This window comes from Podarcis melisellensis, assembly GCF_964234715.1.
Source record: "Podarcis melisellensis genome assembly, chromosome: 7".
Taxonomy (NCBI): Eukaryota; Metazoa; Chordata; class Lepidosauria; order Squamata; family Lacertidae; genus Podarcis; species Podarcis melisellensis.
The window spans coordinates 14890351-15034529 of NC_138539.1; positions in this window are offsets into that span (position 1 = coordinate 14890351).

The following is a 144179-nucleotide window of genomic DNA, read 5'->3' on the forward strand; positions in this document are numbered from 1 at the left end:
CTCTAAGTGTTTCTAATACTTTCCAGTCTACTTAAGCTTTTTTGCTTGACTGGTGTAATAAACAAAAATCTGCCCTTATTCCTTTAGGGGAACACAAGAGCCCTTATAGAGTCCTTTGTAGGTTCTCCATTGGTCGGAGAAAACAATAGAGGCCAACCAGAGAATATTGAGAAGCAAAGCAGCTAGTAAGCCTGATCTTTATTGAACTGTTGCAACAGGATGCTCCCCTCACACGCAGGAAAGGAGGAGGACCCAGAACAAAGATGTGCCCACCCTTATATAGACATTTTAAATTGCCCGCCCTGCAGTCCAAGACCACCCCCAGAAACATCTTACATACATCACAGAAAGGGTGTAGCTCAAGACCACCCCCCAGATACATCATACCTACATCACAGAAAGGGTGGTCTACAACAGAAATCTGAGTGCGTTGTTTATCTCCTGTCTGGCAGGTTACCTGTTAATGGTCACTTGATTGGATACCCTGGGGAGCCTGGCCAGTCTTTTGTAAGGACAAATACTTAGTTCCTGAGCCAGCTCACAAGCTCACCCTATTCATACCCAGACATACCCTTAATACAGGATTTGTGTAGGAGGAGACAATGGGGAGGCTTTGCAGAGAAATGTTTGAGGTCAATTTGGGAGGTACCAAATGGTTTCAGGACTTTCTGTGGGGTTTCAGACATGTGGTTTATATATCAATGTATGTGCTTGGTTGGTGCATTTATGAACATTTATTATATATAAAGGTAAAGGTAAAGGTACCCCTGCCCGTACGGGCCAGTCTCGACAGACTCTGGGGTTGTGCGCCCATCTCACTTAAGAGGCCAGGGGCCAGCGCTGTCCGGAGACACTTCCGGGTCACATGGCCAGCGTGACATCGCTGCTCTGGCGAGCCAGAGCTGCACATGGAAACGCCGTTTACCTTCCCGCTGGTAAGCGGTCCCTATTTATCTACTTGCACCTGGAGGTGCTTTTGAACTGCTAGGTTGGCAGGCGCTGGGACCGAGCAGCGGGCGCGCACCCCACAGCAGGGATTCGAACCGCCGACCTTTCGATCGGCAAGTCCTAGGCGCTGAGGCTTTAACCCACAGCGCCACCTGTGTCCCTTATTATATATATAAGACCTTAAAATTTTGATTTCACTGGAATGTATCATAGAATCATGGAACTGTATCCTGTAGCGCTTCTAGTAGGTTGTAACCTACTGTATATTGTTTTATTCAGAGGTATTGTTGTTGTTATTGTTGTTTGTATCTGTCTGTCTCAAGAGACAATGGCTTGCCCCTCTGGAGGGGAAGTCAAACCACTGTAATAGTGGTTCCTGCCCTGGGGAGGAAGCCAGGGCAGTGTGTATGGAGGCCAGGGCCAGATGTAGGTTTTATGAGGCCCTAAGCTACTGAAGATAATGGGGCCCTTTCTATGTCCAACTGTCCTTTGTCAACAACAAATTGACGCTCTTTTGTGTGTCGAATATATGCTGTATGGTAATTTATGGACCTAATAGGTATCTAAAGCCATTTGCACATGCAGAATGTAGGCATCTATGAGCAAACCATTGATATTTTAGGGAGCAGGCGGAGCCCGTTATTTACATCATAGGAGCCTACACAACACAAAACACTGTTGCTGCATTTATTTTATTTGTTTTTAATCTTATATTTTGGAAATGTAAATCCAGTTTTTTCCCCTTTAATTTTTTTGGGGGGCGCCCAAGAGAGTGGGGCCCTAAGCTATAGCTTGTTTAGTTTATACATAACTCCGGCACTGATGGAGGCCTTCTCTCGGCCTCTCTGATGTGGTCCAAAGGAAAGCAGAGCAATACATTTGGCACCAGCTGGGCTTCAGGAGCTGCTGGAAGGAGGTGTGCAAGTCACCATCCAACCACATTCAACTCTGGATTTGTGTATGATTTACTCCTTAGCTTTTTTTTCTCCTGAAGATATCCCTCAAGGCAGAGGAATCATAGATTTCCTTCTCCTAGATGGGCTACCTTCCTAGGTTGACGAGTCCCATCTGTCCCTCATTTCCCTCTGTGGCACCAGTAGAAACTGCCTTCTTGACCATTGAACCCACTATTGGTCTCATCCACTCTATCTGCTGGAGTCTGTCTTCACATGCAGGATTTGCAAGGGTTTGAGACCCATCGGATATACACACCTGGTCTACTTAGAGTAGACCCATTTGAATGAAATTTAAATTAGACATGGTCATTAATTCAGTGGAGAATGCAGCCCCGAGACTGAAAAAGATTCTCCACTCCCAATTCATTTCATTCCTATAGCTCTCTCTGTCTATCTCCCTATCTTCATGCCCTCTAAGCAGATTGCAGAACAACAAATGCAACATTTACAAAATACCAGAAGCAAATATTACAAATGCAAATCAAATACAAAAATGTAATAAAAGCCCACATTTAAAGCAGCATAAATAGCAGTGAAACACAATATCCACTTCAACATTAAAAAAATAATACAAGGAACACTCAAACACAACATACAATAAAAATAGACCTGTGTCTAGACATGTATAAGTTTGTACTGTAAGCAGTACAAAACACAGGAGAATAAGACAACCCTACATCAAATAACTAGGAAACAGAGAGCCATTAACAGGGTCTGCTCTACTCCAGTGGCGTAGCTAGCTGCTCGGGCACCCAGAGTGGCACACATGCTGTGTACCTGGGGGCAGGCTGCCCACGGGGCAGGGTGGGCCACCCAGGGGGGAGATTGGCACAGTGATCCCTGCCCAGGGGGGACATTGGCACAATGATCTCTGCCCACAGGGGCGATCGGCAAGGCGATCGGCGGCGATTCCTGCCCAGGGGGGCAATCGGTGTGGCTATCCCTGCCCAGGAGGGATTTTGTCACTCGCTTCAGAGATGGCACCTGGGGCAGCCCGCACCCACTGCACCTCACTTCCTACGTCTCTGGCTCTACCACTGGGCAGCAGGAGTGACTGGGCTGCCTCAGGTGGCAGATATTGGAGGGCAGGGAGCAGCAGTAAAGTGTTGGAGGCCAGAGTTGCGTGTCAAGCATGGTTGACCCCACACTCCTGAAGCTAGCCTTGCTGCCCCCAGGAGCAGTGGAGGGCACTGCCCTCTTACCAGTGAAGTAATATTCAGTGCCAGTCCAGGAGGCCTCTGCTCATGGGATGGAGGGGAAGGTGAATCTCATCCTTCACCTCAGGCAGCAACACGTCTCCAGCCAGTTCTGCAAATAAAGCATCAGCAGAAGCAAGCCTTTAATCAGACATGATTAGAGCTGCACCACATTTAAGGGGTGGATGTTAGGTTCTCTGTTGACATTTGCAGTAATGATCATGCATCAGTAGAAGCTGGTCAATTAGGGCAAATGGGGCATTGCCCCACCAACCACAGTCTGCCCTCAGTCAGACCTGTCTGCCTTCTTGCTTAAATCCAGTCTTGCTTAAACCCAGTCAGCTTCCACCTCCTTAGTCTCAGTGTTGCCCTTGCAGAACTCAGCAGGGCGAAGGAGGATGGGGACAAATCGCTGGCGCCACCTACTGTTGGTCTCCCTGCCTTCTGCCCTACCAATGGGCAGCAGCCAACACTGCCATCCATCATGACCAATGGAACTAAGTGAGGCTCCCAGGTTGCAGAGAGGGAAGCAGCTGAGCAAGCCACAAGGTAGCTTCCCACTCGAAGTCCCTCTGTCAGGCTTGAGGAACTCTCTCCCTCTCCCGTTGGCAGCAAGAAGGAAGAAACAAGAAAGTCCTTGCTTAAGAGTTTATTCAGTCATCATGGTGAGAGACAAAGAAATCCAGTCATTCCTCAATGATGGCAGTTGCTCACTCTGAGCTCCTCCCCGCTCCCTTTTTAGCAACAGAATCTGCCTCTATGATGTCCACTCTGTTGACATTTTCATTCCACCTTAAGGAACATACATGGGATTGTTACATGTCACATGTCTGTTTACATTCCAGCACAGTATGCTGGGAACTTCCATTGTGTGTATTGCTTTCGCTTTTAGCTGTTCTCTCTGAGACGACGTGAGAGAGACGACATGTTTCTTTGTCCTGATTTATGATTAATAAATCCATAGTTGGAGTATGCTTCCACAAGCCTCACGCCTATTCTGTGGGCGCAGTTCTCTCTGCTGATAGCGTGCCCTGGCTTTGAAGCCCGGGTCACTGATTTACGTCAGAGCACGGGCCGATGAAAGGAGTCAGCCGATCTGGGGCTTGCTAGCTGGCTTCCCGGCCCTCTGCATGTCGACATACCCATGGTCATAGGCGCCGACTCCATGGGGCCTGAGGGGGCCCGAGCCCCCTCAAAAATTTGTTTGGGGGGGCTCCGCCCCCCAATAATTTAAGAAAATTATTAGTTATATTATGCTTTGTAAAATCACAAAATTATGTTGGTATTTTTTATTTTCCTTGTTTGACGATAGTTACCTTTTAAAATACATTCAGTAATGAGTTAAAACAAAGCCAGTCCCGATCTAGAGAGGGGGTGGGGTTGCGGGCTCTCGACCCATCAACAATCTCGTGGGGCTGGCGTCAGCCCCGCGAGAAGCGGGGATTCCCCCTAGCTCATTAATATTCACCGCCCACGGCGGCAGCCAATCGGCTGCCGCAAAGGGCGGGCCCTCACAGGTTCACTTAAGGTTGGGGCAGCCCGGGGCTCGCCCCTTTCGTTCCCTCAGCAGCAGCGGTTTGGAGGTCTTGGGCCCCCCCAATATTTTTTATGTCGGTATGGGCCCCCGCCCCCCCCATATTTTTTATAAGTCGGCACCCCTGCCCATGGTCAACTGTTGCTGCATCCTTTGTTTTTGCACTCTTAACGAACACCGAGTTCTAGGGGACGGGGGAATCAGCTATGCTGTCCATTGACAACATGTCAGCTGGCTCTGCCTCCCCTCCCATTTCTCTTATCACGTCTCACATCTTTTGTTCACCTGTCTCTGTGCTTTGATCTCCCTCAAAGCTCTGCTGTAATTCAACACTGCCTTCTTCTTCTCTGGAAGCTACAGGAGAAGGCGGTGTGTGTATGTGATCTCCACCAGTCCTCCTCTTTTTCAGTCCAGTTCCTGACACCCACAGAGCAGGCAAGCCCTCTTCCCTGCTGCATATTTGAACAATGCCTACAGTCCTTCCTGTCTGGTCTTCAGGGCTGCCACCACCTCCAACTGCTTTGCACCCTTCTTGAGTTTTTTCTTTCTAGATTGAATCAATCAATCAATCAGAAACATGATCATAGTTCAGTAAAACACTGACACCCCTAATCAATTTTTGGTGCTTTATGCATTCAATTCTCCCACCCAGACCAAGATTTCTCAATAGGGAGGCATCCTTCTCCCTCGAAAGGAGAAGAACATGCTCACTCCCCAATGTGATTTCTGCAGAAGTGGATTTAGGGCAGTGCGACCAGTTCTGCAGCACTGGGCCCTGAGCCTAGGGGGCACCACAGGGCACCACAACTATGATGTCATGAATTGAGCAGAATGGGAGGTGGGAGGATGCTGAATTTTGGCCCCACACAGGGTGCTGCTGAAATTTGAAAGACCCAAGTCCACCTCTGTTAATGGAACACACAGATGATCCCTGCCCAAGGCTCGAATGATGAGCTACAACACAAAGGGCTGCCCAGTTTTAATTTTAAAAAAAACACCACTTGAAACACCTGCTTGCAGTTGTTTCTTCCTCTGCTGTTTGGGGACCTGCTGATTCTCTTACAGACGTAGCCTTGCAGCTGCTGGAACTACTCTTTAATCCCAGGACAACTCAGAGGTCTTAAAAAAAAAAAAGAACAAACAAAACCAGGACTTGCTCCATCATACATTTATCTTTTGTGAATGTGTCATAAAAACACTACAATTGCCTACTTTTGTGAATGTGTCATAAAAACACTACAATTGCCTACTTTGCTTAATTTAAACCTTTGAACGTTCTCGGCGGGCTGAGTTTTCTTGTGCTACTACTGTTTATGTTCTAAAAACCCATTTATACATCTCCATTTGCTTCTGGTTTCCTCGCTTGCAAGGATCTCTCTTTCTAGCCCTTAACATTTATCTCTCCAGCGCTTAATATTCCACCTCAGTCCTGCCTGATTCACTCACGTTTTTGTCTAAACGGAATGCTGGTCGGTCTTCATGATTGCAGGGTCTGATGAGGTTTCACAATGGGACGTTTTAATAGATGCTCGGGGTTATTATCCGCATGAAGAACACTTGCTGAAATTGCTCTCAAGATAGTTTAAGGTTACAATGATTAATCAAGCATCCGGGAGAGACGTCGTTAATCATCTGCCTCAGCAAAACAGCTGGGATGTTCTGAAAATATCTGGCGCCCGCTTCCTTTGCTCTGTCAGCGTCAAGAAAAATGGCCAAGTTGAAAACTATAATGACATCATTACGCCTGCGGGGGGCATCATTCCAACGGGACCCCCGCCACGCCAAGAAGAAGCCGTGCTTCAAATAGGAATCAATCAAGTTGTCATTGGATTCCTAGTCAAAAGGGTTGTCAGTTTCATAACTGCACTGGCAAATTCTGCTCCAAAGTACATATGCTTAGCTGTTCCAACCTGCCCATCACATCAGCCCCAGTCAGCATGGCCAGTGGTCTGGAATGATGGGAGTTGGAGTCCAGCAACATCTGAAGCATGCAATGTTGGCTATCTCTGCTATAGCTTCAAGTCCCACCAGCATCAATGTTACCTAAAAACGTAAAGGTAAAGGACCCTTGGTGGGACGTGGGTGGCGCTGTGGATTAAACCACAGAGCCTAGGACTTGCCGATCAGAAGGTCGGCGGTTTGAATCCCCGTGACGGGGTGAGCTCCCATGAGCTCCCGTTGCTCGGTCCCTGCTCCTGCCAACCTAGCAGTTCGAAAGCATGCTAAAGTGCAAGTAGATATATAGGTGGAAAGGTAAACGGCGCTTCTGTGTGCTGCTCTGGTTCGCCAGAAGTGGCTTAGTCATGCTGGCCACATGACCCGGAAGCTGTACACTGGCTCCCTCGGCCAATAAAGCGAGATGAGCGCCAAAACCCCAGAGTCAGTCACGACTGGACCGAATGGTCAGGGGTCCCTTTACCTTTACCTAAAGGACCCTTGACAGTTTAGTCCATTCGTGAACGACTCTGGGGTTGTGGCGCTCATCTCACTTTACTGGCTGAGGGAGCCAACATTTGTCCACAGACAATTTTTCCGGGTCATGTGGCCAGCATTAGCAGTCAGGCTCTGTGATGCAATGGAGCATGTGTTGGCCTGGGCTCAGTATACCTGAAGGAGTGTCTCCAACCCCATTGTTCAACCTGGACTCTGAGGTCCAGCTCCAAGGGCATTCCGGCAGTTCCCTCACTGAGAGAAGTGAGGTTACAGAGAACCAGGCAGAGGGCCTTCTCAGTAGTGGCGCCTGCCCTCTGGAACTCCCTCCCATCAGATGTCAAGGAAATAAACAACTATCTGACTTTTAGAAGACAACTGGAAGCAGCCCTGGCAAAGCCTTTAGGGAAATTTTTAATGCTTGATGTTTTATCATGTTTTTAATATTCTATTGGGAGCTGCCCAGAGTGGCTGAGGAGGCCTGGCTAGGTGGGTGGGGTATAATTAATAAATTTTGTATTATAAGCAGACTGAGCACAGATCTTGCACTGGGTATTCAAAAACTGTGGGTCTGGGTTCCACCAAATCTACTTTTACCTTGCAGAGAGCATTGAAACAATGCCATTGAAATGGAAGTGTTGAAAGTAAATTGATACGAATAGTAGTAAAAATTCAGAGAGGCCAGGGCTAGCAGAAAAATGCACAATAGTCCTCTAGAATAGGCAACATCAAAAGGTGCTCAGCGCAACTCTCTGCCCCTTCTCACTCCTTATAGGCCATCTTGGTTCATTCTCAATACTTCTTCCTCCCTTTGCTGGATAGTCATGAATGGGCAATGACTGGTGAGAAGCAACGAGCTCTAGAAACCCCATTGTTTAATGCTGTGAATCTTCACCTGTGCTCAGCCATTATATGAGTGTAAGTAAATCGAAGATCATAAAACACCAGACAGTCTCTAGTAATCTCATTCTGAAGAAACCAAACCTGGTAGGTAAGCACTGGAAACTCCTGAAATCTCAGATCTCAGGGTCGTGAATTTCTGGGTGGAGCAGGTCAAGTTTTCTTGCTGCTCACCTGAGCCAAAAAGCCTGACCTGAAACCCCTTTTAGAAGTCTGTTGTTTTCACCTGCCTGGCTCTGGTCTATCTGCGTAGTGCCTCGGGGGATTCGGGTGGCACTGTGGTCTAAACCACTGAGCCTCTTGGGCTTGCTGATCAGAAGATCGGAGGTTCAAATCCCCGCAACGGGGTGAGCTCCCATTGCTCTGTCCCAGCTCCTGCCTACCTAGCAGTTCGAAAGCATGCCAGCGCAAGTAGATAAATAGGTACCACTGCGGTGGGAAGGTAAACAGCATTTCCATGGGCTCTGGCTTCTCTCATGGTGTCCCATTGCACCAGAAGTGGTTTAGTCATGCTGGCCACATGACCCAGAAAGCTGTCTGTGGACAAACACCGGCTCCCTCAGCCTGAAAGCGAGATGAGCATTGCAACCCCATAGTTGCCTTTGACTGGACTGAACTGTCCAGGGGTCCTTTACCTTTAACTTTTACCTCAGGGATCTAATGGGGAGGCAACCGTGATGCAGCCAGGCGATGGGATGAAAAATATATAAGAAAAAAGATCAAAGTAGGTAGGTGTGGGATGTTGGAAGTTTGTGTGTGTGTGTGTGTGTTGTTTTATTTTCTTAGAAAGTTATGAGATATCATTATGTTCTCATCATGGGGAAAACATGTGTAGCAGAGAGATAACATTTTTATTTCCTTCCGTGTTTCTGCCTCATTAGAATTTGTTGAAGTATGACTTACTCTTAGGCAAACTGTTTCTGTTGCTTATAAGGCAGATTTTTAACTGGGGAACGAATCTCATTGGAAGTGACTTATTAGATTTGGGCAATCGCTTTCCGTTTTCTTGTTTCACAGAGTTCCCTTTCTCTGGCAGGGACAAAATTGTCAATTCCCAGTGACGAGAATCAGCCAGACAATGGGTTTCCTTGAACTGCGAAAACATCTGGTTCCATTAATTAGCCAACAATATGTTTACACTTAACCAAAAAGCTTTAGGAAAATGTTTCCCAGGACTAAGCTGATGTCCCTTATCCAGCCCTTAAATGCTCTTTCAGGAGAGCTGGCCAACTCCATTTTATTCTGACAAACCTCCACGTTAATGGGGTGGGGGGCCCAGTGGGTTAAACAGATTGCGCCCTTGATTTTTATTTCGTTTGTTGGGGTAACCACCCAGTTTTCCAAAGCAGCAAGGCTGAATGTTGGCAGACCGCAAGCAAAGGACAGGCCAAACAATGAGGTCAGCGAATCTGCTGCGTCAATGAAACCTCAATCACCTGATGCTCATAAGGCTAAGCTAAAACACATCTTCGCTGGCTTCCAGTGTGTTTCCAGGAATCACAGAATCATCAAGTTGGAAGGGACCTTCTAGCTAAGGATGATGGGATTTGTAGTCCAACAAACAGTTGAGGACCCAAGTTTGAGAAACACCGCACTAAAGTAATGCTGCTACCACACTAACAGAAAGACTCGTTGTGAATGCAAAACATGTAAGTTCTGTAGATCAAAGAAACCGAATAGGCTCATATGGGGATAAGGTGATCCCTCCAGTGTTTCTGAAACTGTTGTTGGACTACAACACCCATCATCCCTGACCACTGCTCCTGCTAGCTAGGGATGATGGGAGTTGTAGTTCAACAACAGCCGGGGACCCAGATTTGAGAAACACTGATAACTGGTCTTAAGCTATTAAGGGCTTTATGTACCAAAAGTAACACTTCGAGCTTGGCCTAGCAACAAATCATCGCCAGCGCAGATATCTGAGCACAGGTTTAATATGCAAACAGACTCTTGCTCCTGTCAGCAATTGTGCTGCAGCATTCTGCACTAACTGCAGGTTCCAGATCAACTGCAAGGGAAGCCCTTTGAAGTAATCTGAAGTTACCAATAAGTCTGAACTACTGTGGCCAAGCTATCTTGCTCCAGGAAGAGCCGCAGCTTCTATATCAGTTGAAGCTGTTCTGTGATTGCAGCTACTCCTAGATACATACCAGTTCTGTTGCTATGACATGAAGCAGCTAGTTCTACCTATCTTAATGTGCTTTACTCCAGCCAGCAGGTCAGTCTGCCTTCATCCCTCCCCCATAAGTCCTCGTGAATGTGAATTTCATTAGGGTGTCATGAGCAAGAATTCACAAATATTCAGAGACATCACTGTCCATTTTTCTTGCCAAAGCTGAAATTTCTGCAATGGCGGCTTGTAGCAATTTTAGAGGCTAATAATAATTAAGAAGAATAATGTGCTGGAAATTATGAAAATTGGCAACCCTGAATATTGCTCTTTATGGTCTTGCCAAATACTTACGGGATATATTCCAGAGAAATGGTGATGTTCTTTCCCAGATAATATGCATCTTGACAATTAGAACTCTGAGCCAATATAAGACCAAGAAGCTGTGCTTTTTGGACTTCTTGGCTGTAAAATATCAAATAGAAAATATGGGGGAGAAAGACCACAGCTCATGCCCAGATCCTATGAGAAAGTTCGTGTCTTCAAGAGATCTTCTCATTTCCTCTTAGTTTCAGCTGCAATCTAATATGCACACTTAATGGAGAGGAAGTCCCAATGAAAGTTATACAGTTGCCTTACTTCTAAGCAGATGTGTGTAAGATTTCACTGTCAGTGAATTTTGATGTATGCTTGCTCCCCTACTCAGCTTCTAATAATTACCTGGATATGGTAGGTAGCAGGTTCTGGGGCTGTTTTGGGGCTCTCACCAAGCCACACCCCCCTCTTACTGCCTACCCTCTTACTGGGTGTTTGGGCCTGGCTGGAATGTGTCCTTGAATTCTGGCAGTACCTTTAGGTTCCCAGGATGGAGTACATTGTGTGTGTGTGTAAACAAAAACTACATTTGTTGCTGTGATCACTTTTGCCTCTGCTTCCACTGGCACTGCCCTGTGGCCCCCAGAAAGTTATCTACAAGGGAACGTGGCCCTTGGACTGAAAATTATTTTGCACTCCCATTGTTGACTTCCATCTGTCTTCAGAGCCAATGGAGTGTGCCTCCAGGGGTGAAGTCAAACCGCTGTGTTAGTACCACCCAAGTGACCCAAGCTTTAACTATATGGACCTTTGTTGGCAAGGTGATGTCTCTGCTTTTTAAGATGCTGTCTAGGTTTGTCATTGCTTTACTGCCCAGAAGCAGGCGTCTTTTAATTTTGTGACTGCTGTCACCATCTGCAGTGATCATGGAGCCCAAGAAAGTAAAATCTCTCACTGCCTCCATTTCTTCCCCTTCTATTTGCCACTAGTGACTCCATTTCCATCCTTGGGGTCAGCACCTAAAGCAGCCAGGCAGGCCTAACTGCCAAACTAGACAACTCTCAGCAGTTTTCCTTTGGCATTTTGCAAGTGCAAGATATTCAGACAATGGACAAAGGATTCCAGGAGAACCCACATAGTCTGCGAGAGCACGAAGAACCCAAATGGCACTCCAACCATGGAGCTCATTTCAGATGGATTCTGCATCTTCAACGCCACCCCAATCTCTGCTGAGGAGTAGTGAAATTCCAGCGGTGCCAGACGTCTTTCCGTGTTGAGAATTCAGGGCACAGCAGAAATTAAGATATATGATTTGTTTCTTTATGTATGCTAATTTTATATAGTTTTCAAAAGTTTGCATACTTAAGCATCAAGAATACCTTGATGGACTTCTCATTCCACACACCCCCAATGGTGTTCTGTGTTTATCAGTTAATGTGCATATTTTAACTTATAACGCTCCATATGTACACATCCTACATTATTAGCCTTAATTTCTTTTTACCGTTGCTCATATTTCAAATCCTGCTCATGTTTTCATGCACTACTAATAGTTCAGGGGTCAGGAAACTTTTTCAGCAGACGGCTGGTCAACTGTCCCTCGGTGGGGAGCCTGACTATATTTTTGGGGGGGAAAATAATGAACTAATTCCTATGCCCCACAAATAACCCAGAGATGCATTTTAAATAAAAGGACACATTCTACTCATGTAAAAACACCAGGCAGGCCCCACAAATAACCCAGAGATGCATTTTAAATAAAAGGACACATTGGCCTCATGTAAAAACACGGTGATTCCAGGACCATCCACAGGCCGGATTTAGAAGGCAATTGGGACGGATCTGGCCCCCGGACCTTAGTTTGCCTACCCATGTAATAGTTCTTTAGTTCTTTAGATATTCTACAAAAGGTTTCCAACCCTAAGAGAATGTGTCGTCGTTTTGATCTCTAACGTTTGCTGTTAGCTTGGTGGGTTCAGCATACGCCATCATTTTAATAAGCCATTCTTCCTTCATGGGAACCTCATCCTCTTTCCATTTTTGAGCAATATACAGTTTATTTTACACTTCTATACACCTGGAACTGCATGGAGAGGAAGACAGTCCATAGCATTTCATCTCCAGAGAGTCCCTTCTTGCTTCTCCAACAGCTTCCGCTATCTTGAGTCCCGAGCAGCCAGCCATAGCTCCCAAGTCTCTGGGTTGCAGCCTCTCCAAGATGTCTTTGCCTACCTCCTCCTCCTTCCCAGGATTCTTTGCCAAAAACCCAAACTCCAGCAAAAAAGCAACACTCCTTTTTCACATCCCTCCCCATCTCCTTGGCAACCTCTGCTTTGCACAGACCTGAGCTCCTTCTTTTGATGTGCTTATGACCAGCAATCAGACCTTTGCCTGTTAATGACTTTGCTCTCAACTTCATTGTCTGAAGCATTTCTGCAGCTTGCATTTTCCCTTCCTTTCCCTTGCATTAACCCAAATATTAGCTAGAATCTGATATTCATTATCAGTGCTTCCCACCCCCCTCTAGTAAAATAGGTGCATGAAGTTGTTACAGTAAGTGTCACACTGTTTAACAACAAAAAAACACAAAAACAAAAAGAGCCGGTACTGTGTACCATTGAGTACCCCCTGGGGGGAACACACTGTTCCTTATTTGGACGTTCGGTTTCTGAAAGAACGTTGGAAAACCGGAACACTCACTTCTGGTTTTTGATCGTTCGGGAGCCAGAACGTTTGACTCCCAAGGCATTTGGGAGCCGAGGTACGACTGTATGGAGTGGGATATCCCTATTTTTATCAGAGAAATGTTGGGCATGCAAGAGCTCTAGCACTGAGCTATAACTCTTACCTACTGTCTCCACATTGCTCTAGATTTCTTGAGAACCTTCTTTCCTGATGGCAGAACTCTGCGTCTGGCTGGGTACGTCTGGGATTGGAGAGGCTAGGTTCAACACCTGGTGCCTATGCTTATCAGATGTTTGCATGGACCCTTCCTTCCTTCCTTCCTTCCTTCCTTCCTTCCTTCCTTCCTTCCTTCCTTCCTTCCTTCCTTCCTTCTTTCCTTCCTTCCTTCCTGGTGAGCCAACTTTTAGGGGTTGAAGTCCCTTTGGCCCCCACAATAAAATATTTGAGCCCCCCTCAAGTTGATGGGCATTGCTATTCAAATGGTGTGCATGCACTGTCTCCTGTGATTATGTGGGTGGGGCTTACCTGCCCCCCCCCAATATCTTATTCAAGTTGGCACCCTTCCTTCCTAGCGAATCCAGTGACGGAGCTTCTTTGTCATAAGCCCCGACATAGTGTAAACACTCCTTCCTTTAAGGGATGGCTGCAAATATGCCTTCAGTAATGTCTGGAGCCCTAAATATCCAAACCCCTGCTGAAAACAGGGGGTTTGAATTTGAAAGACCTCAATTACAGCAGCTTAAGAGCCAAACAGTTTATAGAATGGTGCCGGGCAGCAAACACAGAGCTGCCCTGCTGTCTTGCAAATGGAGGGTGAGCTCATGCTCTGACTTTCATCCCAGGGATATTTTGCACTGTAATCAGGTATTTTGCATCGCTCTTCCTGCTGGTGGTAAAGAATGTGCCTGGACAGAAGCAGTTCAATACCGGAGCAAAAAGTGTGAAAAACCCCAGCTCAGAATTGGAAGACATTGAATGTACTTTGGCAAAAACAATGACGCCTGCGTGTGCTATTATGCTTGGGTGCAGAGAGCAGGAAAAGCAAAATGCCCCCTCCTCTCTCCCTCTTTTGCCCTGTGAAATGGGCAATTTGAAACGGCTGATGTGTTTAGATTTCAGGTGCTAATGAGATGGGTTTGACATGAGGAATTGTGGAGGCTGACATAACTTGGTACACCAACTGCAGAAACCGGCCAAGAGCGTCGTCATGTTTCCTTTGTTTGCTATGGAAAGAAAAGGCGTGGGGGGCGGGGAAGCAATGACAGGGCCAAGCTGGAGTCCTGGGCACCAGTAACCAGCTCCAGTTCCGAAGTGTGCGTCCTCCAATACCACAGTCCCTGAAGTCAGTTGCTGGAGCTTGGAGAATGCATCGGATTGAAGAGACTGCTGTGTTGACTGGAGAAGAGCAGAAACTCAGCCTGTCTGTATTTATAGCAGGCCTGCACTTGTACTGCCTTCACTGTCTAATATTTATATTACCTCAACCAACCTGTTGCTTGAAGCTTCAAGAGATGAGAGTGCTGTTGTGCTCGGGTCCTGCTTGGAAGTTCCTCACAGGCATCTGGTTGGCCATTGTGAGAATAGGATGCTGGATTAGATGAGCCATTGGCCTGATCCTGCAGGCTCTTCTTAAATTTTTAAGCCTGTCTAATCCAGGCTTCATAAAGCCTCTTTGGGTTTCTCAGTTGCAAGAAGCCATGTAAGTACATTCATGCCCCCTCCAGAACTTTGAGCTAAACCTGTGAAGAAAGGGTACATAGGAGCATAGAAACTTGCCTTACGCTGAGCCAGACCATGGGTCCACCTAGTGCACCCAAGGGAACGTTTCTGCATCAATCAGTGACTCAGAGCTTCAGAAGCTGAGCACGCAAGCCAGCAGAGATAACAAACTCTTCGTGACAGAAGGGTGGACAGAGGCATATGTAAAGCATATTTACAAGCAGTTTATTCAGCATAGATCAGGACAAAGAAAACATGTCTCCTCTCCATGTCCAAGCAAGAAGCAGCATGCACAAATGGAAGTTCCCAGCAAGCTGTGCTGGAATGTAAACAGACATGTGACACACAACAGCTCCACACATCTGTTTAGGTGGAACAGAACATCAATATCCTAACAGTGACTAGCTGTGGTTTCAGATGGAGATCTCTTCCAGTCCCACCTGGAGATACTGCGGATTGAACCTGGGACCTTCTGCACACAAAGCTTGTGCTCTACCACCACCAAGCCATGGCCCAGTGGAAGGGGCATGGCCATCACTACTGGGGATGGGGCAGAGGGGCCCATCACCTTTTCTTTATGCCCTTTTCTCCTTGTGTGTGTGTGTCCAGGCTGACTGCCTGATGAGGGCTACAGTGCTTTCCAGATAGGGTTCCCGAGTCTCGTGCTTTGGTCTGTTTCCTGCTTGGCAGGGGGTTGGACTCGATGGCCCTTGTGGTCTCTTCCAACTCTAGGATTCTATGATTCTATGATTCTATGATTCTATGATTCTATGATTCTATGATTCTATGATTCTATGATTCTATGACTCAGTTATCACCAAGATGAAGGTACAAGTGGCAAAACCTGGAGCAGGGTTAGGAATCACGGAGATGTCCAATCCAATTAAGGAAATCTGGAAGCAGAAACATATTTTTAGGGGAACTGTGATCTCTCGTTTCCAGTGGCAATGTGGAAAATCAAAAAAGGATGGTGATCATGCGTGTTCCTGCTTCACAGAGGGCTGGGAGGGCTGTCAGAGGAGAGTCCTCTATTTGAAGGGCTGTCATATTCAAAACAAGAAGACGGAAGACAGCTGTGATCAAGTCACTTTTCCAACTCCCCACTCCCTCTCTCTTGTTCTAGTCCATGGGAAAACCTGCTGCAGGTCTGAGTGAAAAGCCTTCCTGGGGAGCAGTATATAATCTTGTAAATCAGAACTGCCAATATGGTAGTTTTGGACGACAGCTCCCATCATCCCTGATCGTTGGCCATGCTGGCTGGGGCTGATGGGAGTTGTAGTCCAAAACATGTGGTGTGGTATTCAACTAAGTTCTACCCAGAGAAATTAATGGTCCTAACTTGGTCATCTTCATTAATTTCAGCAGATCTACCCTGAGTAAAACATAACTGAATACCACTCTTGGTCACCCCACTTTTAAGTATGTCAGTCTTTGGTTAACTTATCAACACTTGTGTACGGTCTGATTTTAATTGCCAAATTTTGCAGAAAATATTGGAGCTATGAGAACTGAACAGGAATGGTAATTAATCTCGTATGAGAAAGCCATCTCCTTCTCAGTCCATCTTTTCTTCTAAGTCCCAAATGGGTCATCATCAATATCTTATTGATGCATAAGGGCACATTTTCATTCTCCATTGAAGTAACTCTGTCCGGGCCACACAAACAAGTAAGATAATGATCAGCGTTGATGTGGCGCTCCAAAAGTAGCCTATCAAGTGAATCATACATGGTGGGCTCCTTCCAGTTGGCAAGGACAGAGGTGTCGATGGCCCTCCTTGTTCATGGTATTCATGGGAAAAAACATTGCTCCACTTGTCTGCTGGAGCAGGACTGCACAGAGTAGCTCTTAGCATGCCACTGGAGAAGATAAATCAGTCACAATATTTGGAAATAACAAGAAGGGAGCTTTATAATATTGCGCACAATGAACGTTTCCCAGACTGGTCCAGCACACAGATGTACAATGGACTATTTGTTATGTTTCTAAAATATGATTTGGAATCTCTGAATAAATTACTTTCTGCTAGGCAATAAACAAAAAGAAAGATGCACATGGAATTGATTATATCCCCCGCCTCCCCCAAAGGCTTGCAGATTCTTGACTTGGCCGCTGCCTGGCAACTTTTGTAGCAACAGTGCCAGCAAGGACCCAGCTGGCTTGGCAATAGCCACCATGTTGGGCCTGGGCTGGCATATGAACAAGGAGCCTCCCTTGCAGAACTTGGGCTGGTTCTCCTTGTTAGTGGGAAGCCAGAGATGGGAAGCAATGACATTCCCTTAAAAAAGGGCGAGGGAAGTGTGTGTGTGTGTGTGTGTGTGTGTGTGTGTGTGTGTGTGTGAGAGAGAGAGAGAGAGAGAGAGAGAGAGAGAGAGAGAGAAGCCAACAGGTCTAAGAAATTTGTGGAGAGTTTATGGCATTACTCCAAACACAGAAGCTTATACGTTGGCAAGGAGTGTTCAGGGTTCAGGCCATGAACACATAAACAGACTCCCAGCACTTGTCCTTCCGCTCCCAGATGTCCATATTGCAGTGCATATCCAAGTGGCACCCATCTCTCCTCTCAAAAGAACCACTTGAACCACTGCGTGCAGCGCATAGTTCAACTATGGAAGTCACTTTGACAGTAGGCTGTGATGGCCACCAACTTGGGTGGCTTTGAAGGAGGATAAGACAAATTCATGGAGGAGTTGGCTATCAATGGACCATCTTGGCTGTGAGACCTGTAAGACCTGCTTCCTGCCTTGCAGGCATTTTCCCACCTGGCCTGGGAGGTTGGGGCTCTGATGGACTCCAGCTACAAAAAAAACCCTGAGGCTGCTGAAGAGGCCTGAAACCATCTTGGCTCTCATTGAGCCGCAGCCTGCCATGAACCCCATTTGCAGGATTGGCAGCAACAGCAGCAGATATTTTCTATGCTTATGATAATATTTTATTCTCTTCCTAATTATGCTGTTTCAAATGTGCGTTTTATATTTGACTTCCTTTAGCAATGTTTTCTTTTGAAACGCTTAAGAAAGTTTTTTTTCTGTTAACTTTGCTGTGTTAAATGTGCATTCTGTAGCTGACCTCCTTTGTAATGTTTCATTTTGACATCTTTAAGATAATATTTCAGCTTTCTGTTAATTAGGTTGCTTTCAATGTATACTACTTGACTTTCTTCTGTAATGTGTTTATCCTGGATGGTTTTGTTTGATGTTTTAATTTAGGTTGTAAACTGAGTTTTTTTCTTTAAAATATAATAATAATAATAATAATAATAATAATAATAATAATAATAATAATAAGTCATGATGACGATGTTCTGCCTCCACAGTTGGAGATAACAATGCTTCTGAATACCAGTTGATCTGGTGCTCAAATCCTGCTTAATAATAATAATAATAATAATAATAATAATAATAATACAATTTTATTTATATCCCGCCCTCCCCAGCTGAAGCTGGGCTCAGAGCTGCTAACAACAATAAAAGTAACACATAAAATCACAATAAGTTAATTAAAATACATTCTAAAATCAATTCAGAATCAAATTAATGGCAACCATTGGGCTAGAGTTCTATGAGGATTACCCAAGGAGGGGGTCAGACTGTGCCTTGGCTAAAGGCCTGGTGGAACAGCTCTGTCTTGCAGGCCCTGCAGAATGATGTCAAGTCGTTCAGGGCCCTAGTCTCTTGTGACAATGCTTGCTGGTTTTCCATAGGCATCTGGTTGGCCACTGTGAGACGAGGATACAGAGCTAGATGGGCCATTGACCCCATGCAGCAGGTTCATCTTATGCCCTTATTTTATTAGAATGCTCATTCCCATTTCTCTCTTTGGCAGTTTTCCAGATTGCAGTATACATGGCTCACAGCCAGCTCCAGGTCTGAGGGGGAAGGGGGCTTGGTAGAATGTCTTCTGGTATATTGCAAAATTCTCACCAGGATAGAATTCCTTGTCACCAACGGCCACCTGGTGAGCTTTCCATAGGGCAATCTTCCATTTGAATAGCTGCCAGAAATTGCTCCTTTTTTTAAACGCATCTTCTAGTTGAAAGGATGCTTGATCCACATCTAGTTTAAAGATGAAGAACCATAAGACGATAGAACAGGGAGGGGAATTGAGCTTGCCCATGAATGGTTGCTGCCTGAGCATCCATTTTCCCCTATTGTTGCGAGATATATTTCTAACTGAATTATAGTAATTAGCTCTGAATGTGCATCTGCACATATAAACTAGCACATGCAAATCTTTGTCCTCGTTTCTATTTCAGTGATGCATTTAGTCTCGTATGCAAAGTGAGTGCTTCGGCACAGAGCTGCTTGGCAGCCATGTATCTCATCAAGAACACTTTTCAGAGTGGGACAAGATGGGGTTTCTGCCTTCAGGAGCCTCACAAATACGAGCGTTTTCCCCGCCAAGGGATGGGAGCCAAACAGTGTGCTTAGGAAACAATATTAGAGCCCGGTTGGAAAAGTGCAATCATGGTTTTGGAGGGAGCAAAAGTTGTCTTAGGCAGGCCCCAGACCACTGTGTTCTTTCTCTTCCCCCCTGGCTGGAAGAAATATAACACAAACTTTATTTGCTAATGAATGAAAAGAGCGTAATGGCAAATTTCTCTCCCTCACAAATAACCTTGTGGAAGCATCTTCTCCTTGGACCTCTGCCTACGCATCTGGTTAGTGGGAGCAATTCAAACCGATTGAATGGAGTGCCGAGAGATGTCCTACAAATTACAGCAAATCTGAGCAACATCGTGGTGGAGCCTTAACAAAAGAAACAAGTTGTGTGAATCTTATTATTGCCCCCTCTTTACAAACCTTTCTTCTTCAATGGAGAAATGGCTGGATGCTGGCACACAGGTCAAACCCAGCTATGTCACAGTCCTCGCTGCCCTGCCCTGCCCCTCGTTTCTTGCTAGGCTTGAGAGGATGAGTTGATGCAAAGACACCCTTGGAAGGCCTTGGAAGACACCCTCTTTTGGAGGCCATCTCATTCAGCCAATTCATGGAGGATAAGGCTACTCATGGCTAATAGCCACAATTGCTATCTTCTGCCTCTACAGTTGGAGACAGTGTGCATCTGAATACCAGTGGCTGGGCACTGCAAGTGGGGCTGCTGCACTCAGATTCTGCCTGGGGGCTTCCCACAGGCATCTGATTGGCTGCTGTGAGAACAGAAAGCTTGACTAGATAGGCTTGATGTAGCAGGGCTCATCACACCTTGATGATGGTTGTCATGATCATTCCATCACTCTCCTACTGCCCTCTTGTCATCTCACCATTTCCTATTCTGTTCTGGACTATTTATGATGTGGATGTTGTATTCACCCTAGCACATGGGATTGAATTTTCATGCATGCAGTGGATTGAGCCAATGAGGCCAAGAGTGGGTCCAGTGGTCAAGAAGGTGGTTTCTGAACATGCCCTAGAGCAGGGGTCCCCAAACTAAGGCCCGTGGGCCAGATGAGGCCTGAGGGACTCGTTTATCCGGCCCATGGTGACCCCCGCCACCTGCTGCTGCCACCCGCTCTTACCGGTGCTGCGCTGCGCGGCTGCCCAATTCTGAGTCGGAGGAGCACCAGAAATAGCTTGTGCACATGCATAAGTGTTATTTGCGCATCCACAAGCATTCTTTCCGGTGCACATCCGGGTCGGAGGAGGCCCATGCACATGCACCCAAGCTATTTCAGGTGCTCCTCCAACACGGAAGTGCGCCAGAAATAGTGTGTGCGCACACATATGGGCATGCGCTCCCCCACCCTCTGGCCTGCCATGCGATTGGCGCTGGAGACAGCAGCCTGAGGCGCGGTAAGTTTGCTGACCCCTGCCCTAGAGCAAAGTGAGGGGCAGATGGGGCTCATCCACCTGGGAAGGTAGCCCATCTAGGAGAAGGAAAACTCTGATCTTGCTGCCTTGTGGATATCTCTAGCAGAACGAAAGGCTAAGCAGGAAACCCTACACAAATCCAGATTGGAGTCCCTCAGATGGTTGCATGGCACCTTGTACATCTCCTTCCGGCAGCTCCTGCAGCCAAGCTGGTGACAGACATACCACTCTGCTTTCCTTTGGACCACATCAGTGAGACCGGGAGGGGGGCCTTAGTATCTGGGCAGCCCAGCACCCCATAACCGCTGCCCAGCCTTGCGTACCAGGGAGGACAACTACAAGTGTAGTTTTTGTTTACACACACACACACACACACACACACTGTACTCCATCCAGGGAACCTAAAGGTACTGTCAGAATTCTAGGACACATTCCAGCCAGGCCCAAACACCCAGTAAGAAGGTAGGCAGTAAGAGGGGTATGTGGCTTGGTGAGAGCCCCAAACAACCCCAGAACCTGCTACCTGCCATATCCAGGTAATTATTAGAAGCTGAGTAGGCATACATCAAAATTCACTGATGGTGAAATCTTCTACACATCTGCTTAGAAGTAAGGCAACTGTATAAATTTCATTGGGACTTCCTCTCCATTAAGTGTCCATATTAGACTGCAGCTGAAACCAAGAGGAAATGAGAAGATCTCTTGAAGACGTGAACTTCCTCATAGGATCTGGGCATGTGCTGTTGTCTTTCTCCCCCATATTTTCTATTTGATATTTTACAGCCAAGAAGTCCAAAAAGCACAGCTTCTTGGTCTTATATTGGTCCAGAGTTCTAATTGTCAAGATGCATATTATTATATGGGAAAGAACATCACCATTTCTCTGGAATATATCCCGTAAGTATTTGGCAAGACCATAAAGAGCAATATTCAGGGTTGCCAAATTTCATAATTTCCAGCACATTATTCTTCTTAATTATAATTAGCCTCTAAAATTGCTACAAGCCGACACTGCAGAAATTTCAGCTTTGGCAAGAAAAAAGGACAGTGATGTCTCTGAATATTTGCGAATTCTTGCTCATGACACCCTAATGAAATTCAGCACCCCAGGAAGGTCACTTTGGTGTTGCTAACATAGCAGTTAGACTTCACCCCCAGAGGCACACTCCATTGCCTCTCAAGCCAGATGGATGCCAACAACATGGCAAGCAAGTGCATTTTATGTCCTCTGCTCCTCTCAGATCAAAATGCATGTTTCACTCTCAGTGTAGCCAAGTAATATGGTGCAGCAAGCAGAACCCACCAGGAACTGACCCCCAGGCATTTTCCTCCTTGGATTTCGTGACATGATTACAGCTTTTAAAATGCTGACCCCATTTTATTTCACTCTGTGCTATTTATATTTACTTTACTTTTTATTTTCTTCCTCTTTTTTTTTTTACTGCTGTTGTATGCATAATGTGATTTACGAGCCTCTTATTTTGCCGGCCATTGACCATAACAATAAAGATTTGATCTGACTAGTGCAGACATTGTGGCTTCATTACCAAGCCAGCTTTGTTTTTTAAATTACCCCACCTCCTCCTGCTTCTGCTCAGTATCCAGCCTGATGAAGAGTTCTGTTGGACCCAAAGTCTTGCTCATTGTTCCTGTGACATTTCGGTTGGGTCATAGATAAAAGGACTTTCCCCCCCATAATAAAAAAGTGCCTGCTAAACCCTTATAGGCATGCTAATATAAACAACCTTTCTTTTCCTTGCTCAGCTTCTTTCGTGGGTCTCTCTCTCTCCAAGAAAAGCTTATTTGTTTGGCATGCAGAGGATTGGCAAATTGTACGCCGGCAGATGACATCATTGTCTCTGCTGTGAAATAAGTGGTGGCACTTCACCAGACACAGGGACAGAGGGAGATGCTATGCTCCAATTCAAATAATTAGCCCATCTAGCACAGTATTGTCTACACTGGCTGGCAGCAGCAGCATCACCCCCAGATTTCAGGCAGGGTTTGCAGTATTGTCTCCAATTATTATGGGTTGCAGCTGTTGTAAATCAAAATTGCCCTTTTCCCTTATGTGGTATCCAAGAGCCCATATAGGTTCCCTACAAGGAACCAACAAGATAGGTTCCCTACATAGGTTCCATATAGGTTCCCTACAAGGGACCAACAAGAGCCCATAAAAGTTCCCTACATATGTTCCCTATTGATAGAAGAAAATAAAAGAGGCCAACCAGAGAATACTGAGAAGCAAAGCAGCTAGTAAGACTGAACTTTATTGATCTGTTGCAACAGGGTCCTCACTCACCACACGCAGGAGGGAGGAGGAACCCAGAACAATGGCACACAAGGTCTTATATGGACTTTTGCATCAATGGAGAAATACAGCTTTTCTTAAAATGATAGAACTGTAGTAGAGTTGGAAGGGACCACGGGGATCATCTAGTCAAACCCCCCTTCAATGCAGGAAACTTTTGCCCAACGTGGGGCTTGAACCCACGACCCTGAGATTAAGAGTCTCATGCTCTACCAACTGAGCTATGTCAGCTTAGCCTGAAACTCGTCTTCAAATCGGTGAAGAACTGAAGCCCTGACGTTCACATTCTGTGCCGCAACCAACTCTTTTTCAATGCTTTTGCACAATACTTTGGTTTCCATGCGAAGAACAGCCAAGCAGATTTCACACCACTCGATGGATGCATGAATTTATTAAAAGCTTTCCTATTTATGTGCCGTAGCTTTCTCGAATTAGTCTTGGCATTCTCTGCATATTTATGGAGACGTTTGGCTTGCACGCTGACAGGAGGATCTCTCCGAATAGATTCGCAGGAGCCGCAAGCTTTTAATAGTCTCAGGAGGGAGGCTGGCTCTGATGAAAGAGCTGCCACCATCCTGCAAATCTGAACTGCCAAATGCATACCCTCAAATATTTCACCGATGAAAATAGGGGCACCTTCGTAACATACCAGCTCTCATTCCCAATCCCTTCCTCTGTGGAGAAGGCATTCCCTCCTAAAAGCCAAGATTGTACTAGGCTTTGGAAAATCTCAAAATATATATTATTTGCCCCTTTTGAGCTATTCTTAAGGAAATTTGGCAAAATCTAGACTTCGCTTTTCCCCGTAGTGATGTATGGAAGTGAGAGCTGGACCATAAAGAAGGCTGATCGCCGAAGAATTGATGCTTTTGAATTATGGTGCTGGAGGAGACTCTTGAGAGTCCCATGGACTGCAAGAAGATCAAACCTACCCATTCTGAAGGAAATCAGCCCTGAGTGCTCACTGGAAGGACAGAGCCTGAAGCTGAGGCTCCAATACTTTGGCCACCTCATGAGAAGAGAAGACTCCCTGGAAAAGACCCTGATGTTGGGAAAGATGGAGGGCACAAGGAGAAGGGGACGACAGAGGACGAGATGGTTGGACAATGTTCTTGAAGCTACCAACATGAGTTTGACTAAACTGCGGAAGGCAGTGGAAGACAGGAGTGCCTGGCGTGCTCTGGTCCATGGGGTCACAAAGAGTCGGACACGACTAAACGACTAAACAACAACAACAGACCTCTGACATGGGTTGCCATGGGTCCCAGACATTTCCACCCGGACACTGCTTCCGACTGCCACATTCTGGCGATGTCCGTGAAATTCCAGATATATGGCAACCCTAATTGTACCGAATACTCAAAGTGGACCCAATGAAGTTTGCTTGTTCAGAGAATTTTTGCCCCACTCTCCAGTCAAAAAGGCTCCCTGAGTGGCTTCCAAGCAGCTCCTCCGTATGATTGGACATTTGAATTGTGAGTGACAACTTTCTCCTCCTCTCACCCAGGCTGCCCATTGGGTCCTCCTGGACAAGAAGGGATATGGGAGGACCTTGCCTGAGCAACAAGGCTCTGGTGTGTCCTTGCATTTTGGCTTGTCCTTTGGTTCTGCCTCCTGGTTCTGCCTCCTGAGGTTCTGCCTTGGGTCACATCCACACCACACATTTAAAGCACATAGCTTCCCCCAATGAATCTTGGGAACTGTAGTTTTCCCCCCCATGGTGCAACAAATTCCATCTCCATTGGCAAACTACAGTTCCCAGGATGCTTTGGGTGTGTGTGTGCTTTGCACATGCTGTAAATGTATGGTGTGGTGTAGTGGTTAAGAGCGGTAGACTCGTAATCTGGTGAACCGGGTTCGCGTCTCCGCTCCTCCACATGTAGCTGCTGGGTGACCTTGGGCCAGTCACACTTCTCTGAAGTCTCTCAATCTCACCTCACCGAGTGTTTGTTGTGGGGGAAGAAGGGAAAGGAGAATGTTAGCCGCTTTGAGACTCCTTCAGGTAGTGATAAAGCGGGATATCAAATCCAAACTCCTCCTCCTCCTCCTCCTCCTCTTCCTCCTCTTCCTCTTCCTCTTTCTCTTCCTCTTCTTCTTCTTCTTCTTGGTTCTTCACTCTTGCTTACTGCAGGCTATTGCTCAATGGCTCAGCCTCAACAGCTAAGTCCCTGCCAATGACCTCTCAGGCAGCTTTTAAATGAAAAGGAGTTGGGAGGGGAGAAGCTTTCGGCTCCATACACACCCACCCACCTTGAAACAGTGTGCAAATGTTAATGCACTGGCCCCGGAAAACAATTTAAATGCCTGGCATCACCTGCAAATCAGGGGGGTGAGCAGAGACTCTGTTCAGCCCCCAAATTTTGCATTAACAACATTTTTAGTTGAGAGAATTTTCACCCTCCAAAATGCCAAGAGAGGGGCAGTGATTTGCAAAGGACACGTAACAAAAAGAAAAGGAAGATAAATGAGGGACATGGAGGGGGGGCATGAAAACACAGCCGGAGGCGCACGCTGTTCACTTCAGTACAGCCGATTTCTTGCAGACTAAACCAAAGTGCTAATTAGAACGAGCCAGTGAGGTTAACACGAATTCACAAGCGAAAATTATGCTGGAGACCATATTTAGACATGCTGTCAGCTTTAGAAGAGAGGATTGAAACTGGCCAAAAATAATCTGGGATGTCTTGATATATCTCTTGTGTTTCAATAAATAACCCAAACCCTGGAAACAATTCATTTCCCACTTTGCTGGCAATGGCTCATAGGATGTACTGCTTTATGTATTGATCGGTTTGATTGTATCATGGCTGCTAGTCACGATGGGTATATTCTGCTCCATGGTCAGAGGTAGTGTCAGCGACTGGGCAGAGGAGGAACGCTGGAGACCGCCTCCCCAGCCTGCACCTTCCAGAGAAGAGGGAGACAGTTCAGAATTACAACAAGCGTTTGTGGGAGATCACAGCTCAGAGGCAGATGAGGGGGAAAGCTGTGGAATAATGGGAGAGGAGGAGGAGGAAGACACACCAGAGGAGAGAAAGCTGACTGTGCTGGGCCTGGGGCAAAATTCCTCAAGCTCAATATCATATGAGGTGGCCAAATTTTGCACTTTAGTAATCAGGAAGCGTAAATTTCTTCTGTTGAATGGCACACTGCGAAGTTCCCCTGTGTAATCTTTTTTTTTTCCTGATGTTGTTGTTGATTTCTTTTTGTTTGATCTTGTGGTGTTTAGTGTCACTGGCTTTTGCCGCAATAAAACTTGGTCTGGTTCTCAGGAAGAGAGCCCAGAAGTCACATATTCAGTCACCAGATATTGCGCTGCCATGATAGATATTTGACGAAGAATGATCTATGCTACAATTCAATCCTAAACTGAAGGCCCATATTATTAGATCCACACTTCTGAAGCCCACCCCATATAGCTGTGTTAACTGATCTTTTAATCTTTCTTATAAATTTTTATTCACCCATTATCTATCCTTAATTAAGTATTCTATGTATATGTTTAAATCTACGTTTGGTTCTAGCTCCTATTTATTTAATAATTATTCGCCTGGATTCATACTGTTATGCTATTTATGTATATGTTTTGTTTATGCTGGTCTACGACCGTAATAAAGTACTTGACTTGCTGGGCCCGGGGGTTAACCCAAGTAACGCAGTCCAGTTCTGGCCCCCAATCCAAGGATTCCACAAGGAGCCAGTCCAACAGGGACAAGGCAGGACACAAAGGCAGGAAACCAGGCAAGGTCAGGCACAGGATCACAGGCAGGTTCTGGCAAACAGCAATGTTGCCCCCACAACCTGGGGCAGGGTCCGACAGCCTTTTATCTTTGTCGGAGTAACGACCAGTGCTGATCCCCCGGTGACTCACCTCCTTGTCTCGCCGGAAGGTGAGCACTCATCCTGCGAGTACTCAGGTCTCTCCTTCTCTCAGACCTCAGTCTCTGCAGCTCGGGAGATGTCAGTAGGTTACTAGACCCAGAGGCCACCTCACCCTCTCCTAACCCAACTGGTAGTGGAGCAGCTGTAAGTGATGGCCCAGCTGGAGTCAACAAGGTAATCCCCGCATCTGAAGCCAGGGCAGGCTCAGGCCCCTGACTCGGCCCAGCTGGTGCTTGTTGCAGGGAAACCTGTGCAGACTGGGACTCTTCAGGATCCGGCCCCAGACTTGGTTCAGATGCCGCCTGTGGCAAAGGATCTGGTGCAGACTGAGACTCCTTTGGTTCCAAGTCTGAGCCCAAGTCCCAGGCCATCACACTGACAGACTCCATGTAAGCAATCATCCTGTATCGACCTTCAATGACAGCCAAGTGGAGGGCATGACATTGTGCCAGGGTAAAGGCCCTGCAGTGCTTAGGGACTTTGAGATTAGTTAGATATGTGATGGGCGAGGCAGAGTACCTGATGGATTCGTTGGCAATAAAAGCTGGGGTCCTGGCTAGATCCAAATGGTGCTCTGTGTCCGCTACACGTTGTTTAATGAGTGCCCATGCTGAGTAGAAGACCGGGTTAAGATTTCAGTTGCCACTGCCTGTTTCCATGTGGACTGAAAATCACCAACCATAGTTAGTGGGGCAAGGCCAAGGGGAAATAAAGATAGTCTGAGCCAATAGTTGAGTATGGTCACCCATACTCTAGCCTCCACCTCTGCTTAAAAACCTCCAAGGAAGGAGAGTCCACCACCTCCTGAGGGAATCAGTTCCACTGTTGAACAGCTCTTGCTGTCAGATAGTTCCTCCTGATGTTTAGATGGAATCTCCTTTCTTGGATTTAATTCCAAGTACATATGCAATAAAGGACGTGGGTGGCGCTGTGGTCTAAGCTACTGAGCCTCTTGGGCTTGCCGATCAGAAGGTTGGCGGTTCGAATCCCCGCCAACCTAGCAGTTTGAAAGCATGCCAAAAAGTGCAAGTAGATAAATAGGTACCACTCTGGAGGGAAGGTAAACGGCGTTTCCGTGCGCTGCTCTGGTTTCGCCAGAAGTGGCTTAGTCATGCTGGCCACATGACCCGAAAAAACTGTCTGCGGACAGACGCCGGCTCCCTCGGCCTGTAAAGCGAGATGAGCGCCGCAACCCCAGAGTCATCTGCGACTGGTCTGACCTGTCAGGGGTCCTGTACCTTTACCTTTTACATATGCAATAAAATGGCAGTCAATTATGGTCCACCCTTCTATGCTCAGAATATATCCAAACAGTAAATGTAATGGAGAAAATGATAATTTCACAGCACTCTACCATTTTGATGATTCCATTTTCTTTTGAGATTATGGCCTGGCTAAACTGAAAAGGCCTGTGCCTGCCTACCTTTCTCAATACAGAACTAGTACTGGACGTAGCGAATGTCCGTTCCAGAGCACTGAAAAGAATAAACTGTTAGAATCCATGCTGGCCATTGTATGCATGAAAAGAGAATCGGCTAGGCATGTCAACTGTTATTAATCTTGAATTGTTTTGTAGACAGATTGGGAGACATTTAATGAATAGGAAAATTAGTCAAAGTCTTGATAAAGAAATAGACTGAAAAAAATGGTTCTATGTAATCACATGATATTTTGATGAGGGCTGATCTGAAGAGCCAAGTGCTTTTGATTGGTTCAGGAAGATGACATTGGGTTGCATCTATTAAGATTGCTGTGATCTTTTGATTGGTGACTAGAAAGCGCATTATTGGATATTAATGACAATATGAATTAAAATGTAAAATATAATCAGGGTAACTGTAAATGACTATAGACAAACAACAAGACTTGTATATACAGAAAGACTTATTTGTATATAGACACTGTACGGATAAAGATGAAAGAAGAACAACAATATACAAAACAGATAAAGAAAAAAAAAAGCCAGAAGACATAAAAAAGCCAGAAGAAGGAAGGAGGGAAGTCAACTCTTAGGAGTAAATAATGTAAATGTAATGTAATGTGTATGTGTATAAAGGTAAAGGTAAAGGGACCCCTGACCATTAGGTCCAGTCGTGACCGACTCTGGGGTTGCGGCGCTCATCTCGCTTTACTGGCCGAGGGAGCCGGCGTACAGCTTCCGGGTCATGTGGCCAGCATGACTAAGCTGCTTTTGGCGAACCAGAACAGCGCACGGAAACGCTGTTTACCTTCCCGCAGGAGTGGTACCTATTTATCTACTTGTACTTTGACATGCTTTCGAACTGCTAGGTTGGCAGGAGCAGGGACTGAGCAACGGGAGCTCACCCCATCGCGGGGATTTGAACCGCCGACCTTCTGATCGGCAAGTCCTAGGCTCTGTGGTTTAACCCACAGCGTATAGTATGTAATTATAAAACCAATAAAGATTATCGTCAAAAAAAGAAAAGAAAGAAATCACGTGCGTAATCTGGAAGTGTATTAAAAACATTGCTTTGGATGTGGTTCTTTGCAGTCTCCTCCTTATCTTTGAGGCTGTCCTTATGCACATTTGTATTGTATGTTTTCTGGATCATGTGGCCAGCATGACTAAACCCCTTACTGTCCAGAGGTCATTTACCTTTACCTTTTTACCTTGTATTGTATCTTTTCACTTGGAGTCCGCATCCTTTTGGGGGAGTTTCTGGGAAGGGATACCTCCAGTCTAGAAACCCCCTTTAAAAATTCTCCAACACTTGGTGTTTCAGAGAAATAGATGCCCAGCTATAACAAAATCACCCTGGTCTGGAGACCAACAGATGCGGAACGAAACCCAAAGCACAGAAATTTGGCTAGCAGAAACGTGGAAAGTTTAAGCAATGGAAAAACAAAGCGATCCCAGAACAATGTGTTTGGAAGCTTTTGTGGGATGTGATGATTATCCTTCCACACACTTGAGAAAAGGAAAGGCCAAGGCCTAATTATGGTCATCTAAATACTGCCTGCTTGTTCTTATATGTGAGAAAAGTGAAGAAAGCACGCTTTTGTAAGCAGGACCGTGATACAACTTTAATAATCTTTATGGGTTATTCATGTTTTGGGAAGTCTGGCCATCGCAAGTGGAAAGCTGATTCTTGAAGAATCCTTGTGGACCACGAGTATGCTAATTAGACCAGGACTGCGCAGCAAAACTCATGCACCAAGTCTTCCCAAAAGGGATGCAAATCCATCCCTCGCATTATCCTCCAGATAGATTCTGCTCTCTTCCTTCTTAATTCAACCACATGGATCTAACTTGTCTGTAAACACAGGTGTCTGCTTTGGAATGCAGGGTTCATAATAAAAGGCAAATATTACAAACACCCAAGTTCTTCTCTGGCTGCGATTTACTTGACTGCCTGCACAGTTTCTTTGCTGCTACTGCTCTGGAAAAGGAGGTGCCTCTCTCACTCACACAATCTCTCTGCTATCTGGCAGTGTTGCTGCTACAGCAGAGGTGAGTCCGGTTTGAGGGTTTCCCATGGGCTTCCAGTCGGCCACTGTGAGAACAGGGCCACTGGTAAGCAAGGCTATCCTTACTGTATGTTCTTCTCCCTATATTCCAGATTAGGGTGGACCATGGTTTACAACAGCCCAGCCAAGTCAAGGCTGGTTTGGATTTGCAGACCCCCAAGAGAGCGGAGGAGGAGATGCAAAACACCCTCCAGATGGCAGCGAGGACTAAAATCCAGAGTTCAGTTTTGCATGCAAGCCAGCTTGCTCCATCGGCTTCTGTGCAAAGACACGTTTTAACTGCTGAAACACCGAAAAGAGAGTGGGGTAAAAGGCTATGGAGTAAGTGTGGTGAGGGCGACACAGATGCGGTGCAATCAGTGCTGCGCAAGCCCCGCCTCTGTTTGCCCGCACCGCGTTCCAAGTGCCAGCGGCCACGTCTTTTCTCAGGTTGGGCAAGGAATGCCTTCCCAAGCCAACCCAGAAGCTCGCACCTGCGTACGCCTCTACTTCATTCCAAGTCTACGAGTGTCTCCGTAATCCACAGAGGAAAATTGGGGTGTGTTTCTTTCAGGGCCACACTCTAGAAGGAACCAAGGGACTTCCACAATAGCTCTTGCAGGAGTGAAAACAGGATATCCCCAGGATCCAATCAGAAGCTGTTGTGGCTTCAACAACAACAACAGCAGCAGCAGTAACAACAACAACAACAATTTATTATTTATAATCCACCCATCTGGCTGGGTTTCTCCAGCCACTTTGGGAGGCTTCCAACAGAATATTAAAAAACAATACAGCATCAAACATTAAAAACTTCCCTAAACAGGGCCACCTTCAGTTGTCTTTTAAAAGTAAAATAGTTGTTTATTGCCCTGGCATCTGCTGGGAGGGCGTTCCACAGGGCAGGCACCACCACTGAGAAGGCCCTCTGCCTGGTTCCCTGTAACATCACTTCTCGCAGCGAGGGAACCACCAGAAGGCCCTCGGTGCTGGACCTCAGTGTCTGGGCAGAACGATGGAAGTGGAGACGCTCCTTCAGGTATACTGGACCGAGGCCATTTAGGGCTTTAAAGGTCAGCACCAACACTTTGAATTGTGCTCAGAAACTTACTGGGAGCCAAAGCAGAACTTTCAGGACTGGTGTTATATGGTCTCGGTGGCCGCTCCCAGTCACCAGTCTAGCTGCTGCATTCTGGATTAATTGCAGTTTCTGAGTTACCTTCAAAGATAGCCCCATGTAGAGTGCATTGCAGTAATCCAAATCTGAGATACAGTAACTAGCGCATGCACCACTCTGGCGAGACAGTCTGCGGGCAGGTAGGGTCTCAGCCTGCATACCAGATGGAGCTGGTAGACAATTCTGAGATGTCCCACTTAAAGTGGGAGAATTGAGGGGTATGGTCATTGGCCTGATCCAGTGGGCTCTTCTTATGTTCTTCATCATTGTATGTTCTTCTCGTAATTTTAAGAAGACATCTGAAGGCAGCCCCGTATCGGGAAGTTTTTAATGTGTCATGTTTTGCTATGTTTTATATATGTTGTAAGCTGCCCAGAGTGGCTATGGAAAACCAGCCACATGGGCAGGGTATGATTATGATTATGATTAAACCCTCTTGTTCAAAGCACCTAAAACCTAAAGCTGGAGAGTAGGCTGAGTCATCTTTAATGAAATGCTGACAACCATTTCCAAAAAGACATCTGTCCCACATGGCCCAACCACACAATAGCACAGTTACTGCAAAGGTGGACAATGTGCCCCCTCCCCAACTTTGAGAAGTTGGAAAGATATTTTTGCTGTAGGCTGCACAATCCGTCCAGATGGTTGGAATCGAAAGCGGACTTCCTCTGACTGCAAGTGGCAGCTATTAGCACAGCTGTATACAAACTGTTGTTTTGACTCAGAAATTGTCTGTGGGATATTGGAAACTGCTGAGCAAGTGAGGCTTATTAAGATCTGCTTAAAGAAATGCGCTTCCATGCTGCACCTGGAGACAAATGTTATGCACGGTCTCAGAATCTCGAGCCTCTCCGACTTCTCTTCCCATTGCAATGCCATCCAGTTCATTACACAAGTGGTTTGCAAACTGCATTCTCGGGAAGCTGGGAAGCTTGCCAGGGGGCCCTTAACAAGAAGAAAAGCGATGGCAGAGAAATGTCCATTTCTCAGATTGCTTGCTGGCCTCTTCCAGTGAAGTTTTAACACGGGAGAAGGATGGGTGTCTATCAGGCTACCTTACATGATCTGAGCATGTGCCCTACAATATGCCCCAGAATCCTTTGCAACACACTGGCATTCCACAGCAGACCATTCAGGGGATCTCCTGTCACTAAGTTGAATTTGGAAAGTGTGGTTTGAAAGGAGAATAAAAACTATTAACCTAAAATGTAGCTCACAATAGCTTGGTGAAGGATACTTCTAACTTTTGCAAGTTAAGCTGTAGTTCAGTGAAGCCTTCCGCACCCTGGTTCCTCCAAGATAACAACAACAACAACAACTTATTATTTATACCCCGCCCATCTGGCTGAGTTTCCCCAGACACTCTGGGCAGCTTCCAATCGAGTGTTAAAAACAATACAGCATCAAATATTAAAAATTTCCCTAAACAGGGCTGCCTTCAGATGTCTTTTAAAGAGAAGATAGCTGCTTATTTCCTTCACATCTGAAGGGAGGACGTTCCACAGGGTGGGCGCCACTACCGAGAAGGCCCTCTGTCTGGTTCCCTGTAACCTCACTTCTCGCAGTGATGGAACCACCAGAAGGCCATTGGCGCTGGATCTCAGTGTCTGGGCTGGATGATGGGGGTGGAGACGCTCCTTCAGGTATACAGGACCAAGGCCGTTTAGGGCTTTAAAGGTCAGCACCAACACTTTGAATTGTGCTCAGAAACATGCTGGGAGCCAATGCAGATCTCTCAGGACCAGGGTTATGTGGTCCCAGCAGCCACTCCCAGTCACCAGTCATGGTGCATTCTGGATTTTTTTGGTGTTTTGGTCTACAACTCCCATCATCCCCAGCCAGAGCGGCCAATGGTCAGGAATGGTGGGAGTTAGAGCCAGCCCAAGACATTTTGCTGCTTGAGGCAAAACAGAAAATGGTGTTACCCCTATGGCCCATGCCGCCTCCTCTTCCTCCTTTGCCACCTGCAGCAATCCCAAGTTGGGAAAGACCCTTGGCTGTAACGCTGGACGGGTGTTGTCAATCAATGTGTAAATAATTCTTAGCAAACTAGACGGATCACTGGCAGGCCAGCCCAAGACAATTTGGTACCTGAGGCAAAGCAACAAAATGGCACCCCCTCCCCACCAGGGAAGGAGTGAGTGAAGAACTTCATCAGGAACAAAGGGGGGAATAAAGATCTACATTGGGATCTGCTGTCCCTATGGATCCTGGCGCCTGAGGCGGTCTCCTCAAGTTGTCTCATGGGTAGGCCGGCCCTGACCAGTGGTCCAACGTAGTGTATGGCAGCTTCTTATTGTGCAAATCATCACAGTGCAGATTAGGGTCCAGTATATCTGAAGGAGCATCTCCACGACCATCATTCAGCCCAGACACTGAGGTCCAGCTCCAAGGGCCTTCTGGAGGTTCCCTCACTGCAAGAAGTGAGGTTACAGGGAACTAGGCAGAGGGCCTTCTCGGTAGTGGCACCCGCCCTGTGGAACGCCCTCCCACCAGATGTCAAAGAGAACAACAACTACCAGACTTTTAGAAGACATCTGAAGGCAGCCCTGTTTAGAGAAGCTTTTAATGTTTGATGCATTACTGTATTTTAATATTTTGTTGGAAGCTGCCCAGAGTGACTGGGGAGGCCCGGCCAGATGGGTGGGGTATAAATAATAAATAATAATAATAATTATTATTATTATTATTATTATTATTATTGGTGCAATTATGGGAGATCAGGATGGGCTGTCAGAATTATGCTGTCTGAACACCTCCCACATGGTCAATTCTTGTAATAATAATATAAAAAAGTAGAGGAGAAGAAGACTAATTAATTGCACATTTTATCAACAGATTGATTCTGTTTACTTTGAGGTCACAGCACAATCTCATTAAAATGTCCTCCGCAACTCCACAAACTTGCCAATGGCAGCCACATGTGCTCTTCCCACCTTGGAGTCTTGTAAATACTGCAGCCAGCGCTGGTGATTAAGGGTGGAGCTAAAATCTATGACACATAAATCAGACACTCTGGACTTGGAAAGTGTGTCCACCCCTTACTTAACAAAACAGTGTCTTTTTTTTTTTGCTTATTCAGGGCCAAATCTACTCTCACAGGAGGCCACAGGAGGCCTGCCATGGGTCTTAACTGTACTGGGATTTCACACAAAGTGGTAAACAAATTTGACCTTTTCAGCCAAACCCTGGTCCAACCAAGATCAGTGGCAAATACCCAAAGCTCTCAGCCAGGATTTTGTCCTTCTAAATTGCAAACATTTCTGGAACGCTAGCATCTTCACTTATTCCACCATCCTAAATAGTGCTGCAGGGCAAAAACCTGCAGGTGCATTAAAACAACAACAACAACATCAACTCAACTCCATTTTTATTTATTTTTACAACCACACATTGTGCATTTCCATGGAAAATTCACCTGCCTCTCTGCCTGGATTTTGGTGGTGCTTCCGTTTCTTTGGCCGTCCCAGGTCCTCAAAGAGCCAGATATTTTCATGAATGCAATTTCACTCACAGCCACAATACATCATGGATTATGAAGTCTTTAAGACTGCTGAAGCAGTTACCGTATTTTCTGCTCTATAAGACTCACTTTTTCCCTCCTAAAAAGTAAGGGGAAATGTGTGTGCGTCTTATGGAGCGAATGCAGGCTGCGCCGCTATCCCAGAAGCCAGAACAGCATAGGGATTGCTGCTTTCACTGCGCAGCGATCCCTCTTAATGTTCTGGCTTCTGAGATTCATAATATTTTTTTTCTTGTTTTCCTCCTCCAAAAACTAGGTGCGTCTTGTGGTCTGGTGCGTCTTATAGAGCGAAAAATATGGTAGTCCTCCTTGTGTATGCATGCAGCTTAGCTTGATAGCCTGCCATATCCCCAAGGCTTGGAAGGGTTAAGAACAGCAATGAAAGCAAACAGAATAATCTTTCTAGAGTGTGGAGAAACTGAGATTGCCCCAGATGAGATTATTCAAGTGCTTCTCCAGGCTGAAGGCAATGCAGGAAACAGGAACGAAAGGATACTGTTGCAGGCCAGCCCAATCTCTGAGCTGCACAAGATTTCCTGGTTAGGAAACATTTGCGTTGATTAAATTCTGGTACCCACAAACCCGTGACAATATGCTGTCCCATGTCACGTTACGTCGTACTGAACTCCTGTTCTGCAGATTCTTTCCCAGTGTAACAATACCATGCAAGAGTCCTTATAGGTCTTGACATTTCGAGAACGTCCAAAGCCAAAAGGAATTCTCCAGGGTTGAATCATCATATCCGGACAGGCAGCCTTGTCCAATTTCACAAGGATGCTTTCTCATAAACGGGAATTGTAAACTGTGCAAGGGGACCCGCGATAGGCTGACAGTGGTTGGATGAGGATAATGTAAATCACAATAGAAGAGAGCATCCCATCTGCGGGGGAGAGTGAGGCTTATTTATATTCAGCAGTTTGTGGCTAGCTTTGTCTTCCATTAAAGGAGTGGAGGGGGGGACTGTTGCAAACTGATTTCCAGCCCAAGGAATAATAATAATACAGTGGTACCTCAGGTTACATGTGCTTCAGGTTACATACACTTCAGGTTACAGACTCCGCTAACCCAGAAATATTACCTTGGGTTAAGAACTTTGCTTCAGGATGAGAACAGAAATCGTGCTCCGGCGGCGCAGCAGCAGCAGGAGGCCCCATTAGCTAAAGTGCTGCTTCAGGTTAAGAACAGTTTCAGGTTAAGAACAGACCTCCAGAACATATTAAGTGCTTAACCCGAGGTACCACTGTAATAATTCTGCAGAATTTAATAATGTAGTGCAATAAATATATGGAGTTGTCTTCTGCTAGGGTTGACCTAGGGCCAGATTTAGGTTTGATGAGGCCCTAAGCTACTGAAGGTAATGGGGCCCTTTATATGTCTAGCTGTCCTTTGTCATCAACAAATTGTCACTGTTTTTTGTGTTGAACATATGCTATATGGTAATTTATGGACCTAATAGGCATCTAAAGCCATTTGCACATAACAAAATATGTATTTTATCAAAGTAAAAGCAGTATATTAATTTGTTGTTGTTTAGTCGTGTCCGACTCTTTGTGACCCCATGGACCAGAGCACGCCAGGCACTCCTGTCTTCCACTGCCTCCTGCAGTTTGGTCAAACTCATGCTGGTAGCTTTGAGAACACTCTCCCACCATCTCGTCCTCTGTCATCCCCTTCTCCTTGTGCCCTCCATCTTTCCCAGCATCAGGGTCTTTTCCAGGGAGTCTTCTCTTCTCATGAGGTGGCCAAAGTATTGAAGCCTCAGCTTCAGGATCTGTCCTTCCAGTGAGCACTCAGGGCTGATTTCCTTAAGAATGGAGAGGTTTGATCTTCTTGCAGTCCATGGGACTCTCAAGAGTCTCCTCCAGTATATTAATAGTGAAATACAATTAAGAAGAAGTATATTAATTGTGAAATAATTACTAAGCTCTAACTTAAAATGATATTTTATTCATAACAAACTTAATAATGCAAATACATTGGTATTTGGCAATAACAAAAGTTATTTTAGAAACACAATTTACAAAGACTCACAATTTGGGGGGGGGGCACGAGAGAGTGGGGCCCTAAACTATAGCTTGTTTAGCTTATACGTAAATCCGGCACTGGGTTGACCACATTCCCATCTAATCTGCTGCGTTGGTTCTGCACTATCAGGTTGCAGGTAGATTAAATGGGGGGGGTTTCTTTTTTAGCACTGCATGTTCTGACCTTGGCCAAAGATCCATCATAGGGGTACAGGCAGGGCTTTGTTTTTAGCCAGAGCTCACTGGAGCTCAACTCTGGCCCCTCTCAGGTGAGCGCCATTGCCATTCCAAGAGAAAAAGGGAAATATCCATTGTGAGCTCCGGCACCTATTTTCCTAGAAAAATAGCACTGGGTGCAGGTAATAAATGGACACTATCCAATAACCTTGTAGCCCTCTCAGCGGGAAACATTTCTCTTTATTTTGAGAGCCCCGCATAGGAAGACATTTATATGATATACAGTGGTACCTCAGGTTAAGTACTTAATTCGTTCCGGAGGTCCGTACTTAACCTGAAACTGTTCTTAACCTGAGGTACCACTTTAGCTAATGGGGCCTCCCGCTGCCACCGCACAATTTCTGTTCTCATCCTGAAGCAAAGTTCTTAACCTGAAGCGTATGTAACCTGAAGCGTATGTAACCTGAGGTACCACTGTACTTAGCTTTGCTTCCACCGAACTTGAGGCACGTTACGTGGGGTTTCCCAAGGCAGTCTTCCAGGGATGCCTTTCCTCAAAGCCATAAATAATGAAATTAGTCTCCGCATTGTTGCTAAGAATGTTCTTATTTCCTCAGAATTTCTTTGGATTTCCTCTGAAACTGATTTACACGTCTTCTCCTGCTGACTTTGGCAGTCCGTGCTGAATCTGAATGTTCCTATTGTGTGAAATTGTTGCCCTTCTCTTTATGAATAGGTCATTAGTGTTTACTAAGGGGGGGTTGAAATGCTTCATTTTCAGGGGCAGCTTCTGCCCACTTGAACAGTGCTGAGGTGAATGGTGATAAGCAGACTCTTGTGGAAAAATAGTTTATGCGGCCTTCTTGGGAATGGGAAACTCGTTTTAATGGTCCTGTTTGCTGGTAGACAGAAAAGAACAAAACATGTTTTTTACTGTTTTGTTTATTCATTTTATTTAAAAAGGAAAGAAGGCTATGTGAAAAGTATTTCCATATGACCAGTGGAAGAGGCTGCTGGATCTGCAAGCTGTGTGTATTTCACCAGTTTAAGTTGCCATTCTTCTTTGGTTGGGACTTTGCTCGTTTTCCGTTTTGGGGCTAGCAAAACATGGGCTGCAGTAGTAGCATACATAAATAGTCTTTTTTTGACACCTGGGGATTTCCTTCTGAATTATCCCCAACTAAAAGGATTGCAGATTTAACATATATAATAAGAGAACAAGGAGAAGATACGTTTAAAGAAGACTGGAAAATGTTTGTTGATTATATGGGTGAATATTGTGTACATGTAAAAACACTGGTAGCATTAAGATAAATTCAACAGTGCAAATAAGCTTTGGTGGAGTAACAATGGATTACTGAATGGTCGAGTCCATGTAAAATATGCAGGGAGGTGTGGCATGCAAAATGAAGCATGGAAAGAGAAGAAGGGAAGTCATTGATTTAAGGTTGTCCAAATGAATGTTTTGAAATGTAAATCAGAAAAATTTAATAAAAACTGTATCTATATCTATACCTATATCTATATCTATAACAGTTTGCTGGATCAGGCCAATGACCCACCTAGTCCAGCATCCTGTTCTCACAGTCGCTAACCAGATGCCCAGTGCTTTTTTCCTAAAATAATGTTTAGGGGTACTCTCGTTTTAACTCAAGAAAATCACCATATTATAGTTCAAATCGGGAAAAATGAATACAGTACAGTGGTACCTCGCGTTACATATGCTTCAGGTTACAGATACTTCAGGTTACAGACTCCGCTAAATCTGCAATTGGCTAACCCTCTGGAACATCCAGGAGTTGTTTTTATTTTTTTCCGAGCTCAACTGAGGTGGAGGGGGGAGAAGTCCCTGCAGGTGCCAGGCAATACATACACCTGTGGGTGCTAATTTGGTGACCCATGACTTAATCCACAAACTACTGTAACTCCTTTGAGCACATACAGTGGTACCTCGGGTTACAGACGCTTCAGGTTACAGGCGCTTCAGGTTACAGACTCCGCTAACCCAGAAATAGTACCTCAGGTTAATAACTTTGCTTCAGGATTAGAACAGAAATTGTGTGGCGGCAGCGGGAGGCCCCATTAGCTAAAGTGGTACCTCAGGTTAAGAACAGTTTCAGGTTAGGAATGGACCTCCAGAATGAATTAAGTTCTTAACCCGGGGTACCACTGTAAATGGACAAAGGTACAAAGATTCACAAAATGTTTAGGGGGTACGTGTCCCCCCCCCCGAAAAAAGCACTGAAGATACCTATGGACTCTCCCCTCCTGTGGTTTCCAGAACTGGTATTCAGAAACATCACTGCCTCCAACTACGCAGGCAGAGCATGGCCGTCATGCCTCGTAGCCACTGTTAGCTTTATCCTCCGTGAATCTGCCCAGTCCTCTTTTAAAGCCATCCAAGTTGGTGGCCACCATTGTCTCTTGTGGGAGTGAGTTCCATAGTTTAATTCAGTCAACCTGCTGGCCTTCGTACTTCTACCCAGCCCAGGGGGTGATTCCGTCCATCAGCATCTTCCTCCTTTGTCTCAGCCAGGGGTCAGCAATTTTTTCAGCAGGGGGCTGGTCCACTGTCCCTCAGACCTTGTGGGGGGCCAGACTATATTTAGGGGGGGGGATGAACGAATTCCTATGTTCCACAAATAACCCAGAGATGCATTTTAATTAAAAGCACACATTCTACTCATGTAAAAACACACTGATTCCCAGACCGTCTGTGGGCCAGATTTAGAAGCCGGATCAGGCCCCTGGGCCTTACGTTGCCTACCCATCTCAGCACTGCCTTTGTAGAACTCAACAGCGGGGAGGATGGAGTTAAAACTAGTTTCTTGACCGTGCCTCTCGTTGGCTCTGGCGCCACCTACTGTCTGTCTCCCTGCCGTTTGCTGTACCAGTTCCATTGGGTGCTATTCTCTCCTGGTGTCCTGTGCTCCCATTGGCTCCTGATTTAGTCAGCTCTTCCTGTCATTGGCTGCGGCGCCACCTACTGCCAGACTCTCTGCCTTCTGCCCAATGAGCACCGGTCGCTACTGCGTGGGACCAAAGCTGCAAAGAAATTGGGAACCTCGTCAGGATTTTCGAATGTACTGGAGCCAAGAGAAAAGCTCCTTGCTTTCCCCGCCTCCCACCTCACACAGAAGGCCCGTTGAAAAGGGAAATACTTGTGGGACATGAGGAATGAAAAATGTCAGCACACACACTGCCCAAACTTGCAGAGCTTTGCAGCTCCCACCTCATGGCAGCCCCTGACGCTGATGTAAAAAAGGGGCTCTTTGTCTCGGGAGAAAGTGTAGCTTTCAAGGACAAGAAAAATCCACATCGAGCCTCTCACTTTGACATAAAGGTCGTGACATTAAAAGAATAATGCAAGGAATCATAAGGCCACCAGCTTAGTTTAGAGAAGCCAGTTGCTTCCTGAAGGAAGGAAGAGGCTTTTGTATGTATTTGCTGTGGTTTGCTCCTTAATTGAAAATGTACAATCCGTTTCCCAAAAGGTTGGCACTGTTAGATATGGATTGTGTTTATAAAATATCACCAGTAGTTAGTGCCTCTTTAATATTGACTTTATGAACATGCCCTGCTATCCTTTCTAATTAGGCCATCTATGCAGACCCTCAAAGTGTCCCTATTTTCCAGGGACTGTCCCTGATTTACTGAAGCCATCCTGGTTTCTGATTTGATCCCAGAATGTCCCACACTGGGAGAGCCAGTGTGGTGTAGTGGTTGAGCAGTGGACTCGTAATCTGGTGATCCGGGTTCGCTTCCCTGCTCCTCCACATGCAGCTGCTGGGTGACCTTGGGCTAGTCACACTTCTCTGAAGTCTTTCAGCCCCACTCACCTCACAGAGTGTTTGTTGTGGGGGAGGAAGGGAAAGGAGATTGTTAGCCGCTTTGAGACTCCTTAGGTAAAGGTAAAGGGACCCCTGACTATTAGGTCTAGTCGTGACTGACTCTGGGGTTGCGGTGCTCATCTTGCTTTCTTGGCCGAGGGAGCCGGCGTACAGCTTCCAGGTCATGTGGCCAGCATGACTAAGCCGCTTCTGGCAAACCAGAGCAGTGCACGGAAACGCCGTTTACCTTCCCGCCAGAGTGGTACCTATTTATCTACTTGCACTTTGACGTGCTTTCAAACTGCTAGGTTGGCAGGAGCTTGAGACTCATTAGGGTAGTGATAAAGCAGGATATCAAATCCAAACTACTACTACTACTACTACTACTACTACTACTTCTTCTTCTTCTTCTTCTTCTTCTTCTTCTTCTTCTTCTTCTTCTTCTTCTTCTTCTTCTTCTCTGTCTTCCTCTTCCTTAGGGCATCTGTATTTTCATCAGAGAAATGTTAGAGAGTATGGACTTATACAACTCCCAGCCAAGGAGATAAGCAATTACACCATCTTTAGAAGAGACTGTACAGGGAATTTAAAAAAAAATAATGTTTAATGTTTGTTCATGTTTTTATATGTGTTGGAAGCTGCCTTTGGCAACCCAGTCAGATGGGCGGGGTATGAATAATAAAATTATTATTATTATGGAATAGCACATGGGTAAGCAAACTAAGGCCCAGGGGCCGGAAACAGCCCATTCGCCTTCTAAATCCGGCCCACAGACAGTCTGGGAATCAGCATGTTTTTACATGAGTAGAATGTGTGCTTTTATTTAAAATGCATCTCTGGGTTATTTGTGGGGCATAGGAATTCGTTCTCACCCCCCAAAAAAACATAGTCCAGCCCTCCACAAGGTCTGAGGGACAGTGGACTGGCCCCCTGCTGAAAAAGTTTGCTGATCCCTAGAATAGCACATCCCTATTTTCATTGGATGAATGTTGTAGGGTATGTATCTGCACCAAATATCTTAAGCACAATACAGCTTAACAATATTATTATCCTTAAAATCTATATCTTATCCGAATTAACTCCCCTCCACTCCTTTTCTGGCTTCTCTACATTGCTCTTACTTAAGCGTGTTTACCATATATACATTCTATAGATGTCTATAATTCCTTAATAATTTTTTTGTATTATACTTTAAATATACAGTCCTTATTATATTACTGCATTACATCTTATGGTCTAACCAAATGTTTACAATAAACGTTATGAGTTTTATTTCAGTCCTGTGAGTGTCTTTATTTATGTACAGTTTTCTCTAAGTATACCATAAATTCTTTTTGGAATTTCTCATCATCCTGCTGTCGGATTCTTCCAGCTAGCCTTGCTATTTCTGCATACTCCAATACTTTCTGTTGCCATTCTTCAGTTGTTGAAAAAATCCTGCAACTTATATTTAAAGCACTATTGTACCACTTATGAAGAACTGTAGTTTGGTAAGGAAGCTAGGACCTATTCCCCACACAGCAATCCTTCAAAATTCACGCTTCTGAACAGATCCCTTCTTTCCCTAACACAGCTACGATTCCCAGAGTTCCCTGGGAAGAGGGATTGATTGCTAAACCACTCTGGAAATTGTAACTCTGTCAGGGGAATAGGCCTCTCCTAATAACTCCCAGAATCCTTAAAAAACCTACAGTTTCCAGGATTCTTTGGGGGAAACCATGACGGTGGTATCATGGTGTGGTCTTAATCTCTGAATGAATGCAATGCATTTGTCCATTTCAGCCAACAAGTGTTGACATTCGGATTCATACAGTTATTTGCTTAATATTGGAATTAGTTATTACACTTTTCTTAATTAATACAAGAAAGTGCACTTCATGCAGGTAACTCCATGTAACTCCAAAATGAAATTAGTGTTATGAGTTTGTAGGGGTTAGGCTTCATGCCAAGACCCTTCTAATCCCTGGATCCAGCAAATGTTAAAATCTAACCAAGGATCCAAATTATTGGAATAGCCAAGGTAACAAAGATTTCAAATGGGTGGGGGCCCCTCCCTTAACTCACTGGTAGTCATAATGACGAAGGCCATAGCTGACTGATGTGAACTACAAGGGAGAACATGGAAGCATCAGGCTGGGAAGCCAGAGAGACAGAGTGATGCCTAATTTCTGTCGTCCGTCTCCCCCCCCCCCCCCATTTTTGCAGCTATGCGAAAAGCAGTACCCTTTTTAAAAAAATGCTTTTAATTGAGTTTTCTTTAACACAAACAAAACAAAATAAATACACCAGAGTTCTACAATCTTATGTACACTTATTCTCTCAAGGCTCTATCGAGCACAGACTTCCCTCCCTCCCTTCAGAGGTTTTCATATTAACCTTTCCTTTTTTCACAGGTTCTTAACATCATCCTATTCAAGTCATAAGATTTATTTCTTAACATCATCCTATTCAAGTCATAAGATTTATTTTAATCCTACTGCAGTCTTTAAACTTCTACAATTATTACATATATACTCCTCAAATTTACTCCACTCACTTCTGAACTTACAGATTCTGTGGGTCAGTTTTGCTAATTCCACATATTCAACCATTTTTGTCTGCCACTCCATTAATGTTGGTATTTCCCGAGTTTTCCATTTTGGGGCTGCTAAGATTCTGGCAGCAGTCGTAGCATACATGAATAATATCTGATCTGCTTTTCTTATTTCGTCTCCTATTAACCCCAGCAAGAATGCTTCCGATTTTGGGGGGAAAGTATATTTAAACAATTTTTTCAATACCCTTTTTCAGTTCCCTTTTTGTGTAGACACAGGTTGTATATATGTGTAAATACGTATCATTAAGACACCACAGTCCTCACCGTGCCTCATTCCAAAGGAAACACGAACCCTGAGTAAGCTCTTGGAACACCTGGATTCTCGTGCCCCTTGGGGATTGGGGTGGCATGCAAGATTTCTCAGACACCAGAATGAGCACATTTCCTGATGTCTGTTATAGTAGGTTTGACACTGGGCAGCAAGTCTTGCTAAGAGGAAAGGGGCAGTGAGGTGAGGTGAGATGAGCCAGTGGAACTGGCAGGTTGGCACACACTCCTATTTGAGCCATACTGGGAAGGGCTGGCAGGTTCACACAGTTGGCCTCTTTGCCAGAATCAACCTTTCCTAGTAACTTTTTCAGCTCGAATCCCTGGCTGGGGAAAAAGTTGACTCTGGCAGAACTCTGACAAGCTCTATTCTCTTACTAAGCTTTGGGCAGAGGAAGAAAAAAGCCTGCTTTTATCTCAATGGGTTGCCACATGTAGTTAAAACTGGGGTTCGGGCTGGGTATTTATTTATGAAATTTATAGCGTGCTCCCCCGCACCACCCACTGCAAAAGAGGCCGAAAGCGGCTTCCATAAAATACACATCCGTGCAACCAAATCGGTAAAGGCCCCCTTTTCAATTGCAATAGACGTTTGCGTGTCGAGCACCCCCAACACCCCCCCGAATAAAAACACGGTTCACACATCATTTTTGTTTTGGTTTTTGGCATAATTTTGGCCACAACTTTATTGAATTACAGTATGTGAGTGGTTGCTTAGACATTGGTTAGCGACTATCTGTTCCCACTTGGAGGTAGGAACAGAACTGACAACCACACCCCTGTGGAAGTCAGTAAAGGTAAAGGTAAAGGGACCCCTGATCATTAGGTCCAGTCGTGGCCGACTCTGGGGTGGCGGCACTCATCTCGCTTTATTGGCCGAGGGAGCCAGCGTACAGTTTCCGGGTCATGTGGCCAGCATGACTAAGTCGCTTCTGGCGAACCAGAGCAGTACACGGAAACGCTGTTTACCTTCCCGCCGGAGTGGTACCTATTTATCTACTTGCACTTTGACGTGCTTTCGAACTGCTAGGTTGGCAGGAGCAGGGACCGAGCAACGGGAGCTCACCCCGTCGTGGGGTTTCGAACTGCTGACCTTCTGATCGGCAAGTCCTAGGCTCAGTGGTTTAACCTACAGCGCCACCCGCCTCCCTGTGAAAGTCAGTAAGGGTAAACAATTTTGGGGAGAGAATAAAGCCAGCATCTTCCCACCAGGTTGGGAACATAGGCTGGTGATGGAGCTTCTGCCTTGCAGACACAAGGTTCGGTTGCCTGCATCTCCAGGTGATGTCTGGAAGATATCCTACTTGAGTTGCTGGGTTGATGCTGCTAATCTGAGTACACAATCCTGCCCATATGCTGCTACGGGGCCTAATTTAAAGTCTTAGAAATGGTAGAAAGACGAGGTTCGAGGAAAATACCAGGGAAAGCAAGAGTTGTTGTTGTTTAGTCATTTAGTCATGTCCGACTCTTCATGACCCCATGGACCAGAGCACACCAGGCACTCCTGTCTTCCACTGCCTCCCGCAGTTTGGTTCAAGAACACTGTCCAACCATCTCGTCCTCTGTCGTCCCCTTCTCCTTGTGTCCTTGATCTTTCCCAACATCAGGGTCTTTTCCAGGGATGATGGTCATCTGAACTGAATTTGCCCATTCCCATCCATTTTAGTTCACTGATGCCCAGGATGTCAATATTTAATCTTGCCATCTCATTTTTGACCACATCCAATTTACCAAGGTTCATGGTTCTTACATTCCAGGTTCCTATGCAATATTTTTCTTTACAACATTTGACTTTCCTTTTACTTTCAGGCATATGCACAACTGCGTGACCTTTCGGCTTTGGCCCAGCCGCTTCACCAGCTCTGAATCTACTTGTACTTGTCCTCCGCTCTTCAAGAGTAGTCCAAAACAAAAATGGTGCTTCATGTGAAATGATTTCAGAGGCTTTGACTGACAAAAATGACACCTCATGTGAAATTATTTGGGAGCCTCTGAATGTGATAGAGAAGAAACTGGAAGGGAGGGGGGAAAGCATAAGAGGTTATTTATATGTGGTGGCAATGTAAAATTATTAAGAAGGCCTGGGAAAAGACATATAAAGATTTGAAGAGAATGTGAGAAATGATTATTATTTAAAAAAAAAACCTGAAGGAGGGTCTTCATCCCCATTGTTCTGTCCGGACACTGAGGTCCAGCTCCGAGGGCCTTCTTGCGGTTCCCTCACTGTGAGAAGCCAAGTTACAGGGAACCAGGCAGAGGGCCTTCTCGGTGATGGCGCCCTCCCTGTGGAACACCCTCCCACCAGATGTCAAGAAAATAAACAACTATCTGACCTTTAGAAGACATCTGAAGGCAGCCCTGTTTAGGGAAGTTTTTAATGTCTGATGTTTTATTGTGCTTTTAATACTGTTGGGAGCCACCCAGAGTGACTAGGGAAACCCAGCCAGATGGGCAGGGTAATAATAATAATAATAATAATAATAATAATATTAACCAGCCTCAGTGATATTTGCCTAAAAACAGAGGAATGGTTGCACCTCTGCCAGAAAGGAAATGAGATCCCAATCCCATCTTACCTCAATTACTCCTTCCAGCAAACAATTCAGGCAGTATCCATTGATTCCAGCAAGCCAAGCCCTAAGCCTGGTTCCATGCACTGATTTTCCTCTGGTGAGCTGCAAAGCCATTACCGCCCTGGGAGGAGAGGGGGTTGCGGGCAAAACCCTCCTCCCACACACGCGGGGGCGGGACCTTGCCCCCACGTGAACAGGGAATCCCCGGGCGTGCCTCCCACCCCGTTCACCAATTGGCGGGCTGGGGAGGCGGGGCCTAGCCCATTTAAGGCCAGGCACGCCCGGAGACCGCCCTCTTTCCCCTTCCCAGCTGAGCGGCAATTGCAACCCAAGTAGACTCAGCTGCAACCCAACATCTGTCACACCTGTATTTTCTTTCTTTTGTTGTTGTTTGGCTTTCTTTTTGAAGAGAAAGAGAAAGGGAGAGATTAAGTGCAAAGGGAGGTCTTGAATCTTTAATGGTGGTGTAGTTCTTACTTGCCACAAGCCTGACCTACTGCCTAGTGGTCATCGAAGACCCACTCAAATGAGAGTGGACCAAGTCTTCTATGTTAAAATACTGCACTGCATAGAACGTGCATGGACATTTTACTACAGTGGTACCTCAGGTTAATAACTTAATTCGTTCTAGAGGTCAGTTCTTAACCCGAAACTGTTCTTAACCTGAGGTACCACTTTAGCTAATGGGGCCTCCCGCTGCCGCCACATGATTTCTGTTCTCATCCTGAAGCAAAGTTCTTAACCCGAGGTACTTTTTCTGGGTTAGTGGAGTCTGTAACCTGAAGCATCTGTAACCCAAGGTACCACTGTATATGGAACGCAGGCAAAATAGCAAACACATTTTTCTTCCTCCTGCAGAGAGAAATAAAGAGATCCAAAATATTAACCTTCAACAATAGCAATTGACGTCTTTACCTTATGGGATAAATTCTGCTAGTGCAGATGTTGGCGCAGACATGCTTGTACATGTAAGCTAACTGGAAATGTTACATTTCTCAAACTATTTATTAGGCTTATATAGTTTTCTCAGCTGCAAGAAATTTAATCATTTATTCTGTCACATTGTTTATTAAAAAATGGTCAGTGGTTATCTTTGGCTCAAATACACAGAGTCTGCGCTCGCCTCTTTTAAAACCTAAAATTTTACATAAGATGTTTTAAAAAACATATTATATTTGCCATCACGAATGACATTATTTAAATAAGATTAGATTTATGTTATTTATTTTCACCATCCTTTAGCATGATCTGCAGCACTATCTTGCACATGTAAAGGTAAAGGGACCCCTGATTGTTAGGTCCAGTCGCAGACGACTCTGGGGTTGCAGCGCTCATCTCGCTTTATTGGCCAAGGGAGCCGGCGTACAGCTTCCTGGTCATGTGGCCAGCATGACTAAGCCACTTCTGGCGAACCAGAGCAGCACACGGAAACGCCGTTTACCTTTCCACAGGAGTAGTACCTATTTCTCTACTTGCACTTAGACGTGCTTTTGAACTGCTAGGTTGGCAGGAGCTGGGACCGAGTAACGGAGGCTCACCCCGTCACGGGGATTTGAACCACTGACCTTCCAATCGGCAAGCCCTAGGCTCAGTAGTTTAGACCACAGCGCCACCTGCGTCCCACATATAAGGTGCTACTGGACAATATATAAAATTATTATTATTATTTATTTCAACTAGCCAGACCAACACGGCTACCTACCTGAATCTCATAGCTGTCAACTTTACCCTTTCCTTGCGAGGAATCCTATTCGGAATAAGGGAATTTCCCTTAAAAAAAGGGAAATGTTGACAGCTATGCTGAATCTACTCTGAAAGGTTGCTGAAAGGAGTAGATCTAGCAGCACATGTAAGAGGGGAGGTGGAAGGTCCCATTGCACAAGTGTAAATGGTTGCGCAGACAGGACAGTTGCTTAGCACTCCATTGGATACAAACCATTGTGTATGAGGGGAACGCCCGCACATCGCCATTTTGCGTGACTTGGCTTTCTCTCTGCTACTGATGCACTCTCCCTGATGAGTTTTGATAAGAATCCCACCTTTTTCTTTAAAAAGCCTTCGGCCAGCACCAAAAAGACAACAGAGGTGGCATTTGCCTGATACATAAAAACCTTTTAAAACAAATAAAAATGTCCTATTTAAAAAGAAGAAGAATGAAATAGATCCAAACATTTGGCTGAAATATTGACATGCTACATTAGTAGACTGACATGCTGCAAACAGAGGCAGGACCACAGGGGAGGTGGAGGGCTGTGGCCCACCCAGAAAACTGTGCTGCCTATTTTTCTACCATCATTTCCAAGCCGGTGGAGCCTCATGGCAGACTGAAATCCCCAGCCACACTGCTTATGTTGGCTGTCGGCTTGAACTCAGGACTGTGGAAGGAACGCCTACTTTCCAGAACGTTCCACCTCATTTCCAGCCGGTCAAATCAAGATGGCGAACTCCTGGCACTGCTGGGACTCTGGCAGAATGGACTCGGTGGTGTATGAGTAAAAGGGCCAAACCACTTCCTCCCTGAGCATCTTGATACATTCCACCTGAGGAAAGAAAGAAGAGTGGATGTGTCTGAGGCAACGGAGATGGAGAGGGAAGGTTTCAGCTGCTGCCAAAGCAACAATATCCCAAGCTCAGAAGACTCCATGGTCAGGCTTCTTCCCCTTTTCCAGATGCAATTTATTTCCACTTCCTGCTTCCTTAGTTTGCCTTCTAAGCTAGGATGTTCCTCTTCAAGGAAATTTTGGATTGCAAAAGAAGGACTGAATTATGGAGCTGCAGAGTTGGAAGGGATCATAAGGACCATCTAGATCAGGGGTCAGCAACCTTTTCCAGCCATGGGCCGGTCCACCGTCCCTCAAACCTTGTGGGGGGCCGGACTATATTTTTTTTTGGGGGGGGGAACATACAAACGAATCGCTATGCCCCACAAATAACCCAGAGATGCATTTTAAATAAAAGGACACATTCTACTCATGGTAAAACATGCTGATTCCTGGACTGTCCGTGGGCCGGATTGAGAAGGCGATTGGGCCGCATCCAGCCCCTTGGCCTTAGGTTGCCTACCCCTCATGTAGGTCAACCCCTGCAATGCAGGAATCTCAACTAAAGCATCCACGACAGACTTCCACTTAAAAAACCTCCAAGGAAGAAGAGTCTACCACTTCCTGAGGAAGACCATTCCACTGTTGGGAAGCTCTTTTTGTCATAAAATTCTTTCTGACGTTTAGTCGGAATCTCCTTACTTGTAACTTGAAGCTGTTGATTCAGGTCCTACCTTCCAGAGCAGGAGAAAACAAGCTTGCTCCATCTCCCATGAGACAGACATTTAGATATTTGAAGATGGCTGTTATAGAAGGCGGGTGTGTCCCTTACAGGCCCATTTACCCTTGCAGGCAAAAAAATATGGTCCTGTGTATATCAGTGTTTGCCAACCTGGTATCCCCCAGAGTTTTTGGCCCTCAGCTCTCATGAACCTCAGCCAACACAGCCATGCTAGCTGGGGCTGATGGGAACGCCAGAAGTCCAAAACATCTTCTGGACACCAAGTTGGCAAAGCCTGGAAAAGGTATATTTCCACCATCCCCCTTTTAAGGCATGCTTAGCTTTCAAGTTCCTCTCCATCTTCTATGTTTTCTCTACCAAAAACACGACTTCCTTTTTTCTGCCTCAGAACCAGGTATATTCTGATGAGGTTTCCCTTATCTGCACAGCCCACATGCCCTTACCTGAATTGTCTTACTGAATAATGACTCTGGTTCTAAAGGTAAAGGTAAAGGGACCCCTGACCATTAGGTCCAGTCGTGGCCGACTCTGGGGTTGCGGCGCTTCATCTCGCTTTATTGGCCGAGGGAGCCAGCGTACAGCTTCCGGGTCATGGGGCCAGCATCACTAAGCCGCTTCTGGCGAACCAGAGCAGCGCACAGAAACACCGTTTACCTTCCCACCAGACTGGTACCTATTTATCTACTTGCACTTTGACGTGCTTTCGAACTGCTAGGTTGGCAGGAGCAGGAACTGAGCAACGGGAGCTCACCCCGTCGTGGGGATTCGAACCGCCAACCTTCTGATCGGCAAGTCCTAGGCTCTGTGGTTTAACCCACAGCACCACCCGTGTCCCTAGACTCTGGTTCTAGTTTGGCATTTATAACTGCCACCTTTTATACTTTTATTGTGTATAAATATACCCCACCTTAGCTCCCAAGGTGGTTTACAACAAATAAAACAAATTTAGCACTCTCTCTCACTATAGATCAAGGGTTCCCTAACTTGGGTCTCCAGCTTTTTTTGGACTACAATTCCCATCATCCCTGATCACTGTTCTTGCTGGCTAGGGATGATGGGAGTTGTAGTTCAAAAACAGCTAGAGACCCAAGTTTGGGAAACCCTGCTATAGAAATATAGAGACAGGCACACACTTTATTTATTTATAAGATTTATATCCCACCTTTTATCACAAGGGATGTCAGAGCTGGTTTGCCAGCGGGGGGGGGGGGGGGCAATTAAAATCTTCAACATATTTCATTTAGTTTCTCCATATCCAATCCCTCTGGCTGTGTGACTAAAATCTCCTAAAGGCTTGGAGGAGTGTTCCAAGAAATAACTAAGATGACCAAACAACACATTAGGATGTCACCATAGCTGGCTCTCCTATGTTTGTTTCTGTAAGATGCTGATTTTTATGTCATCTAATACATCTGTTTGGTAGTTTACATAAACAAATGCAAAAATCGCAGAAAGCGTATAAGCTTTCAGGGTTCCTTTCATCCCCACCCCCAACATTACAAAATTACAATAATTCGAAAATTACTTGAACACACCAATCAGCATTATGTCGGACTAAATGTCCTAGGCGCTGGTGCGTTAAAGTGAAATATAACATCATTTCTGTGGAGCTTTAATATATGAGATAGAACAGGGCTTTTCACAATCAGCATACACAAAATATCCTTTTGGCTCCATTAACACTACTAATTATTTCAACTTTCCACAAATTGCCGATTTTTCTTCTCCTCCTCACACTCTTTCAGAACAGAAAGAAGCAAAATGGATGGTGTGTTCCCTTTCCTTTTCTGAGCGCTTCGATTTCCTGCTCCCATTGTTTCATTTTGTTTCTTTAATGGAGCAATTTTCTCTTTGTTCCCCCTGGACCGCTGCATAGATTGTGTATGTATGCATAACGAATCCACTACAGCTGCTGGAGATATCCACTAAAAATCAGCGCCGACTATTTCTCCCCGCTTCTCTAAATACAATATCCTTTTAGCTTCCTTTTGGCTTATTTTGATAGATTTCCCAAAGTGCCTCCTTACCGAATTGTTTACATTATCTTAAACCTCTCCTACCCTTTACATCTGTACCTAAACCACATCGGCCATTGTGGCGTTCCTCCTGTTTAGAATTGAATAGAAACAGGGCAGACATTTCCCAAACATTCTTATTTTAAAATGTGTTCTGTTCCCTCCGCTCATTAGAGAAATCTAGTCAAAACAATTCTTGCTATTTCATATTACCTCAGTGGGATCTTTGCTAATGTCAAAATGTTTGTGTTGGTCTAGGCCTGCCCAAACTCTTAAATCTAATTGCGCTGAGGAACACCAGATGTTCTGCAAGAGGCGTAGGCAACTCGCTCGGCACTAAAGGGGTGCTTTGGAGCTAGACCACAAACGGCGAGACCACAACTAAGGTGGAAGCCCTGTGGATATTCTCTTGGGAGGCAACCTCTTCCAACCGCCAGGTAACACAACCTGATACGGCTTCTGTTGACTTTGCACCAGAAGTTCCTTACAAAACGTTTTAAAAATCTCAAAGTAAAGCAGCAGTTAAGAGCAGAGGAGGGGGGAAAGCGGGAGACAAGCAAGAATAAAAACCAGGGATCCAGTAGAATAAGCAACATGGCGCCCTCCAGATGTTGTTGGACTCCAACTCCCATCATTCCTGAACACTGGCCATCCTGGCTGTGCCTTCCAGAAGTTGCAGTCCAACAGGATGTAGAGGACCAGAGGTTCCCTATCCCTGCATTAATCTAATCAACCTAGCAATTGTTAAAACTTTATTGTTCAGGGAACAATACTGTTCAGGGAAGTTTTTAATGTGTGACATTTTAATGTATTTTTCATCTTTGTTGGAAGCCGCCCAGAGTGGCTGGGGAAACCCAGCCAGATGGGCGGGATACAAATAATAAATTATTATTATTATTATTATTATTATTATTATTATTATTATTATTGAAGTGGGGGTGGAAGGGGGAGGGGAGTCCTATGCTACTTATGAAGAATGAATGAATGAATGAATGAATGAATGAATGAATGAATCTTTATTTGTGTCAGCCATCGGCCACAGCAATAAAACAACAATACGATATACAAAGAATAGAAATAAGAAGTCAATGATACAAAATACATTTTAGGGTTTTGAATCAATAGTCAAATAGTGGATCTTATTCTGATTGCCCCAGTTGAAAACCTTGCAACCTTTGCTATGAAGAATGCAAGGAAAGAAGTCACACAGACTTCATGTTTATGACTTGTTTTGCCTTTTTAAGGATGAACAAAGAGCAACATGGACCATTGTAGCACCTGAGAAGCTGCAGTCCTAGCCATGTCTACCCAGGAGCAAATTCCAATTAATTCAGTGGGACTTCTTTCCAGGTAAGTGGGGTTACGGTTGCAGCCAAAGACTGATACACCCATTGTGACTTTTTGTGTGTGATACCATGCCATAGCTAATAACTGTGATTCTTCTTTCTTCTTTTCCTTTCCCTTTTAAAAAAATTTTGTAGCTGTTTTTGTTGTTAAAAAAATTACAACTGTGTTCTATATCTTACTGTATTATGAAAAACTTTAATTTAAAAAATCTTAATGTATTGTATATGGGACCGCCTTTGAAAATGTGTCTGGAAATAGCAGTTAATATTTCTAAATGTGTTCTAAATTTTGTTTAGTTCAGGACTCAATACCAGGCTAGAAAATTCATACATTCTGAGACCAATACAAGAACTGATACAAAGCTCTCCTTTGAAATCTGCATTCTTCCAAATCTTGAGATGCAGTTCTGAAACCAAAGGATGCAGTTCAAAACTTTGCACGTTAGTGAAAAATGGAACAATGCATAGATGATCAAATAACATCCAAAAATGCATTCTGTTAGGGGGAGAAACTGCTTGCAAATGCTTGTATCCTGGGTTAAATGTCATATATTTGGATACATTTGATTCCTCCACACACCTCTGAGCTGCAAATTTATGAAGAAATGGGGGAAATTGAAAATTGGAATAAATAAGAAATTGTCAGATTCATCTGCTCTTACTCCTAATCATATTTAATTGTACTATGACCCTTGATTTTAATAGAATTGTAAGTTTTCAAGTTGTATTTCAAATGTTACCAACTTGTTCATCAAGCACTCAAACTACCGTATTTTTTGCTCTATAAGACTCACCTTTTCCCTCCTAAAAGGTAAGGGGAAATTTTTGTGCATCTTATGGAGCGAATGCAGGCTGCGCAGCTATCCCAGAAGCCAGAACAGCAAGAGGGATCGCTGCTTTCGCTGCGCAGTGATCCCTCTTGTTGTTCTGGCTTCTGAGATTCAGAATATTTTTTCTCTTGTTTTCCTCCTCCAAAAACTAGGTGCGTCTTATGTTCTGGTGTGTCTTATAGAGCGAAAAATACAGTACTTGCTGCTCTATGGAAGCCTCTTCTCTTCCTTTCACTTTCCCATCTTGAAATGCAAGAAGATTGAGAGAGAGAGAGAAAGAGAGAGAGAGAGATGAATTTCCTTCTAACTCAATTGGCTTTATAGTAATCTAGCACAGCTGCATGGAAACAGAGAGAGCCAAAAACGGAGAAATCCATGTTAAGTACAGTTCTGGCTAAAAACACGAGCAAGGAAGATCTTGTGATGGTTTTCTCTCAGGGTGGGAAGAGTGCAAGTCATTTCTTCATGTGACATTTTGTGTTTCATTTGATTCCTCGAGTGCAAATGCTTTCTTCCAAGTCCCTATGTTCAGGGATTTCTCCCCATTAACATTTCTGCAGAGGAACTCCTGAACATCTGCTGGAGACCCTCAACATGGACGGGGAGAAATTTGATTCAATTCTCATTTAAAGGCAAACCAATCAACACTTTTTGAAAACCAACACACACCCATTCTGCATTTATAAGATTTGTAAGGTTTAGTGACAGCACATAAACATTGGAACTCCCTGCCTTTTGACCTCAAGCAAGCACCCTCACAGTATTTTTATCGGCGCCTGCATTCTCATTTAGACAAGCCCAGGTGTTTAGAAACTTGATTAGAGTTTTAATTTGTTCCAGTATATTGTTGTTTTAACTTTTTGTCTGTTTTAAATCATTGCTGAAGGTTGCTTTTTTACTGGTAATTTGATTGTTTTATACTTTTTTGTAAACTGCTTTGAGGTGTTTTCTTTTGCTAAAATCAAAAGGTGTATGAATTTTATGAAATAAAAATAATGATAATAATAATCCACGTGCTGCTGAATTTTGCAATGTCATTCTCCAGCCAAGTAATACAGTCATACCTCGGGATAAATATGCTTCAGGATAAGTATTTTTGGGTTGTGCTCCACAGAGACCCTGAAGTAACGGAGTACGTTACTTCCGGGTTTCACCGCTCACGCATGCGCAGACGGTCAAAATGACGTCACGTGGATGCGTGGAAGCGGCAAAACGCGACCCTCACGCACACAGACGTGCTGTCACGTCTTACGTTCTATTCAGGATGCGAACGGGGTTCCGGAACAGATGCCGTTCACATCCCGAGGTACCACTGTATGTACAAAAACAGATATACTATTCTTTACATTTTTAATGTCTGATATTTTATTGTATTTTTAATATTTTGTTGGAAGCTACCCAGAGTGGCTGGGGAAACCCAGCCAGATGGGCGGGGTATAAATTGTTGTTGTTGTTGTTTATCTTATTTATTTATTTATTTATTTATTGAATTTGTAGTCCACCTCCAAGAAGTTTCGTGCCACTCCCGCAAACTGAGTAATGGATACTCAAACTGGTGGCCGTAGGTATGCTCCCCCAAACCCAACATTGTCCAATTCTCTCTGAACCGGTGACAAACCTTTGCAATAGTTTTATGCTGTTTTGCGTCATGAGCCTCAGTACTGGGATGGAGGAATGCTTGGATCCTTCTCTACACACAGTGGCGTAGTGTGGCGGGTGCAGGGGGGGCCGGCCGCACCGGGTGCAACATCTGGGGGGGCGCTTGCCGCCTCCAGAGTCGCCCAAGAGCCTCGGGCGCAGGCTGTAGCAGAGCCCCATGTCTCACGGAACCGACGAGCTGTGCGCGCGTCCGGGCTGAAGGCGTCCGTCAGGCAGCGGCTCGCCGCGGTCCCCGCACGTCAGGGCTGCGGAGGGCACGCCAGGCAGCCCCTCCTCACAGCCTCGCCGCCGCTGCTGCAGCTGCTGGGCCATGTTGCATTTTCCTCGCCGCTCTGCCCTCCTCCTCCTCCAGGCAAGCAGCGTCGTTTGGGCGGCAGCGCCAGCGGCAACTCGCCTCAGATCACCTGACATGGACCCGCCGCCGCCGTGGCTACCTTACCGTAAATACCCCAGCCCAGGCCGCAGCAAGAAGAAGCGGGCAGCGGCGGCAGGTTAGGGGTTAGGGGGCGCAAATTACTTGCCTTGCCCCGGGTGCTGACAACCCACGCTACGCCGCTGTCTACACATTATTTCTCCTTTTCCTAGCTTCAAAGGTGATAACGGAGTTTGTACTCGTCTTTCCAGCTATGCAGATCAGCAGAGGAGGAAGGAGGATGTTCCCCCCCCTCTCTGCTTATCAAATGATTGATCTGATGGATGGGTAGGGGGTGGCTTGCATCCTCCCCAGGGCTCTGAGCTCTGCCCACCCAGGCACTGTGTCTACTTTAATTCCCTTCTCCTCTTTGCAGATGCTGCCAAAATCAGTAGAGTTTTGGGAGCCAGAAAATTTTCTTGTAAGGTCCGGATGGAATCAAATCGAAGTTTCTACTAGGGTCTTTTAAAAACAACAGCAACATTGAATTAAATACTAGTTTGTTCCTGCATATACTGGAAACATCCAGATCAGGGCTGCATCCAAATCTCTGCCCTTTCGTGGCTGCAAAAATTGCCCCCACCTCCAAACTGCTGAGAAACACCTATCAGGCTAATAATATAATTATTAGCAGCAGAATTTAGGGATGCCTAAATTATCAATCACTTTTAAAAAGGTGACAGAATTGGTTGCGGAAACTATCGAGGCATCTCTCTATTAGCTGCAGCCGGCAAAATTCTTGCAAGGATCTTAGCAAACCGTCTCTTAACAATATCCGAGGTGACCCTTCCTGAATCCCAAAATGGTTTCCGGCCTTCTAGGGGGACAGTGGACAGGATTTTTACTGCTTGACAGCTTCAGGAAAAATGCAGAGAGCAAAACCACCCCCTGTAAATGGTGTTTATCAACCTGACTAAGGCTTTCGACACTGTAAATTGTAATGCCCTGTGGACTGTCCTCCTGAAAACTGGCTGCCCAGATAAATTTGTAAACATCATTCAGCTCCTCCATGATAATATGACAGCAACAATCGCAGATAGCAATGGCTCTCAAAGTGAACCATTCACAGTGGGATCAGGTGTTAAAGAGGGTTGTGTTATTGCCCCAACACTATTCATTATTTTCATTCCCACAGTCCTACACTTTGTCGAAGGGAAACTCCCCACTGGGGTAGAAATCATATATCGAACAGATGGAAAGCTGTTCAATCTGAGCAGGCTGAAAGCAAAGAGTAAGGTTACCTTAACTTCCGTCATAGAGCTTCAGTATGCTGATGACAACGTAGTGTGTGCATGCTCAGAGGATGACCTCCAAAGCATCCTAAATATCTTTGCAGAAGCTTACGAAAAGCTGGGCCTGTCGCTCAACATCCAAAAAACCAAAGTGCTGCAACAACAAGTACAAAATAACCCCTCTGCAGCGCCACAAATCCAACTCAATGGTGTAACATTGGAAAATGTCAATCACTTCTCCTACCTGGGCAGTTATCTTTCCACAAGGGTCAACACTTGTGGAACACTGATGCTGAAATCCAGCATCACCTGAGCTCTGTGAGTGCGGCTTTCTCCCAATTGAAGTACAGAGTGTTTGAGGACCGGGACATTCTCAGGGAAACCAAAATGCTTGTTTACAAAGCTATTGTACTACCAACCTTACTGTATGCTTGTGAAACATGGACCACTTACAAACGCCACCTGCAACTTCTCGAAAAATTCCATCAACGGTGTCTCCAAAAAATCTTACACATCACGTGGGAAGACAGGTGAACAAATATCAGTGTACTGGATGAAGCAAAGATCACCAGTGTTGAAGCAATGATTCTTCCACATCAACTTTGTTGAACTGGTCATGTTGTGCGGATGCCTGATTATCATCTTCCAAAGCAACTACTCTATTCCAAACTTAAAAATGGAAAGCATAATGCTGGTGGTCAACAAAAGAGGTTTAAAGACTGTCTCAAGGCAAATTTTTAAAAATGTAGTATAAACACCGGCAACTGGGAAATACTGGCTTGCGAGCGCTCCAGTTGGAGAACAGCCTTTACCAAAGGTGTCATAGACTTTGAAGACACTCGAACTCAGAATGCAAAGGAGAAACATGCTAAGAGGAAGACACGCTTGGCAAATCCACACCGTGAGCAACTCCCATCCGGGAACCAATATCCCCACTGTGGAAGGACATGTGGGTCCAGAATTGGCCTCCGCAGTCACTTACGGACTCATTGTTAAAACCATGTTTATGGAAGACAATCTTACTCGGCTATGAGAGGTCACCAAAGAAGAAGAAGATAATTTTATTATTTAGACCCCACCCGTCTGACTGGGTTTTTCCTCAGCCATTCCAAGCAGCTTCTAACATATATAAAAACATAATAAAACATGAAACATTAAAAATCTTCCCTATACAGGGCTGCCTTCAGGTGTCATCTAAAGGTTGTATAGTTACTTATCTCCCTGGCTGGGGGGGTCATATAACTCAGTACAACATTTCTCTGATGAAAGTCGGCACGTCCTAAGGAAAAGAAGGACTTTCCAGGATCAAATCAGAAACCAGAATGGCTTCTGTAAATCCGGGACTGTCCCTGGAAAATAGGGACACTTGGAGGGTCTGGTAACACCACACAAACATGTATTTCTTCACAGGGTTAGACTTGTGATTTTTCTTCTTCTATGTTTGGTGTCCCAAATTAGTCCCTTGTTAGATTTCAATGGGAGTGCTCCAAAGTCAGCGAGAGAGGCTTGCTGACCTAATGCGACCTCACACAAAGCCACAGAGCCCTGATAATCTCTTTGTCCTTTCTTTAACTTCCTAACCTCTCTTCCTCCCTGTCCTCTTTTGTGACAGGGCTACTAGCTCGAACAAAGCATGGGTGACTTAAAAGGAGACAATTAAGCGAGGGAAGCTTTCCTCAGAGGATGAAAGATTGCTGCCCCTCCGCTTTTAAACACAAGATCCTCTTCCACGATTATCTTGAATTCAAGGCTGATATTGAAGAGCCGTTTCAGATAAGCAACTCTCAGGTTAATTAAGACAATTTTAAACATCTTCAGTAGATAGCAAAGGCCACGACCCTGCTTTGAATAAAAGGAAGCAGAGAGTGGCTGAGAACAGAAGCTGAGTTTGAATTATCCAAGTTGCTTGCCTAATTTCTTCTTCTGGTTGTGCCAGGCCAGTATCCATCATTTTCTTTGTTTGCAGGTGACAGGTGAGAAGTGCATGTAACATTTCACCATGTGCAAAGGCATATAAATCTTAGCTCACATCTGCATGAGGTTGGGGATAGGGTGAGATACATGGTTTTGACAGCAGCTGAGAAACCTATGCATTTGCTCCTACACTAGCATGACTGCCTGATAGTCTGTCAAGGTGCCAAACCAAAGTGTACTTAGGGATGGCGGAAGAAATCCAATCCATTTTAAAGGTCAACTTCCCAAATTGACACTTTCTGGAAATATACCAAAGTATAACATAGACATGCTTCAAAACTGGTAAATTTCAGAGCATGGTGTTGACATCTAACTAACATCCACAACCCAGAAACCTGTAGAGTCATAGCTGGCTCATCTATCTAAGCATTTGCAATGGGCGACAGCAGCCAAAGCTACTGTTTATACAATTTGCCCAACGAACTTTGCAAAAACGTGCCGCTAGCAGCTACCAGTGCACTTGGCACGATGAGAAGAACATGCTGCATCCAATATATATCAGAGCACGTCCCCAAATCGGAAAATGCTGATATAAGTAATTCTGAAATATTTTAAGCCATGCAGAACTAAATCAGCATAGTCTGAAATAATGCAGGAAACATAGGAGTGTCAAGTTCTTGGCTTCAACTCAGAGGGCTTCGGTTTCCCAAATGTTGATGAACAGCCCGATCCATCTCTCTTGTCCAGTCTGCCTCACCAAAAGCCAGGCCCTGTTTTGCACTCAAGCGACATGGGAGGGACCCCATCAAGCTGCATGGATTTACTCCCAACTCATGACGTTATAGCTGAGGATGCGTTCTGGCTTTTCAACTTGTAGCTGCTCATGACTGGAGGGAGACAAGCGAGACCTTCAGCTGCAAAATGCATTCCAGCTGCAGCAGCTTCTCACATCTGTCGATCAGCATGTTCCTCCTCCCTCTTCCTCCTCTCTAGTTGTCAAAGCAGAAAAAGCCACGATTTGTCTTGCTGCATCTGCCCAACTCACAGGGCAAAAAATTGCCTCCTCCCCCAAGTCTGGTTGGAGCTGAGGAACTGGAAAGAAAGTACAGGAAGAGATGCTTCCCTCCCCCAAAATCAGGAGGGACCCCTAAGTCCCTTTTTTGTGGTTCTACAAGAGAAGCCTTTCCACACTTACCTAAATTAACCTTTCCCATTGCTTATGTCACAGAAGCAGATTTGGCTTGGGTTTCTACATCTCTCCCTCTCTTGTGGGATGTGAAACACAAGAGCAGTCAAGTACAACATTCCTAGAGTGAACATGTTTACACACGGGGAGGAATGTTTGTCCAGCCAGCAGGTAAACTTCCTGTTTCCTTCTGGGCTGGGACAGACTTCCTCTGCATGTGACTAGAGGTGGGTGTGGCCTCACCTGTGCAGGTAACAACAAAAGCACAAGGCAGGGCAGCCATCTCTCTCTCTTTGACTACATGCATTGACAAAGCAACATCTGCTTAGCCAAAGATGCTCTCTTGCCAAGAGGGGACAAAGGGACTGTCTCCTTATGAGATAGTTTCCAGGTGTATGTTACTTTTCTAAGCTAAGTCTGCCTTCTGGGATCCGACTGTGAACAGAATGTGAGTAAACTCTTTTTATACTTTCATAGAAAACTGTGTCGTTTCTTATCTTTTATGAGGGAATAAGGGAGAAATACCAGACCAGTTATTATAGAGGCTTTAGTGAGCCTGAGCAAATGCATCCGCTGTGAGTTTAAAAGGGGGAATGTTACTCTGCTAAATTGTGAACTTCTTTACACAAGTTGGAAAGGCTATGATCAAACAATATATTCTCTCCTGCATCCCTGAACATTCCCACATTTCTCTCTGTCTCTGTCTGTCTCTTGTAAAAGTCCATTTGCCTGACAGCAATGGAAGGGACAATTATAATTTTCATAATGAACATAACAGTGGCATTTTCTTTAATGGGAAGTTCATCATTCTCTCATCTTGCAGAGCATTTGAGTGCCTATTAAGGCTTTGATTCAAAAGGGAGGTGTTTTGAGGCCTTCTTCCTTAATTTACAGATCTTACAGAGTATAGCAACATCTTAGGGTAGCATGAAATGGCACTTTGTTGCACCGCAGAAGCTGGCTTGACCGTGAATGCTACGATGGCCTCTTCTTGGCTTCAATGTGTCTGTTGCAGACCAGACAAGGAGGTGGAAGAAAGAAGCTGGTGTCTTCCCATGTTAAAAGCCTGGCTCATTAAGCATGCAGCAAATGAATTGGCTCACTCTGTTTATACATTCTGCAGCTAACACCTGCCGTCATACCTTGACGGAAGATTCCACTCAGGAGAATTACATTTCTGAAAGGAAAAGTCTAACGTGTCCTCAAAAGGACTCATTTATAAAGAATGTCAGCCCCATATTCCCTGGCATTCCAAATACCTTCGTTGGTGTGTTTCTAACTAGATTTCACTCCTCCCACCCTCACAACTGCTAATGCTATAATCAGGAAGTATCTGGTTTCCAGGCTTTGAAAATTAATCTCCTAACTTGTTTTTTGTTCCATCACAGAAGCCCTACCTTCATGCCTAAACAATGCCATTGGCAATGGATTCATCCAACATCTGAGCTCGCTCTTTCCAAGCTAAATCGCTAGTACTTTTAGAAATATTAAAAAAAAAACAGCTGAGCGGTGATGCAAAGTGCCCATATCAAGCAAGTTCACCTCTTGTTTTTTTAAAAAATAATATTTATTAAAGTTTTAAAGGTTACAAAAAGCAAAAGTAAAAACACCATATTAAACAAAAGCAAGTCAACACATCACAGTGAGTAAAAAAGAAAAGAAAGGGAAAAAAGAAGAAAGAAAGAAAAAAGAAGAACAAAAAAATACAAACAATTAAAAAACACAGCAACTCTTCCCATAATTCATCTTTCATTAGCTTGTTTCCTTGACCTCCTCACACCTCCCTTTTTGTATCCTAGGTCGGTTAGCTATTTCAGCAAATCCTTCCCATCTTTTCCAATTTTTTTCCTGTAATTTATCTTAATATTAATATAACTTTACTTTCCCTCCTTTCACCAATTAACAGTCTGTTTTTTCCTAAACCTTTGTAACATTTCTGCTAAAATCACATAAATTCATTCCAACATCATTCTAACATTCATTAATTTGACAATGTTTCTGTAAATAGTCTTTAAATTTCCTCCAATCTTCCTCCACCGACTCTTCTCCCTGGTCTCGGATTCTGCCAGTCATTTCCGCCAATTCCATGTAGTCCATCAACTTCATCTGCCATTCTTCCTGGGTGGTGTCAGGGAACTGACATCTAAAGCGCCGGAGGCGCAAAGGCTCACTGAGGGTGAGAGAGCAGTAGCAGCGGAAGAGGGAACCAGTAGAGGGCGAGCAAGAACTCCAAGGGAAAGTGAGTCGGAGGGATGGCTCAGAGACGCTTCAAGCGAAACCAGTGGGGAGGTCTCAGGACCTCCTATAGGGACACCCACACCTCGACGGAAACTGTCACGCCGAGAGGCCAGACGACGTGTTTCCGTTAAGGAGCTTTTATGTTGGAAACGTTTCCGAAAGCAGCCACTTTCGGATTCTACTAGTGATTGACGCAGCCATGCTGGAGAGGCTCCGTCACAGGCAGAGGTTTGAAAGCCTGATCAAACTCTGAGGGACTTGCATTTTACGCACAAGCAGCTCATCGTCCCATCACAGCAATCCGAAAGTCTCCGAAAGCCAGCTTGTGCAGGGAGAAGCATCATGAGCAATCCAGCCGGAACCGGGGAAGCAGGAGCAGCTGGAGGAGGTCCAAGCCTGGAAGAAAGGTACAGGGCGTTGGAGATCCAGTTGGCGCTGCAAACGGCGAGGCTTGAGGAGAGGAGGGCTTGGGATGCAGAAAAGGGAAAGGAGAAAACCACCCCGCTCGCCAGAAAGGTGCCAGGATTGGTGCAGAAATTCGGGGGGGATCCCAGGAACTATCATGCCTTTAGAACAGAGATGCAATACGCTCTAAACTTGCAGTTTGATGACTTCCCCGATGAGGAATCGCGAGTGGCGTATGTGATTGGCCATCTCGAATCCGGGGCGAAAGATTGGGTTAGACCCCTGATGGCAGCGAATAATGAGATCTTAAAGGACACGAGGAAGTTTTTTCGTGCCATGGACCTGATGTTTTCCAGCGATATTGAGCAGGGGGTGGTGCGAAGGCAGTTAATGGCTTGCCAGCAAGGAAGCAGATCTGTCCGTGAGTACTGGACTGAATTTACCATGTTGATTCACAAATTGGGGTGGGGCCTATCGGCGGAGCCCATCCAAATGCTTTTCGAAGAGGGGCTTTCTTCAACCGTCAAAGATGAGCTTTCCCGGGGCCCCAGGGCGGAGTCTATGGACCAGTTAACCAAATCTGCGCTGGCCATAGGAGCGCGCCAGGAGGCGAGGGCTATGGAAAAGCGGGAAGGGAAAGGAGACCGTTGGAGGGAGTTCCGCATTCCAGACATTCCAGAGCCACCTTTCCCGCCGGCAGAGCCGATGGAAGTTGGAACAGCGCGGGCGCGCGCAGTTTCAAATCCCAGTGAAGGGCGGAAAAAGGAGGGAAAGAGCGCCAAGAGATGTTATCTCTGCCAACAGCCAGGGCACTTTGCCAGAGTTTGCCCACAAAGAAAGGAATGGCAAGGGATGGCAGGAGCTGTTGGGGGAAAGGAAGAGGAAGGCAAGGAGCAAGTAAAAGCCAACGCCTGGCTGCCACCGTTGGGGCACAGCAGCCAGGCCAAAGAGCAATGAAAGTGCCCATGCCAGAACCCCCCAGACCCGCTTTAGTGATAGAGGTGTTACTAGAACTGCCAAACGGACACCCACTAAAGGTCAAGGCGCTTTTGGATTCAGGCAGCTCCTGTAATTTCATGAGTAAGGAGTTTGCAGCTGAGCACCAGATACAGACTATCCCTTTAAGTAACCCCTTGCAGGTGACTACGATTGACGGCAGAGAGCTGTTGGGGGGAGAAGTTAGCCAACAGACTGTCCCGATGATAATGAGAGTGGCAAGGCACATCGAACAGATAGCGTTTAATGTGGCCATCCTGGGAGGAGCGCCCATCATTTTGGGGATGAGCTGGCTGGCGCTACACGATCCGCTAGTGGGCTGGCATCAGAGGGTGGTCTCCTTTGGGTCAGCGCATTGCCTAGAACACTGCAAGGAGGGGAAGGTTTCGGGAGGAGACAGAGTCACCCTAGCGGGGATGGAAGTGATGGACAAAGGGAAGGTGCCCCCGCAATACGCAGATCTGAGCAACGTATTCAGCGAAAGGGAAGCAGACAAACTGCCACCGCATAGACCCTTTGACTGTCAAATCAACCTACTCCCAGGGGCCCAACTCCCAGTAGGCAAGCTGTACGCCATGTCAGACAGGGAGATGCAGGAGCTGAGGGAGTTCATTGACAAAAACTTGAAGCGAGGTTTCATCAGAGAGTCCCGAGCGGTGGGGGGCAGCCCAGTGTTCTTTGTGGACAAAAAGAACACAGACAAACCGAGACTGGTGTGTGACTTCAGGGCCCTCAATGCAGTGTCGGAGCCCCTGGCTTTCCCTATGCCCCGAATTGATGACATTTTGACCAGAGTAAGGAAGGGAAAGATTTTTACAAAACTGGACCTGCGGGGGGCGTACAATCTGATACGCATAAGGAAGGGAGATGAATGGAAGACCACCATGTTTACCCCGTTGGGAGCCTTTGAATACCTCGTTATGCCCTTCGGTCTACAAGGGGGCTCCGCGTGTTTTCAAGCTTTTATAAACCACGTTCTGGGACCTTTGCTCTACAAGAATTGTGTGGCCTTTTTAGACGACGTGTTGGTGTATTCGGAAAATGAGGAACAGCATGTGAGGGATGTTCGAGAAGTGTTGGGCAGGCTGCAAGCCAACCAGCTGTGGGTGAAACTGGAGAAGTGCCAGTTTCATACCAAGGAGGTGGAATTCCTGGGGTACCGCTTGTCAGACAAGGGATTGGCCATGGATCCAGGCAAGGTCCAAGCGGTACTGGAATGGAAGACACCGAAGACCAAGAAGGACGTGCAAAGATTCTTGGGATTTGGGAACTTTTATCGGAAGTTCATCAAGAACTTTGCCCACTTGACGGCGCCCATCACCGACTGTCTCAGCAGCAAGAAGAAATTTGTTTGGACGGCAGAGGCGGATCGAGCCTTTGAAGAACTGAAAAGGGCTTTCGCCTCGGAAGAACAACTTCTGCATGTGGATTTACGAAAACCCATGAGAGTGGAAACCGATGCATCCGACCGGGCGGTAGGGGCGGTCCTTCTTCAACCGGGGAGGAGTGCGTCGGAGTGGAGACCGTGTGCCTTCTTCTCGCGGAAGCTGAATAAGTCCGAGAGGAATTACACGGTGTATGACAGGGAACTACTTGCCATTCACGAAGCATTCCGGAGGTGGAGACATTTATTAATTGGGGCACAACACAAGGTGCAAGTGTGCACCGACCACAAAAATTTAGAGTATTGGAGAACAGCTCGAGTGCTCAACCAACGACAAGTGAGATGGGCACAGGAATTCTCCAAATTTAACTTTGAGATTTGTTATGTGCCAGGCCCAGAAAACGTCAGGGCGGACGCGCTCTCACGCAAACCAGAATATTGGGAAGGGGAGGGGGTGATCGAAGAGAGACATGTCATCCCGGAGGACCGCTGGGTGTGTGGGGCGGCGATGGTGGGGCAACGAGAACTGGTGGAGGAAACGGAAAATGATGAATATGCCCAGGATAAGCTCAGAGGTCTCAGGGGGGAGGGCGAGAGCCCCGGAGGTTTTGAGGAAAGAAATGGGGCATTGTATTACAAAGGGGCACTGTATATACCCGAAGGTGAATTGAGGGGGAGAGTACTCAAGCAGTTGCATGATAGCCCCACGGCGGGACATTTTGGGCAACACAAGACCATGTGGTTGGTGACCAGGGAATTTTGGTGGCCTAAGGTGAGGGAAGATGTAAGGGAGTATGTAAGAGGGTGTGACCAATGTCAGCGAGCCAAAGGGGAAAGAAGGGCGCCGGCAGGGTTATTAGAACCTTTACCCACACCAGAACGGCCTTGGGAAGCGATATCAATAGATTTTATGACGGATCTGCCAAGGTCCAAGGGGAAAACAGCCATCATGGTAGTAGTAGACCTGTTAACTAAGATGTGCCACTTTGTAGCATGCTCACATGCAGTCACAGCGGAAGAAACGGCGAAGTTGTTTGTGGAACATATCTTTAGGTTGCACGGGGCTCCCTCGAGGGTGATCTCAGATCGAGGCAAACAATTTACTTCCAGGTTCTGGAGGAAGCTCATGAGCTTGTTACACGTGGAAGTCAATTTTTCAACTGCCCGGCACCCTGAAACCAACGGGCAGGCGGAAAGGGCAAATGGCATTCTTCAACAATATCTTAGGTGTTATGTCAATGACAGAGAGAACGATTGGGTCGAAAAGTTGGCGTTGGCAGAATTTGCCTACAATAATGCGGAGAATGTGTCCACAGGGATGAGTCCCTTTTTGGCTAATTACGGGTGTCACCCCAGGGCATTTCCAGGGGAAGGAGGGGAGAGATGGAGCGTCCCAGCGGCTGAACATTTTGTAGAAGAGATGGAAGCCATCCATCAGCAGCTCCAGCTCAACTTAGAAAGGGCTAAGGCACAATATAAGAAGCAGGCAGACAAGAACAGAAGGGAAGGTGAAACCATAAGGGTGGGGGACCAAGTGTGGTTGTCAACCCAAGGGTTGCCGTTCAAAGGGGGTTGTAAGAAACTGAGGCCCAGAAGATTGGGACCCTTTGAGGTGATTCAGCAGGTCAACCCGGTAGCTTTCAAACTCCGATTACCCAATCACATGAAATTGCACCCAGTGTTCCACAGGTCGTTACTGTCACCATACAGGGGAGGAGGTGAAGGGGAGCACGTCAGGGGACCAGCCTTGGAAGAGAGGGAACGCCGCAACCATGTAGCGGAAATCCTCGATTCCAGGTGGAAGGGAAATCAGGTGGAGTATTTAGTGGCGTGGGAAGGGGAACCGGAGTCAGAAAACACCTGGGTAAGTGCGCAGGAAGTCAATGACGAGGTTTTAACAGAAACGTTCCATCAAAGGTTCCCGAGGAAACCTCAGCCGATAGCAAGGTTTAGGAGGGAGTATTTCGGCACCACCGATGAGGAAGAGGAAATGGAAGGGTTCGCGGAGTCGGAGTTGGAAGAGGGAGTGGACTCTGATGACGAAGAGTACCTAGAGAGTAGGAACAGCAACAAGTGGAAGGAAGTGTTCGCGACGTCGGAAGATGAGGGAGGTTCTTTCAAGGGTTTTACCTCCTCACCGCCAGTAGGAGAGGAGACGGGAGGGGGTGAAGGGGGCCCTGGAGGGGAGGTGGATGTCAGGGAACTGACATCTAAAGCGCCGGAGGCGCAAAGGCTCACTGAGGGTGAGAGAGCAGTAGCAGCGGAAGAGGGAACCAGTAGAGGGCGAGCAAGAACTCCAAGGGAAAGTGAGTCGGAGGGATGGCTCAGAGACGCTTCAAGCGAAACCAGTGGGGAGGTCTCAGGACCTCCTATAGGGACACCCACACCTCGACGGAAACTGTCACGCCGAGAGGCCAGACGACGTGTTTCCGTTAAGGAGCTTTTATGTTGGAAACGTTTCCGAAAGCAGCCACTTTCGGATTCTACTAGTGATTGACGCAGCCATGCTGGAGAGGCTCCGTCACAGGCAGAGGTTTGAAAGCCTGATCAAACTCTGAGGGACTTGCATTTTACGCACAAGCAGCTCATCGTCCCATCACAGGTGGGTAGCTCTTGTGTCTTCCAGTACTTTGCAATAAGTATTCTTGCTGCAGTTGGAGGAAAATCAGAGTAACTACATCACAAGCAAGTTCACCTCTTGAACACTGATATTTATTCATTTCCCCAAGCTGCAAGCCTAAATCGTAGAACTATAGAATTTTAAACTCAAGGCAGTTTTAAAATATTATATTGCATTCAAAGGTCCTGGCATACCAATTCCACTGTTTCCTTTTTCTTTTAAAGGACTTTTTTGTAGTTAGGACAGAGAAATGCACTGAAAAGTGTGGGTGAAAGAAATGATTAACAAGAAAGCATATTGACACTATTTTAAGGAATTTTTTGCCCTTGGTTCACTCAGTGCATTTTGGCATTTTCTGATCTCTGCTTATAGAAGAGGATCATCAAAATTATTTGCTCATCTACTATGGGTAACTGGGAACAGAACAGGAGTTCCCAAACTGGACCACCAGTGGTCAACATGGTTCATTCAGGTGGACTGGGGCATATCCACATTCAATACTGATGTTAAAATATGACTGTTTACAATAATACACAATATAAGAAATAAAAGCAGCAATTAAATAGAATTAGAAGATTCTTTTGTTTCATATAACCATTAGGTCCAGTTGTGGCCGACTCTGGGGTTGCGGCACTCATCTCGCTTTATTGGCTGAGGGAGCCGGCGTACAGCTTCCGGGTCATGTGGCCAGCATGACTAAGCCGCTTCTGGTGGACCAGAGCAGTGCACGGAAACGCCGTTTACCTTTCCGCCGGAGCTGTACCTATATATCTACTTGCACTTTGACATGCTTTCAAACTGCTAGGTTGGCAGGAGCAGGGACCAAACAACAGGAGTTCACCCCGTTGCAGGGATTAGAACCGCCGACCTTCTGATTAGCAAGCCCCAGGCTCTGTGGTTTAACCCACAGCGCCACCTGCATCCCATTTGTTTCTTATACTTATACTGCATCCCATTTGTTTCTTATACTTTATCCTTATTGTATGACAATTTGGATTCCATTGAATTCTTTGAAATATGAACGATAAAGTGGTAGATGAAAGCTTTACATAATTAATATTTAAAAACACAATTAAAAATCATCTAGCATCTTGCATGGTGTTTTTAAGTGTTCCATAGTGGGAGGACATTTGGGAACTACTGGCATAGAATTACTGTGTTGCTGAATTTTTAAACTCAGTACTGTAATGCTATGATCCTAAAATCCATAAGTAAGCCAGCCTTATTTTAGAAAGACACCATTTCAGAAGCCACCATTGTGGCAATGACCTCGGCCAATGAATTTTTCTTGGGCTTGGTTTCTCACCTGTAAAATGGGAATCACAAAGGTGGTAATTGTGAAAAGGGTGGGCATATATTATTCACAGCAGCTTCCATTTTATTCCTCAGCTACACCTGCAGAAGATATTTTGCAGCAATATTAATTTTGCAACTTTGATTTATTTATTTTATTTTGCTTCTCCTTTTAAAAATTATTTAAATGTATTTATGCATATACACATGTAATTACATTTACTTACCATCAAGTTTCATAATCAAGAAGAATAATCAAGGGACTGGTAATATTTATACAATCAACTCAATATTCAAAGAATACCTCTTAGTTACCCAACCTAATTGCATCTTCATATTCCCTTATCAAAACGAATTCTAGGTTGATGGCAATCAGTAGCACCAAATACAATCAATAAATTAAAGTGATACATAGGTCAAGATTATAAATGCAATCATTAACCGTAATAATAACTCAATACTATTTCATGATAATTTATGTTGATTGAGAATTATTTATAAACTTTGCGAGGAATAGTTATGCTGGGCACATTTGAATAACATAAGGTCTGCTTCAAGCAAATAAAAACCAGCATCTAGAACTAAACCATATAAATGCAAGCAACAGATTTTCACTGATTTTGATGATGATGATAATAATAATTTATTATTTATACCCCGCCCATCTGGCTGGGCTTCCCCAGCCACTCTGGGCGGCTTCCAAAAAAATATATTAAAATACTGTAATACATCAAACATTAAAAGCTTCCCTAAACAGGGCTGCCTTCAGATGTCTTCTAAAAGTCTGGTAGTTGTTGCTCTCTTTGACATCTGGTGGGAGAGCATTCCACAGGGAGGGCGCCACTACCGAGAAGGCCCTCTGCCTGGTTCCCTGTAACTTGGCATCTCGCAGTGAGGGAACTGCCAGAAGGCCCTTGGCGCTGGACCTCAGTGTCCGGGTAGAACGATGGGGGTGGAGATGCTCCTTCAGATATACTGGACCAAGGCCATTTAGGGCTTTAGAGGTCAGCACCAACACTTTGAATTTTGCTCGGAAACGTACTGGGAGCCAATGTAGGACTTTCAAGACCGGCGTTATATGGTCTCGGCGGCCACTCTCAGTCACCAGTCTAGCTGCCGCATTCTGGATTAGTTGTAGTTTCCGGGTCACCTTCAAAGGTAGCCCCACATAGAGCGCATTGCAGTTGTCCAAGCGGGAGATAACCAGAGCATGCACCACTCTGGCGACGCAGTCCCAGGCAGATAGGGTCTCAGCCTGCGTACCAGATGGAGCTGGCACTGCTGTTTAGTCCTATTGCCTTTTTAAAAAAACACTTTGCCTTCTGATTTCTGATTCCTACCATTTCATATTAAAAAAACCACCCTGCTGCTCTCAGATACCAAGCCTGCTACAGCGTACAATGTTGCTAGATTCTGCACAGCAGCGCTCAAAATTCGTTGGAGGATGACCTGTGCCACAAACTAGATTTAATGAACATATCAGAGTGCTCGGTAAATTAATAGTTAAAGTCTTTTATATATCAACCTTTCATGCTCTTCCACACCCGCCCAATGTTTCTATCCATTTCTTGTAATTCTTTTAGCTTCTTTTAAATTCTTATCGACTTTTATATTCACCTTCTGTCTTTAGCTTTCCAAAATGCTTTTCAGATTTTAAATGACTGTATCCCACCCTTTTATGCTGGTCAATGACTGTAATAAAGATTTGTATATTGTATTAAAAACAGAGCTGCAGCGATCTGCCCATTTTGTCCCACAGGTACCATGATGGTCCCAGGTAAAATCTTGCAGATGGAAGCTTGAAGAGCCCGAGGTTCAGGGTGCCACAATCTCCAGCTCTTTAACACGTCCACGTCTTTCAAAACCACAGGGTAGTAAATACTGTATATAAGCTTTTCCCAGTAATCAACACATAAGCCAGCAGATGTTAACATGTGCAGCCTGCTGGCAACGCTACGCTTTTGTCCGCGCAGATGGATGTTAAACCTAAGCATTGCCGTTGTTAATTAACAAGGAAAATAAATCTGGATGCCATCATGGTTTAAACAACTGGATGAGAACTAATCCTCCCCCAAGCTGTATGTGTGTGATCTTAACATGGGAATCTGTCTGTAAGAGAAACACAGACGATGCTGTAGCTGCTACACATGGTTTCTCAAGCCAGGTTCAAAGCTAAACCCTCCTTCTCTCATGTCAAAATCTAATTAAACGACGATTAGGTCTATGCACCCCTTTCCTAGCTCCAGGCACTTAATTACCCTCTAATAACAACTGGAAAATGGTGCAAGCTTGTGTCATAGATCTACAAGATCCCCCCCCCCCCAGACTAGGAAATTCAGTTACTGATAACTTGCCTGTTCGCCTAACAGACTTCTCTAATTCTTTGCTGTCTCTGCTGCCTGGGACTCTGTTCCTATACAATCATAGCTTTATCTTGGTCTACATTATGCAGGTAAAGATGGTGCTGTGGTCTAAACCACTGAGCCTTTTGGGCAGGGGTAGGCAACCTAAGGCCCGGGGGCCGGACGCGGCCCAATCACCTTCTCAATCCAGCCTGTGGATGGTCCGGGAATCAGCGTGTTTTTACATGAGTAGAATGTGTGCTTTTATTTTAAATGCATCTCTGGGTTATTTGTGGGGCATAGGAATTTGTTCATTTCCCCCAAAAAACTATAGTCCAGCCCCCCACAAGGTCTGAAGGACGGTGGACCAGCCCACGGCTGAAAAAGGTTGCTGACCCCTGCTTTTCGGCTTGCCAATCAGAAGGTTGGCGGTTTGAATCCCCGCAACTGAGTGAGCTCCTGTTGCTCTGTCCCAGCTCCTGCCAACCTAGAGGTTCAAAAGCACACCAGTGCATTTAGATAAATAGGTACCGCTGTGGCGAGAAGGTAAACATCATTTCCGTGCACTCTGGTTTCCGTCACGGTGTTGTGTTGCGCAAGAAGCGGTTTAGTCATGCTGGCCACATGACCCGGAAAGCTGTCTGTGGACAAACACCGGCTCCCTTGGCCTAAAAGATGAGCCGCAACCCCATAGTCGCCTTTGCCTGGACTTAACCGTCCAGGGGTCCTTTACCTTTTACCTACATTATGAATATGTGAAGAGGGAGGAAATTCAAATTGGTTCAGATGCAAGCCCATCTGCTCTGCAATTTCCAGAACAATATGCAAAAGCCAAAACACAGCTTTCATTTGGAATTTGCACTTTGTGGTGTGATTCTCCAACCAAATAATGTGTACATTAGTGTGTATATTAGGATAAATTGAACAGTGTTTGTTTGTTTTGGGTTGTTACGTCTTGTTAGCATTGTTTTGTGGATTATGAGTGCCGTAAAGATTTGTGAATCTTTTGTTATGGTTGTGCTGTTTAGCCTAATTTTTTTTAGTTGTTTTAATGGTGTTTTATAGAAGGTGGTTGTTTTACTGATGATTTGCAATTGTTTTACTGTTGATTGTTAATTATTCTATATGGTTTATGCTGTAATTGTGATGTTCTATTATGTTATTGCCCTTCCCAGTCTGGCTGGGGCAATCTAGTCAGATGGGTGGGGTAGAAATAATAAAATTGTTGTTGTTGTCATTTATTGTTTGTAAGTCACTTTGTGACTCATATGAGTGAAAAGTGGCATAGAAATATGATAAATGAAATGAAATAAATGCAAGCATGCATATAAATTCCTTTATTCGTTGTAGATGACATTTAAAAAATACATTTTATTCAAGGAAACTACCTTGCAAAAGTGTGCATATTAGGCAACATTGCAGACAAAAATATGGGTATCAGGAGAAATACAGACTAGAGTGCTGAATGATTTTCATGAGCACTTTTAAACAAAAGAACTATTGTGAACTGCTCCAGAAATGTGAAGAGATGAATTTAAGATTAGAAAAATAAGAAACTGAGTGAAACTGAAATTGACAGATTTGTGAAAACTGAGAAACTGAAATTGACAGATTTACACACACACCCAATGTTTGGGACTACAACTCCCATCAGCCCCAACTAGATAGTTAATGGTTGGGGGCGCTGGGAGTTGTAGTTCAACAAATGTTTGGAATGCCTGGCTGGTGCATGATTGGCACCAGTAGGAAGAGTGCTATTCGTGTACACCTATAATTTTCCCTCTGCCAGGATGTGAACCCTGATTGACTGGGGCTTAGCTTCCCAGTGGAGGGCATTCTATGTGCAGAAGTGTGTCAGGTCCCCTTGGGACTGATGCATATTGTTACGGAAATTACGGGGAGCGGGCACATCTTTAAAGTTGGTAGATGTTACAAATATTATGCATAAATGTATCCTTTCAACCTGACAGCTCAGGGAAGTTACCTAGCTTTAAAAATCATATAAAATCAACTCCTTTGCCAGTTTCCTTCATTCTACCGCCAATTTGCTTCATTGGCCAAGGACTTGGAAGCCACTCGGTTCCCGCCAAAATCCCTCAAGCGGGAGGTCACATACTCACAGGAAGGTACTCAATCGCTGGGCAAAGGCACTCCTCCGGACTTGCCCAGGTGGCAGACTATGCAAACCAAAGTTCTGTTGTCCCTTTGTAGTAGGTGCTTAGAATGTACTTCCCAATACATATCCTGTATCCACCTGTTGCCCCAACACATTCCTCCTATGTTAATCAGGATTTAGCAATGATGTAGCAATGATGTAGTGATGATGCTTAATGAACTGTATGCTGGGATAAGATAGAAACTTTTAAAAGTCCTTGTCATCCTATCCTCAGGATTCAAAATTCCCCTTTGAACCTGTTGCACAATAAACTTTGGTCTACAGGTGTTTGCTCCGGTTGGTGGCTGGACTCCTTCCTTTATTCCGCAGGGACCCACAGGCTCTGCCCGACGAGCTGGGTGACTGAGCAGCCTCGCACCTAGATTTTTCTGTAACAATATTGTGTGTCATCTAGAAGGCAAGGCAATCTCACTCATACCTGAGGCTCTCTTTGCAAATTCATACTGAAAGCCTGCTAAGGGCTCCTGCGGTGCTAGCAGCCGACTCTCTCTTTCATCCTTCAGATCTCTCCTAAGAAATACAATAAAAACACCTTTCCCACGAAGAAGCTGTTAACATAGCCTGAGGGTGTGGAGCCTGCGGTCCTCCAGATGTTGGCCAACTACATCATCCTTGGCAATGTTGGGATGGGAGCTGGAGTCCAGCAAACCGCTTCCCAAGTTTGTTCTCCCTACAGCTGAAACAAAACACAGGTTTTCCCCCTCTTGCTCTCACATGCCAGTAGCCATATGAATAGACCCCCAGAAGCAGGCCATCAGGCGGAGTTTTGTTGTTGTTTGTTTTGCTTGCAAGTGTTGACGTTTGCAATTACCCGGGGCTGGTGTACACATTCAAGATGAATCACACGGCAGAGTTCTTGGAGCAGAAGACGTCGAGCTGCAGGTGGTGAATTCCAATTCTGAGTGTTTCCCTTTATGCAAAAGACATTCCCTGCACATGTTATTAAATCAGCCTTCTCCAACCACTGCCCTCCAAATGCCTACAGCTGGGAAATTGCCCATGTTGGCTAGGACTGATGGCACAAACCTACCAAATGCTCCTATTTTCCAGAGACAGTCCCATGGCACGTCCTTAGGATGTCCCTGTTTTCATCAGAGAAATGTTGGAGGGTATGGACTTATACACCTCACCTGGAGTACTGTGTCCAGTTCTGGGCACCACAGTTCAAGAAGGACACTGACAAACTGGAACGTGTCCAGAGGAGGGCAACCAAAATGGTCAAAGGCCTGGAAACGATGCCTTATGAGGAACGGCTAAGGGAGCTGGGCATGTTTAGCCTGGAGAAGAGGAGCTTAAGGGGTGATATGATAGCCATGTTCAAATATATAAAAGGATGTCACATAGAGGAGGGAGAAAGGTTGTTTTCTGCTGCTCCAGAGAAGCGGACACGGAGCAATGGTTCCAAACTACAAGAAAGAAGATTCCACCTAAATATTAGGAAGAACTTCCTGACAGTAAGAGCTGTTTGACAGTGGAATTTGCTGCCAAGGAGTGTGGTGGAGTCTCCTTCTTTGGAGGTCTTTAAGCAGAGGCTTGACAACCATATGTCAGGAGTGCTCTGATGGTGTTTCCTGCTTGGCAGGGGGTTGGACTTGATGGCCCTTGTGGTCTCTTCCAACTCTCTGATTCTATGATTCTATGACCCACAAACCAAGGAGATAAGTAACTATACAACCTGTAGAAGACACCTGAAGACAGCCCTGGATAGGGAAGTTTTTTAATGTTTCATGTTTCATTATGCTTTTATATATGTTGGAAGCTGCCCAGAGTGGCTGGGGCAACCCAGTCAGATGGGCGGGGTATAAATAATAAAATTGTTGTTGTTGTTGTCATGGAATAGGATGTCTCTGTTTTCATCAGAGAAATGTTGGAGGGCATGGGATGCTGGGACAGATGGGGGCATTGGTCTAAATCAGGGGTCAGCAACCTTTTTCAGCTGTGGGCCGGTTCACCATCCCTCAGACCCTGTGGTGGGCCGGACTATTTTTTTAAAACATGAACGAATTCCTATGCCCCACAATAACCCAGAAATGCATTTTAAGTAAAAGCACACATTCTACTCATGTAAAAACATCAGGCAGGTCCCACAAATAATCCAGAGATGCATTATAAATAAAAGGACACATAAAGGTAAAGGGTAAAAGGACCCCTGACCAGGTCCAGTCGTGGCCAACTCTGGGGTTGTGGCACTCTCGCTTTATTGGCTGAGGGAGCCGGCGTACAGCTTCTGGGTCATGTGGCCAGCATGACTAAGCCACTTCTGGCCAACCAGAGCAGCACATGGAAACGGCGTTTACCTTCCCGCCGGAGCGGTACCTATTTATCTACTTGCACTTTGAGGTGCTTTCAAACTGTTAGGTTGGCAGGAGCTAGGACTGAGCAACAGGAGCTCACCCCATCGTGGGGATTCAAACCGCCGACCTTCTGATCTGCAAGTCCTAGGCTCTGTGGTTTAACCCACAGCGCCACCCGCGTCCTGAAAAGGACACATACTACTCATGTAAAAACATGCTGATTCCTGGACCATCTTCAGGCCGGATGGAGAAGGTGATTGGGCCGCATCCAGCCCATGGGCCTTAGGTTCCTTACCCCTGGTCTAAATCTAGCAGGCTCTTCTTACACTGCTTAGATTGGATTTGGACCCTTTCCTTATAAAAAGGATCGTCTCCTTCCCTGTATGATGTGAAACCATTGCAAAGAACTCCTCCTGACCTTACCAAGAGGTGAAGGTTTACTTTATGAAGGTAGTCATAAGGTTGGAAGGTGTTAATGATTGCCCAAGTGCCAGAGACCCTTCTGAGCTTTCTCTCCATCCTCCTCCCCACCATCTGTTTTCCTTCAATTTGTTAACACAGCTGGAAAAATTGATATGCAACACACACACACACACAGTGTCAAAGTCTTTAAAATCTAATCAGGGCTCCCCCTGGTGCAGCTAAAACAATTAGAGAGAATGTATTGTCAGAGAAACAAAGCCAATAAATGGATGTCTTGGGGGAAAGGAGAAACGCCTTGAACCTTTTGTGTATTTTGGGTACACGACCATGGGTGGTTTGGAAAGGAAAAAGCCGCAAGTAAATTGATGCAGAATGGGATTTTAGGGGTGAGGGTTCTGGGAGGCCCCTATCCCCATAGAAAACCAAGGTTATCCAGCTTTCTCTGCCTCCTGGACTTAAAGGTAACATTCAGAAATAAAATAAAAACAATGCCTTTTGTTTTCAGTAACTGCAGCTTCCACTAGCTGTAGGCTGGGTCACACCAACCCGGAGATCATTGCTGGCAATGTCTGTTCATTAGCCACTTAACTCCTGTGGTGGCAAGCAAGTAATAGCTCCCAATAAGTATGACTGTGGGTGTCAGATCAGTTCTAGGAAAACTCTCGTGCAAATTCTACTTCAGCCTAATAATAATAATAATAATTTATTTTTTGTACTCCACGCATCTGACTGGGTTGCCCCAGGCACTCTGGGTGGCTTCCAACATAATACAGTGGTACCTCAGGTTAAGTACTTAATTCGTACCTGAGGTCCGTTCTTAACCTGAAATTGTCCTTAATCTGAAGCACCACTTTAGCTAATGGAGCCTCCTGCTGCCGCCACGCCGCCGGAGCACGATTTCTGTTCTCATCCTGAAGCAAAGTTCTTAACCTGAAGCACTATTTCTGGGTTAGCAGAGTCTGTAACCTGAAGCGTATGTAACCTGAAGCATATGTAACCCGAGGTACTACTGTATAGTGCTCCCTCTGGTTGCAAATGGAATCAGTTCCGGAGGCCCGTCCGCAACATGAAAAGAACACAACATGCAGTGGCGCGTCTGTGCACACGCAGGTTGTGATTCGCCACTTCTGCGTATGCGTGTGACGTCATTTTGTGCTTCTGTGCATGTGTGAGTGGTGAAACCCGGAAGTAACCCTTTCCGGTACTTCCGGGTCGCCATGGGACGTAACCTGAAAGAACATAACATGAAGTGGAAGTAACATGAGGTATGACTGTACAGTGGTACCTTGGGTCAGTGGCATAGCGTGGGGGGTGCAGGGGGGGCCGGCCGAACTGGGCGTAACATCTGGGGGTTAGGGGGTGCAAATCCATGGGTTAGGGGGCGCAAATCCACAGGTTAGGGGGCACAAATTACTTGCCTTGCCCCGGGTGCTGACAACCCACGCTACGGCACTGCCTTGGGTTACATACGCTTCAGGTTACACACTCCACTAACCCAGAAATAATACCTCGGGTTAAGAACTTTGCTTCAGGTTACAGACTTCGCTAACCCAGAAAGAGTACCTCGGGTTAAGAACTTTGCTTCAGGATGAGAACAGAAATCGTGCTCCGGCGGCGCGGCAACAGCAGGAGGCCCCATTAGTTAAAGTAGTGCTTCAGGTTAAGAACAGTTTCAGGTTAAGAACGGACCTCCAGAACGAATTAAGTACTTAACCTGAGGTACTACTGTATATATATGGACCTTATGTTGGCCCCACAGAAACAGAGAAGCGGCACAGATATATGGTCAATTGGACCAACCTGTCTGCCGGGGTGGGGTGCTTCTGGCCCTCCAGATAGTTATGATCAGCCTCAGAGATGGTGACAGAATCATAGAATTGTCGAGTTGGAAGGGACCACGGTGCTCATCTAGTCCAACCACCCTGTGACCAGGGATGATGAGAGTTGGAGCCCCAACAACATCTTGAGGGCTACAGCGTCCCCATTCTGCACTTCTGTTGCAGGTTAAAGATGTGTAAGCTTTGGGGTTGCACTAAAATATTTCACTGGGCAAAACGATTGCTCTGATCATGATAACATCCCTCCAGATGCTTGCAGCCCATGATATAAGGAGGTCCCGTTTAAAAGAGGCAGTGTTGTAAGTTCTTGTTACAGCTGCCAGCTGTTTTTCTGGCTGCAAGGCTGTGGCTTTAACCGTAACCAAGCATGCAAAAATTGACCCAAAGAAGCTGTTTCGGGCATGAACATAAAAGAACGGGGAAAGCTTCCCCTGTCGCATGGAGTCTGCCTTTGAATACCAGATGTTGGGAATCACAAATGGGCAGAGGTCTCTTGCACCCAGGTCCTCTTCACGGGCTTCCCATGGGCATCTAGCTGGCCACTGTGAGAACAGGATGCCGGACTAGATGTTTTTTATCTGCTTAATTTCCTCATGTCAAGCTGCTCTTCAAAGCACAGAAGCAGTGCTTGTGCTTTTGTTTGTTTTAAAGCTGGCAAGCCTCATTCTAGTCTCAACACACCTATTTTTAGGTTTTCAGCTCAGTGGTTTTTCAGCAGGCAGCAACTCTGGCTCACTAATAATGAGATTTCCTCTCAGCCAAGGGCTGTTTGCTTATCGGCAAGTGTTTGTGGCGATTTCTAACACCCTGAAATCCCGTTTCCCCTCTTCCATTGTTGGTTCTTCCTGGTCCTGTGCAGGATTTCCACCCTCCCAACAAATATCTTTGCTGCAATCTTTTCCAAAGGTTCTTTTGACCTGGTGGAAGTGAACATGCAAACATAAACAAGGTCTACAGCAGCACCTACTGCCAGAGCAGTGTTTGGTTACATTTCTTCATAGAATCATAGAGTTGGAAGAGACCACAAGGGCCATGGAGTCCAACCCCCTGCCAAGCAGGAAACACCATCAGAGCACTCCTGACATATGGTTGTCAAGCCTCTGCTTAAAGACCTCCAAAGAAGGAGACTCCACCACACTCCTTGGCAGCAAATTCCACTGTCAAACAGCTCTTACTGTCAGGAAGTTCTTCCTAATGTTTAGGTGGAATCTTCTTTCTTGTAGTTTGGATCCATTGCTCCGTGTCCGCTTCTCTGGAGCAGCAGAAAACAACTTTTCTCCCTCCTCTTATGTGACATCCTTTTATATATTTGAACATGGCTAAACATGCCCAGCTCCCTTAGCCGTTCCTCATAAGGCATCGTTTCCAGGCCTTTGACCATTTTGGTTGCCCTCCTCTGGACACGTTCCAGTTTGTCAGTGTCCTTCTTGAACTGTGGTGCCCAGAACTGGACACAGTACTCCAGGTGAGGTCTGACCAGAGCAGAATACAGTTTTTTTCCTATGTGTGGGAAACATCTGGGGTGGAACATAGGAGCCCCTTCCACAAGCAGAGAAGGGGGGGTTGGATTTCTGCCAATCCCTCCCCACGCTGCAGTCATCCTCCCCCAACACACCACTTTAGAACAATCATCATCACTTTATTTGCAGTCAACAGACCATTGAAACGATCGCAAACCATCTAGTAACGATTGGCAATAACATTAATAAAAATAAATGTTAATGCAACTGAAAACACAGGACTATAATACTAAACTGTGGGTGCATCTAGACCCAGGAAAAAAACACCCTCAGAAATTAGATCATTATAACAAAAGAAAAAAAAATCTCTATGTAAAATTGTGTTTTAAAATTCCTTGCTCTCTGGCACCATCTGGTGTTGCATGTTTATAGCGCATTCAAATTGCTGTTTCTTTAGTAATGTCCTGTGTGCTTCTGTCTCTGTGTGTATGTGCGCACACACAGATAGACAGATATAGATATACAGATATCAGGAAATCATAAGTGGTCTTCTACCGTTGACCATATTCAAGAACTTTGACACTTGCTCTGTGCCACTTACCTTTTGGAGCCCTGGAGCAAAATGTTTATAGGATACACAGAAGAGCAGCTGGTGGGGACTCAATAATAGGGTATACTTGGATTAAGAACCTGCAAACCCGGAAGTAGGTGTTTTGGTTTGTGAACTTTGCCTTGGAAGCAGAACACGTTCCACTTCCTGTTGAGTGTGTTCCATTTGTAAATGGAGTCTTCTGCTGCTATGGGAAAGCACACCTTGATTTTGGAACGCTTTGGTTTTGGAACGGAATTCTGGGATTAAGTTTGAGAACCAAGGTACCAATGTAAAAAGAAAATGCAGCATAGACCCCACCTCCATTGTTTCAGGGACAGCATATACAGTGGTACCTCGGGTTAAGAACTTAATTTGTTCTGGAGGTCCGTTCTTAACCTGAAACTATTCTTAACCTGAAGCACCACTTTAGCTAATGGGGCCTCCCGCTGCCACTGTGCCGCCGCTGCACGATTTCTGTTCTCATCCTGAAGCAAAGTTCTTAACCCGAGGTACTGTTTCTGGGTTAGCGGAGTCTGTAACCTGAAGCATGTGTAACCTGAAGTACCACTGTACTGAGAACAATTTAACTGAGAGGATGACCTCTTGGTGGGCATCCCCTGCAGTATGAAGAATGCATAAATGACTCTGAATAATAATAATAAGAAGAATAAGAATAAGAAGAAGAAGAAGAAGAAGAAGAAGAAGAAGAAGAAGAAGAAGTTGTTTTTAAAAAATTATTTATACTTCGCCCTCCCCAGCCAAGACCGGGCTCAGGGCAGCTAACACCAAGTATAAAAACAACTGATTAAAATACAACTTAAAAACAAGATTAAAATACAACATTAAAATGCAGCCTCAAATCACAAACTTTGTGGGGATAAAAACATCAAAGCTTCACCGAGGCCAACTATCCAGAATTCATAAACGACTCTATGTTTGTTTCACTTCTTATGTTTGGTGTTTATTTGTTGACACCAGGCACTTGGCCTGCTTTGCATCTTTTCAAATATATATATATATATTTAAAAATCTCTCCATGGAATGGAGGCACAGCATGACTTAAGGTGGGAATAGATTGGCACTGCTAGACAAGTCCCTCTCCGAGGTCAGCATTTTCCTGCAAGGGGTTTTCCAGAGAGAGCCTCTTCCAGTTCTCAGTTGATTCTACAAGCCGCCTTGGCCAAATTGCTACTCTTCTTCCTTTCTTGAGCTTTGGTGTTTGTTCCCCGGCTAGGCCACACAAGCACATTGGCCTCCCAATGCGCTGCAGCTGTGGTTCATAAGATAGCCTTGCGTCCTAATGACCTTCTTCTGCAAAGATGTGCTCTGTCAGGGACCATCCCTGGAAACATCTGGGTCTTCTAGTTACGTCCCAGAGAAATAGGAACCATTTTAGTCACGTCACAGTGAAAACTAGTCAAGAGTCCTGTAGCGCCTTAAATATTAAGGCTGCAGGCCTCTAGGCCCACTTGCTAGGGTACAAGCTGCATTCAACAGAATGCGATTTAATTTTGAGTATACAGTAAATGCATAGGATTATTGTACAGTAAATGTGCCTGGCTGCTCACACTTATTTGGAAATAACACTGAACAAATGCAACTCACTTCCAGAAAAATGTGTTTAGGATTGTGCTACAAGGCTGCAATCCTATGCACAATTAAAACTTTTGATTTAATTCGGCAGGATTTACCTTCCAAATAAGCATGCACAGGGCTGGGCCATGTCAGATTTATTGCAGCATGAGGTTCCCCTTTGCCAGACGCGTAAAGTGTTTTGTTCACTTGGCAGCTATATAGATACATGAATACAGAGAGAAAAATGTCAATAGCGGAGCCAGAAAGACCATGAAATGTAAGAGCCAGTATTAGCTCCGCGAGCCAGATTTCTTGAGAAAGGAAGACTGTATTACTGTGTTCAGCTTGTTTTTGATGTTATTCAGCGATTTAGCTCTAACTCCATTAGCTCAGAGACACCAGCTGAAAACCTTTGTGTATTGCCTAGACATTTGGTAGCGTATAAAGTGGAGTTTATAAATCGGTAATCTGGTGCTCTGTTGTCATTATTTCAATTTGTGCAATTTTCTGATTGCATTATAGTCATTTGCTGCCTTAAAAGGGGGCTGTGAAGCTTTCTGGAAGACCCACTGACGATGGAGAGGCAGCGATGGTGACCAACTGGGATGGCTTTAAAAGAGGATTAGACAAATTCACAGAGGGCAAAGTTGTCAATGGCTACCAGCCACGATGGCTATTGTTCTGCCTCCATTGCCCGAGGCAGCGTTAATCTGAATGCCAGTTTCTGGAAACTGCAGGAGAGGAGAGTGGTTTTTGTGCTGCTTCTGAACTTCCCACACGCATCTAGTTGGCCGCTGTGAGAACAGGGTGCTGGACCAGATAGGCCAGAGTGGATATAGGCCTCATCTGCACTAAATATTTAAAGCTACAATTCCAAGAGTTCCCGAGTAAGGAGGATTGACTGTTACATGGTTCAGGACCTTAACACTTTAAGGAGCACCTCTCCCCATACAAACCGACCCACAACCTGCCATTGTCACCAAAGGGTCTTATCTATGTCTCTCAGAGAGGTTCGGAAGGTGGCAACAAGAGAACAGGCCTTTTCCGTGGTGGCTCCCCGACTGTGGCATGCTCTCCCCTGAGAGGCTCACTTGGTGCCATCACGATGTATCTTTAGGCACCAGGCAAAACCATTCCTCTGTATCCAGGCCTTTGGATATTAATTTATGGTCCCTTCCAACTCTATGATTCTATTACTATGACGACTATTTATTATTAGGCTGTCTGTCAGTATGCTTTATATTATGTTTTTATCATTGATGTTCTATAATGTGTTTGTAACGTTGTACAGTGGTACCTCGGGTTACAGATGCTTCAGGTTACAGACTCCGCTAACCCAGAAATAGTACCTCGGGCTAAGAACTTTGCTTCAAGCTGAGAACAAAAATTGTGTGGCAGCGGTATGGAGGCAGCAGGAGGCCCCATTAGCTAAAGTGGTACCTCAGGTTAAGAACAGTTTCCCGGAACAAATTAAGTTCTTCACCTGAGGTACCACCTGGGATCTTTAGATAAAGGGTGGTATATAAATTGAATACATAATATAAACAAACAAACAAACAAACAAACAAACCACTCTGGGAATTGGAATGGAAGAGGGCGTCTCCTAAAAGAAGATCAGCTCCCTTAACAAACAAACTTCCCAGGATTCTCTGGGGGAAGCCATGACTGTTCAAAGTGGTATGATACAGACTTAAATGTATCATACAGGCAGGGCCCTTGTCTTACCTCTGCATGAGCAAATCAGGAGAAAATGCTTAACAAACAGGTAGCCTAGAGGAGCCTTTTATTACTTGCGTGAAACAAAGAGGTTTTGCAGCTACAGATTCTCTCACACAACCATAGGAAGTCTCTGTGGGAAGGCAGGCTGACCCCTGGAAGTGATGGGAACTGCACTTTTGGCTTTCCACGGTAGTCTCAGGAGCAGCCTTTGAAGTTGCTCTTTTATTGCACATGGTGGAAGGAGAGGCCGTAAAGGTCTGTAGCATGCAGTTGCAACAAACTACGCACGTTCCTCCTCTAGGAGGGGCTTTGACGCTATTCAAGTCCTACTGCAATCGTGAAAGAAAAGTTATTATTTCCATTCTGGCCTCACCCATCAATTGGGGACCACCAACCAGGATGAGCAAATAGGCTCATATGTCGAACAACTGTGGAGGGGGGAAAGTGAGGATAATAGAACCTGCGATATTGTTGCAACAAGCTGATTCTCGTCAATGGGAGAGGAAGGAAGGGCGCCTGAAGATATGCTGGTACTTGAATTACAGGGAGACGAGAGAGAAACCAGACACTTTCACTATAACAAGATTCCCTTTAGCTACTCCTCTTAGAGGGGAATTGGGAGCCAGTGTGGTGTTATGGTCACAGTGTCGGATCAGGACCTGGGAGACAAGGGTTCGAATCCCCACTCAGCCACAAAGCTTACTGTGTGATGCAGTCACAATCTCTCATGGCCTGACCTGCCTTACAGGGTGGTTGTGAGGATAAAACAGAGTAGGAGGAGAACCATGTACCTGGGAGACTTGAGCACCTTAGAGGTAATAATTTCCCAGCACTGGGACATGTGCATTCACGAGTCAGTCCATCTAATTTATTTGCTGAAAACCATTGGCCGTAACAAAAATACAGAAGTACAAATGGTATTGGAACATATTTTAACGCTGGTGATTATCGTTTAGTAACATTTATTGCAATTGTTGAGAGTGAATTCCCGGTTAATTAGTTGCTGATATTTTGAGAGTTAATTTTATTGTGTGCTCTTATAGTCTGGGACACAAGTGGCTGGCGCTGTGGGTTAAACCAGTGTTTCCCAAACTTTTTTGGGCAACGGCACACCTGTTTACTGAAAAAAAATCTCACGGCACACCACCATTAAAGCCCCGCCCCGTGACGTCAGCGTGCAGCGTCACGCCGGGAGGGACGCACGAAAGTGAAAGTTTTTTTCCCTCCCCCTTGCCGGGGAACCTCCAAGCTTTGGGGGTGGGAGGAGGCAGCAGAGCGAGGGACTGAGGGACGGCGGCAACCGAGGCGGCGGCGGCTGTTGTGGTGGTGGCGGCGATAGCAGGCGGAGGAGGGGGCGGCGGCGGGGCTTGAGGAGCCGTCGCCGGGAGTTGCTGCTGCTGTTGTTGCTGCTGCTGCCCGGACATGCCGGCCTCCTCCTCCTCCGCTGTCTCGCGCTCCTCCCTTTTGCACGCGCTGCCCCGCCGCTCGGCACCACCACCGTGGAGCCGCCCCCGGCTCGACGCGGATCCTCGCCGCTGCCGCCTCTCACCGCCCGACTCGCCCGCCTCCCTCCCACGGCACACCAGCCAATGTCTGACGGCACAGTAGTGTGCCGCGGAACACCGGTTGGGAAACACTGGGTTAAACCACAGAGCCTAGGGCTTGCATATCAGAAGGTCGGCAGTTCAAATCCCTGGGAAGAGTGAACTCCCATTGCTCGGTCCCTGCTCCTGCCAACCTAGCAGTTCAAAAGCACATCAAAGTGCAAGTAGATAAATAGGTACCACTCCAGAGGAAAGGTAAACAACATTTCCATGCACTGCTCTGGTTTGCCAGAAGCGGCTTAGTCATGCTGGCCACATGACCCAGAAGCTGTCTTCGGACATACGCCGGCTCCCTCGTTCAGTAAAGTGAGATGAGCGCCACAACCCCAGAGTCATCCGCGACTGGACTTAACAGTCAGGGGTCCCTTTACCTTTACCTTACTCTTATAGTCTAATGGGTTATTGAATATACCTTTATCTGATATAGGTTTATTTCAAAGTCATATTCTTAGCATGACTTATGTGCATAAGATGGGGCTGTTATACGACGTGTGATATTTGCCGCATACCATTTTAACGTAGAAAAGCAGCGTCCAAATTAAAAGCAAAATGAAGAGAACGAAGTGAAATGTGAGAACGAAGTAGCATCTGCCTCAGCCCATCCTAACTCAAACCCAAGAGCAGACAATCCCACAGGCCCCCAAAGTATCAGCGCGGGGGGGAGAGGGAGGGGCTGGGAATGGGATTCGGCAACTCACTCTTGCGCCCAGTATGACCTCTTGTTCACAGATGTTAAGTTAGTAGGTAACCTCTCCTTTTCTTGGCTTTCTTCCAAAACTAATAGTAGCTTGGGGGACAGACATGCCTGTTCCTGCACACACTTCTGTTTTTCTTTTGTACCCACCCCCTCTGCCTCCCCTTCTCCCTGTTGTAAAAACATCCCTGATTTCTTTTGACAGAATTCTAAACAAGTCGACTGTACAGCCCAAGGGATCCGTAATAGGATATAGGGCCTTTCGCCGCTAGGTAGTGAACAAACATCGTTACCATATGATCCATATGCAGCAGCTTAGGAGACAAAGGAGACTTGGTGGTCTGCATCTTCTGCTGGGTATCCACATTGGGGAGCAGTCAGAACGAGGCAAATCATCGGCCTCGAACACAATGCTCGTCGAACCTCGCATCTTAGGTGGGGACGTCCACAGGGAAACCTTGTGTAAGGGTGCAATAGGTAATGGTTGTACACCTGGGTTTCCCTCGCATGCACCGTGCCCCCTCTCATGCATTTCCACATGCTGGGAAGCCAGGGTTGAGAAGCATTCCCACAATACCTAAATCAAATCCAAGCAGTTTCTATCCAAATGCAATTTTGGTTTTAAATGCTGTGTAAGGAGTCTCTATGGGAGTGTATTGTATTTAAAAAATGGGGTATCAGAGTTTTTAGGGGGTCTAACCAGGCTGGGCTAGCTGGGCTAGCAGGCTCGTTGGTTTTGAATGTCTTATGTAGATTCCCCCCCCCCCCAATTTCATTGTTCTTTATAGGACAATGACAATAAAGATTATCGTATCGTATTGTACTTACATGGGACTGTTGTGTTGTGTAAAGCAGATTAGCCAGCAGAAAACCCTTTTGCATTTTGGCACAGGTGAGGAAACAAATCTCCGTTCCTGTCCTGCGAATAATGGTGCTTAGATATTTTGCATTGCAATGCAGATGTTGAGCCTGATTCATCCAATTTGCCCATCAGGCTCCCGATCCTGCAAGGGAATTCATATGCAGAGTCTGCTTCCATATGGGCAATCCTTTGCTGGATTGGAGGGGGGGTGTCCATTTAGACGTCGTCATACAAGCCTTCCTTCCATTTCTTTTCTCTCACGTGTTGTGCCTTCAGGCTTAGGTTGTGAGCATGAAGACAGGGACCATCTTGCTACTGAGCAAGTGAGCCAGTGTGGTGTAGTGGTTAAGAGTGGTAGACTCGTAATCTGGTGAACTGGGTTCGCTTCCCCACTCCTCCACATGCAGCTGCTGGGTGACCTTGGGCCAGTCACACTTCTCTGAAATCTCTCAACCTCACTCACCTCACAGAGTGTTCGTTGTGAAGGAGGAAGGGAAAAGGAGATTGTTAGCCACTTTGAGATGCCTTAGGGTAGTAATAAAGTGGGATATCGAATCCAAACTCCTCTTACTCATCTACTGATTTTTGAAAGCCATTCTGGGGGTATTGGAGGGACTGAACAGCAGGGCATATATAAATCCCTTAAATAGATAAATAACATCTCACAGGCTACATGGTAGGTTGCCAGCAGCGCTCTTTAGGAAGCTCCTTCCGCCCGCCAGGGTTTGTGTCTATTAGGCAAAATTGTATAGGAACATTTGTGCATTAGGAGAAATTCACACTAAGATGCGGGCGATTTTTCACGGGGATTTTTATTTTACAAGCAAATTTGCAAAACAATTTGGAAATGGTGGGAACTGAATTTAAGGCTGGAATAATGAGAAGCTGGGGAAACTCAGGCACCAAAATAACTTGACAACCCTGAGACTAGCTGCACCTTAATTTGGGCAACTGATGGCATTTGCCACTCCACTTCTGGGAGCAAAATATCTTGGGTTGGTGCTGGATTTACAATCTTCATGAAATCAACTATCTACAGAGTTCTTGTTAATCCCTATGCAGAAGGGATTTTTCAGTACAGGAAATAACCCTACAGCTATATTTGGATGCCATCTTTACTTTCTAGTCAAGTAGAGATTGTATTTCCTTGCACTAGTCAATCAATCATCGATGCATATTTATGCAGACAACAGATCGTCACACACAAAAATAAAACCACAGAAATGCAGGAAAAGCTCGAGGCATGTGCGCGGGTGCCAGAAAAAGCAGGAGCAGCCAGTGCCTAAGGAAATGAGGTTTCCCTTGGTGGGGTGGAAGATCTAGCAGGTGAACTCTTCCCTATTCCAGTAACACGGAATAGCTGGCAACCCTAAGAAGAAGGGAGCTCAATGTTGGAAGGTTCAGGACAGATAAAACAAATTCCTTCATGCAACACAGACTTAAACTATTGCACTTGCTCCCGCAGCAGGCCTGGAGGGCCGCCATCTTGGATGGCTTTAAAAGGATTGGAGAAATTCATGGAGGAGAGGGCTGCTAGCTGTGATGGCGATACTCAACCTTCATGGTCAGGGACAAAAAGCTTCTGAATAACAAATACTTGAAACCTCAGGAGGGGAGTGTGCTGTTGCCCCCAGGTTCTGAATGCAGGTGGGCCTTTCAAGACTAGTTTATTTCATTAATAATTCCCTGTGCAAACCAAATCAAGGAAACAGCTACTAAGAGCGACATGTACAATTTGCTGTGGTGGGCCAGCCAAGATACCACATGCTTTATGTAGCAATAAATTTATTTGATTATAAACAACGGGATCAAAGAGGTCTTGGCATTTGCATTACAGCCACTACTCTATTAAAGAATTCTTATGGGATTCATCCTATTAGTTTCAGTTCATTAGCTGATATAATCTGCAAAATTTAGCAAGCGGGGGAAAAAATGAATGACTTTAAAGCAAACACATACTTTTTCTTATTAGATAATACAGTACAAGCAATGTCTTCAAGGAGGCTTCTTGAAAGCAACTTCCTCCTCTTGTTTTGTTGTTGTTTAGTCATTTAGTCGTGTCTGACTCTTTGTGACCCCATGGACCAGAGCACGCCAGGCACTCCTCTTGTTTAAAGGTAAAGGTAAAGGGACCCCTGACCATTGGGTCCAGTCGTGACCGACTCTGGGGTTGCGGCGCTCATCTCGCTTTATTGGCCGAGGGAGCCGGCGTACAGCATGTGGCCAGCATGACTAAGCCGCTTCTGGCGAACCAGAGCAGCGCACGGAAACGCCGTTTACCTTCCCGCCGGAGCGTTACCTATTTATCTTCTTGCACTTTGACGTGCTTTCAAACTGCTAGGTTGGCAGGAGCAGGGACTGAGCAACGGGAGCTCACCCCATCGTGGGGATTCGAACCACTGACCTTCTGATCAGCAAGTCCTAGGCTCTGTGGTTTAACCCACAGCGCCACCTGTGTCCTTCCTCTTGCTTAAAGAGGTGCAAAAATCTATACCCTTTCCCCTCAACTGTTTGCCTTTCAATAAACGAGCAAACCTGCCCATACCTCCAAGCCAGGGGAGAAGACCTGACTGGTGGTCCCTAGCATACTATGGGTTGTATCCAATGTTGCATGTTCAGAGATCTGCTCATGCAACAGGACTTCTTCCGAACACCCTCTCTTCCTCCTGAACACACCTAGAATCCACTCTGGTGAGTCTCCCCATCCTCAGGAGCAAATTTTGAGGGTGCGTGTGTGTGTGTGAATCAGTACCAATGTTGGCGAAACTGACAGGGAAAATTCGGAACCAGCAAGACCAGACTTTCCCGAAAGACTGGAATAAATTTACAGAATACTTGAAAGACAACTGTAAAACAATTAACTTCACCAGTAGGGTTGCAAGAAGTTTTGTAAGGCAGACTTTATCAATTATTGCAAAGTATAATTGAAGAATTGTTGATTTATGATTAGGATTTAATAGTAATAATTATAATCCCAAAATGCAGTATTAGATAATAAGTGGGGAAACCAATAGTTGAGGAGGAGGAAAGTCTCAGGCTGTTGTAGCCAAATGCTTTCTCCTACCCGGCCCCCGACTCAAGCCGGACAACCAACCAAAGTCCAAAGCAAGGACAAAGGATCTGAATTAAAGGGAGGGTTCAGCAGCGCGAAGCAGGAGACTGGCACACGTCACGCTGCTGCTTTTATACTTTCCCCCACTATCACCCTTTGACATGATTGGGCAATAGCCCTGGGTGATTGTGGTGCCACCCTGGCGTGAGTGTGATAGCTCCACCCACGCCAGGGTGGTGGTGGGGAACCAGGTTGAGAGCCTGCCCGCAACCAGGACCATCTATTAAGATGACCCCATTTGTCACAGTGTGGGCACAGCAATGGCAGTACCAAATTGGCTCTGCCATTGGAGATCCAGTGTGGTGTAGTGGTTAAGAGCGGTAGACTCGCAATCTGGTGAACTGGGTTCGCTTCCCCACTCCTCCACATGCAGCTGCTGGGTGACCTTGGGCCAGTCACACTTCTCTGAAGTCTCTCAGCCCCACTCACCTCACAGAGTGTTTGTTGTGGGGGAGGAAGGGAAAGGAGAATGTTAGCCGCTTTGAGACTCCTTAGGATAGTGATAAAGTGGGATATCAAATCCAAACTACTACTACTACTACTACTACTACTCTTCTTCTTCTTCTTCTTCTTCTTCTTCTTCTTCTTCTTCTTCTTCTTCTTCTTCTTCTTCTTCTTCTGCCGTTTCACCTGCATTGCACCAACCTCCCTGATGCCTCACTGCTCCTGGTGAGGACAGCAACAAACCTGCTGGGAAGGTAGCATCACGGTACTGCCCCTCTAAGTGAGCAGTTTGGGGTGCAACTTCTGTCGCTAAAATGAAATCATAAAAGAATTTTTCGAACATCCTAAGTTGGGGTGGAGGGGGAGTTCATTTCACAAGGGACAAAGAGTTTCCAGACACCTAAGGGCAAGGCTTGGCACCAGCACGACTTTAAATGAAGCATTTAAGGCATTTGCAGATTTAATCTCCTCCGCTGCTTATTTCACCCACAAATAAAGCAGGGGGGATGTAGTTTTGTTGTCCTCTGATCAAACTGTCTAGCTAAGGGCTCCTAAAGCATCCTTGCCAGCTCATCTTTTGAACATTGTTCCCCTAAGCTCCCCAAGAGGAAACTCTTAAAGAGTTACCAAAGCTTAGACTGTACCTAATTAGAGAATCAGAGGGAAATTCGGTTCAGTGAAGAGGTTAACGAATAGGAAAACTTCAAACCTGAACTCTATAGGAGCCTGGGAGTTGAATTAAAGCTATAGTGAGCCTGGTCATCAGAGACTCAGAGGCCATTCTGCTCACTTTGAAAAGCTCCAAAAGAGCACAGCCGGCAACCCTTTAATCTTGGCATGAAAGGCAAGCACAAGGGGAGTTGCCAAATTGTATATATTTGTGTTTTGGATATATCAAGGCATTTCATGCAAGGGCGGAAAGCTCAGCACAGCGCAACGTGAGAACGGGAGGCCACAATTAGCTCTTTGCCAAACGGAGATGAAAAGACGCAAAGAAAAATACCATATCGAAACACTTCCACACGAAAAAAAGAAACCATAGAGATAAACAAAACCAATCACCACCTTCTTTGGTCCCCTTTTTAGTGCCCTTGTTATCATCTAGATTTGTTCAAGGGTAAAATTTAATAGCTTGCCATTCCCCCACAACCCCAGTGCAACAACAATTCCCCCCTCTCCCCTTCCTTTCGGTAAAAAGATGAACTAATTGCACCCAATTAAAAGGCCGCTGGAAATTTGTTCTGACACTGCCAAACAGCCAGGGCTGCAAGCTTAATTGGTTTAATCAGTGGCTTCATCAAGGACGCCATTTCAGGTTCGGAAGCAGGGAAGGTGAACACAGGCTGTGGGAGTCAGATTTATAGGCCTGCTCTTGGGTAGGCTCAAATTAAAATCCAAAGTGGTACATTTAAGAGCATTTGTTATGGTTAAAAGTAAAGGTAAAGGAACCCCTGACCATTAGGTCCAGTCGTTACTGACTCTGGGGTTGCGGCACTCATCTCACTTTATTGGCTGAAGGAGCCAGCATACAGCTTCTGGGTCACGTGGCCAGCATGACTAAGCCGCTTCTGGCGAACCAGAGCAGTGCACGGAAATGCTGTTTACCTTGCCACCGGAGCAGTACCTATTTATCTATTTGCACTTTGACATGCTTTCAAACTGCTAGGTTGGCAGGAGCAGGGACTGAGCAACGGGAGCTCACCCCGTCACAGGGAATCAAACCGCCAACCTTCTGATTGGCAAGTCCTAGGCTCTGTGGTTTAACCCACAGCACCACCCGCGTCCCACCTTATTATGGTTTCCTTTCTGTATTCCATAATAGCAAGGGGCACAGGTGCTCCTGAGGGGATCTGAAATACAGGTAGTGACTTAAAATGACCCACATTGCCAGCTAGCAGAGGGCTGTTACATAGGACTGCCATATGTCCTGGGCATTACCGGGATTTCAAAGGTGGAATTGACATCTGAGGGATTTTTTTCATAAGGTGGCCCTTTGTCCTGGATGTTAGGCAAGTCAATAAAAAAACAATGTTATTAAGGGGTATGTAAAAATGGATTGTTAACAGGTGAAAATGTAAAGTTACAATATATTAAGATAAAATATTAAGATAAAAGCAAAAAGGGTAAGGACTTGCTGAAACAACTATTGAACTAGAATACAAAAAAGGGAGGTGTGAGGAAGTCAGGGAAATAAGCAAATGAAAGACAAGACATGGAAAGACTGATTTATTTTTAATTGTTTTTTATTATTTTTCTGTATTTTGTATCTTTTGTTTTTTCTTTTTCTCCTATTTTCATTTTATTTTTGTAATTTCATTGAAACTTTAATAAATATTATTCTAAACAACAACAACCTGTGTTTTGTTGGTGTTTTCCAAGCACCCATAACAAACACAAATCAACACAGGGGCAAACTCTATGGGGCTGAGGACATCTTAGCCCCCCCCCACAAGTATGTGGGGATGGGACTGAGCCCCCCCCCCCCTCATCTAGTCAGCCTCTGTGAGAAAAGGAGGCTAGATTGACATTACCTGAAGTCATCTTGTGATGTTTCTGGATTCAGGCATCTGTGACTGTGTCGGAGCCTAATATAAGCTCAACATGGCAGCAGGTGCAGCAAGCTCTGAGATAGATTTCTCCCTCTGACATGATCTAACATAAAACATTTTCCACACAAAAAATATAGTATTGATAAGAAGTTATAGTTGTTAATAAGTAATTTTGTATTGGCTATCGGTTAGAAGAAGAACAAAAAAGAGCACCGGACATTTTGCACCTTCCAAATGGAAACCCAGCATAAAACTTACAAAGAAAATATTGATTTCAACAAAACATTAACTGCTACACTTGTTTATCATCACGCAGGTCAGGTCTAGAGTGAAATTGCATAAGTCTTTAAGTCTGACAACTATTAAGACTTATTTTGTATTGCTTTTACAAGACCTTCAGTTTTATTTTGTAATTTTAACAAAAGCTTTTTATGTTGTTTATGTAAGGTATTTACATTAAGGTAGTTTCTACAGGTAAATCACCCTGAGAGCAATGGGAAAGGCAATTCATTAATAAGTAAATAATAAAGTATCTAGAAATTTCAGCCATGATTGGGGGAGGCAAATAATTATGTCCTTATATCAATACAGAAATTTGCAGTGAGCTTCCAGTGAATTGGAATAATGCAGCATATAGAGGAATGCCGTCCAGATTTTCTCCCCACATCAGCTTAGAGCAGAGACAAAAGCAGCATTTAATTTCTGCTTCACCCCTCGACAATATCCATCGTATAAGATGCCTTGATAGCTGCATTACAATCTATCATCAAAGTTCACTCAAATATGGTTCAAGCTCATTCTTGTAATTAACATAGCTTACCGCAGGGCAATTTTGCTGTTAGAAACTAGACTTCAAATACTCTGGAGAGCAAGATCGCACCCATGTCATTAAAACTCTACTTTGCAGCAAGAGAGTTCTTAGCAGCTCCCACCCAAATGGCCCGGATGCATTACATGGGATAAATATTGTCGGGGGAAGACATTTTGGTGACCTGAAAATACTTTGGTAGGAATTCAGTTGCCACACAACGCTCCTCTAACTCCAGAAGATCGAGTGACATTTAAGAACGGAAACTTGAACTTGCCTTGGCTGAATAATCATGGCTAATTGCAACTATTAACAGAAAAGAAACGCCAGTTGTTTCTGCAAAAGGGGGTAACTGTTACATACTGAAAATACAAAAATGCAATACGGGGCACTTGCTGAGAGGCAAAACATGTTTAATTGCACATTCGTGACCATCCAAGCCACCCACCCATGTAATAAGTAGTCTTTGGCTGCAGACCCAAAATGGCCATCTCTGTACATTATGAGCTTATCCACACTTACCTTTCTTCTGCTCTTTCCCATTTTTTTTCATCCTGGAGCTTTAAAGCTCGATCAGAACAAACGCCAATCTGCAGGAAACCCAAACTGATGTTTGTTTTGATTCAGCTTTAAAGAGCAGCTTTTTGTGTGGAAAGCTCTGGGGATAAGGAGGGGGGAAACTGCTTGGACACAGAGGTTTTAAGCATGGACCTGTGCCTGGAAAAAGTGAGGTAAAAGGTACATAAGGATAAGCCCTATGATGCAGTTTGGGCAATTCTCAGGTGAGCGCCATTGCAGGCCAGTGATCCCCTCACAGACTTCATGCTTTAATGTACTTCTGAGAAGCCCAAAACAAACATTTCAAATCAAAATGGAAGCTGGCCAGCATGTGCAAGTCTACACTTTTTTTTAGATCTCATAGCCCATACTCACAATTGGTTAAGCTATGGGACGGGGTCGATTTGTGTTTCATTTTCTTCAACTTGTCTCCCATGTAGTGGCGGTGGTCTTTAAGCTGTGCGGGATTTAGGCTGAGAGCTAGTGACTAAGCCAAGGTAGGCCTTGTGCCTGAGCAGGGATTGGAACCCTGGGCTCCCAGGTCCTAGGCTGGATCTTCACTGATATGCAAAAACGCTATTAAAGGCTATATGAAAAAAAAGTTACATAGCTCTCAATGCAATTTCCCATTCCCCCAGATGGCTGCTCTGCAGCGCCCTCTGGTGTCACATTTTTATAACACATTTTTAATGTTATAACCGGCCAGTGTAGATTCGCTCCTAGTCCAACTCTCTAATCACTACAGCACCAGTTCTTATTTTGTATGTTCCAGATGTGCATCCAAAGCTTTCAGTGACATTTCTCTCTCTCTCTCTCGCCATGAATTTGCATACTGCATAAACAGATGCACATTTATCCCACAACCACAGATGTTTGGCATGAGTAAATCAGCTTGTTCATAGACCCACCCAAACAGGAATAGCTCCTGTTTAATCAATGCACTTACTAGCATTGTGCTTGTTCCCTCCACCCCTCTCCCACCGACTAAAAAAGTTTATGCATAGCCTAGTGGGCTGGGTAAAATCTCACCAAAGAGCCATAAGAAACTGCTAATCGGATAACTTGACAAATTCCTATGAATCTGCAAATTACAAAGGCACCAGCTGGAATTTATTTATTTTAATTTCTATTTCCTTCCAACTATCCATAAAAGCAGGGATTTGAAAGGGGGCGGGTGGATGGATGGGGAAGAGAATTGCTTTCAAAGTAAGTTCTCACAATGTGTCATGTTTCTTCCTGGGGCAAACTGAGGCTTTAGCAACGAAAATTTAGTTGTGCTTGAGAGAGAAAAAAACCACCCCAGTGGCTTCTCAACTATCCTGCATCTAACAGGAGGTTGGGGGTGGGAGAGAAAGCACTTTAAGAAGGAAACCAATAGTGCTTGTGACTCACAAACTGACTCAAAGGTAAAGCCTCGAGGGTCTGCTTTAGTAAAGGTCATCTTCTGTCTTCAGCTGCAAGAGAAGCTCAACCAGGGTGGGTTTCTGCTCCAGTGTGAGCCTTTGCGCACATTCACATTTCGTGGTTGCAATCCTCACAGCGGCCCTGCAAGGAAGGCCAGTGCTACTGTACCCAAATCACAGATGGGAGAGCTGAGGCCGAGAGAGTGACTTAATGGCTGAGTTGAGATTTGAACTGGGGGCAGCCTCCAGAATTCACAGCACCGGCCCTTCGCTTGGTGTGCAGACTGGTCTTGTCAAAAAAGGGTACTACTGAATTCCAGTTTCTTAGTGACTATCATTCCTAGGGGACTCAGGTATTTGAGGTGGTATCAAATCCAGCGTATGTGTGGATGTAGTGTGGTGTGCCAGTGTGGTGTAGTGGTTAAGAGTGGTGGATTTGTAATCTGGTGAACCGGGTTCGATTCCCCGCTCCTCCACATGCAGCTGCTGGGTGACCTTGGGCCAGTCACACTTCTCTGAAGTCTCTCAGCCCCACTCACCTCACAGAGTGTTTGTTGTGGGGGAGGAAGGGAAAAGAGAATGTTAGCCGCTTTGAGACTCCTTCGGGTAGTGATAAAGCGGGATATCAAATCCAAACTCTTCGTCTTCTTCTTCAGTTGTGAAGTTCCCCTTTAGCTCTGGAAAATGTTGCCCATTGAAACATCATCTGTCACAGCTCTCTCTCAGACAATTGCTGTGTCTGAATGTACAGCAAGTGGTTTGGGACATCGACAGGTTTATAGCAGCATTACAAGTTGTGTACCAGCAAAAACATATCACAATGTCCTTCATCCCCAACATTTATCTTGTCTGTTTTTGCTATTTATTTTGTGTTTGTGTTTTTGCAGCTTTTTTGTTTTGTTTTTGTGACTGTGTGGAACCCAGTTCAGCTACTGATGGATTGATTGTGTGACTGCAGTACGTTGTTTATTGCTTTCATTTTATGGATCAATGGTCTCGTTAGATAGTAAAATTCATGTTCAATTGCTGTTTTAGGGGTTGTTTTTAAAAGTCTGGAATGGATTAATCCACTTTGCATTCCTTTCTATGGGAAAGCATGCCTTGGTTTTGGAACGCTTTGGTTTTGGAACGGACTTCTGGAACGGATTAAGTTTGAGAACCAAGGTACCACTGTACTGACACAGGTTGCCAAACATCCAGATTTTCCCAGACGTTTCAGCGATTTCTGCCCGGACACAGTTTCCGACAGCAGAATCCCAGTTATGTCCAGGAAATTCTGGGCGTATGGCAACCCTAGGAAGGAGGGATTTAGAAAGGTAAAGGTCCATAGAAGAGGACATTCTTTGTGTGACCACTACCACCTTCCATTCTGCTGGCAAGAGCTGGCAGGTCATCTAGGAAAAGGTTCCTCTGCCTCTCAGATTGCTCTGGCCATAAACTGAAACACAAAATTTAGTTTAGCTTTGTGTGTCGTTTCACATCAACTTATGACACACCATCTCCTAATGTATCCTCAGGCCCCCTTTATAACAAAACGGCTGGCTTTAGGCTTGCAAATCTTATTCTCTTTCCAGGATATAGCTAGACTGCTTTTTAGTGTATTACCCCCCTCATTTCCTTGAAAGGCATTCAAACAAACCTAAGCTATTTGTGCCTAGCTATTAATACACCCCCGTCTAAGAACCCAAACAGGATCTAATTTATTTATATCGCCAGCCTGATGCTTTGACCTCGCTTTACAACAGGTATAATTGGCTGCTTTTCAGCTAAGAAGTGAGGCAGCGAGGCAATCAAAGCCTGACCTTCTTCTCCTGTGTCACAGCCTTGGTTTCACTTCCAAGACGCATTGAGAGGATAATTATTGGCTAATTAGTGGGCTAAAATACAGAACCTCGGGTAGGTGTGTTTATACTGTAAAACTTTCCCGGAGCTACCAGCAAGGTTGCTTAGATCTCTCAGCGACTTGAAAGCATAGAATTTCCCAGAAAAACTGAATGTTGCACTTGTTCAAGGCATCATACACACAAGCAGAAGTAAAGATCATTTCCCCCCCACTTAAAGTATGGGTTTATTTGCATTTTACTTTTCCTAGCACTGGTGGGGAAAGGACGGCTCATTTTTCACTAGGCAAACACATCAATTTCTGGGTGTTGCACAGACTATTGCCATGCCAGGGTCAGAGCCTATTAATAATAATATTTATTATTATTATTTATTATTTCTACCCCGCCCACCTGGCTGGGTTTTCCCAGACACTCTGGGTGGCTTCCAACAGAACTGAAAGCACAAACATTAAAAACATTCCCTTCAGATGTCTTCTAAAAGCTGGATAGTTGTTTATTTCCTTGACATCTGATGGGAGGGCGGTCCATAGGGCGGGTGTGGCGTTGGCCTCCTAGGTGGGTCATAAGGAAAGGGTTAAATGAGTGTGAAGTGATTGGCCAGTGGGAACCCAAGGGAAGGAGTTAGAGTGGGAGTTGTGTGGAAGTCAGTTGAGAGTTGGGAGTTGGAGAAGGAAGAGGGAGGTTAAGTCTGTGGATTGGTTGAGTTGTGTTGTGAGAGAGTGAGAGGAACTGTTAGGTGGAGTCAGGTACATAGTTGGGATAATCAGTTTGAAGGTGTTAGGAACGAATAGGTCAGAAAAGAAACTAAGATTAAGAAACTGACAAGAAGAATTAACTGAAACCTTAAACTTGTTCATGCTTATAAAAATAAACTTGATTATTTATTATTTATTATTTATTTATTTATTATTTATTTAAAAATAAACTTGATTATTATAACAACTGACTGGACTCCGTGTGTACCCAAGGGAAATGGGTTGGTGTCAGCGGGAAAGCAATCACAGTGGTGGCACAGGGATCAATAGACCGTCAGACATCTGGGGACCCTGTGTGATCGCCACAGTGGGTGCCACCACCGAGAAGGCCCTCTGCCTGGTTGGACAGTGACTGTAGCATCACTAGCGACAAATGACAAGGAGAAGAGGAGAGTTGACAGCAGCTTCGCCACCTCTCTCCCCGCCTGGTCTGCGGCGCACGAGTGTGCCCCCCGCACCACTTTGCGAGGCAAACCACAGCAGGCTGCCTCTGTGCCCTTCCCACTCTGCCAGTGGATATATCAGCAAAATCTCACGAGTTCTCACCAGAAAATGCCAGCATGCCCCTTCTGTCTGGGCCTGGCTACCCTCCTTGTGGTTGTGCACATGAAAGTAGGCAGCCGGGGGCTGGCTCAGGGCAGACTGAGGTTTGTAGGTGTGGCGTTTGCCCTCCTAGGTGTGTGACATCATACTGGGTTCATAAGGAAAGGGTTAACTAACTGTAAAATGACTAACCAATGGGAACCCAAGGGGCGGAGTTAATTGTGTATAAGGTTTAAGCTATGACAAACCTAGACAGCATCTTAAAAAGCAGAGACATCACCTTGCCAACAAAGGTCCGTATAGTTAAAGCCATGGTTTTCCCAGTAGTGATTTATGGAAGTGAGAGCTGGACAATAAGAAAGGCTGGTCGCTGAAGAATGGATGCTTTTGAATTCTGGTGCTGGAGGAGATTCTTGAGAGTCCCATGGACTGCAAGAAGATCAAACCTATCCATTATTAAGGAGATCAGCCCTGAGTGCTCACTGGAGGGACAGACCCTGAAGCTGAGGCTCCAATACTTTGGCCACCTCATGAGAAGAGAAGACTCCCTGGAAAAGACCTTGATGTTGGAAAAGATGGAGGGCACAAGGAGAAGGACGAGATGGTTGGACAGTGTTCTTGAAGCTACGAATGTGAGTTTGACCAAACTGTGGGAGGCAGTGGAAGACAGGAGTGCCTGGCGTGCTCTGGTCCATGGGGTCACAAAAAGTCGAACACGACTAAACAACAACAAAGGTTTAAGCACAGAGGGTTGGGTTTTTTAAGTGAGTTAGAGTTAGGGTGGTTGAGAAGACAGTCTGGAGTTAGAAGAGACAGAGAGGATAAGTCTGTGGGTTGGGCTAGTCTGATGTGAGAGAGTTGAGATAATGAATCAGAAGGTATTAAGAAGGTATAGATACTGACAGGAATATTATCTGAGAAACCACAAACTTGTTAATGTTTATAAAATAAACTTGTTTATTTGGTTCACTTTTAACAACTGTCTGGACTCAGTGTTTTACCTGAGAGTAACGGGTTGGTGGCAGCGGGGAAGCGAGCACAGTGGTGGCACAGGGATCCATAGACCGTTAAAGGTCCGGGGACCTTGTGTGATCACCACAGTAGGCTATTGCCCCCATTTGCCCTAATAAACATGTCTCTGGTGGAAGAGAGAGAACTCAGTATTTCTCAAAGGAGGGTCACTTAATACAAGGCAGCGCAGATGACCAGAATCACTTCCCACCAGCCGCAATCAGCTGGGTGCCTTTGGCACGGAAGCAGTAAAATAAAATGTCAACTTCTAAATTCTTATTCCCCCTGATGAACCTAAATTTGTGAGGGGTGGTGTTCGTTTCATACAGAATCCATTCCAGTTTTTGATTTGATCCCAGAATGTCCCACTTTTCCTTAGGATGTCTCTATTTACATTGAAGAAATGTTAGAGGGTATGGAGTTATGCAACCCCTTAGCCAAGGAGATAAGTAACTATGCAACCTTTAGAAGACCTCTGAAGTCAGCCCTGTATTGGGAAGTTTTTTATGTTTAATTTTTTTCTGTTTTTATATATGTTGGAAGCCACCCAGAGTGGCCAGAGTCAGATGGGTGGGATGATAACAACAACAACAACAACAGCAACAATAGAATAGTAAAGGTAAAAGGGACCCCTGACCATTAGGTCCAGTCGTGACCGACTTTGGGGTTGCAGCTCTCATGTCGCTTTACTGGCCGAGGAAGCCGGCGTACAGCTTCCGGGTCATGTGGCCAGCATGACTAAGCCACTTCTGGCGAACCAGAGCAGCACACAGAAATGCCGTTTACCTTCCCGCTGGAGCAGTACCTATTTATCTACTTGCACTTTGAGGTGCTTTTGAACTGCTAGGTTGGCAGGAGAAGGGACCGAACAACGGGAGCTCACCCCGTTGCGGGGATTCAAACCGCCGACCTTCTGATTGGCAAGTCCTAGGCTCTGTGGTTTAACCCACAGCGCCACCCACGTCCCTTTTAATAATAGAATAAGACGTCGCTATTTTCATCAGAGAAATGTTGGAGAGTATGAGCTGGTTGCCTTTGGCTCAAAAGCAGTAAGATAAAATGTCAGCTTCTAAACTTCTGTTTCTGCTGACGAACCCAAATTTGTGAGGGTGCTTGTGTGCATCATACGTTTAACTTCAGAATATCTTTCTGAGAAAAAGCCAGTCAGTCCATGTGAAGAATGCAGCTGCTCTTTTTGATTCGAAGTGAGGTGCTGAGATGAAAGGAAATGGAGAGCAGGGAGTCCTGGGAGCCAGGGTTTTTTGAATACATGGCGTCTAAATAGACCTATGTGCCATGATCCCATTTGGCAGTAGGGAGGGTCTTGTGTTCCCCAGACTTCTCACAGAGCAGATTTCAGGTTAGGCAACAAATGATGGATCTAATTACAGCAGGGCGAAAGGAGAATTTGAAAATTAAAGTGGTTTTAAAAAACGCAAACGCACCCCTCCCAAAAAATAACCCCACCTGCAGCATTAAAAAGTGGGAAGAAAATTGAAATGGTCTCTCGTTATTGTCAAATTATTTACCCTCTGCTTTGGTCTGTTCCCACAGCAACAAGAGGACTTTGCCTGCGTCCCCACATTGAAAGATTTAAGATTCTGGAAGCTATCGCTTTTCCAACAAGCTAAAAGTTAATTCAGAACGCAATTCTGTCCCCTAGTGGAATTCTTCTGAACATCACCCCAAAGTGTATTCTGGTTCTTCCATATACAGTAAATCACTGCTACTAATACGGATGGCTAAATTGTCCCTGCACTGTCAGAGACAACTTGCTTCTGAATGCCACTTCCTGGGAACTGCAGGAACGGAGGCTGCTTTTGTGCCCAAGGTGCTGTCTGTGGGCTTCCCATAGTCAACTGGTTGGCCACTTTGAGAACAGGATTCTGGACTTGTTGTTGTCGTTGTTATTTAGTCGTTTAGTTGTGTCCGACTCTTCGTGACCCCATGGACCAGAGCACACCAGGCACTCCTGTCTTCCACTGCCTCCTGCAGCTTGGTCAAACTCATGCTGGTAGCTTCGAGAACACTGTCCAACCATCTCGTCCTCTGCCGTCCCCTTCTCCTTGTGTCCTCCATCTTTCCCAACATCAGGGTCTTTTCCAGGGAGTCTTCTCTTCTCATGAGGTGGCCAAAGTATTGGAGCCTCAGCTTCACGGTCTGTCCTTCCAGTGAGCACTCAGGTCTAATTTCCTTAAGAATGGATCAGTTTGATCTTCTTGCAGTCCATGGGACTCTCAAGAGTCTCCTCCAGTACCATAATTCCAAAGCATCAATCCTGGACTAGATGGGGCCAGAGGCTTGATCCAGTAGCCAGTGGTGGTCCAAGTAGGAAGTTGATTCATTTTAAAGCATTGACTGGCTGCGGTGCCAAGCTGCAATGCAAGGGGGATCAATAGATAATGCAAAGATCAAAGCTGCCCAGAATGTCAATCAAAGAATGAAATCTTTTACTAGGGGCAGCTAATGTAAACCAACCCTCCCTGCATTGCAAAGAGATCAGAACATCTTTGTTGAATGCAAAGATTAATTACACTGGACTAGTGATTGTATATTTATAGAAACCCCAGACTACACATATGATATGTGTGGTTAGTTGTTGTTTTTTTACATATGGCAACTGCTAGAAGTGGTGTGTTTTTTTGCCCCAATCCAGCTAAGCGACATACACATGCAGAAGAAGACTTCCTAGCTGGGTGGGGAATGAGATGTGCAAAGTTAGGCTGCATACACTTGTAGGCTGTTTGGTTGTAAGTTGCTTTCGGTTGCCTTGGGGAAGATGAAGTGTCTTGGTTGGCAACCATCTGTCTCAAGAGACAATGGAGTGTGCCTCCGGGGCTGAAGTCAAATTGCTGGAGAATCACAGCACCTGCTGTGGCTGCAGAGACTGGTAGCTCACCACTGCTGCCTCCCATGTTGTTTTTGCTGCCTTAGCAGCACTGAGGTGACCTCCCAGGTACAAGCCTGGGCAGTGTGTCTGGAGGTCCTGGGCTGCTCAGATGACAAATAAACCCCTCTCAGCATCACTGATGTGGTCCAAAGGAAAACAGAGCAATACATTTTGCATCAGCTTGGTTGCAGGCATTGCCAGAAGGCAGAAGGCAAAAAGAGAGAAATAAAATTGGAGGAACTTGGGTTCATTTAGCAGAGGCAAGAAGTGAGGGAGTTCTAACCCTCACTTTTGGTGATTTGGGGGAGGGGCTGTTCATAGGCTCCTTTTAAAGAACGTGCAAATTTCTACCAATTAGCTGAAGGGGAGTGATGGTCTGAATTAAGACCTCCCAGCCCTCTTTCTTGCAAAACAACAAAACTTCACTGAGAGCTCCTCTTAGCTTCCAATTAATGGCCGTGCTTGTTCACTGCCAGATTCTGAGACATAACATTCTACAGGATATATCAACAGTCATTTTCTTTTTCATTTGCAAGCAAGCCCACTTCAAGATGCATCAATAATACTGGAGCAATGGCAGCAACAAGAATTGTTTTTTACTCAGGCTTTTGTTGGGGGCTTCCTCACATCCTTGGCAGTGGCGTGCAAGAGGGTGCTGGATGAAATAGAAGCTTGGTTTGATCCAGCAGAACTCTCCCAATGCCCCCATGAACATCTAGCAACCTTGATTTATCTTCTCACTGAGGAACCCAGGGAAAAACCAGTCTCCACTCCTCCCCCACCTCAAAAAACCATACAGCTTGAAAGCCTCTGGCATAAATGGAATGAATGGATTTGGGAGGGGAACATTTGATTTCACACATCTCCAAAAAAGAAGAGAAAAGGCCCCGACAACTGTTGATGAACTCATCTGGGTTGCATTATGAGCAGCCAGCTCAGTTGAGAAAGGATGTTTGACTGTGCAATATGGTAAATATTAGCAAACACTTAAGAGAAACCACAAACCCACATGCATTCGGCTTGAGTAAGCCAGAAACATCTGCTCAAGCCCTTCTGGGTCCCTCCCCTCTTAGGAGCATAAGTCACACTCTTGGTTGTTCCTCCTCATTCTTCTGAGCTCAAAAGCCAGATGAAGAGGGAGCAGGACATCACATCCACTTGATGGCACAGATGCGCAAGCTGTTTCAGGGTGTTCCTCACTGACTGAGAAGCCCCTGAGCTTCAGCCAGAATTCGGCTGAACAGTTTGGTTGGTGGTGCTGGCCCTGAACTGCCCCCTTTTTTTGGTTCATTTTAACAACTATCTGGACTCAGTGTTTTACCAGAGAGTAACTGGTTGGTGGCTGCAGGGAAGCAAGCACAGTGGTGGCACAGGGATCAATAGACCACTAAACATCCGGGGACCCTGTGTGAGGGTCTGTAGCCTTGTATGCTCCGGCCAGTGGGAGAGAATAATTCTGCACTGCCCAGGGCGTGCATGCTCCCGTGGGGGGCATGGCGCAGAGGATAGCCGCTTGAGTGCCTGGAGTGGTGCGCGTGCCCTGCAGCCAGGGAGTGGAGCAAGCCACCCACGGGGGTGGACTGAGCTGCCCATGGCAGACATTCGGTGCACCACCCGTGACTCCCAAGCCTCTCCTAAGCTGTCAAAATGAAAGGGGGAATGGGGAATGCCGCTGGCAAAGCAGCGCCGCTCCGCCCCTTACCCCGATAACTAGAGGTAGGCTTGGGAGTCATGGGCGAGTGGCGTGCCAAATGTCACCCCCCTCAGTGATCCAACCCCACCGCCCCTTTTCCCAAGCCCCTGGCTCTGGCAGCACTGGAGAACAGAAGGCGCTACAAGGAAGGTCCTCACTGGATTCTGAGGGTGATGCGAGAGACAAGTCCCCAGGTTGGGAGGACAGGAGTGCTACGGGCTCTTCCCTGCATGGGTGACTTTTGATTCACCTTCATTCAAGTCCTCCTGGCGTGACAATGGGGCGCAGGGAGCAGGACAGCATGGGCATAAGGCGGATTGGTACCATTTTTTACTTAGGGGGGAAGAACCGTGCCTATCAGACCCTCATGCCACCAGACCTCTACATGCATTGACCCGCCTGGCGCACGATGTTCTACTCTGTGCCTACTCCACTGCCCTGCAAAGAAACTGGGCCGATGCATGAGTCACGTCCCACACGGATCAGCAGCATGGTGGAAAAAGGAGAAGTGTTTAATTTATATGGCTTTGGATGAAAAGCAAAGTGCAATGAGGCAGGAATGGGGGGGGGAAACAAACCTGAATTCTATTTTTAAAAACCACTATGTGGTTTGGCCCAATAGTATTTGTCCCTGTGTCTTACAGTTATCTCCATGGGATGAGTTATCCCTGCTCGTTCTCCTTCCCTTGCCCTGCAAGGATGTTGAAAGATTCAGGGCAGGAGTGGGGAGAAGAAGGAGGGTGAGATAGGGACGGCTGGAACTCCCTAAGATGCGGGCTGCTTTGCAAAAGATATCATATGGTCCTTGTTTGTTACAGCCGCTGTCCTTTCCTTCCTTCCTGTCCTCCACCTCTGTCTTCTGTCATGGCTTGTCCTGTCCTGTCTGTCTTGCGCCGTTAAGCGGTTTGGATCTGGGATGCATCATTGCCAAGTAATTTGCAAAGTGCCATCTGTCTCCATGATGTCATGTAAATACGGCCTTGTGGAAACGGCGAACTTGCATTTCATAATTGCAGCGGTATCAGAGATAAAGTCTAGGGTTTCATGGGAGGAGATGAACAAGCTAAGGAAGGAGAGGGTCAAGGGAAGGGACCAGCGAGTTCTGCTTTCTGTCTAGGGCAAGAGGCTTCCAGGATAACTTCGTTAGATTCAAGCTCCTCCAAAGCCTTGGGGGAGGTCTGATGGTTACTGTCTAATTCAGGGGACTTCTCTTCTTGTTTTATTTTTTAAAAAGTAATATCCACAATTTGGTGGGCACTCATTTCCTTTCCCAACCAACTCATAAGAATATTATCCGACTTTTGTCATACGATGTAGCTGTGAGATAGCAGACTCTGTCAGAGTGGTGCTGTCAGGGCAGGAATAGCCCCCCCCCCCAATCCAGCAGGGTTTGTTTACCATATTTTGAAGTGACGTAATGAACATTACCACTTAAAATAGACCCTGCTCCCTGAAAGGCCATTAAGTCCATCTAAGAGTCTAAAATTACTCTATTGTGATGATGGCTGCTCAGCTTCAGAAACTAAAACTAGGCAATTTGAAGTAAATGCACCTGGAATTCCATCTCAGGAGTGGAGCCCTCCTTCCTCTGTCCCCTCAAAACCCCACTTTACAGCAAACTTTTCCAAGGATGCTGTTTTGCTAGTATTCTTTTGTCCTTCTCTTGTGCATGAGTGGTTTTCAACTCATCCGTCCTGCCAGACCAAGTCTTCTTCTTTGGCGATCACTCGTAGCCAGGTAAGACTGTCTTCCATAAACATGGTTTTAAAAGTGAGTCCGTAAGTGATAGTGGAGGCCAATTCTGGATCCACACGTCGTTCCACAGTGGGGGCATAGGTTGCCAAGCATGCTTTCCTCTTAGCACGGTTCTCCCTTTCATCCTGAGCTCGAACATCTTCAAAGTTCATGACACCTTTGGTAAAGGCTGTTCTTCAATTGGAGCACTCGCAGGCCAGTGTTTCCCAGTTGTCAGTGTTTATACTACATTTTTTTTTTTAGATTTGCCTTGAGAGAGTCTTTGAACCTCTTTTGTTGGCTACCAGCATTACGCTTTCCATTTTTAAGTATGGGATAGAGTAGTTGCTTTGGAAGATGGTAATCAGGCATCCACACAACATGACCAGTCCAACGAAGTTGATACTGAAGAATCATTGCTTCGACACTGGTGTTCTTTGCTTCTTCCAGTACACTAGCATTAGTTTGCCTGTCTTCCCAGGTGATGCATAAAAATTTTCGGAGACACCATTGATGGAATCTTTCGAGGACTGCCGGTACTATGAGATTTCATAGTGTGCAGTTCACTCTGCCCCCTGGGTTCCCATTGGTTAGTCATTTTACAATTAGTTAACGCTTTCCCTATGAACCCGGTATGATGTCACACACCTAGGAGGGCAAATGCCACAGATCCTTTTAAGCATCCACTGGCCAGTCTTTTAAAACCTTCAGATGATTCTCTCGCTTTGCTACAATCAGGTCTTCCAAAGCTCAGGCAGGAGAAGCCCCTGGCAGCTGCTACCAGCAATGCCTTTGCGAGATTCTGGTCGTTGCCACTTGTTCCCCTGTGAGCACCAAAGCCCAACAGAAGAGGATATAGATATATAAGGTTCCATGTGGAGAAACCAGATCACCCACCTTCAGTGTTGGTCTTAAAAAAAAAATACTTTGGAAATCTGTCTGTTTTGAAATGATGTGACGTAATTTGATATGAGCTGGCTGGATTGTATTTCTGCATTTTTAGAATTAAACACCTGACATTATTTGAAATTTGATTTCAAATTAATTCCAAAAAATAGACAGAAATGCTTTAAAACAGGGTTTCCCTAACTTGGGTCTCCAGCTGTTTTTGGACTACAAATCCCATCATCCCTAGCTAGCAGACCAGTGGTCAAGGTTGATGGGAATTGTAGCCCCAAAACTACTGGAAGCACAAGTTTGGGAAACACTGCTTTAAAATATGATTCTGTCAGCCCCGGACAACTTATCATAACATTTATATCCCACTTTTCCTCCAGGGAGCTCAGGGGAGTGTGCACTGTTTCCCCCCTCCACAACAACCCTGTGAGGTAGGTTAGGTTGAGAGACTGTGACTGGCCCAAGGACACCCAATGAGCTTCATTGCCAAATGGGGATTGGAACCTGGATCTCCCTAGTCTGTCTGACTGCCCTACAGTAATAACTAATAAATCAAAATTCCACTAATAAATATATATCCCACCTTTCAGAAAAAGCTTTTCATAAGGCAGCGTAAAAAATAAGTTGCGTGTTTATATAGCTGCATGTTTATATAGTTGTTTGCTGCCTTGGAAGGTCTTGGTCTGGAAAGGCTATTTAGAAATAAACAGACAAAATATTTTCTAGAACCTCGATAGCTGTTCTTGTCGGAGAGAAAAGCACAGCAAGAGGGGAAACTTTGAAGTAAATAAACTGTGTGTGTGTGTTTAAATATATTTAAAACAACATGGCTAAAGTGTGGCATTCAGCATTAGTCATAATCAGAGTAGACCTGTGAAAATCAATAGACATAAGTTATGACTACCATTGGGTATGACCCAAAGAAAATGCCAAACACCGTGGAAAAATGTGACATGGAGTGTCAATCATTATGCACTGCAAGTCCGTATCAGACAACAACAACAACAATAATAATTTTATTTATATCCCACCCATTGTATCAGAGCCAATACACTCCTTGCATTGCCATTCTCAAATGCCACCATTCTGCTGTAATACTGGATCAGAGCGCTTCCATTGCGTCACCTGAATCAACTTTCCCTTTCCAACAATATCTGAAGTCAACTCGGTTTTGTACATCAACATAATATTCCATATATTGCATTTCCAAAAACTCAGCCGCTGGCAATTGGTGTCGCTCCCAGCGTCTTGCCAATGAAGTCCTGCCTGCCACCAACGCATTTGCAATCAGATATCTCTACTCTGTTTTTTTGCACAGATTTCCATGTACCCTGCGAGAATAATAACGGTTTTCCACGGAATCTCATCTCCCGTAATGTTTTTAAGGCGTACCAATATATTTTCCCTAAGCTCGGTGTGCAATTACAAAGTCCCACGGATTATGAGAACATGCTAGACTAGGTTGTTTTGCTTCTCCAGCGCAGACTGGGAGCTTGCCACATCTTCTAAAACCTTGTTGGTTGTGGCTACTTATCCTTTCTGCACTTGTTATTTTCCATTGCCCTTCTAACCCACAACCCCACTCTGCGGCCATATTTTTCTGTGTGGTGTTCTGCATGTTTAATCTCACAAACAAACACACACCTGGAATTCAATCTGGGCAGAAAATAATAATTTTATTTTTATTCGTTTTATTGCATTTATATCCCAGCTTTTTTCTCCAAGGATATCAAAGTGGCACACATAGTTCTCCTCCTCCTTTAATTCCCACAGCAACCCTGTGAGGTAGGTTAGGCTCAGAGGCAGTTACTGGCCCAAGGTCACCCAGTGAGCAAGGCTAAGTGAGGATTATCAACCCTGGTCTCCCAGGTCCTAATCCAACACTCTAACCACTTAAGTCACTTACATTTATACTCATATTGTACTACTTTGGCTATGTGTTTAATAAAATATTGAATTCTTGCACTGTGAAAAACAAAGCTTACAGTGAAAAGTGAAAAACATGAATTGCAAAGAAAACTAGAGCACAGAGAACAAAACCAACTTCAGATATGAAATCAGCACGTCGAAATTAGGTTAGAACAACTGCAGGTGTCAATGCCAGAAAAAAATTGTTCCCCAGTGTTATTAATCTCCTTCTAAACAACTATCTCAAAGCGATGAGCACACAATTTTTTTAAAGTGTTAAATGAAAGTAGGTGCTCATGGCAAGCAGCACCTCTACCTCAACCTTCTGGGTTAGCTGACTTACAGATAAACAGAATTAACCCTTCGGTTACAAACTGAATGATCCTTGCTGCTGCACTTCCAACCATCAATAGGCGCTTAGCTATCGTTCTGCAAGAGAAACAATGGATTTTTCAGCGTCTGAAATCTCAGCTCAGTTGTTCAACAGAAACAGCAAGCTCTGTAGGAGCAGGTCCCCCCTCCTCGTGCACTTTAGCATGAGGATAATTCTGCACACGTATCTTTATTACATTATCCTAGCATTAAAGTGTACAGGCCTGTGTCAGCCGGCATCTGCGCCACACAGAGCTTCAGAGCGGCACAAGGGACTCTTGAGCACCTCTGGTTTCTCTCTTCCCCCTTTAATTTGAATAAATCCATAATTGTAGCACATGTTAACAATTGAAGCCTCCGTAAGTTCATTTCCTGCCAAGCTAAGAGGTCCTGCTTCTGCTGCCTAACCCGGGACATCGGAGCTTAATTAAGAATGAAACGCCAAGGTTCCCTTCTGTCAGCGCCAACCATGCGAAGTTTATTATCAGCACATTTTCACATTATGAGATGCTTTCTTGATTCTAAATGTCGTGTTTTCAGGGAGGGAATGTAACCTCCTGGTGCATAAACACTGGGTAGGGTTTTGGGGGGAGTTGGGCCTGGGCAGCCTACAAGGGTAGATAGAAAATTAATACCAGGGCCGTAGTTCTGCTTAAGTATGGATATCGTTACATATCTATCCCTAACAAAGACTCGGCTCAGTATACCTGAAGGAGCGTCTCCACCGCCATTGATCAGCCCAGACACTGAGGTCCAGCTCTGAGGGCCTTCTGGCGGTTCCCTCCCTACAAGAAGTGGGGTTACAGGGAACCAGCCAGAGGGCCTTCTCAGTGGTGGCACCCGCCCTGTGGAACGCCCTCCCATCAGATGTCAAGGAAATAAACAACTATCCGACTTTTATGCTACGATAATCTTTATTGTCATTGTCCCATACAGAACAATGAAATTGGGGAAAAAAATCTACATAAGACATTCAAAACCAACAAGCCTGCTATCCCAGCTATCCCAACCTGGTTAGCCCCCTAAAAACTCTGATACCCCATTTTTAAAATACAATATACTCCCATAGAGACTCCTTACACTGCGTTTAAAACTAAAATTGCATTTGGATAGAAATTGTTTCTCAGGCGGCTAGTCTTTATAACCCTGTACCTTCTTCCAGAATGCAGAAGCTGAAAGAGATCATTTCTGGGTGCGCACTATCCTGTGCTATCCAAAAGGCACTATCCAGAAGGCATATGAAGGCAGCCCTGTTTAGGGAAGTTTTTAATGTTTGATGTTTTATCATGTTTTTAATATTCTGCTGGGAGCTGCCCAGAGTGGCTAGGGAAACCCAGCAGATGGGTGGGATATAAATATATTATTATTATTATTATTATTATTATTATTATTATTATTATTATTATTTAGCCCCTGCAAGTGAGGATTAAGCATGTCAAATCGCAGGTGTCTACCTCCATAGTTTTTCATGTAGGCCATCTTTAAAAGTTGCTCTTTAAAAGGAAAAAAGTTGCTGTTGGTGAGTTTACATGTTAGAATAAAGCTTGGCTTCTTACTTCAAGAAAGTACACCTGCTGTTGTTCTTGGGCAGGAGCCAGGACAAGCTGATCCAAGTTAAAGAGCATCCAAGTGCAACACTGCATGTGAAGAAACAGAGGGCACAATGAGTTGGTACTGCAGAGCAACCCTCTCAATGCCAGCACTGCGGGTACTTGCCTGGGTGGTGCAGCAGCAGTGCCAAGGTCAGGGCTCTGGAAGTGTGCCAGTGGGAGAGCCGTTGGTTTTGCCAATGTGCCCACACAGCTTCTAACTTCTTGTCACCATGCTCTGTCCTGCCCCATCCCCATGTTGTTGTTGTTTAGTCATTTAGTCGTGTCCGACTCTTTGTGACCCCATGGACCAGAGCACGCCAGGCACTCCTGTCTTCCACTGCCTCCCGCAGTTTGGTCAGACTCATGCTGGTAGCTTCGAGAACACTGTCCAACCATCTCATCCTCTGCTGTCCCCTTCTCCTTGTGCCCTCCATCTTTCCCAATTTCAGGGTCTTTTCCAGGGAGTCTTCTCTTCTCTGGAGGTGGCCAAAGTATTGGAGCCTCAGCTTCAGGATCTGTCCTTCCAGTGAGAACTCAGGGCTGATTTCAGTATGGATAGGTTTGTTCTTCTTGCAGTCCATGGGACTCTCAAGAGTCTCCTCCAGCACCATAATTCAAAATCCTCAATTCCGCGGTGATCAGCCTTCTTTATGGTCCAGCTCCCACTTCCATACATCATAGCTTTAACTATACGGACTTTCATCCCCATAAGTGGTAGCAACACCAGTATCAGGATGGTGCCTCAACTACTGTCATAGACTGGTTGGGCACTGTCAGGTGCAGGGGCAAAGGAAGGCTCTTGGGCACCTGGTGCGGGGCAAACCACCCGGCGGCACATGCACACTACCACTATGTATAGTGTACACTTGGCACCTCTACATACCGTCGGCAGGGCAAGCTGTGCGTGGAGGGGTGTTCCACAGCACCCTGCGGCGTCAGAGTCGGGGCAGGTTTGTCACCCCCTTCAGGGATGGCACCAAAGGCAGGCCACCCCCACCCCTTCCTCCGCCACTCCTCAGGTGGCAGAGAATCCAACCCCCACGGCAGGTTGCCAGGAACAGATAAGACAAGGGAAGTCCTTACCATCTGCTTTTATTCAATATTCACAGAGAGAGGCTTGGGAATGCAGCCACTTGGAAGAATGGTGTTGCTCCAAGTAAATCTCTCCCTCCTTCTCTCCTACTTCCTCATTCATCAACAGTAAGGTAAATGTAAAGAAACCCCTGACCGTTAGGTCCAGTCGTGGCCGACTCTGGGGTTGCGGCTCTCATCTCGCTTTATTGGCCGAGGGAGACAGTGTACAGCTTCCGGGTCATGTGGCCAGCATGACTAAGCCGCTTCTGGCGAACCAGAGCAGCGCACGGAAATGCTGTTTACCTTCCCACCAGAGTGGTACCTATTTATCTACTTGCACTTTGGTGTGCTTTCAAACTGCTAGGTGGGCAGGAGCCGGGACCGAGCAACGGGAGCTCACCCCGTCACGGGGATTCGAACCCCCGACCTTCTGATCGGCAAATCCTAGGCTCTGTGGTTTAACCCACAGTGCTACCCGTGTCCAAATTCATCAACAGTACTACCCCCCCTATGGTTGCCGCTTAGGACCATCTGTCTCTGAGCCCTTTGCTCTCCTACTTTTAAAGCTTGCCGGGTTCTGGGAGATGGTGGGTCTGGAATGCTTTCTAGTGATAAAGTGTCAGCCACCTGCTCCAGGTCTGCCTCCTCCTCCTCTCCCATTATTTCCCAGCTTTCCCCCTCATCTTCCTCTGAGCTGTGACCTCCCTCAAACCCTTGTTGTAATTTTGAACTGTCTTCTTCTTCTCTTGAAGGGTCAGACTGGGGAGGCGGTCTCCACCATTCCTCCTCTGCCCAGTCCCTGACAGACACAGAGGAATAGTGGGAGGAACCAGCTGGGGAACCACCAAGGGAAGAAAGCTCAGAACCCGGGGAGTGGTGGTGGGACAATGAAGAGTGGTCAGAGAGAGAAGACTGGGAAGAGGAGGTGTCGGAAGCTGAGGAGGCAACAGGGCTTAGCAAGCTGGGAGAGTCTGTGGCAGAGAGAACTCCAGAATCAGAGGCAGAAGCTGAAGCAGAAGGAGGGAAGCCAAGAGGTAGAGATAAGACAGGCTGGAAAAAAGCATGTCCCCCTCCTGCTGTGACAAGCTGCCCTCCACACTTGTCTCCCAGAACCAGAAGAGGCACGGAAGAGGCAGGAAAAGGAGGCAGGAAAGGTTGGCAACATGCATATCCAGTGTCCAATTGCTGGGAAATAACCCAAGAGTGGAGGGGACTTGGACAGCTGTGGAGGGGTGGTGTGCTGGGCCCGAGGGTAACCTGTGAAACATGGTCCAGGACCGGTCCAGAATCCGAAGGTTCCTCTGGGAGTCAGTCCGACAGGGCCAAGGCAGGACATGAGGCAGGAAACCAAGCAAGGACAGGTACAGGATCTCAGACAGAATCTGGCATACAGCAACGTTGCTCCCGCAACCTGGGGTGCAGTCTGACAGCCTTTTATCTTTGTCGGGGTAACAGCCAGTCCTGATCCCCCAGCAACTCACCTCCCTGTCTCGCCCGAAGGCAAGCACTCTTCCTGCGAGTACTCAGGTCTCTCCTTCTCTCAGACCTTAGTCTCTGCAGCTCAGGAGATGTCGGTGGGTTACTAGACCCAGGGGCCGCCTCAGCCTCCCCTGACCCAGCCAGTAGTGGAAAAGCTGTAAGTGATGGCCCAGCTGAAGGCAACGAGGTAATCCCCACATCTGGAGCCAGGGTAGGCTCAGGCCCCTGACTCGGCCCAGCTGGTGCTTGTTGCAGGGGAACCTGTGCAGACTGGAACTCTTCAGGGCCAGGCCCCAGACTTGGTTCAGATGATTCCTGAGGCAAAGGATCCAGTGCAGACTGAGACTCCTCTGGCTCCAAGTCCCAGGCCATTGCAGGTGGGGACCTTCAGTCTCAACAACTGCTTCCAGGGGGCAAGACCTACCAGAGATGAGTTGGTGTCCTAATTAGACCTGACACTCCGCCAAGTCTGTGCAGATTGTGTTTTTGCTAATAAAGAGTTAACTCCAACTGTGATTGGTGTGATTTACTGCTGGCTTGTTCCTGACAACCACACTGACCCAACTCACTGGCTACAATGGGCCAGCAATAAGTAGGCAGCCTTAGAGTTGTTGGTTCTGTTATCGCTAGCTGACATTTCACCATGCAACCATTCAACAGACCACAGCTGGAGGCAGTAATGTTCCTGAATACCAGTTGCTGGAAACCTCAGGAAGGGAGAATACACTTGTGCTCAGGTCCTTGCAGGTTCTCCAGATGCATCTGGTTGGTCACTATGAGAACAGGATGCTGGACTGGGTGGGTCATTGGCCTGATCCAGAAGGCTCTTCTTATGTTCTGAAAGACCATAATCCCTTGCAGGGGTGGACTCTGGTCTTTCTGATTTCAGCAGTGCCTTGTGCATTTACCAGAAGGGGGTAAATATGTCCTTGTCAAATTCATTTAGGCACAGCAGAGGCTGGGAGCTAGATGACAAAAAGCGGGTGAGAGGAAACAGGGCTTGTGGTTCCCATGCCTGATTTGGTGCTTTGAGGGTGGCCTGGCATTCCTGCATCAGGGCTGGGTGACAATGAGTGTCCTTTTGCACAAAATCTGCAAGTTTGCGAGGCACTGAGCCAGATGGCGGGTACTGACCTCAGCTGGAATCGTTCACTAGCCGGAAACGAGTTCTAGAAAACAGAGGAACAGGTTCCCAAGAAGATGGCTCCCCAAGGAGACAGATGTTGATCCAGCGTAGCAGAGCCTGTAGATACCCCAGCAAGAATCTGATGCGTGCCAGAGTTATGCCCTTCAAACAGAGATTCAGAGAATTGAAAAGGGCAGTGGTTTGGCTTGAAGCCTACTCATGTTGAAGCGCTCTTCATCAGAGATGCTACCAAAGTTCACAACTCTGAAATATGAATTTATCCAGTTTGTAACATGGAGACATATTAAGAATCAAGTATTAGTTTCCCCCAAGAAGTTATTCTTCAGCTCATAATGTAAACTGAGATCCTGCCCATGTGTGGTCAGCTTTCTCAGACTGATCAGGTTGCTTTAAAAAAATAAAAAATAAAAGCTTTTAAAAAATAAAAGCCTTGTTGTTTAGTTGTTTAGTCGTGTCCGACTCTTCGTGACTCCATGGACCAGAGCATGCCAGGTACTCCTGTCTTCCACTGCCTCCCGCAGTTTGGTCAGACTCATGTATTAACCCCTTACTTGAGACAAAACTCTCATTGAAACTAATTATTGCTGTGAAGCTAACCACATCAGCTGGTGTAGTGGTTAAGAGCGGTGGACTCGTAATCTGGTGAACCGGGTTCGATTCCCCGCTCCTCCACATGCAGCTGCTGGGTGACCTTGGGCTAGTCACACTTCTCTGAAGTCTCTCAGCCCCACTCACCTCACAGAGTGTTTGTTGTGGGGGAGGAAGGGAAAGGAGATTGTTAGCTGCTTTGAGACTCCTTAGGGTAGTGATAAAGTGGGATATCAAATCCAAACTACTACTACTACTACTACTCTTCTTCTTCTTCTTTTTCTTCTTCTTCAGCACATTTACAAAAACCCTGTAATGTTAAATCCTTTTTTGCAATCAAACTATCATGGACAGCTATGACCTACATGACAAGACGATTCCCCTCACAGAACTACAATTCTCAGAGTTCCCTTGGAAGAGGGATTGGCCTTTAAGTCACTCTGGAAATTGCAGCTCTGTGGGGAGATTAGGAGTCTCCCAACAACTCCCAATACCCTTATACTACAGTTACCCATATTTTGGGGGATAAGCCGTGATTGTTTAAAGTGGTGTGATACTGCTTTGCATAACCAGGCGCAACAGCCCCACCCCCAGGGATCACAAGAAAGGAATAAAGACTCTGCCATTATATGGAATTAAAATTCAGCCACAACTTTATTTAAACTTTCGAATGCAGGAAGACCTTGGCTTAGGCCTTGAGTGTGTATCCCTCCCAGCCCCCCAGCCAGGGGAACTGGGGCACATCAGGGTAAATGGGATATGGGGGTGCTCTGTGGGACGTAAGTGTAGCAGCCAAACCCATATCCCTGTACGCGGGGTAGTTCACTGACAACCTTTCGGTATATGGCCAGTGACACCCATATATATAGCCCCTTTAAGAGGGGGACCCTGGAATCGCCACCATTGGGGGGAGTGAATCACCACTTCACGCCCCCCCCCCCCCGTATAGGGAAGAAAATACTAAAGGATTCCACCCAAGGCCATAACCGCCAAAGTTGTGACAACCTGCTATGAGGAAGACAAAACCTGCCAATGCAGGAAAATTTCTTCCTGGTCCTTCAACAGCAACCAGTCAAAGACCACAGCCCGCCCGCTAAACAGGAAGGAATAGTTAACCTGCGAACAAGAAAACATTAGACAAAGGGAGGGTGAATCTCCAGAGCTGAGAGCCTGTCTGTTGTCGGCTCTCACCCCCTATTTAAACTGGGGCTGGCCCCACCTCCCAGCAAAAAACTAGATTATTGAGGCTGGGCGTGAATCTCTGAATAATAACACTGAGATGTAAGCCAGCCCCTTATTTCTAGTAAGTTCCCTGGGAACTGTAGCCCAGCGCGTGATCCCACAAAGGCCACCCACATATAATGTGTGAGTGCTCATTATATGTATAGTGTAGATGCTAAAATCACATTAGCTCTTTCTCTTTCTCTCTTGGATGTGTGGTGGACACAGAATGGTACCTTTATTTCTCTTTTCATCAATAAGCCAGCTGATCAACCTCTGTTGATACCGGCTTGTCTTCTCATCCTTCAGACACGGCTGCTGAAAGTGATGGAAATTTCGTAATTACGGCACTGAACAGCCTTCCCAACTCGCAAGACGTTTTACTGGAAATGTGTAAACCCAGAAGGATGCAAACATTAACTATGCATTTGCTAAGGGACTGATGTTACAAGCCCTGTTCACATAAACATGCATCTGCTCCTTTTAGGTTTACAGTATTCTTTGAGGTTCTATGACTTCATCTACTGCCAGACCTGCTCTTTTGGTCCCTCGTGCCAAGTATAGCTAATTGTTAGCACCACTGCAACACATCCCGCCACCCCTCTCATGTCTGGGTTATAATATGGTGGAAAATGTTGTTCAAGGGCAATCCGTGGTCTGATGTCAGACGATGGGCACCTTGTTTATTAAAATTGCTTTTCTCACCCCTCTGAAAATGTCCTATTCATCTTCAAAGCAATTAGACACCGGATTGGGAGCCGTGAGATATAGGTTGTAAAATTGGCTTGGCTACAAGCTTGGTTAATCCTTCATTTTTATTTTTATTTTTTTATTACAGCTGCTGGATATTGAAGGCATGCTTCAAGGCGTGATCATGAGCTCACTGGAAAACCTGACCCAATCTGAAATAAAACAGTACCTTGTGGATACCAATGAGTGGCTCAGCCAGGAAAGATTTCTAGGGTCTAGCTTCTTTCCAGCCTCTATGGTACAGGACAATAAGAAGTTTAAATCCTTCATGCCTAAGGTTATTGCCTAAGACACACATCTTTTCTCTGGCCTTTGACACTTGAGGTGTGCATTTTCAGCACCCATCCTATCCCTGTGACTAATCTGTTCGAACTGTTTCTAATTCTGAATTTCAAATTGTTACCACCCGCCCTTGGACCTCCTCCTAGTGAAGGGTGGGCCGGGCCAGCCCATCCATGAGGCGAACTGAAGCAGCTGCCTCGGGTGGTGGAATCCCATGGGCTGGTGCCCTGTGGAATCCCCACCCACAGCTCCCACCACTACTGGGGTTGCCCAGCCGTGTCGTGAGGGTGCCGTCAACAGCTCACTGGGGTAACTGCCTAGAGAAATCAGAGACACGGAGAGCTTCTTTCTGTTCTTTTATTTAAATTAACAGAAATACATGGAGACATGGGATGCACTTCCTCTTTCTTGAGCTGTTGCTTAGAGTACCTGCTCCCCACCCATCCCAGCAGTTACGACCAAGCTCCCAGACCCCTCCTGCTGCCTACGGTGGCCAGCAAGGAAATTATTCTGCCTCTGTTTGGCTTTCTGCTCTGAGACACAAAGAAAGTGCCTGGTTTTAGCATAAGGGGGAGTCTCTAGCATCCTCTCCAGAGACAGCGTGTCACTGGGCTGCTGTACTGTTTTTAACACATCTGACATTTGTCTCTGTTCAGGGCTAGCGCACCTGCTCTCTAGCTTCTGCTCTTCACCACCCATTATCTACCAACTCCTTCCTTCTTCGGGGGTGTGCCCTGTCTCAAAAAACACCATGAACCCGGACCCATATTCCCTTTCTCTTCCCTCTCTCCACCACTCCTCCTCATCTGCCCAGTTCCTGACAAGCTGTGGCTTCCAGTGAGATCTCATGAGATGCTGTGGAATTCTTGCGTGGTCCCACAGAATTCTCACAAGATCTTTTGAGAGCTCTGTGAAATCTTGTGTGAGCTCCACAACATCTCATAGAATCATAGAGTTGGAAGGGACCGCAAGGGTCATCTAGTCCAACCCTCTGCAATGCCAGAATCTCAGCTAAAGCATCCATGACAGATGGCCATCCAATCTCTGCTTAAAAACCGCCAAGGAAGGAGAGCCCACCACCTCTCATGGGCGTCTGTTCCATTGCTGAGCAGCTCTAACTGTCAGAAAGTTTTTCCTGAATGCTTAGTCAGAATCTCCTTTCTTGCAACTTGAAGCCATTGCTTTGAGTTCTATCACCTTTTGCAACTTAATAAATTTGCAACTACAAATGAAAGTCAAGAAACCAGTGGCCATTAAATAAAGGATTAAGATCGGAACTGCTGTAAATGGATTAGTTTTACCCTCCAGAGCAGGAGAAAAGAAGGCATGCTCCATCTTCCATGTGGCAGCCCTTAAGATATTTGAAGATGGCTATCATATCTCCTCTCAGTCTCCTCAGCCAGTTTAGTGTAGTGGTTAAGAGCGGTGGACTCGTAATCTGGGGAACCGGGTTCGCTTCTCCGCTCCTCCACATGCAGCTGCTGGGTGACCTTGGGCCAGTCACACTTCTTTGAAGTCTCTCAGCCCCACTCACCTCACAGAGTGTTTGTTGTGGGGGAGGAAGGGAAAGGAGAATGTTAGCCGCTTTGAGACTCCTTAAAAGGGAGTGAAAGGCGGGATATCAAATCCAAACTCTTCTTCTTCTTCTTCTTCTTCTTCTTCTTCCTCTTTTCCAGGCTAAACATACCCAGCTCCTTCAAGCGCTCCTCATATGGCTTAGTTTCCAGACCCTTGATCATCTTGGTTGCTGGAAGCTGCAACCCCATGACACTGGCTGGGGGGGGGGGGCGGCGGAGCGGGAGATGGCACTTTCCTGTTTCATTTCAGGCAGCAAAACAGGATGGGCCACCCTTGAGGTTGGGTAATAAAATATTATTATTATTATTATTATTATTATTATTATTATTATTATTATTATTATTATTATTTTCAATGGCCATGAAGGGAGGAGCTGATGGGAGCTGTAGTGTGAATCATCTGGATGGTACCATGTTGACTACTCTTATTTGGGTCTAAGTTCTGTCCCACCAATAGAACAGCACTTATGCTCCTTGGTTACTTCCAGATTTTTCAAAAAAGAATGCCAGTCTTATGGTAATCTACATTTTATTTTATTTTTTTAGCCCGTAGGCAACAGCTATTCATATTCTGCTGTTTTAATGAAAACTTCAGAACAAAGGCAAGGAAATAATTGGCTTTCTTTACAAGATTATTATTACAGATTCCCCCTCCCCACCACCACCAAAGAACGAAAACATGTCACATCGCCAACTTTGTGAGATCCCAATTTAACCCAATTAATATGAATGCGACAAACCAAACATGAAACCAGACTTTGGATACTCAGTAAGAATTCACCCTCGCCCTAGTGTTTAGAATTCAGCAAAGGAAAATGGAATATTAGGCCCTTGAATGTAGCACTGAGAACTGCTTGTTTGTCCAATTATAAAAATATGTCTATACCACCTTCTCACCAAAGATCATGGCAACAAAACCTTCAGAAGCAGATTGTGCACCTCAGTTTCGACCTATGAAAATGAGATCAGTTTGCATTCATTGCTTTGCATCCTACATTCTGCAGCAGAGCAATTTTTACTAATTTGTCATTCTGCTTTGAGCGCCAACATGCTATATTCCATGACAACAGCCTTGTTGTCTCTCAAGGCTCTATGCCCATCGCTTCCACCTTGTCCAGATACCCTGTTTTGTCTAAAATAAATGCTCCTCATTCCTTCCATCAGTAGAAACCCATTCAGCAATGCTGATATACCCCTTGGTAATCGGGAGAGGAGTAACCATCTCGTTTGGAGCTAGTTTGCGATAGCTCAGCCAGGAGTTCGCAGCCACTGTGTCAGGGTTGACCCTCACCATGTTATGGGGGTTTGGGATTGCAGGTCCACATCTGTGCACTCAGATGTTCCCCTGGACATCCTCTTCTTGACTATACATTTTTGGGAAATGGACATGGGGCCTGACTGCCAGCTGTTTCAACAACATCCTGCCATCCATGGCATTGCATCTGGGCCAACCTGGACCGCAACTTATCTCGTTTTATGATAATGTGCCTCTGCTATTCATCTGGTAAATTGGTAAAATTACTCAGTAAATCCTCCTCTTCTGGGACTGCCCAGTCCGCTGAATCTGGAGAGTCAGGACTTCAGTGGGTTGATTTTGCCTCTTGTTGCTGTTTGGTTTCAGAAAGTCCTTATTTTTACACTTGGCGGCCATATTGCCAAGGGGAGAAATAGATGGCTCCTGATTTTCAAAAAATCATATAATCTTTAGCTTGTCTTTTATGAAGAACTCCCTGAGTTTATAAATAAAATCGGCTAGATCTGAATCTGTGAAAGTAACCACCGTGCATGCCCTGAAGCTGTCATAATATATATATATTCTACAGAGACAATGCTTCTGCTCTCTGTTTCACATAATCAGGGGGTGTCTAGGTTAGCAGCTCCTCAAATCAAGTTCACAGATATCAAGGATTAATGAACCTAAACATTCATGGTAGAATATTTTATCGTGTATAAATAAATTCTTACATCCAGAGGTAGAGAAGAATGATATAATAATAATAATAATAATAATAATAATAATAATAAAAAAATTATAATTTATACCCCACCCATCTGGCTGGGTTTCCCCAGCCACTCTGGGCGGTTTTCAACAAAACACTAAAACATAATAACCTATTAAGCATTAAAAGCTTCCCTAAACAGGGCTGCCTTCAGATGTCTTCTAAAAGTTTGGTAGCTATTTTTCTCTTTGACATCTGATGGGAGGGCGTTCCACAGGGTGCGTGCCCTCTGCCTGGTTTCCTCTAACTTGGCATCTCGTAGCAAGGGAACTGCCTAAAGGCCCTCGGCACTGGACCTCAGTGTCCAGGCAGAACGATGGGGTTGGAGACGCTCCTTCAGGTATACAGGACTGAGGCCATTTAGGGCTTTAAAGGTCAGCACCAACACTTTGAATTGTGCTCAGAAACGTACTGGGAGCCAGTGTAGATCTTTCAAGACCGGTGTTATATGATCTTGGTGTTATATGATATGCTTCAATTCTACATACTAGAGACAGTAATGGACTTCTGCAAGCCAGAGTAGACTTTACCCTAAATCAGGGTTCAAGAATCATGGGTCTGTGGGCTGAATGTATCCTCTCCCCCCCCCCCCAGCCTCCCTTTATAGCCCTTAGGACTCTTCCAAGGCTGCCCCATCAGGGAGGTTCCTTCTTTAATCATTTTATGGATGTTCCCCAGAATCCACATGAGTAGAATCAATTTCACTGAATAGAAATCTTCAATGAGATTTACAGTTTTCCAATAACTGGGAAAAAGCGGCATGCTCCTTTCCTTCTGATTCTTCTCGGAGTTGTGCTTAGTGAAATGCCCAGACTCCCAAAATTAAAACATTAACTTCTCTTGTTCACTGCAATTAAAAAGTGTAATGCTAGGGTGCTATATGCCAAGTAGTTTATTGGAGCAGAGCATAATTTTAAAAACTACAAAAGTGTATTTTATTGAAAGCTGTGTACTTTGCCTGTAAACAACAGGCACATTTTTAAAAAAGGAATGGCTTATGGAGTCATTCGAAAGCCTAAACAAGCAGTTCTAAGACCGGTGTTTTTGATAATGTAAGAAAGCCTTAGTGACTTTGTGCTGACGTCTGGTGGGACACCTTGATAAAGCAGAATTGGACACTACAGTCATTGACGGCACCGCGTTGTTGAGTCAGCAAACAGCAGTACCTCCTGGCTGTGGGGCTGATATAGAAGTACCAGTTGTGGTAATATGGGAAAGTTCTTCTTTAAACATTTATGATCCTAGCTTTCTCAGGAGATATAAGAGCCAGATGTTCCAATTAACTCTAAAGTATACAGACGCAGCTGCTTTAACTTAGAGATCAAGAAACAACATGCAGTCTTTGCGCTGCATCTCGTTCAAGAGCTCAGAAGAGTAGCCACACTGGAAGCATCGTCCCCGATGTTTTCCCATGCAACTGGGAAAAAGCACCTCACACCAAAGCCTTTCAGACTGGATTCGGACGGTGTTTTTTTTTTTTAAGGTGAAATGAGAGAGGCATCATTGTCCCTGGTGCGCGCGCACACACACACACACACACTGTTTCACCTATGTCTCTAGTCACACAGTTTTTTGCATGTATCTGAAGCTTTTCAAAAACCTGTTGGACTAAAGGTGATGGTGGAATGAACAACAACAACAACAACAACAACAACAACAACAACAAATTTTATTTATATCCCGCCCTCCCCAGCTGAAGTCGGGCTCAGGGCGGCTTATATGCACTTTGGTTTAATTAAATTAAAATGGAAGTGCCAAGGAAAGGAGGCGGGAACACATGGTCTCATAACTTACTTCAGGCTTGATAATCTATGATTTAGTGAGCCAGCAATTGAGTATCTTCTGTTTTATGCACAATCAGGTGTGGGGTTTTTTTGGTGAGGGGGAGGATAGAGTGGTGGTTCGCTTTGTTTTGAATGATACCCAGCTCTAATTCGGAATGCTGTGAGGATGGATGAATCAATTTCTCATTTTTTTCCAATCTTAAACTTTATGTTGTGAACCTGAGAACTACAGATGAAGAGTTGTATACAAATGTAATAAATAATAATAATAAGTTCATTTCCCCTATTTCTGCATACGTTTGCCTTTCCATGTGTGTCCATGTGTGTGTTTCTCCAAATATATTCATTTTTCTGTGCAATTTTGTCTAGCACTTGCACTTTCACAAGCAATTCTCCCCAGCACACGTTTTGTACATTATTTTCACTAACCTATGTGGTTTTTTAAAAAACATACTTTGATTAGAGAACTGCATCACAAAATTCGGAGAAGTGCGAATTTCAAAGGACCGCAATGTTTTTCAGTTTGTGTATTACCGTATTTTTTGCTCTATAAGACTCACTTTTTCCCTCCTAAAAAGTAAGGGGAAATGTGTGTGCGTCTTATGGAGTGAATGCAGGCTGCGCAGCTATCCCAGAAGCCAGAAGAAGCAAGAGGGATTGCTGCTTTCACTGCACAGCGATCCCTCTTGCTGTTCTGGCTTCTGAGATTCAGAATATTTTTTTTCTTGTTTTCCTCCTCCAAAAACTAGGTGCATCTTGTGGTCTGGTGCGTCTTATAGAGCGAAAAATACGGTAGTTTTGGGAAGTGCCAATCTGATAGGCTCACATTAAAATCTGAAATGAATCAATGCCTCCCACATCCCTTCTTGTGAGAACAACGGGTGAATTAACAATATACTTGGGGGGGCATTTCCATGCAAAGTATCAGTTTGGGTTCTGCTGTGTTGTGGCTTTTTGTAACTCTGGTTTCATTTCCTCCACTGCTTTCTCATTTCCCCTGCTAGAGCAAAGGCCAAGCGGGAAAACGTCCTCGGTTTTGAATACAGTGGGAGGCATAAACATGTCATTGATTGTAAATGGCTTTGATCATCTGTTTTTCACTATGGAACTGAACCCAGGATTAAACATATTGACAACTCCCCATTTATCAATAACTCACCACCTCATGGGCACGCCTAGAGATCTCCCCAATCAGCATTGCTTTCTTTGCACTAGAGAAAGAATTTTGGCTTGTACGCATGATTGGGAACACAAAGTTAGCACTGTTTAGATTAACCTGGATGCATGCAATGAACATGCAGTGACTTCAGAATAACCACAGTCAGCAAAGACGTTCTGGAATGCTCTGCCATACATAAAAAGAACATTCATGGAGTTGAGGTAAAGGTAAAGGTACCCCTGATCGGTAGGTCTAGTCACGGACGACTCTAGGGTTGTGGCCCTCATCTTGCTCTATAGGCCGAGGGAGCCAGCGTTTTGTCCGCAGACAGCTTCCAGGTCATGTGGCCAGAATGGCTAAGCCGCTTCTGAAGAACCAGAGCAGCACACGGAAACGCCACTTACCTTCCCGCCAGAGTGGTGCCTATATATCTACTTGCATTTGATGTGCTTTCGAACTGCTAGGTGGGCAGGAGCTGGGACCGAACAACAGGAGCTCACCCCGTCGCAGGGATTTGAACCACCCACCTTCCGATCGGCAAGCCCTAGGCTCAGTGGTTTAGACCACAGCACCACCCGCGTCCCTATGGAGTTGAGGTAAAAAGGTAAAGGTAAATGGACCCCTGACCATTAGGTCCAGTCATGGACAACTCTGGGGTTGCAGCGCTCATCTCGCTTTATTGACCGAGAGAGGCGGTGTACAGCTTCCGGGTCATGTGGCCAGCATGACTAAGCTGCTTCTGGCAAACCAGAGCAGAACGCCATTCACCTTCCTGCTGGAGCGGTACCTGTTTATCTACTTGCACTTTGATGTGCTTTCGAACTGCTAGGTTGGCAGGTACAGGGACCGAGCAACGGGAGCTCACCCCGTCGCGGGGATTCAAACCGCTGACCTTCTGATCGGCAAGTCCTAGGCTCTGTGGTTTAAATGGTGCTAAAACTTTAGCACTATTCAGAAGTGTATGCAACAAATGCACACACAGGAGTTGGATCACGTACGCACATACAATGCATACAAATTGTACATATGTAGAGATATACATATATATCTCTGGAGCTGAGGCTCCAGTACTTTGGCCACCTCATGAGAAGAGAAGACTCCCTGGAGAAGACCCTGATGTTGGGAAAGATGGAGGGCACAAGGAGAAGGGGATGACAGAGGACGAGATGGTTGGATAGTGTTTTCGAGGTTACCAGCATGAGTTTGACCAAACTGCAGGAGGCAGTGGAGGACAGAGGTGCCTGGCGTTCTCTGGTCCATGGGGTCACGAAGAGTCGGACACGACTAAACGACTAAACAACAACAAGAGATATACATGTGGGTTGCAGCCAGTCTGGAGCTATGCATACAAGTCTCTGCAGATACATTTTGGACACATATAGGCCTGCTGCGTTTGTGGAAATGGGGGGGGGGACTGGGACTTGCTATCATGTTCCCATTCCCCATATGGTCATCCACTGTGCTCGCATCAGATCATCTGAAAGGTGCTAAAGTTATATTGGATGTGGTCAGTGTGACTCAACAACCATTTCCCACATGTACGTAAAAAGGACTGCATGATGGCTCTGCAATGCATATTTCCTGGTTAGGCTTATTCTCAAGACACTGTGCTCTTACAAAGGGTTTTTACAATCAGCACGCTGCTATATACCCAAAAAACTGCCCATGTTGATCATTTACACTGTCACTTATCGAAAGAGGAGGCAGAAGCACAGAGCCCCCTGGTTATCTAGAGCCTCTTTTTCAACATTCCTCAGTAGCTTTGGAAGGAGTCCCAACCACCCTGTTATGTACTGAGTTGAAAAGGATCCAAATTGCAGCAGTCTGATTGGCCCTAGAACAATAGGATCCAGAATGCAGCAGTCTGATTGGTCCGCAGGAGCCACCCAATCCAGCTCCAGGAGGAAGTGAATCCGCAACCTGATTGGCCTACAGGAGAATCCCGGAATTTGTGGGAATGTTCAGGGATGCAGGAGAGGCTATATTGACTGATTATATCCTTATCCAACTTGTGCTAACAAGTTCCCAAAATATCAGTAGAGTAATACATTCCCCTCTTTAAATTTGCAACGGTAACGTGTGCTCAGGTTCGCTAGAACCTCTATAATAATTACTCTGGTAATTTCCCCTTTGTTCCCTCTTAAAATACAAGGCACGGCACAGTCTTTCATAAAAGTATAAAAAGAGTTTACTCACATTCTGTTCACAATAGGATCCCAGAAGGCAGACAGGCTTAAAAAGGTAAAATACATTTAGAATCTATCCTATAGGAAGATAGTCCCTTTGTCCTCTCTTGGCTGGGAGCCAAGAGGGCATCTTTAGCAGATGTTACTTCTTCGAAGGAAGATGGCAGAGAGAGAGAGGCAAGAGAGATATGGCTGCCCCTGCCCTGTGCTTTTATCATTACCTGCACAGGTGAGGCCACACTCACCTCTGGTCACATGCGGAGGAAGTCTGTCCCAGGAAGTTTACCTGCTGGCTGGACAGACATCCCTCCCCATGTCTTAACATGTACACTCTAGGAATGTTGTAATTGACTGCTCCTGTGTTTTACATCCCACAGAATTAGCCAATCACGTGGGGCCCATTGTGTAAATAATGTATATAAAGCAGACATTGCGGGGGAATTTCCATTCCTCCTCACTACTATGAGCTGAATAAAGAGCATGAAATCTACACTCAACTCCGAGTATATTTCACACCCTTTGGCCGGCCAGTCCAATATGGATCCTAGTCTTTTTCCCCTCCCCTTTTTCTTCCCAGCACACCTTGCTAAAGGCTCTCTTTTCCTGTTACTTTGAACCCACACCCACCACCATGGCAACCTCTGTCTTCCCAGGCTCTCAGGTGGGCCATCAACCCCTTTGGTTGATGCTTCTATCCCAGGTGAGGTCCTGGCTTGGAAAGAAAGCTTAGTCTTTACTTTTCCACTGGCCTTCAATCTTCCCTTCAATGCTCCAAAATAATCAAAATCCTACCATTTATTAATGTCTAGGTTTTAGGCGGCTCTATAATACCATGTTGGGGGAAGGCATAAGACACTAAGACAAGCTGAAGGATTTCTATACAAGGATAAAATGAACAAGCCCTAAGTGAATACATGTGTAGCCCCTTTTTTTTGTTTCTAATCTGAGACAAGGGTAAATGTTGCTCTGATTAAGTAGAAAAAAGCATCCGTTTAAGGGTATTTCTAAAAAGCAAATTTCCTCTTTGCTGTGCAATATTTTTGTATAGGTCTTCAAGTTTCAGCTATTGATTTGTCAGTCTTTACCACAACCACCGCCAGGAAGCTTCTCCAAAAGCTCAGGGAAAGCTCCTATGACTGAAAGCCACCAACTTTGACATATAAAACATCCATGTCTGGAAAAAATATTTCTTGTGCCTTTATAATTGTTAATTCAGAAACTCGAGCAGAAAGTGATACTCATCCAAAATATATAGTGATTTTATTCTGTGTAAATATTTTTCTTGTAATATTATGCAGAGTAGACTGGGTTTTTGTTTTAAAAGCAATTCTAGATTCTACTTCCATTCTTCCAGTATATGCTTAAAAAAATTATTTGCCTACCTGTTTAAGGGTAGTCTGCACACTCAGAAAAAAGGCAATGGCATACCCTTCCTGGGACTGTAACATGTCAGAAACTTGACAGAGAACTTGCTTGTTTAAATACTCCCCCAAATACACATATTTGCAACACGCAAACACATATATCACAGACACACACAGACATTTTCTTCTAACTTTTTTTAAATTATTATTTCAACATATGTTTATTATCTTATTTGTGGCCATGCAGTTGGAAATCTTTCTCCTCTAATGACCCTTTAAAAAAAATTTAATGTTTAAAATTTTCATTTTTTACCAACAACCGAGCACAAACAGTGAACCCCCCCAGGCAACTGATACATTGGGTATACATAATCAATAATAACATATTCAAATCAACCATATGTACAATTTTATATACGTTAACACTCCTCCATCCACGAGGTTTATTTAACTGTTAACATTTTAATTGCCCCAAATTGTTCAAACCTACCTAAATAATTCAATATCTTCTCAAACCAATCCTCCTCTTTCTCGCTGACCTTAAACCCTTTCATTCTGTGTATCTTCACAGTTAGATATTCTAAAATTATAATGTTATTTTCCTCCATTGGTTCATTTTCTTCTAACTTTAACCTAATCTTCTCCCTGGAGTGAGATTCCAAATTGGATACGGGAGCATTTAAATATGGGATGCCTTGATAGCATTCTATCTAGACATTCTTGCCTAGATCCGTGCCGATTTAGATCAGTGTTTCCCAACCTTGGGCCTCCAGATGTTTTTGGCCTACAACTCCCATCATCCCTAGCTAGCAAGACCAGTGGTCAGGGATGATGGGAATTGTAGTTCAAAAACAGCTGGAGGCCCAAGGTTGGGAAACACTGATCTAGATCACCAAGTCCTTGAGCCACCACTGGCCGAGAGAGTCAAGAAAGACCTGGGCCAATGATTTGATTCAGTATTGTTGTTGTTTAGTCGTTTAGTCGTGTCCGACTCTTTGTGACTCCATGGACCAGAGCACGCCAGGCACTTCTGTCTTCCACTGCCTCCCACAGTTTGGTCAAACTCATGCTGGTAGCTTCGAGAACACTATCCAACTATCTCGTCCTCTGTCATCCCCTTCTCCTTGTGCCTTCCATCTTTCCCAACATCAGGGTCTTTTCCAGGGAGTCTTCTCTTCTCATGGGGTGGCCAAAGTATTCAGTATAATTCAGTATAAGTATTCAGTATTGATTCAGTATAAGTTGTTTCATATCTCTGTCTTTCTGTCTGTCTGTCTAGCATCTATTTCTATCCTGTACTTCTAAAGCTTAAGCACTACCCAGGGTGGCTTACAACAAATTATCACATGTAAGAGTCATATAGAACAATTTAAAAACTTTTAAAATATAATCAAAATACATTAATGCTAAAGGCCCCATCAGTATTGGCATTCTGTCGGCTCTTGAAGAAACACCTGTTTAGAAAAGCATCTTTCCCAACATCAGGGTCTTTTCCAGGGAGTCTTCTCTTCTCATGAGGTGGCCAAAGTATTGGAGCCTCAGCTTCAGGATCTGTCCTTCCAGCGAGCACTCAGGGTTGATTTCCTTAAGAATGGATAGGTTTGATCTTCTTGCAGTCCATGGGACTCTCAAGAGTCTCCTCCAGCACCCTAATTCAAAAGCATCAATTCTTCGGCGATCAGCCTTCTTTATGGTCCAGCTTTCACTTCCATACATCACTACTGGGAAAACCATAGCTTTTACTATATGGACCTTTGTTGGCAGGGTGATGTCTCTACTTTTTAAGATGCTGTCTAGATTTGTCATTGCTTTTCTGCCAAGAAGCAGGCGTCTTTTAATTTCGTGGCTGCTGTCACCATCTGCAGTGATCATGGAGCCCATGGAGCCTGTTTTTTTGATGTTGTCATCCTGCCATAGTATAATAAATTGAGGGAGCTGCCTTATAGCAAGTCAGACCATTTGGTCCATCTGGTTCAGTACTGTCCACACTGACTGGCAGCAGTCAGTTAGGGGACATACCCAACCATCTCCGGGAATGAACCTAGGATCTTCTGTCCACAAAGCAGGGGTGGGCATTCCCTGTCCCCCACGGCAGATGGCTGCACTCCCTTGCAGGTAGTATGTCAGAGGCTGCATACAGGTGTTATTGGGGGCCTAGGGACGTTGAAGAATTATGACGGAAATGCGAGTGAAATTTATTTTATTCGAAATTGAATTAGTTAGTTGCTTTATCTTGCCAAGGCAACCCAAAGCGCCTTACAATGATTGAGGCTTGCTCATTCTTCCCATATCGGGAATGGTAATCAATCCAATGGTCTGCATGATCTGTATTTGCTGCTTCTGCTTTCAGCCTGCAAATGAAACATAATTGATTACTCCCCCCCCCCCCGCGTTTCCTTTGCAATGGAATCAAATGGTGTGGAATAATGTAATCATTGCACAATTAATTGCGTAAAAATTCTGCCGCAGCAGACAGTTTGAAACCTCATGTCAGAAGCCGAACTGCAGCAGAAAGGAAACAGTGCTGCATGCAACAAACATCTTTACCCTGGCTTTTGACACTTGGGGTATATCTTGTTAGGACTGTGCATGGGGTGGCCTTAGAACAACTATTTAAAAGCTGGATTGCATTAATATCTCATCTTTTCCCTCTGAGGAGCTCTAGGTGGCATACATTATTTTCCCCTTCCTCCTTTAATCCCCACAGCAACCCTGTGAGATAGGTTAGGCTGAGAGGCAGTGAATGGGTCAAGGTCACCCAGTGAGCATCATGGCCAAGTGGGGATTTCGATCCTGAGCTCCAAAGTCCAACACTTCAACCACTATATCACCTTGACTCTCTTTGTGTGATTCCCCCTCCTTCTAGGTGAGTACTGTCTGGAGGCAGATCAGGATTCTTTATACTGATCCCAGCCCTCCTAAGAAGCATTCCCAATGATGGTTGCTTTATTTTTAGGGCTGTTGCTTGTAGAAGCATTGAACTTGCCAAGTTTAAATTTCATGTCTTTTCCTCAAATGTTAAGAGAAATCTACAGGAGTCAAGATTTAAGCGTGGGGGGGTTTTCAAAGTTGAATTTCATTTCTTTAAAAATCTGAAAACATTTAAAACTCAAAAAAACACAACAAAGAATTCCTTCCAGTGCTGCTTGTACAGAAGGATTTCCTGACCCAGCAGAGAAAATGAGTGGTCAACAAATAGAGGGGCAAAGAATATCTGTAGAACAACATTTTTGGCATGTTATATATATTTACTGCATAAATTTTGCAGGATAAAGGAAGCAGATTTTTCTTCTGAATTAAAACTCCATGTTTTTAGTGTGTGGTCTGAGTTTAAAGCATTGGAACTTTTCCAGAAAGATCAAAGGTATCATAGTTTTCTGTCATGTCAATGCTCCTCTCCCTTCATTTATTTACTAACATAGATTTCAGATAGAAGTGATGCAGCTTAACCATCTACCGTGTTCTAAATAATTCAGCAGAGTGTAACCTCTCTGACTATTTTAACTATCAGTCCTTCCACTTTGTCGTTGGCATTTGTCTCTCCCGTGAGAAACTGGAGTGTGTCTCTGGGGGGAGAAGTCCCTGGAGAATCGCAGCGCCTGGTGTGGTTGCAGAATCCGCTAACTCATAACTGCTGCCTCCTGCGTTGTTTTTGCTGTGTTAGCGGTACTGAAGTGATCTCTCCACGGTGCAAGCCTGGGCAGTGTGTCTGGAGGTCCTGGGCTTCCCAGACAAGACCCCACCCCTCGTCCTTGCTGATGTGATCCAAAGGAAAGCAGAGCAATATGTATGGCACCAGCTTGGCTGCAGGAGTTGCCGGAAGGAGGCGTACAAGGGACCACCCAACCATTTTAGGGACTCCTCTCTGGATTTGTGGACAGTTTACTCTTCAGTCTCTTCTTCTCCTGAAGATGTCCTGAAACTTGAAGAAGAAGAAGAAGAAGAAGAAGAAGAAGAAGAAGAAGAAGAAGAAGAAGAAGAGGAGGAGGAGAAGTTTGGATTTGATATCCCGCTTTATCACTACCTGAAGGAGTCTCAAAGCGGCTAACATTCTCCTTTCCCTTCCTCCCCCACAACAAACACTCTGTGAGGTGAGTGAGGCTGAGAGATTTCAAAGTGTGACTAGCCCAAGGTCACCCAGCAGCTGCATGTAGAGGAGCGGAGATGCAAACCCGGTTCACCAGATTACAAGTCTACCGCTCTTAACCACTGCACCACACTGGCTCTACCATATTTAAGAATAAGGGTGGGCGGGTGTCAGGCTTGTGAAATCTACTTTGATTTTTACAGGAGCCCTGGGGTCCATAAATCAAAGCAAAATAGTGGACAGGCATTGAGAAGAAAGGAACAAGGTGCCCCCCCAGCACATAGACCCCCAAATCCACCCCCGGTTTCCTCCCAAACATCAGTCCAGTTTAGGACAGAAGGAAGCTTTTAGTTGCTGCTGTGATTGAATGGTTGGGAGTAAGAAACCTTCACTACAAATCACCTTATAAATCATTCTGGCTCAGGTATACAACCTGCCAGATCATTTCCAGGTCCATTTTAAGGTGCTAGTATTAACCTTTAAGGTCCCAAATGGTTTGTGACCAGGGTATCTGAAGGATCACCCCAGACATCAAGATCCACATCTTGGTCCATTTCTCCACTCCACCAGTATCTGCTCTTAGGTTAAGGAGGACTTTCTCTGCCTCTGCCCTGGAATACCCTCCCTGTCCTGTTCCGGTTCCAAGGAGGAGCCAACATGGCAAGGCTGCAGCACCAAGGAGAGCTCCTAGTGGCAGTGAGCCCCTGTCTCCAGTCCACATCTTCCATACTCTTCCCTTTTGGAGGACTAGAGTCTCTTAAAGGGGCAATACTTTGCTTAAATGACTCCAACCTGATGCAATTCCTGTGTTGTGGGACTGCTGAGGTCCTGTAGGAGGCACTAGGTTCCTTGGGTGCTCTGATTCAATGAGTTTGTCGCAGTGTGAACCAACTCAGTGAGCTCCTGCTTGCCAGTCTTCATCTTTCTTATTCTTTGACGATTGCTCTTAGCTGAGTAAGTTTGTCTTCCATAAACACAGTTTTAACAGTGAGTCCGTAAGTGACTGTGGAGGCCAATTCTGGATCCTCATGTCTTTCCACACTGGGAACACAGGTTTCCAGACAGGAGGTGATCACGGTGAGGGTTTACCAAACATGCCTTCCTCTTAGTATGTTTCTCCCTTTTGTCCTGAGTTCAAGCGTCTTCAAAGCCCATGACACCTTTGGCTAAAAGCTGTTCTCCAACTGGAGCACTCACAGGCCAGTGTTTCCCAGTTGTTAGTGTTTATACTACATTTTTAAAGATTTGCCTTGAGAGAGTCTTTAACCCTTTTTTGTTGATTACCAGCATTACACTTTCCATTTTTAAGTTAGGAATAGAGTAGTTGCTTTGGAAGACGATAATCAGGCTTCCGCACAACATGACCAGTCCAACAAAGTAGATGTTGAAGAACATTGCTTTGTCAACAGCATTAGGTTCAGAGCCAAATTCTTGGTCCAGCAACTCAGGTAGTATTACCGATTTGGAGTTATTACAATTCCCATAGAAATATATAAGGCCCTTCTTTGCCAACCTGCAGGAGAGCTTTATGATGCTTATTCATGGTTGGTATGAAAAGTGTGAACTTATCAGTTTGTATAACCCAATTATTCCATACACAGACTTATTGAACGTCACATGTGAATACCTGTGCAAGTGTACAGGTCTTTGCGTACATGGATTGGACACTTGATGGATGTACCATGTGAACACCCATACTTTCTTATTACAGACCCCTTATGTATACTGTTCTGGCGCTGTGTTTTAGGTAATGATTTATCTGCTACCACTTCATTTTAATAATCTGTATTTTTGGAAAACTGTTATTGTCATTTGGTTATCGAAGTATCTGCAACTCCTGCAAACAGCCTTGTGAGTACTGATGCCCTGAAAAGGTGGGTTTAAAACCTATGGATAAATAGAAGCAGTAAATGAAATGTAGATAAATCTGGAAACACAAATTGCATCCTGCCTCACTCCTATTGGAATAGTTGATAGTACATAGAATTATGCTGTTTTCCAGCCCTTTTATTCACCCAACTATCATTTTTTAAACTAAATATATAAAATTAGCTTCAATATGGAAGAAATCTAGTGTTCTTGTTTAGACAGTCTATGCTCTGGCACCATATGAACCCATTTCTGCTCTCTTGTGGTCTCTGGTAGAAATCAAAACTAAATAAGCAAAGAAGGGAACAAGAACTCAGAAAAAATTAAAGCAAAATATCAGAATAATTAATTCAGAATGAGTTTCCCCTCAGTCCTTCTCACATGTAACAAGAAATGCAAAAGAGTGTTCAGAATCCTAATGATTTAAAATGAAAAGTTATGGATAAAAGGGAACATTGCCTCTGTGTCCTAGACATTTTGCCAAATCCATGAGGCCATAATCAAAGCTACAAAAACCAACACTGACATCCTCCTTCCATATTTACTTTTCATAAGCAGAGCAAAGGAAATGTGGGAAGCAATCAGGAATTCTTATTCACACACAATGACCAAATGTTTCTGATTAGAATAAATGAAAAGTAAGGTCATTGGCACCCACTTTTCCTAATATACTTTTTATTTATTAAATGTCTACACCACCCTTCCTCTGAGGAACACAGGGCAGTCTGCAATATAAAAACACAAACATACACAATTGTACTAAGAAACAAAAACAGTATTTTTGCTGTTAGTGGTGTTATGGTTATTATTTACTCTTCCTTGCCAAGGTGGCTTCTAAGGAGTTTACACACATGAAAACAATAACAAAAAATACACACACAATTGAAATACGCAATAAATCATTTTCATCAAACTTTAAAATAAGCACCCACAATTAAAATGTGCAGTAAAGAAGTCCATTAAAACAGCACAATAATTGAAACAGTGAAAAATGGCAATTGTGAAGGCTAGGAGATCGGGGGAATGCTTTTCTAAACAGGTGTTTCTTCAAGAGCCGACAGAATGCCAATACTGATGGGGCCTTTAGCATTAATGTATTTTGATTATATTTTAAAAGTTTTTAAATTGTTCTATATGACTCTTACATGTGATAATTTGTTGTAAGCCACCCTGGGTAGTGCTTAAGCTTTAGAAGTACAGGATAGAAATAGATGCTAGACAGACAGACAGAAAGACAGAGATATGAAACAACTTATACTGAATCAATACTGAATACTTATACTGAATTATACTGAATACTTTGGCCACCCCATGAGAAGAGAAGACTCCCTGGAAAAGACCCTGATGTTGGGAAAGATGGAAGGCGCAAGGAGAAGGGGACGACAGAGGATGAGATGGTTGGATAGAGTTCTCGAAGCTACCAGCATGAGTTTGACCAAACTTTGGGAGGCAGTGGAAGACAGGAGTGCCTGGCGTGCTCTGGTCCATGGGGTCACAAAGAGTCGGACACGACTAAACGACTAAACAACAACAACAAAACATGACAGGATGACAGTCACAAACAATAAAGCAAAAGATTCTGTACTTTCCAGTCCCTTTTTTAAGTGACAGACCTCGACTGTGGGATGATTGATGCAAGGACTGGAGGGGGGGAACAGTTTTTGTTATGCAGGATTATTCTTGTGTGGTAAATGGCTCCTATTTCCAGCTTTTAAAATGGGAAGGTGGCCAGGGGACCAAAACAAAAACAAAAAACCTCATCTTCTGGGGTTGCCAAATGAGGATCCTGCAAAACAACGAGGCCAGAGCAGCTGGAAAAAATAGGAAGGAGGAAAGACCTCGCCAAAACCCAGATGCTCTGTGAGCATTTTGCCTCTTCCGATAAGGAAAATAAATGACTGTGACAAAGACACCTCCTTTTTTGTGTCCAAATAAAAGAAAGATGGTATAAGAGGAACTCGAGCCAAAGAGGTTTTTGAAGTGGCTGAAGAACGCCCTTGAAAATTCATATCCTGTGGCTAATATTTAACTGTGAGTGAAGCATTACATGATATCAGCCTTTTCAGTGAAGTGCTTTTTCAGTGAAGCAGATCTGATTTTGAATCGCTCGCTTTGGTTCACGTTCAACTTTAGACATTTGGAACTCACTAAGATGAGAGCGGCAAATATTCCTTTAGGCTGAGGCTGCCCAGCTTCTGAACCATTAGGTCAAACACAGACCACCAGCTGTGTACAGTTGGTGGCCCATCAAGGGCTGGGGTTTGAGGAGGTTGCATTTGCCATTAAAAAAAATAAATCAGGAGAGGAGAAGGACAAGGACTATGAAGCACCTGGCAAGCTACAATCCATGGCTGGGATCTCCTTGCCCTGTATGGTACTCTATCCTGGTGCTATAAAATTGAGAACGTCAGAGTATAAGGCTCATGCTGCTGGATCAGATCGAAATTCCATCTACTCCAGCCCTGCAATTTTTGTTTTCAACAGGAGCCAGCCGGTAGCAAGGCACAAAGGTTTCTCCTGTTTCTCCTCCACATCTAGTGTTGTGTTCCAAGATACATTGCCTCTGAGGATGGAAGTTCCATTTAGCCAGCACATCTAGCAGCTGTTAATGTGATCCATCTTCCTGTGTCATGCCTCCCTAATCCTTTATTTAAAGAGAGAGTCTCTTCCTTTAAATTCCTAGGAGTTTATCTCAGTGAAGACCTTACTTGGAAAATCAATACAACCCACGTGGTTAAGAAAACCCAACAGAGACTCCATCTCCTCAGAGTATTGTGACAGAACGATGTCAATCAACATTTGATGATCTCCTTCTACCAATCCTTTCATACTGCATCACGGTGTGGTACGCTGGTTTGACATCAACTGATAGGAAGTGCCTACAGAGGGTGGTGAACACAGCACAAGATATTATGGACTGTCCCATGAATCCGCTGGATGACACTGCGGAAGAACGTTGCCTCAGGAGAGTGAGGAAAATTCTCAGGGATGATTCACACCCTGGTCGGCACTTTCTTGATCTCCTGCCCTCGGGCAGAAGATATAGAAGCATGATTAGTCGCACCAACAAGGTAAAGAACAGCTTCTATCCGTGGGCTGTTAGGCTGCTGAATGAAAAGATAACAACAGAGCAACTGACTTTCGGGTTTGGTGGGTGTGCGTCAGTAAATGAGTGGAATTAAGACTAAGAGAGCTGAGTGGGAGGTGCTCGTGTCATCTCACTGTATACAAGTTGTGCAAATGACAATAAAGCATTTCATTTAAACCCTCCCGAACCAAGCTGAAGTTGAAGATTCTTTTATACATATGTTTTGGTGTACAGTGGAGACAAATGCAAAATTTCCAGTGCAATTGTCCAGCTCTGTCCATGAACACAGAATCATAGAACTGTAGAGTGGGAAGGGACCACAAGGGCCATCTATTCCAACTCCTTGCAATGCAGGAATCTTTTGCCCAAACCCATGACCCTGAGATGTCAGGGACCATGAGGAGGGTTGCACTGAGGAGGAGTGGTGGGAGCCTTGCCCTCCACCTGCTCCTGATCAGAATCCTGAATCTTCCCAGGAGCAGTGGGACAGTATAGATTTGGAACAGTGGTTTGCAGAGGGACATAGTTCAGAAGACAGAAGTTGGGAAGTACTGGATGGTGAACAGCTAGGAGAAGAAGAACTGGGAGGGAGAGAGTTAACAGACTCACTGTCGCTGAAAAGCATACATCCACTCAGCTGAAGGTCAAGGAGAGCAGATAAGGTGGCAGCACAGAAAGCACAACGATTGCGAGATCAGGCTACAAGACGCGGGAGTGACGTGGGTGACTAGGGAGAAAGTGGGTTGAACCCTTAATTGGGAGCACCTTCATTCCTAGGAATGGATTCTTTGTTCTCTCGCTGTGATCATTAAAATTTCTAACTGGTAAGAAATTCCTTTCACTTTGTTCTGCTTATCTACTACCAAAGGGGGGGGGGAGGAAGCTGAGTCCCTGAACCCTGGCATGAGATGAAGAATCTCATGATCTACCAACTGAGCTATGAATGCAAGGCATATCAAAAGAAGCCACACCCTGTAAAATAGGGATGAGTAAAGATTATCTGCTCCAATATTTAGGGCTCATGCAGATTTGCACTTGTCCCACTGTGTCCGTCCCCCCACCCCCCAGGAAACCTGATCTCTACTGCTCAACTGGAGCAAATGTCCATCAAGTTTTCTCCAGATTGACGTTTGTTCTGATTTGCGTGTCGAGGTCCCCAGGTCCACCCCAATAACTCACACATCACACAGAATTTTTGTTTAAGGTTTTTGGCATAATTTTGGCCACAACTTTATTAAAATACAAATTTGTGAGTGGTTGCTTAGGCATTGGTTGCGACTATCTGCCCCCACCATGGGGGACAGACTGACATTCCACACGATGCAAAAGTCAGAATGGGGGAATACACTTGGGGGTTACGCGGAGCAGGTAACCTGCCCTCACCCCAAATGCAACCAGGCATTGGTTGCGACTATCTGCCCCCACCATATGGGACAGACTGACATTCCGCACGATGCGAAAGTCAGAATGGGGGAATACACTTGGGGGTTACGCAGAGCAGGGAACCTGCCCTCACCCCAAATGCAACCAGGAGCTCATTGCTATGGCCCGAGCCCCCTTGACAGAGTGGACAAGCAATAGTTAGCCCCCAATTCCTTTAACGGAATCCCTTGCAGCAGCAGCATTAGAGGGGCAGGCACAGCCAATCCATGCCCCTCAACCAACCAAACCATAAACCAATGCCTAACCGCAACCTTACAAGTTGTGACGATTTGCTACGCAGTAGGCAAAAACCAAATGGCAACAGCCAATCAGCCAGATGGACAAAATTCCTACCAGGCCCCCGCTCCAAAGCAGACGACCCCATGACAGGCATAGCAAGGTCAAAGTGAACAACCCTATTCTAGGGAGGGAGGGACGGGCAATCCGCTGCACGGGCGAAAAGAGGAAGCCCTAGCCTCGTGCAAGGAGTTTTAGCATTTCTGGCTGTCAATCAATAAATGGCAACATTAATTTCTTCCCAACAACAAGGGAAGCCCCAATCACATCAGTGGCCAAAGATCAGTTAGCCCGCCCCCAACTTTGGAGTTTCCTGGTGGCCCCCACTGCAACACGTGCTCTCTATGAAGGAGAACATGCTTTATCGCTAAAGAGCGGCTTCCCTGGGGAAAGTGGTGGGGCAAAGGCAAAACCGCTCAGACCTGTGTCTAGAAAGTGTGGGATAAGCAGAAAACTGATCAGACCTGTGCTTTGTAGGCAGTGGACAAGTGCAAGTTCAGATGACCCCTCAGACCATCAGATTTTTGCATTGGCAAAATGCTGATGTGGACTGGACAGAGCACAACTTCCACTACTGTGTAAATATGGCTGATGAAAGCCTTGAGCTGTGGTCCTTGGGATGGGTGCGCTACAAATGTGTCCCCTGCCTTCCTCTGTGCAGTGCTGGAGAGTTTGTTGCTCACAAGGCGGTTAGTGAAGAAATCAACAGAAGCTCTGCTGTTACAGGTCATGGTATTATTTAATCATTCATACATCATTTGTGACCAGCTAGTGACTGTTTTTATGGGCCTGTGGAGACCTCTGTTCCTTTTTCTATCACATGTCACTTGTTAACGCAGTGCAAGCGGACTGTTATGAGCCAGAATGACTCAATTCTCCATTTCCTTGCTGTGGGCCCTTTAATTTCTCCTTTTCTTAATGTACATGAGCTGATCTTACACTATCGCACTAAAGCAAACCTGTGTTTGCCACCAAACACACACCCAAGAGTGGAACTGCATGGATTTTAGCTGTTTTACTTGCACAACACTTGTTTACACGTTTTCTGAATAAAATAATCATCTTCTGTATCCAGGGCAGCTGTCTACCAACTCCACCTGGTACGCAGGCTGAGACCCTACCTGCCCGCGGACTGTCTCGCCAGAGTGGTGCATGCTCTAGTTATCTCCCGCTTGGACTACTGCAATGCGCTCTACGTGGGGCTACCTTTGAAGGTGACTCGGAAACTACAACTAATCCAGAATGCGGCAGCTAGACTGGTGACTGGGGGCAGCCGCCGAGACCACATAACACCGGTCTTGAAAGACCTACATTGGCTCCCAGTACGTTTCCGAGCACAATTCAAAGTGCTGGTGTTGACCTTTAAAGCCCTAAACGGCCTCGGCCCAGTATACCTGAAGGAGCGTCTCCACCCCCATCGTTCTGCCCGGACGCTGAGGTCCAGCGCCGAGGGCCTTCTGGCGGTTCCCTCATTACGAGAAGCAAAGCTACAGGGAACCAGGCAGAGGGCCTTCTTGGTAGTGGCACCCGCCTTGTGGAACGCCCTCCAATCAGATGTCAAAGTGATAAATAACTACCTTACATTCAGAAGACATCTTAAGGCAGCCCTGTTCAGGGAAGTTTTTAATCTGTGATATTTTAGTGTATTTCTGGTTTTTATGGAAGCCGCCCAGAGTGGCTGGGGAAACCCAGCCAGATGGGCGGGGTACAAATAATAAATTATTATTATTATTATTATTATTATTATTATTATCTTGTTGGCAAGAAGACCTGCACGATGCACAGCTTGTTTTTTATACTGATACAGATTTCTTAGGGCAGATCACTTGTAGGAGAAGCCAAGGTGGTTCCATCCAGGTGTTGTAGGACTATAATTCCCATCATCTCTGGGCTAGCTCTGTGGGAAGGGTTACTGGGTCACTATTGTACAATGATTCCACTCTGATATGCAAGATCAGTGCTACAGAATGATAGGAAAGCCCTAGTTTACACATGTAGCAGAATTAGGAATCCTGAACTGCAGTGCTTCAGGCTGCAGATGAGAGATACCATTTTGGAGATGTTTGCCCAAGTAAAACAAATAATAAAAAATAACTCCCTGCAAACAGAAAATGAGCAGACCAAGGATGAAGGTTGCAAGATGGCCTTTTTCTTGCCGGGCCAGTTTTCTACCTGTGTGGAGCGCAGATGTTTGATTAATGAACGGGACATTCAAAAATGGGGTCATCCACCTGCCACCAGAAGCTGCACATTTCATTCTACCATCTCAGGATTCTCCCACCTCATTCTGCTATGGGGTAGATCAGGGTTTGAACTATGCAAAAACAGTAAATTCAGCCCCATTGTATATTTTGTATGATTGCACAAATGTGTGCAAGCACTGCTACGAACACGCTATAGTGATAACTGAGAATTCCTCATTGTGAAATCATCACCCCCCCTTCCACTCAGCATTCATTGTTGATGCAAGCAATCCTTACAGCTATCTTTACTCAACAGATGTGGTCCCTGGTGGGTGCAAATGGACATTTCCGACTTTCCTCCGACGTGCGAGGCAGGCCTCTCATTGCATTACTTTCTTTCTTTCTTTTTTCCTTTTTGCAAGCTCATTAAAAATAAGGAGACAAATTTGCTGGCTTTGGCAGAGGAACAGACAGCAGGGGAGGTTCCTTCATTTGTACAAACTGCAGAAAAACGAGAAGCTGTCTTCTATAGCCAGCGTCCGCAACAACAGCATCCTGGAAATAACATTTGTGATTGCTGCTGTAGTTTAACATTTTGTTATAACAACAGACAGCAAACAAGCCAGCTGCAAGCTGCCTTCCATAGCGGTTATGGAAGCTGTGGGGAGAGAAGCTGCCTTTAGTAATCTACTGAACTTTCCTCTAGAGTCCAGCCAAAGTAACCATTTGTTTCACAGAACTGGGAGCTTCCCGATGCATCAACTTGCTCAGCCATGGCCTTCAAACCTTTCCACATCAATTCACCTGACAAAGAACAACTGCCTGCCTGCCATGGTGCCATAGTATTGATACAGAATAAGATAGGGTGGCCACATTGGCAACGACAAGGAAGGGTAAATACCGTATTTTTCGCTCCATAAGACACACTTTTTTCCTACTAAAAAGTAAGGGGAAATGTCTGTGCATCTTATGGAGCAAATGCGTGGTCCCTGGAGCTGAATTGCCCAGGGGCGAAAAGCAGATTGTGCTTTTCTTTTTTTTAGAAAGAGGGAAGGGGGTGTTGAAACAAAGCCGCGGAGCAGCTGATCAGCAAGTGATCAGGAGGGAGATAAGGGACTGTAGCAATAATGGAGGCTGCCTGGGAGGGGGAGGTAAAAGCATATGGATCCTCAGGATTTTTGCATTGGGTCACCCCAAATTCACCATCAGATCACATAGCATGTACATGGCTATAAAAGGTAAAGGTACCCCTGCCCGTACGGGCCAGTCGTGACCGACTCTGGGGTTGCGCGCCCATCTCGCTTAAGAGGCCGGGGGCCAGCGCTGTCCGAAGACACTTCCAGGTCACGTGGCCAGAGTGACGAAGCTGCTCTGGCGAGCCTGCACCAGTGCAGCACACGGAAACGCCGTTTACCTTCCCGCTATAAAGCGGTACCTATTTATCTACTTGCACTTAAGGGTGCTTTCGAACTGCTAGGTGGGCAGGAGCTGGGACCGAACGACGGGAGCTCACCCGCCATGGGGATTCGTACCGCCGACCATACGATCAGCAAGTCCTGGGCGCTGAGGTTTTACCCACAGCGCCACCCGCGTCCCTTTACATGGCTATAGCCTGCACCAAAAAATCAGGCACCCACTTTTTTGTGGGGCCTCAATGGCACAAAAACATGGTAATAAAGCATGGGTCCACATGGATTCTCAGAATTTTTGCATTGGGCTACCCCAAACTCACTGTCAAATCACATATCATGTCTGTGGCCACAGCATGAACCAGAAAGATCATACATCCACTGTTTCGTTTAAGATTTTTCTTCTTCTTGTTTTCCTCATCTAAAAACTAGGTGTGTCTTATGGTCAGGTGTGTATGAAGCGAAAAATACGGCACATCGGGGCTTTTTAAAATAGAGGACTCCTCGATACAGAGGGCTGCCTTCCATATCGTAGGACTTGTGGGTCACCCTAACTTAGGGAGTATAAGGAATGGGTGGGAGGAGTTTAAAGAGACCACTGGTGCTACCCACATCTCAGAATCAATGCAAAATTCTCCAGGTCTTTTCTTCTCTAGTAGGCTTGAATCCTAACAAGGGTTCTATTGGCAGAAGTATCCTATAAGTGGAGTCCTACTGATAGGGCCCTCCCACTCGCTGAAAGGGGCACCTCCCCTTCCCCCAGTAGCTACTTTGCTCCTCAAAAAACTCTTCTGGGGGTTGAGGGACACTCCAGAGCAGCATGAGAGGCAGTGCAGGAGACAATATACGATATCTTTATTGTCATTGTCATGGGGGGTGGGGGTGGGGAGAGATTGATTTATTTTTTAAGGATGCTGCCTTACTCTGAGGCAGACCATTTGTTTGTCTAGCTCAGCATTGTCTGCACTGAAGCAGCTGCACGGAAACAGCACTACAGTGGATGCTCGGGTTGCGAACGTGATCCGTGCGGGATGCACATTCGCAACCTGGGTCTGCGCACCTGCACGGGTTGCAATTTGGCGCTTCTGCGCATGCACAACCGCCGAAACCTGGAAGTAACCCATTCCGGTACTTCCAGGTTTCGGCAGTCCACAACCCAAAAAAAATGCAACCTGAAGCATCTGTAACCTGAGGTATGACTGTATAGGGTTTTAGGTGGGTTTTCAGAAACAAAAAACCCTACCTGGAGGTGCAGGGAACTGAACTAAGAACCTTCTGCATGCAAAACAGATGCTCTGCTCTGAAGCTAGAAGATCCGTACTCTTGCAGACTGTGAACAAAAAGTGCCCTTCTGTTTGCAAAGGGTTAGTGAGGAGCCAAGCCATATTATTGTTTTTGTTTTGTTTTGTTTTAAAAAACTATTTTATCTGTCAGGGCTCCTCACCCAAAAGGAACCCGGACAATGCAGATTGCTGAGATGTTGAGAATTTTGTCCTGAGATCTCAGAAGCCCACAGAACTACAGTTCCCTAGGAAGAGAAAATAATTGTTGAAACCATTTGTTATTGTAAGGCGGTTATAGAATTGTAGAGTTGGAAGGAACACCAAGGGTCATCTAGTCCAACCCCCTGTAATGCAGGAATTTCACATGCGGTCCCCCCCCCCCATCCAGTTTGAATCCATAGCGGACCTTGCTTGGCTTTGCAAATGTACTAGCAGTTTTATGGCTGCACCAGTGTGCCACTAAGCTGTCCAGAATGTGATCCAGATAAATTTAAGCCGAAATTGCTGAGGCTGCATCTCAGAATTAAGTGATTTCCTCAGATTTGAACTTGTATTCAAGGGTGTCATAAGGCAAAATGCAACTTCCAGCTTTATAACGAATCATTCATTCAGCTGATTTGTACAATTTGGCTCAGAAGTTTGAACCAATTGTCAATCCATTGCAATGGCAAAGAGCCCGAGAGGAAAATCCACACTATTAAACTTGGTTTAAACAATATGTTAAAACAAAGTTAGAGGGATATGCCAAAATCTGTAGGCACGCTGACAACTTTATATTTTGGAACCGACCACCATGTTAAAATAATGGATTGCTATAACAAAGACGAAAGACTCTGACTGGCGCGGCTATTTGCAAGTGTTGCAAGGATTATTCTTTCTGAAATTAATCTTAATCAAGGGCTAGTTCATAGACTCGTAATTTAGGAGTACCCACAATAATTGCAAGCAGCTGTTGCTAGCAAATCATTATTTCTGGACAGTCATTGGAAAGAGTT